Source organism: Phaethon aethereus (genome assembly GCF_964289735.1).
Source record: "Phaethon aethereus genome assembly, chromosome: 11".
Lineage (NCBI taxonomy): Eukaryota > Metazoa > Chordata > Aves > Phaethontiformes > Phaethontidae > Phaethon > Phaethon aethereus.
The window spans coordinates 23,239,849-23,384,027 of NC_138587.1; the positions used below are offsets into that span (position 1 = coordinate 23,239,849).

Sequence of the window (144,179 nt, forward strand, 5' to 3'; positions counted from 1 at the left end):
CGGGAAGAAGAGGTATTTCCTTCTTCTCTGAAGTCTAGTCTTCTCATCGTTCAGCATGATGATGGTTGCAAATACAAAACAGAAATAGGTCAATAACAATAGAAGAATATTAACGGAAGAATTAATCGAAGAAAGTTTAGAGGCTGCATTTTTTTGTGTGTGTTGTGGAAAACTGTCTTCTGTTAGCAGAAGAAACCAAAGTTGTTTTTTGCTTAGCTGTTGGCAACACTGGAGAGGAATGGATGGGAGCCTTGCAGCACGCCCTGTTTAACAACTTCTTTGCCAAAGATCCAGGACCAGAGGCCCAGGCTTCACGGGGTCTGGAGGGGCCTCGGTGGGCCTTACCAGAGCTCTCTGTGAAGGGCCTTGGTGTCGGCCATGGCGGTGGAACGGCCCCGGCACTGTGGTGGTGGCCGCGAGCGAGGAGAGCTGGCCGCCTTTGGCGCGGGGGCCTGTGGTCCCCTCTGTGCGGGGCACCCCGGGGAAAGAGAGACGAGGGCCTCAGCAGCCCGGCAAATCCCCCCTCCTTGACTTGGGTAGGTGGGAGCGAGGTGTTTCGCGGCCCCATGCGGGTGGCGGAGGCAGCCCCGGTGCTGCCCAGGCCCCACCTGGGACGGGCGGCCGCGGGCGGGGCTTTGAAATGCGGCGCAGCTTCCTCAGGCCTCGCGGGGGGTAAAAAGCGAATTAACCATATCATAGGCACATGGTCCTTCCCTGCTCAGATTACACTACAAAATCTGGGCAGTTCCTAAGATAGAGCTGGAAAAGGGGATCCGGGAGCGTGAGCAGCACTGGGAGCGGAGCAGAGCCGAGATGGCTGGGAACAAAAGGTGACAGGAAAACCCACGGTGTCCGCGTTGCCGCGCGCCCGCAGGTCAGCAGAAATCCTTCCTGACGGGACATTTGTTGCAAATTTACCGGGAGAAGCGTAAAATAACTCGGTTTGAGCGCTGGCTTTGCTTTCTGCCGGGTGTTCTGCTAGCTGCAAAGATCGCGTCTGGCTGTGTTTCGTGTTGATTTTGCACTTTGTTTTCTAACTTACTTTCTAACCGTTCCTCGGACTCTAAAGCTCTTGGTAAATATCTGCTGTTTGACACAGTTTAAAGACTTATGTGGGCAGGGGTGGGTTTGCTTTGTTAGTTAAGACTGCTCAAGCTGTGTCTGCTCTGCTCGTGCACAAAGCTTTTTGCAGTACAGATTTTTTTTTTTTTAACTTTTTTTTTTTTCCCCTTCAAAATAATCCATAAGCGACACGTGTTTGGGCTATTAGTCAGATCTTCACGGACTTTTTTTGTCTTCTCCTCAGGAGTGAGCTTCTTACAAAACCGATTCTTTTTAATGCCGCTTCTGGCCTTTTGACTGGGAATTCAGAGCACGTTTTACCTCACGTACTGAAGCGAAAGTTAGGTTTGTTTTTGTTAATGTAAGTCGAGAAGTAGCAATGATTCAGTGTGACAGGCTGAATGTGAGCCATATGAGCCGAGCTGCACAAGCATAAAGGGTGATTGTGCTGCAAAATATCTCCAAGTAATTTAGATTTTGACACACTTACCACTTCTCAAGTTGCGTTTCCCCCTCCTCGCCACTCCGGCCCTTCCCCCACCATCCAGGGTCCGATGCGATGGAAAAATATATGCATTGTCTCTGGGAGTAGTAATGGTTGGGCTAAAAGTGCTTTGCTGCTGCGGATTTTATTATAGCAATGCGAGCGCTTCACAAAGAGATGGGAACAAGGGTATACGCTTACACACGTACTCTTAAATAACGACTTTATGGACTTAAATAGCTCAATATTTAGATGATAATTCTTATCGCTTACAGCGTGTAAGTGTCATCTGCCTACCTGTTCCACAGATTCCGAAACGCACCAGTACATAGCGGTTTTCTGGTTTGAGAAGCGTAACTTTTGCAGGGAGCACAGCGCGGACGCAGCGCCCGGCGCGTGTGACGAGAGCTGCGTGGTAGGGAGGACTGCTTGTCCCCAGGCAGAGCACTGGGCAGAGTGCCACTGCAAGTCTCGCTCTTGGGTGGAGGATTTTATAGTGCCATTTTTTTCCAATTAAACGCTATTGATTTCTTTTGTGCGTGTTTCCCCCCCCCCCCCCAGACTTTTTTTTTTTTTCATCTGCGGTTTCTCCGTATGGATGGCAAATGAAGGGTGTTTTAATGTTGACTCAAATGGTACATGCTCATAGCAGGATTTTATGTCCAGCCCTTTTATTGATTACACATCTGCATGTCTTAGTGTTTGGATATAGCAGGGAATAGCAAATGGCAGTTCATTTCTGGCTAGGGTTTCGTACCAGTAAGTGAAAGGGGCGGGGGGCATGCGGTGTGTGTATGTGAGTGTAATATATCCATGTAACACCGCTAAAATAAGACTTATTTTAATGGCTTTTAAGCTTGAAGATTGAATTCTCTTCTCTTAGGAAGTATGTCACACAGATACAACAGGCACGTACCAGGGGAAATGAGAACAGAATTTTGTTTTTCAGTGAATCTCTTTTAACCCGTTGGCCCAGTCCAAGCCTTCCCCTGAAGTTACTCAAAAGGACCCTGCTGACACTGATGGAAGTGGGGATAAAGCCAGGCATTAAGACGGTCTAGATTGTGACACGCCTTTGCTGTTTAATGTTGAATGTGAAGTTTTTAAAGCAGCAAACCAAAAATAATACATAGGATACTATTTTTAAGGCAAAATCCCAGCAAAATGTCTGTCATCAGCCTCCAAACGAATCCTCGCTTCACTTTAACAATGAGCTATCCATTATATGGTCTTAATTTATGGAATGTTAAACAGTTTCTGGCATTACTGTGCCCCTGCAGGAAGAACAGATGGTACTTTTGCATGAGTTTTGCTATGGGATAAAATGTTCCAGGTCTTCAACAGATCATATCCATCTGTAAGAAAGGAATAGCATTTGTGTAAAATAAGCAGGGTAGACTCAAACAACTTAACTTAAAATCCTCTACTGAAAGGAAAATGGTACCTCTAGGCTGAGGTGGTAGTATGCAATGGAAGGTAACATCAAAAACTATCGTTTAACGTTACTTTAAAGGTAAAGATTTATTTTGGTTAAACATCCCAAATGATCTTATATATCAGGACTTGAAGGCAGTGGCCGGTATATAACATGGTCAATATATACTGACAGGAGTCTGTATATGACAAGAGTAGGTTACATTTATAATCGGATAGATTGACTATGTCTTCATCTTGTCTCCATTCAATAAAGTTCTGTCTTACTTGATTTATAGAGCTTTGGCTCTCTGAGAATAGTGTGGAAGCAATGGAGACCCAGATCCTGGCAGTCCTTATCACGCCAATATGTAATGTAGCCAACTCTACAGAACTGAGTGGAACGTCTCCATTGTGATGCACATCTTGCACTCCCCGTAAAAGTTAGTCTTACAAGTCAAACTGAGGATTGGCAGAATTGCGCGAAGTTGCACCACTCCCCTTCTCCATTCTTCTAAATGAGCAGGAACTGCTAGGATGATGGAATCCATCATTTTTCAGAGCTCTGCTGGGATTCTTCCAGTTGGCCTCTCGGGGAATGATTGCTTTCTCCTCATTGGCACATTTCTCCTCTTGCACTTCTGTGGTCCACATTTGGTGAATGAATATCCCTTTCAGTTTATCTGTCTTCCTTACAATTCTATAAATCTTCTTCATATTCCCTGTAGAGTTCTCCTTTGAGACTTGAAAAATCACAGGCTCTTCAGCTTTATCTACCTGAAAAGAAGGTAATTAATCACGTAAGGTCCTTGTATGGTGCATAAAGACAAGCTCACATCTAGGGGGCAATCCACCCACCCTGAAACAGGTTATCGGCGGTATTAGTTGCCCTCTGAAGTTTTACCCACCTCTCCACTGACTGTAGAGGAAGCTTCATCAATGGGTTAACTTCTAGAAAACTGAAGTTAAACTGGATCTGTGATCTTCAGAGAATTTAGATTCACGGTCCTCTTTGTTCTGTTCTTGTTCTTTGTACTTTGAACATCCAAGATCACTGTATCAGCAACTTGCTTTTAGAAGTGATTCTGCAGAGTTGTATGTTTTTGGAAATCTGGTGGAAAATCTTCCCTCATGCAGCCTCCAAAATCAGTCAGCTGGGTGTGAACGTCTGACTGCGCTGCCAAGATGTTTAAAATCATCCTGGGGTGAGGCAAGGTCGTGCCACAGGAAGGCTCTCTGCAGGTGCCTCTTTCTGCTGGACGACTGCACGTTAGCCTGGCCTCGGGGAAGCACTAATGGAGGAATTTGAGAGTGGACTGGAAAGCGGGAATACCTCTCCTTTCACTGTGATGGATATGTTGTAGTCCTAATAATTTGGGTTTACATTCCTTGGTGTTTTTTGTTTTTAATACCAAATGTCCTGTGATTTTGAGAGACTTTTATCTTTTGCATATTAGTGACTGTCATCTTAGTTTTTTCTTGCCGGTCATGTGCTGGACTGTGCATAAGAAGCATGGAGGGAGGGAGTGTCAGCTCATTCTTCTTCTGTTGTGTTAATGATTTCTTTCCCGTTGCATAAATCATCTTTACAGTTGTAGGATTTCTTCAGCTGGAAAATAAAAGAACTTTTTCCCCATCCAGGAGAAAATTGACCAAAATATGTATATGTATTTTAATCTAGCAAGACCAAAACAAATTTTGCTCACCAGTCAATACCACCTTCTCAGAGTATTGTTCATTGTCATGAAAATCAGACTCAGATTACTGTTGGTTAGCGTGTTCAACAAAAACAAGATGTCAAAGGAAAAAAAGTATTCTTGTCATTTAAATTATATGCACCCCTATAACGTAACATATAAAAAATATTCAGTCAGCATTTTATGTTAGCGGGTGTACCTGCGTGTACGTAACTTGATGCAAAAATAGAGCTGTAATCGGTTGATTGCTCTGGATTCTCTCTCCAGCATAGGAGGAATACCTGGGTATGGCCCAACATAAAAAACAGAGTTTACATCAATATTTTCATTTTCTGAAAAATTTTATAGGAGAAGACGGGGCTGGCTTATTTTTCACTATATTTGATAGTGTCTGCCTTTTTCTCATAAATGTTGGAGAAAGTCTGGTTGGTTTCTCCAATAATAAGACCTGTTATCTTCTGGGCAGCACTTAAAGTAAAAAGGCCTTCTGTTAAATATCTTAAAAAACATACTACGTTCCCCATTCTAACAAAGCCAAATAATGCAGTAGTAACATTTCTGGACTGTCGAGATTTCTAATTTTGATTGTTCTGCCTTTAGTTGCAAGTTGCCATGTGTTTACTTGTATTTGTTGGTGATCGATAACTTAAAATATTCAGGAGTAGGGGTTGCATGTTTACACAGCAGACCATACTAGCTTCCTGTGGTAATAGAAAATGTAATATATAACTTACAAAGTAAACAAGGCTTGCTCTTCTAATATCATTCTGGTTTGTAGGGCAAATAATGGTACAGAACCACAAATCGTTAGGAACACAAGAGCTACGTACGTGCATCTGAGGGTTGAAGTTGTCTAAAAGTATTTAGGCATACAGCAAACTGTCTGTGATCACTGAGTGTGTCAGTCTGAGATTCTGTACAATGTACAGAAAAAAACGGTTCTCCTATCCCCAGGAAATTATCCTCCAAATTAAAGTTACACCTCGGACAATCTGGATCTGGTCCAAAGCTCCTGGAATCAATGGAAGGAGTTCAGGATCTGGGGTTCCACATGTGCACATGGTTGTGCATTCCTTAGAGAGCAAAAGCATGCCAGGGGAGTGCAAGAAATACGTGTGTTTATACGTTGCGATATCTGTGTATGTTGAAACCTTTCAGCGATAATTAATAGTAGATATTTTGCTTTTAGGAGTTTCAAAGTACCAGTCAGTGCCTTCATTTTATGACAGCCTCTAAGTAGCTTTAAATCTATTTCAGGTTGGTTAGAAATAAATTTGCTGCCCGGAAGAGAACAGGTCTCATCACTGAAGAAACGAACCTGACTTTCTCCAACATCTAGTACGATGCCTCCTCTGAAACATTCCTCTAGATTTTACTCTTCAGCACATGAGGTAGCGTTATGGCCTTGACATCTCTTGAAGCATAAATAGGGCTCAAAGCACTATCCATCCAGCTCCTCTCCGGCCGAGTCCTGAACCCGGCTGTCTGTAGGAGCTAGGCATCTTCCTGCTCAGCAGCAAGCTCAGTTCATAGAACAGTGTGTTACAGCAGATCTAACAAAAGCTCCCAGGCAGTGTGCGCCAGGCGCGTGGCATCCCGACCTGCTCATCCCAGCGCCTCAAGGACTCGCTGGCCACCGAGGAGCAGAACTTTCCTAAGCCTCATGCCCGGCCAGCGAAGCACAGGGTAGTTTACTGTCCAGAAATGGGAGTCCTACAGCAGCTCTCAACTTCCCTTACACAACCCTTCACAGTCTCTGAGGCTGAGTGAAGAATAAACACAGGGTGGAAGAAGGGAGGTGTTGCAAGGGTAACTTCTATTAGTTACATCTGGCATTATTGTTGTGTCTGAATGATAGGCTCTGAGACGAAATAGCAGAGCAGGCATCTTTTTGCATTTTGGTATTCAACAAACCAAATTAATTCCATTATCTTTTATGGAAAGTTTGTGCAGGAACAGTTTTGATTGATGGATTACATCTGCGGCTGCTGACTGATTAGCAGCATGATAGATGTAGCTTCATTTACAGGGATTCACTTTCATTCATGAGGAAAAATTGAAGGTTTCTTTCCAGCACATTTTTTGCATTAAAACTTTTCAAAGTGCTCAACAAATGGTAGGCTTTGATTTCCATTTGTTTAATGCCTGTGGTAATTGACATTTCTGTGAGAACATTTTAACCAAATGTTCTAGTTTTTCCTCCATTAAAATAATAATTTTTTTTTGCTTTAGCTAAAGAATTTAATTGGTATATATAATAACACTGATAGGGGATTTCTTTTGTCACCATATGAGAGGAAACTGTTCCTGAGGAATGATCATTGTTGCTTTTTCTGGACTTCATTAATTTATAATTGGCAATATGCCTCGTGGTACGTCCAGTCCAGTTACTACAGATATGCTCTGTCTGCAGTCCATTGTCTCATGGTGTGGGTGGAGGGAGGGCATGTATATGAGCGCTGAAATAAAGCTGAGTTCCTTTTCTTCATACCAAAGAATATCTGGGCAGATACTCAACCAGATTAATTAGCTGAACATTTTTCAATGCCAAATTACAAGGCTGGATTCTTAACCCAGCCTTGTCTTTGCGGGAGTTGCTTTCTAAACCCTACCTCCTCCTTCATGGCTTGTAGGAAACCATAGGATTGGGAAATCAAGACATGGGGCTGAGCAGCGGCAGAGCAAAGGAGATGACTACTTAGTGATACCGGTAGCAACTTCTTTGGGAGATGCATCCACCCTTGTATTTTTTACATTTCCGTTTCATCCTGTGTCCGTGGTTCTCATGTGCAGGTTCAGGCACAGGCTGGCCTCTGGCAGTAGACGTCCTACACAACCTGTCCTGCAGTGAAGCTCAAAGATTTTGGTTCATGCCAGGTTTACTCCTATAAGCTTTATAGGTAGAAGCAGTGGTCAGGACAGTTGTTTCTTCTTGCGCTGCTTATTCCTGCTCCTTCCTTCTAACAGGAAGACTCCCTGTTCAGATCAGAGCGCAGCAAACTCTAGTATCACCGTCAAGGGCAGAACTAGCGAATCTGGGATGATTCCAGCAGTAATAATGTGCTCAGGGCTACACAGAGGGCTGAAGATTTTGTAAATGAAAAATTCTGAGAACAGTTAATGTAATGAAGAAAATGCAATCCCAGTGACTCAAGATAGAGAGATTTCCTTGAAGTATGAGGTGGAGCTGTGGTGTGCTTGTGATGGGTAAATTTGAACTAGTATTTTATCCACCAGATACAATAAGCTATGGAATCTTCCTTCTCCAGTTTCCCTCCCACCCCAGCGTTTATCCAGAGGAATAGGGCAGCTAATGCCTTCTCTGTATGGAACAGTGACAGCCATGGCCTTGTGTGTGCTGCCTCTTTATCTAAGAGCCGGAGCACAGGCAGGATGGTGGGTGTGCAGAAGTTCACCTACTGTCGTGTGAGTCTCAGCTAGGTGCGTTCTGCAGCTGGGAGAGCGGACGATGTGTTTTCTCAGCTGTGGAGCAGAGTACAGCTAATGAAAGGAGTTGGTTTGTTGCTACAGTTGGTTCCTGAGAGCACGTTTACTCTCTTGAGGGACAGATTTGGATCTTGTTAGTCATAAAGGAAAAGTCATAAAGGATCATTGTGCCTTTTGAGGGGAACACGTCAAGATTCACAGCCCTCTCCCAGGGAAACCCTGATTGTAGACAGCAACTGTATGTATTGTGGATCAGAAGAGATACATTGACAAAGCTCGGTATAAAAGTCATGAAAAAACTGTGAACCAAATTAGTAAGAGACTATAAAATGCACACTGTACAAGACGTGTTATTTTCACCTCATCAGCGGATAGAATTTCACTATTAATCATGACAATGACAAGGCCAGTACACATTTGCTGAAAAATTGTTTACTACAAACTTACTGTACTGACATTTTCTTTTTGACACTCATTTGGAATCAATTGGCAGACTGAAGCAAACCCCTCTGATTTACTCTGGAGAGTCTCAGATTGAATTCTTCAATCCTGAGGTTGACGTTCGGGCGATAGAGGAACCGCCGCTCCTCTGGCTGGTGAGCGGTTTTGCCTCACAGGCAGGCCACGGAAAACTGTGGTACAGTTCCCTTCAGTCTTCCCTCAATGAAAACAGTTGTTAATTATTTCCAAATTGGCATAGGGCAGGAAAGGCCAGTTGCTAAGCTGTCAGTTAAATAGTAGGCTTTATTTTGCCTAATTTGTATTTTAGGGCGGGAGAATTTTCTTTTTCACCTGTTCCAAAAGGGCTGCCTGAAAGAGGTAGACAGTACCCAGGTGTGCTTCCTTTTAATGCCCAGGTGCTCCAAGCAATATGTTTCCCAACAAAAGGAGAAGATCTCTACTACTGACGGTCGCTGCTTGGGGTGGCGGGGTTCAAAGCGCTGGCAGGACTCGTGCATCATAGAAGACTGGATTAAGAAAACAAACCCACCCAAAGCTTGAATCTGTTGCTTACAGGAGAAACAGGGAGAGGGGATCGCCCAGGAAGTGGACGTGAGGGGCTCGGGTTTTGCGTGCCGCTGCCCCTGAGGTCGCGGCCGTGCGCTCCCTTGGTGAGGAGCAGCAGCAGCCCTGCAAATACGCGAGCTCTGAGAAACGCTGGGAAGGGGCAGAGGGCCGGAGTATCCTGCAGCACGAGGAGGGAGAGAAGGGAGAGAATCGTAATCCAGGACCTTGAAAGAATGCTTTTTGAGGAGCATGGTTACGGGACCGTACAGGGATGTGTTCTGCTTGAGTGGGTTACGGTTTCTCACAGAGAGGTGTCTAAATAACGGGGAGCACTGTGGAACCTGGGGATTAGTTTCTTCCTGAGACAGAAGGGAGGAGCGCAGCTCTTTTTTTCTCAAGTAAATGAGACAAAATTCTTTCCTTCACTCATCAGAGCAGCTACCAGTACTTACAGTGTTCACCAGAGCGTTGAACTGGTGCTGGTGCTGGCCCCTGCGGCCGGGCCGTCACAGGAGCTGTGCTGCCACATCCCCCGAGGCTGTCTCCACATGCGTGCGGCGGCCTGAGGTGCTGTGGAGCTGAGGGACACGCTCTGCCCGCCTGCTGCCAAAAGAGCGCTCTCTGTTCAAATTAGTTCATAACTTATGAGCTTTGACAAGTTTTTGTTGGCTGTGCCTTGGGAAACGTTTTTGAATGGCTGTTGCTGAGTTTGCTTTAATCTTTTCCCAGGTTTTTTGGGCTGTCGTGGAAATAGCTGGATTATTGAATTGTGTTTTTGAGGTGCATATATATAGTCACCCGAAACTTGGTGATGTAAAAAACCCCAAACCCAAAAAAGTGTATCGATAACACACACTTTTATTTTCACTAAAGAGTTAGGCTCCTTCTGCAGCGCAGCTGCGTGACCCTGGCCCGGCTGCAAGTACCCACTGAGCCTCCTGTGCGCGGACACTTGCATCGCCCTGAGGGCAGCGGAACCGTGTCTGCTTTGACAGAGGCTCGCTGGCAGCACGCTTGGCACCTTCCAGCTCTCTGGTCCCCCCCATCCACGCGCAGCTCCTCCGCTGAGCCCTCCGCTGCCGGCGCGTCGGCGCTGGGCCGAGGACCAGCCGCGAGCACGGGGCAGGATGGCGTTTCTGCTCACCTCCTTTCCCCCGCGTGAGTCGTTTCTCTCTCGCTGCTCCGCAGCTGCCATCCTCCCGCTGAGTCACTTTGGATCTGCTGCAGCGATGACTCCCCGTGACACAGAACCTCACTCTTCAGTGAGCCACGTGCCTGCCCTGTTATTTTGGGCTGGTCTGGGGTGAGGGGGAGCACTGGCACAACAGACCCAAGATGGGATTCTCCCCTCCTCAGCTCTGCCCTGTCATTCACTTGGGAAAAGGCTGCCCTCACTCTCCAGGACTTCAAAAATGGCTTCAGAAGCTGCACATGCTGGAAGAATACGTCCCCGAGCTGCCTGGTCACTATTGCTAATGCTTGGCTACTTCAGCTGAAATAAATACCTTGGGTGATGCTTTTCCATTACTGCAGCGCGTCAGGTTCCTGTTTGGATTTGAGCGCGGGGAATGTCCTGGAGAGCGTCGGGAGCATCTCTGCCCGGAGGCACTTCTGCTGGGAAGGGAGGTCTTACCGGAGCTGCTTTTGGGAAACTGTGTGAGTTTTGATCCCGTGCCGCTCGCTCCTTGTTTGTCCCGCTCTTGAGTTCTCTGTTGCATTAAGTAATGATCCTCCAGACTCCCAAAAGTCCATTTTTTTAAGCTTTTCCATGAAAAGGGGGTTAACAGTAACTGGTTTCTTATTGAAAATAAAGCTGAGGAAAACCGCCTGCAAAAGCTATGACTTCTGAAAACAGGCTGATTTTGCCAAGAACTGGAGTGTTGACAACACTGAACTGACTAAGCATCTCGTGCTTTACGTTCGATAAGAAAAAGGAGCTGACTGAACTCAGATTTACACTGGAGTTTATCCTACCCGTCTTCTCCTTCTCCCCAGCCCAGGTGCCCCGAATGAGAAGGCTGGCTTCACCTCATCTCAAATCTCGTTAATTACCAGGCAGCAGCGCCGCGCTCTCTGCACTGTACAGTGCCTAAGGGCAAGAAAGGAAACCCTTCTCCACTTTTCATTCATCTGTCTGGTGAACAGCACTTCAGTTACCTCCGCTAGTGAGATGGGCTGGGAGCAGCCGGCAGCGATCCCTTCCAGCGCTCGGCGAGATCACCGGTTTCCGGATTGAGAGGGTGTGAAGGGAAGAGCTAATCCACTGCCTGGCACGGCCGAGTCGGGACTTACCGGCCTTAGGGTTTTTCTGTTTTTCATACAAGATCTCTCACCAATTTCCATTTTTCTCTTGCATTTAAAAGGGATTGTTTTTAAACCGATATTTCCTTCTGTCCCCTCCCTTCTTCCTCCCTTAGTCTAAACTATGAGCGCAGCCATTTAAGAGCTGCCGGCATCTGCAGCAGACCAGAGAGTTCTGGCTGGGGAGAGGTGCTAAAACACAGACTGCTGAAATATGTTAGCCTTGTTGTTCAGTGTTGTTCAGAAGCACGTGTGCTTCAGCCTACTGCTGTACTTTCTGCGGTGCTTTCACCAACGTGATGGAGAAGAGATTCAGTATCAGAGACCAGGGCTGTGTTTGGTCCCGGGTCATGTACAGCCTAAGCCTGGAGAGCCAGTTTGGACTGGGAGACCGGGAGAACCGTTCATGGCATCTCCGGGGCTTGATGAACTTGCTTTGTGCGCAGGTGGTGAGTGCTACCACTGCATTTGCTTCCCCACAGCTTAGTGCATGGACTTCTTTCTTTGTCTGCGTGAAACCTGGGTGTCGATTAATGGACAAACTAAGTGGTTAACCCCCACAGTTGCACCCAGCAGGGAGCGTGCTCCCGGTCCATGGCACGGGAGGGATCGCACAGATGTCTGCCACCTTCTGCTTTCACATCAGGCTTGCATCTGGCCCTGCACACTGTTCAGAAGGAGATGTGTATCAAAACAGCATTTCTATTTTTACCATCCTTGAAAAAGGCAATTTAGCGAGGAATTGAGAGGTAGGATAGAGAAGAGAATCGTTCTATCTAAACCCGTTTGCAGGGATCTGCAGCTGGTTAAATTGTGGGTACATCTTCAAAGCTGGAAGTCCGGGTTCTCATGCAGGTGTTGTCCTCTGCAGTGGGCTGAATTTATTCTATTTATTGCTTTTTGATTATAAATGGCTGCCTGTTTTTATTCGGTGAACATTTGAAAGAATGCTCTTGATGCTGCGGTATCTCTTCCACACATGCACACCTTCTGCAGTTGTTGTGCTGTCGCTGGGGCAACCTTCACACAGAAAGATGGTGTTCGTGTGAAGTCTTTGAAGGGAAGGGCCTCCTGTCACCTCTGCTTACCTAATATAAGCTCTCTGGTTTAGCACTGAAATGAAACCATCTGGAAAAAGAATCTCCCAATAAAATACTCCCCTTAATTTAAAGAAGTTGCACATTTAAAATGTCTAGATCTTCTGTGGGAACACACTGGTTTCATCAACATTTTCAAGTAATACACTGAACTGTTTTAATCAAGTCAACATTCTTCCTTTCGACTTTATGTTATGGCTTTGATTGAAGTAAATCACTCCGAGTATATTGTTTTGCAAAAATGTCAGAATTTATAACTTTTTGGCCCCACATTGAATTGAAGTAAGCATTTGGAAATCTTATTTTGTTCTACCCACTTCCCCTGCCAGGAGGCAGGAATATGATGTTTTTCAGCCAGTGCTAGTTATTTATTTTGATGGTTGCTGCTGCTAGCCTTGGATGTCCTGTCACACAGATATGGGTTTCATCTGCAGTGTGAAGCAGTCTCATTTCCTCTTCCATGAAGATGTATGCCTGTAGTTCATGTTCATTTAGACTCTTACTTTTTTAAGCTGGTTTTCCCTAATGCGTCTTTGCTTTGCCTTTCCTAGGAACTGTTTTTAAAGAAGGGATTGAGAAATAAGGAACTCCTTTGTGGCCTGACCATCCTCTATTTACTGCTGATTTACCTCACAGGTTTACTTCTGTTGACTTTGAGGGACTTACTCCCAATCCAGAGCACTGACCCGCCCTTGCGTGGGCACTCATGCTTTCTCAGGACGCACAACATGCACAGGACTGGCAACAGCTACATTAATAGTGGCCCAGTACGACCCCACTAAAGCCAACGAGGTTAGCACTTGAACCAAAGGAGAGCAGGATATGCAGCGTGGTGGATTATGAAACTCCACAAAGGACATAAATCAAAGCCTTCTGGGTCATGAAGCAATGCATGAAGACTGGGGTGACACTTGGGTTATCTTGTTGTAGAGCTCTGTAAAGCTTTCAACAGAGACTTTTATTTTAGGTGTGCAGGGCTTACTTTGTGGTGACATCCCACCCAACTGAGCAGTGAAAGTCAATGACATTGATAAGAGTAGGCAAAGGACAGAGTTGAGAGTAAAACCACCTGATTCTCATTTAGGTGAAGCCCTTGCGCATTGTCCCAGTTGTGTAAGATGCCGTTCAAGAAAGCATAGTTAAAATAGTTAATAGTTAAATAGTTAATGGAAGCACATTATTGCAGTAATATCTGCTGGTATTAAACTCCCCTATCCTCCAGAGATAGCGCATTTTTTACCCTCTTGGTATGGACACCTCTATTTCACAGCTCCAGCTTTTGATGCTGTTACCAAGTAATTAGCTGCTGCCTCCGGAGCATCGTTTCAGCGCTGGGGAAGGGCATAGATCCAGAGGCAGTTGCACATCAGTTGCGTGGGCTGGCAAGAACACACACACTCTGTTTGGAGGGATGCGTTTTCTCAGTGGGGCTCAATAGCTGCGCTTGCGCGCTTCACACAAAGCTGTTTTTCCCTGTGCCTGAAGTAGAGGCTCTTTCTTTGATATGCAAGTTTATGGGTTGGGGGGAGTGATGGGTGTGGGGAACAGATGGAGAAAGCACAGGGGAAATGGACTGGTTTAAAGGAATAAAAAGAGATACGTTTGTTGGAATCATCACACCAGGAACAAGGAGCCTCTGATGAAAAGTGAGCCTGAGGGTAGGGAAGATGGTGGTGTTATTGACAGGAAAAGGGTTTGTGAGGATTTCAGCCTTATCAGTTTATGGTTGGTAGCTTGTGAAACCAAACGTTGAGGGATGTGGAAATGATCAAAGGAGAAAGGGTACGGCGGGGCTGGATGAGGCCTTGGGCAGAGTGGGAGAGGTGGGGAGCAGGGACAGGGCTTGCTGCAGGAGAGGGGCCGCAGCTCACTGGGCCTCTCCGAGGGCGAGTGGTGAGGGAGAAAGGAGAGGAACAGAGGAGAAGCTGGAGGTGACCTGGACAAGCAACCAAACCCTTGGACAGAAGCGGAGTGCGGATGAGGAGGGGAGGAGGTAACTCTACAGGGGAGGGCAGTCAAGCAGCTCCTTTCACAAAAACAGGACTGTCCCATGATAAACTCTCAGCTGTGCGTGAACTTCTGGGCATGCTAGAGATAAGCTATGACGGGCTTTCCACTTCTTGCTTCAGGACGCGAGGTAATATGGGGATTTCTTGTTGGGAGCTCAAGTTTATGCCTGAGAAGCGAGTGCTTGTTTTGGGAAACCTGAGCGTGCAAGCAGGGCAGGCAGACACCCTTCACAGGCATGTCCTGCTCTCGTTGTCACGTGTACCGGACGGGCTCTGCTGCACCAGGACAGCAGGAGTTGGCTGTGAGCGGTTGCTGTTTTGGGTATAAAGCGGGTGAGGCACCCAAGCTTGCCCCGTGCGTGGCCCACAGGTGCTGCTTACCGCGGCGACGCTGTGCCCTGCCTTCGTGCACGCCGAGGCCAGCCACAAGACACACAGGGCCCACATCGGGGTCCCGGGGCTTTCGGAGCCCGGGAAGCACCGATGTGGGAGAGGGGGGCACGGGCAAGCACAGAGTTTGACCGCGGGACTTGCATGTGCCCAAGTGTCAAAGCCAGGAGGTAGCAGCGGGAGGGGACGGTGACAAAATCCTGCTGTGGGAGCCCTAGGGAAGGAGCTTACCTTTATTTGTCCTTCCATTCATTATTTCCCAGCTAAAGCTATGTAATCATTACAAATTTGGATTATCTGGAAAAGCTGCTGACAGTAGGATAAATCACTAATTCCTAGGCTGGATTCTGAAGAATTAATTTCAGCACCACATGTTGAAAATTCTCCTTCATACGAAATATCCCAGTTTTCAGAGCAGTTCTGAAAAAGTGAGGTTCCTCCAAGCCATTATTACACTCTCTGACAATTTTCTTTTTCCTTCATTCAGTATCCTCTAGCGCACTCAACTAATATACTCAAATTAGTAGTAGAAAGCCTACATTTGTAAGAATTATATCTCTGTGCAATGTACCGAAGTAATTCAAATTCCAGGGCAGAACTGTGGAAATTCTTAGCACAGTTTGTCCATATCTTATCAGAACAGGCACGCTTTTCCCGCAGGCTGGCCGCTTTCCAGCAGCGCCGACGCAGGCGAGTTGGAAGCCCACTTTGAATGGAGAAGTAATCTTTCTGAATGGGATTTCTGGCAGGATTCCTGTTGCGTGTGGGTTTCATTGTTCGTGGTGATGTGACTACATCTTACCCCCTAGATAAATGGTTTAGGGTCTTTATTTTTTTGACGATGGGAGGGGTTCTGGAAAAATAATCAGATCGCTAATTCTATAAAATTCTATAGGCAAACTTTTTTCTCTTTTAACTACTTTTCCGTGTGAATTGTGTGGCTTTTGAGCGTGCTTTTGATATAAAGGACAACAGCTGATTTACTTTAGCTCTTAAACTTTTCTGTAGTCAAAGGGCTTAGTAAATAAAAAGCAAACCACTTTCTTTTCCTCGATGCTTTTTAACAAAGTGTTATTATGCCGATTCATTTTTAATATATATACACACGTGTGTATATATCTATTCTGTTCAGACTGTAGGAATTCACTACAAAGTGTTGCTGTAAGTCGTTGCTGGCGGTGGCGTATCCTCAGTTGGTGTAAACGTCCACCGCGTGTGCAGTTGCAACTTCAGCGGAGTCGGAGTCAATCCCTCCATGCGCTACAGGCCTGCCGTGGAGCTGTGCCAACTTCTGTGAGCTGCAGATCCGGCCTCTAACGTGTATTACAGGATAGCTAATACGATGTTTAACCGCACAGTAACCACACTATACAAAGCAGTTCTATTTTAGTGCTGCTGGGGCAAAAAAAACCCAACCCTGTTAATGCTGAAGACTGAAGCGCAAAAGGTTGCTAAGTGGGGGAAAGAGGCAGAAAAAAACCTCTTATTTTGAGTTAACGTGTGTACAGACAAACTCTCATGTCTCAAGGCCAAGTTTTGTCTAAGAAAGAGCCTTAAGATTTGGGTCTTTGTAATTAAAACATAAAGAATAATTATCTTAAACTTACATCTGCAGAGGAAGAACTGTGTATTTACTTATTATCTGCTGAAAAATCTTTCTCTTTTTTAGCCAGAAAGAGTAGCAAAAAGGCCTTGAAGTATAAAGCCTTCTTTTTATTGAAATATATATATATATTTTGTAAACGGATTAAAAAGAGAACAATCACAACCTTTTTTTCTCCCTTTTTCTTTCTTTCTTTTTCAAAATGGGGGTGAGGGGGAAGCATGCGACTCCAAACTTAGTGCCTACAATACTTGGAAGACATTATGATTAATTTCGTACTTAGGTTTCCAGATGTTGGATTTTGTCCCAACTTTTAAAGACCTCTAATGTTTAACAGGATATGTGCTAAGTGTAGTCTTTAACAGAGTTTTCTTTCATAACTCTAGGATCTATGAGAAAAGGTAACTCGGGGAAAACACTGCAGATTCGGAGCTGAATCTACAGCCTTCTAGAAAAAAAACCCCAACATTAAATGTGCAAGTTTGGACCGGAGCTGTATTTGTTTGGGAAGACTATGGATAGGTACCAGAGCTGGCAGCAGAGCTGTTTGGTTGCTGTCCTCCTTGTGCTGCTGGGGACCGGCATTTCCCGTGCGCAGAGGGACTGCACGGGCGCGGAGTGCCAGCCCCTGGACAACTGCATCGAGGACGTGCTGGAGCCGGGCGAGTGCTGTGCCACGTGTCTGCAGCACGGCTGCACGTGCGAAGGCTACCAGTACTATGACTGCGTCAACGTGGGCTTTATCAACGGCAAAGTACCCGAAGGGCAGTCGTACTTTGTGGACTTCGGGAGCACCGAGTGCTCGTGCCCCAAGGGAGGGGGCAAGATCAGCTGCCAGTTCATGCTGTGCCCAGAGCTGCCCCCAAACTGCATCGATGCGGTGGTGCCAGCTGACGGGTGTCCTCAGTGTGGGAGAATAGGTTGCCTCCACGAGGGCCAGAAGTATGTCGCGGGGCACACCTTCCACATGCCCCCCTGCAAGGTTTGCCATTGCCCGAATGCTGGCGGTGAGCTGATGTGCTACCAGCTTCCGGACTGTAACACGTTCGCCTTAAACACTGCGAGTCCAATCGATGCTGAAGATAGCGAACCAGAGAGGCACTACGACGATCCGTACAGCTACGACCAAGAGGCACCAGAAGGGGACAACGCCCAGGTGGAGTCTCCAAAAAAATACAGGAGTTATTCGTCCCACCTAGAGCAAGAGAGCATCAGCCAAGAGCAAAGTGAGGATTATGACTACCTGCCAGCCAGCATTGCTCCTTCAGCTTTGGCTCCAGCTGACCTGTACACTGAGGAAACAGCTGCACCGCTCACCACACCAGTGCCTAAGGTGCCCTCTGAAGTTCGCAGTTCCACAGAAAGAAGTGAGCGAAAGAGGGTGCCTCGCACCACTGCACCATCCCTCCAGCAAGTGACGCATAAGGAAGCACCAGTAACCACCAGCGCTCCTCCGGAGCACACAACGGCCACCACCGAGACACCCAAGCACCTGGAGGAGTTTGAGAGGAGACCAAAGGGGAAGCAAGGGGACAAAGAGCGGCATGAGCAAGAAAGAGGCCCCCACTCTAAAATGAAAAAGCATGCCAGGAAAGAAGACGCGGGGAACAGCATGTATCTAGGCTTGAAAGAGGTGAATTTAACAGAGGCGAGTTGGTCAAAGTCTTCCCATGAAACACGCGAGGGAAATGCTTTCCCCAAGGTAAAGTTCAGTGCAACAACCTCCCCTCCTGTTGCTCTAAAGGAAGACCGAAGTCAGTCATCCCAAAAGCAATCACAGACGCTTTATCGTTACCATCCCGAGGAAGATGGGGACCCCAACTCTATTCACGCTATGCCCAGGTTACCAGAAGGTAAGAACTACTTCCAGTGTAGATGTCTAGAGAACATTTACTCATAATAATGTTGGTGCATATCCACTGTTCTTTTCTTCTTGCTGCTCCACATGGGCATGAAATCAAGCAAACTTCCAGTTACCTTCTTGCATCTCTTTCAGAAGATGGTTTGTGTTTCACTTGACGTAATAGATACCATTTCACTCTTGCCTACCTTGCTTTGATTTTGCGGACTGTGGGTAGTGTTTTCTGGTATTTTAACTTTATTTCAGATGATGGTTTGTTAAACTCTGACCTTTTCCTTCCATTACTTGCTTTTAATTTCTGATGTGGTGTTAGAGAAGCATCTTACTCTGCACAAAAGGATTTAATTAGTTATCTGCTTGGATCCTCCAGCTACCAACTGAATGTAATCACATTTGTAGCTTTTGTCTTTTGCTGGGGAGGAAGTGAAACAGTTGTGCTTCTAACTACAAAAATGTTAACAGCACTTGTAATATTTATCCTATGGCTTAAAGGCTGTCTAAGCTCATTAGTACAAGAACTTGATAGATACGCTCAAACACCCCTGAGGACTAGCAGGGAGAAGAAGGACTGCCTCTTGCTTTGTGTTTTTTGGGGGCTGGAAGTTTGTGATGTTTATGATCAACTGTGGCAAGTGTACGTATTTCCTCTCTGCCTCTAGATTCCTCTTGACATCTGCAGTGAATGTTGATTATATGCTTTATGCAATGCTCATTACTGCAATGAATGCAAACTTCATCGCTAGAAATTAGCACATACACAGCTCATATTTCCAATTCATTTTTCATCAAATCAAGAGTAATATCTCCTTTTTCAAGATGTGGCACGAAATGTTCTCATGAGACTCAGATGTATGATACTTGCAGTCGGAGTAGAGAATACTGATTACTCCCTAGACAGTGATATTTCTTCCTGGGTTATCTAGGTGGCCCTGAAACATCTTGAGCTGCCTGGTCTGTGTACTCAAGAAGTTTAAGGGAGACCAGATTTGGAGCTGAGATTCTAGGTCCCAACACAAACAGCACCTCATGACTGTTTACCAAGCAAAAGATGTATGAGGTCCGTGAATGGAGGTGGTAGCCTTTTTCTTTTTTGTTCACTGTGGAAGTGAACGTTTTTATTTTAAATGTTGACCTCACAGTTAGTGATAGCAGCTACAATCTGGGTCAGATGGTGACTTCTTGATTTCACCAAAACAACGCTCTAGAAACCAGTCTTACCTGAAGACCCTCACTGCATTGTAGGAGCGCGCCAGGCAGCGGTGTTTGAACGCAATGCCTTGAAACGAGAAAACATTCGCTGAGCACACGTACTGTCCAGAGGGATGCCATTAGGAAGTGCAGGCTTTCAAAAGTGATTTAATAGATACTTAATGTGCTCCAAGCCTTACCTCTATGCTCCCTTCTCTTCACGGGTGCCTGTTGTATTTTATTTCTACCTCCTTTTGTTATGTGAAAGATGACTCAAACGGGTCACTGGCTAATGATCCGAGGGTTATAGTGAACTGATTCCAGCCTTCCAGTTTGTGTAACCTGAGAAAGAGGATCTGTCCACACCACCTTCATCTGCTCTTGTGCAAATGCAAGTGGCAAAAAGCGTCTGCCTACACGGTGCACTGAGTTCATCTGTGGTGGGTTTTACGCTGCTTAGTATTACCGCGCAGCTTAAGCGCAAAGCTCTTTGTTGCAGCCTACCACAAAATCTGATCTGAGCTGTGCATCAAGGCTGTGCATAATACATGGGTCTGACTAAGGACTAATACACAATATCCCATTTTCTGATGGAACTTAAAAACAATCTATTTAAAATTAAATTGCCTTTTTTTTTTCCTCTCAAAAAAGGAAAGATGGGTAGACCATCCTGAAATTTTCAATGAGAGGGTTTTAAGAACGCCTACTGGGGTGAAAGTGTTTAGCAGCAGAGGTTAACTGCTACATTTTAGAGTCTCCTTGGGTGATTTCCAGTCTGTGATTCCTGGGAACTGCTTGCCTTGAGACAGGTCTGTTTGGGGTCTGCATTAGGTCGCGATGTCTGTTGGATAGGAGCAAAACATGATGGGTGTCATGTCAGGCATGAATCGTCTTAGCCTAGAGAAGCAGGCTTGGGCATTGCTGGATGCCATTTAGCTGAGAGAGAGATATATATATTTAATTTCCTTTAAATATCGTAGAAGTAGAAATGAAAATGCATAGTCATTGGGAGCACAGCACTCTCTCTTTGGCTGCAGACAATGCAGCTCTGAGGCTGCTGGTTCTCCGTTTGGCCTGCGGAGTTGCTGCATGTCCTGGGAAGGAGTGCCGGTGTCGTTGCACCGCGTGCGTCTCCCTGCAGCCGCTGGCCAGTGGGGCCTGGCTAGGCAGCCCCTGCCCTCCGTCTGCTCCACCATTCCCATTGGGAACAGCTGGTGGAAGCAGATCTGTGCAGGCTGTGAAGGAGCTACAGAACCTTCTCCAAAAATCAGGAATCTCCCTTGGCATGGCTAGCGCCGGCGCTCATTCCTAGGGACTGCTGTATTTTCACTTGTTTTGTTGTTTTAATTGATGTGGTTGTGACTCATGTGAGTAGATCCATATGTTTCAGTAATAAAATGCATACATCTTCTGTCTCTTTGGTGACTCCTGAGCCGGTGGTAGAGGGGGAGTGAAGATATTTGTCCGACTTGAAAGAAAAATTAATTTTGCCTTCAGATCTGGAATGAAAACATAAATTTTCTACATGTATTTCTAGCTATAAAATGGCACAATCCACCAGAATTGCCAAATAACTTCTCTTCTCCCCTCAGGAACCAGCAGCACGATGTAAACTGCATCAACCCCCTAATTTTTAAAGCCCATGAGGCCATTTCCGAATGGGGCTGCCACTCCGGCAGCGGCGTGGTGCCGCACCTCCGGGTGCGGCCGGGCCGTTCCTCGGAGCCTGCACACGGGTGACCCTGAGAGCGCGTTCAGGTCCCGTCTTTGGGTCCTCACCCCTTTGGGGTGCGATGTGAGCCAGCCCTCCTGCAGGCACGGAGCTGCTGGTGCCCCAAAACAAGCAGGCGCTGCCAAGCTGCCGGCCGCTCCCTGCCCTGCCCCGGGGCTCCCACCGGCAGCGAGCGCAGATTTTGTTCCACCGGCTCCCAGCGGGGTGCCGTGCGGTGCAGAGGCCGTGGCTCACAGCCCCGGGGAGGCTGTTTTGGCCGCTGTGAACGTGGTGTGATCCCAGAGAGTCGCGGTGCCCGGGAAGGGCGTGTTTAGCCTGAGGGGCTGGAAGTGGCTGTGCCTCAGAGAGGAGGGCTGGGTTAGGGGATTGCTTGGGGTTTTTGCACTTAATTGAATTTTTCTCACCAGTTTTTTTCATCAGTCTGTGTATGGGGAGGGATTTTCTTTATTTTGGCTTTTTCCTTCCTTGAAATCATCAATACAGTTATTAACATTTCATCTTAATTGCTTTTTTTTCTGGAAACATATATTTATTTAGCTTCCCGAGTCGCTGAGAGATACGTTTTTGTGACTGTAGGGACATTCTAGATATTTCTTTTTTTTTTTTAGTCTTTCTTTTCCTCCAGAGTTTAGAAAAGTATAGAAACAGTATAACAGTAAAACAGTACTTTTAGAAAAGTATAGAAGGCTTCACAGAAACATTTACTGCCACTAAAAATTCAGCCCAAGTTAGATGGTTGTTGCATTTGTTCTTCCTATTAGCTGTATCCTGGCACCAGAACTCAGCTGTGGTCGGATCCCTGATGCCTTTGGTTAAAAACTTGGCTTCATTACTTATATTTTATGTATCTCACTTTGGTTTTATATGCAACTGAGTTTTCATCTCCCAAATCTCCGATGGCTCATATGTAATCTAATGGTGGAAACAAAGTGGAGTACTTTGGTGCTCGGAGAAGGTTAATTTTGTGTTTTGATTCTCTTTCTCCTTTTGTGCTTCATTGTTCATCGGCGTCTCGGTACGACTCTGCGAGGCTGCCAGGCGCCGCTTCCCTGCTCGCCGGCGGGCGCGTTGGTGCCGGGGAGCGGAGCCTGCCCTGGGGTACACGCCAAGCTCTGCCAGGCCCGGGGACAGAAATAACTCTGCTGCTGAAGAGCTGCTGTTGTTAGACCCAAGCGTACCCAACGAGATGTAATATTGCGCTGTGTTCCACGTCAGCCAGCTAGAATGGTCTATTTAGCATCTTCGCTCACGGACTCCAATGAATTGACGTTTATTTGGGGAATTTTTTTCCCCTCTCCTTTTGTGGCTGCTCTGAGCTTTTCTGGACCAAAAGCTTTTCTTTTTTTGCTGATTATCTGGGGAGGACGGGGGTGCTGCCGCCGCTGCCGCAGAAATGAGCCGTGAGTGCGCTTGTCACAGATCCTGAGTATAGATTGAAGAGCAACTTTCTTCAGCAACATACAGACTTAGTGAAGTGTCTGTGGCAAAAGCTAATTACTCCATTCCTAAAGGAACTGTAAGTGTAAAGTAGAGGTAATTACTCAGCTGAGGAAGTGTAAATTAAGTACTTTCACCAAGGGAAGGGATGAGATTGATGGAGACTATTCTCTTTATACAGCCTCTTTCCAAACATTGATCTTATCCTGTCACTTACTGCAAGAGCAGCAAACAGAGGGAGTTTTAATTTCTGTATTTCCTATTTCCTCATCCTAAAAGTGCCCTGAACAGGGGAGGGTCAAATAAAACCCCTTTAAAGATCTTACTGTCAAGTTTTGTTACGATTTTCCCACTTTTTTCCATTTCCCTATGCTCTGCTGGTAGAGTGCCGTGTCTTGGATAAATGCAATTCAGGTAGCAAACAGCCTCTCTGTAAATGTTTTCTGATTTGCATTCTGGTTTTGGCAGGCTGAATAGCAATTTGTGTCTGGCTGGAACCATTGTGTTTCAGAATGGAGGAATTTTTCCACTTTGAAAAATAACCAGTTGTGGATGAGTTTATCATGGTCATTTTGAGAGATAAGGATAATTGCTCTCCGACTGAAGTAAATTGCACCAAGTAAATATTTGCAAGCTGAGATCAGTGGATGTGAGAATGGCAGTTATTGCATGTGAATCCTGACCGGGCAGGAGGTATTGGGAGGCTCTCCTGTAACTTCTAAGGATGTAGTTGAGATTTCAACCAACCCATCTACTGCATGTCTGCTGATATTGAGGCTCATGAAGGAAGAATTACCTTGAATTTCATAACTGAGGGCAAACAGGAAACGAGATCCATAAAGCAGACCGACAGTGAGGGTTTCCGAGGTGTTCCCTGAGCACACCGACCCTTCATCCCTCCTCCTGCCACCATAAAATGCACTGGAGGTGGGAAAATGCTATGGATGGTGCTTCAGAAACGCAAACTCTATTTGCAGTTGCTTTGTATTTTTTGGTACCGGGTGAAGTGTTCTTTCACATTTGCTTTAATTACCTCAGGCTTAATCCTATCTTGTCTACTTTGTTCCAGTTCTCTCTGCAACAGGAAGGAATCAGCTTTAGACCTTCAAAGTAGAATAACTGAGGAATAAAAATAAACCTCAGGAGAGCGGGGTGTAGAGAGAAAAAGCCTCTGGGCCAGCAAGTGTGAATCAGCATGAATTACAGCCCCAGGTGACAGTGTTCAGTTGTCTCTTTGGTAGTTAAAGTTCTGAGATGGTAAGGTTATAGAGGAAGATAGTGTGAATGGTTATAAGGCAGGCTGAGATATTTATAGAAAGGGGAAGACTAAAGTGCTATAAAATTAAGAACTGTTTTAAGAGAGAACCGCAAAATAGATCTATTTGTTCTGCCAAAAATGGCAATCAGACCTTATTAGGTAGCCAGATGCTAGTTTAGAGGAAAAATAAAAAATGCAACCGTTTTCTAATTAAAAAAATAGCATGTATGGTATGTAGGGAGCTGGTCCTCTCAGGGCTTCTAGTGCACAACCCCTTCCTAGAGCCCTTCCCTTGCTCACACCAACGCTGTGACCCCAGCGCCCATGGCTGGGGGCTGCCACCCCCTCCTCATCCATCTCCACTGGCCCAACTGGTGGTGAAGACGTGAGCAGCTCGTGCCGGGACCTCTCTCGGACCAGCTGGCAGATTTGGGCTGCTGGGCCACTGCCAACCAGCCCTGCTGACAGCAGACCTGCCATTTCAAGTTTCTGCTTGAACGGAGCGTTGCAGGATGGAGTGCGGCTACATCTAACCCCCTGCACGAAGGACGCCTGCCCGAGGCGTGGTGGTCACCACAGTTGCGTTTCCCTGTCTTTTCATTTGTCTTCCTTCCAAGGTATAAAGCATAAGTAGGGGCTGAGGTTGGACAGCCAGATGAAGGGAACCACCTGTGCTGGGGTGGGCCCTCTTGGCACTCTCCGTTTTAAGAAGACCAGTAATTCCAAGTGTGTGTGTGCTAAACGCTGCTTGCATGGGTCCGTAAGCAAAGGGTGCAAGGAAAACCAAAGCCTGCCTCAACGCCACGGAGGAGTGTGTTCAGAGTAATTGTTTGCAGACTCGGAAATAAACGTTAGCCAAAAGTATCAGGTCTCCGGGCACTGGATGCGGCCTGGCTTTCTGCTTGCAAAGCTCTTGCTTTCAGCGGGTGCAGCGTTAAGCCTGCGTCGGGTGCTTTGAACGGTCCCGCTCGAGGGGTCTGAGTGCGGATCAGGAGGGCTGACCTAGCCTGCCGGCCTAGGCACGTAGGCAGCAGCTGAATTTTGAGTATCCAGACCTGCCCTGCCCAGGAGCCTATGTGTGGGGTCAGCGTTGATGGTTTGGTGTTTCTGTCCGGATGATCTCCCCGGACAAGTTGCGGCATGACGGCTGCTTGCCTGTTTGTGTTTTGGGAACTGCTGTGGGTCAGAGCGCTGCTCTGGCTTTCCAGCTGGCTGGGCTTCAGCATGCCTCTCAAAGCGGTGGGCTCTAGGGTTTGGAGCATTATTATCCTTTCTTTGGAAGAATCCCTCTGGTGAGCTCAAGCCCTCCTCGCCACAGACCTTCTTCCATTCATCATGTGCTAAAATGGAGATACTAACCAAAGCTCATGAGCTTCTGGTTAGCGATACTTTTGTGTCAGGATTTTATGGTGCTTGTTTTGGTCCTTAACTCTTACAGCGTATTTTAAGTGGTAGCTGTATATGGAACCAGGAGCTCACGAACTTTACTTAGAAGAAATAGTTTAGAGGGTCTTTTCTCAAAGATGTGAAGAGCTGTGGAGTGGTGCAAGCAGAAGCTTGGTCTGCAGAATGCTTTACTAAAAACTGTCTGCATAACCTGTGATGGTCAGATGTATGCAGATTTTTAAGAGGCTAAGCAACTTACAGAAATGCTCGAGTCTCGAGGTCTTTTCTTTTTAAACACCAGTACCTGCTAATCTGCTAATTGGAAATGTTTGAGAACGTGGTTCTCTGTCTTCCCGAGTCACCTCTAAAATGAACATAACAGCTCCTCACTTCCCTGTGATCTTACGGATAAGGCCCTGAATCACCGGGGAGCACGGCAAGCAGGTACAGCGTGCGGTACAAGGTGGGACAAAGACGTGTGTTCCTTCAGGTCGTGCTAGTCTTGCCTTCATTGAATGCGCTCTGAAGAGCAAGCTCGTTTTCCCGGCGTCTGGTGCGGTGATGTGGTGTAGTCAGTTTTCCCGTCCGCTGACAGCGCCTTTTACACAGTGAGTTCTTTTTACTGCAGCAGGATGATTCCTCGTGCAGTTGGCTGGAGCAGTTTTTTATAAGGGGATTCATTGCACCGAGTGTTGGCGCCAAGGTGAGGTGCAGAGAAAGTCTGAAGAAAAAATGAAACGGTGTGACAGATTCACACCTGGCTGGGGAACGTACGTGGGCAGTATCCATGTCCCATCCCGTTGTGGAGGAGTGCGGCACCGCTGGCGCTGGCGCAAGCCCGCAAGGCAGTGTCTGCGTGGGATGGGTTTTCCACAGCGACGCTGAACACGGACTAGGGTTTTCAGATATCCGTAACCTTGAGCGAATTAGTTACCAAGGTAGTTTAAATCTCCTCTGTTGAAATAATAATTTCAACAGGAGTTGAGCACCTAACCTATGATGGCATCAAAACATTTTTGGAAACCCATCCTGTGTACCTGTTTTCTGGAGGTAAACATCACTATTTGTGGCAAGTTAGCTCCATCCATGGTTTGCAACAAGAACATTTGATCTCAGCTGAGAAATTAAAACATGCTGGAGACAAAATATGGAGTTTTTAACTCCCAAAGATGGGGGTTTTCTTGTACAGATTAATCAACCACTTGAAACGTCAAGGCTGTTGGGCTCACCAGGTTTCTCAGGGGGAATGCATTTGCTGCTTATTTTTAGTATGTATCTGAGCGTTGTGGGGGTTTTTTTTTGTATGCATGTTTGATACTTCTTCAGAAAACAGAATTTAAATGAGACTTCTTTGCAGTAATGTTTGTAGTATTCTCATTGATCGCTGAGGAATTAAAAACAACCCTGAATATAGCTCCTTGTTAGAGAAAGGCAAATATAAGTAGTAATTTCTGATCCAAATTTTGTGAGACAATAACCTTTTGAACAGTTTCAAATATGTAGGCCAAATAAACGTGGCTTTCCAGCACATGCTTACTCATGAAAGGATTTGTAATTTCATTACCCCAGGCCTCACAGCGAGCAATATCTCTTACCTCTTAGGGATTCTTAGGTAACAGGCCAGCAGTAATTGGAATTTTATAAAGATCCCCTTATGTGTGAGCGGGTTTTATGTTTTATTGACTATTCCCAGTCTGTCTGTGCTGTGCCGGAGACGACCGATTCTCTTCCAAAGCCACCAAAAAGTCCTAAACTGCCATGCCCAAGCGCTGGTGGTGTTGGTGCTCAGCCAAAGTCCGAGAGAAAAGGCGGAGGGGGAAAGTAACTGTGCTATCTTGAGGGCCAGCGAAGCTCCCCTGCACGTCTTCCCCTTTCCTGCCTTTGCCTGGGGGGCCGGGGAGCCGCAAGCGACCCCGCGAGCACCTTGCAGTGAATGTGTTTGTAAGCAGCAGCATTACAGGGCCCCGGGGTCTGCAGCTGTTCGCTGCCAGGTGGGATGAGTGGGTTTTGCTCCGTCACTGGGATGCGCTGATGGTGATGGAGTACGGAATCACAGAATCGATCATTCAGGTTGGAAAAGACCTCTAAGATCATCAAGTCCAACCATCAACCCAACACCACCGTGCCCACTAAACCACGTCCCGAAGCGCCACGTCCACGTGTTTTTTGAACACCTCCGGTGGTGGTGACTCCATCACCTCCCTGGGCAGCCCCCCGCCATGAGGTGGTGGCAGTTGCTGCCGCGAGTGCTCCGGGGTGTTGCAGGGAGGCAGCTGCTCCCTGCAGATGGCCTGGGGAGCACGGGGGTCCCGGGCTTGTGGGGTGCGTGGTCAGCACGCTGAGGCTACGCCTGCACAGCAGCCTCGCCTGCCCCTCTACAGCCCGGTTACGCTGTGCGCAGTTCTGGCTCCGACTTTTTCAAACCCCTTCATGCACCAAAAAAGGGGCAATTTAGAAAAACACAGAGAACAATAATTCCTTCTCCCTTGTTGCTGTGGAGGCTGGTTGCTTTTGTGTTGCTGTTGTGAACCATAGGGATGCTGACTGCTCAGAGTTGTTTGACCATAGTTTTGAATTGCCAAGTACTAAAATAAATGTTTATGGCTCCAACAATCTGGGTTTAAAACCTTTTTAGCAGTTTAAACAGTTGCATGAAAGGGGAGGATTTGCATCAGTAACTTTTAAAAGATGTTATGAAAGCTGATGCTCTTGTGAACTGTTGCTCTGTGTATAATACGCATCTTTAAAATAACGAAAATCATCACATGGAACCTCGTAGCTTTACTGTGACCATTGAGAGGGCAGGTTAGTGCTCGCATCTCCAGTGAGGGGTACCGCACAGGTATAGAGCGTTGCACGCTTTTCCGCTGCGGTTACCTGAATTGGGCACGTATGTCTCAAGGGTAGGTAAGGAAAGTGCTTAGCACAAGCTTTACTTTGTATGAGGTCACTATGTAGAAATTTTACTTCAAGAAGGAGAATTGGCATCTTCTCTCCTGTGTTAGCCATCTGTGCTGCACCTTCACCTGCCCTGCTTTTTTGGGCTGTCACTGGACCTCATTGTGGATTTTCCCCCTCCTCCTTTGCGGCGTAGCCCGTAGCCCTCCCCGTATTATATAGGAGTATATATTGCCCTCCCCCGTCACCCTCAAGGAGCTAACTTTTGTGGCTTTGCACTTAAGGACATGTTTCCTTTCACCTGAAGTTGGCACTCTGGGGCGTGCTGATGGCTGCAGGTTGGAGGTGGAGTGGCAGCCTCCGGCCGCTGCAATGGCTGTGGGTGGCTGCAGCCCAGCACGGGGTGTTTGTGGCCCAGCACAGGGACTTTGCAGCCTGGTGTCAGCCACCAGCCATTGGGGACCAGTACAGGAACCCTTCTGGGAGAGCTGCAGGAAAGAAACGGAGGAAGACGTGCCTCCGATGGTGTTAGGGAAGTCAGCAGGTTACCAAAAGCCAAATAAACTGAAAAGGCAAGTGCATGCTCCGTACAGGATCATCAGTGAGCACTGTCGAAAAGGGACACAGGCGTACCAGGTGCGAAAAAATGCCACTTGCCATGGATGTCATACATAGTCCAAGAAATTTTAAGCCAATTTTACACAATATATTCTGGTCTTAGTATATCACCGAGATGCTTTTGGTGTGTTTTTTTAAAGTAATAAGCTCAATAGCACCGTGTGAGGGCTACAGTTTGGCATTGAGCTGTAATAGCACTGTCCTGGTTTTGCTGGGATGGAATCCTAAAATCAGTTTTCTGCCCGGGAAAGCTGCATTTCGAAGGAGGCTGCAGCCCCCGTTACTGCGAGAACAAAGCTGATCAGCCGCTTTAGCTCACGGCCCGCCATGGCATGCGGGTTTCCATAGGGGCCAAGGCCTCTCGCAGTCTCAAGACGGCCGGGTGCTAAAGCTGGGGGCAACGGAGGCCGAGGCAGCTGAGCCGGGCTGGCCAGCAGAAGCGTTCCGAACCAGGAACGCCGCGCTCGCCGTCAGCGGAGGAGCCTGCCGGGAACGGCGCGCACTCTCCACGGCCACAGCTGTGCCGCTCGCAGGGTTTCTTTTTCAACCCACGAGTTTCCTTTCTTTCCCCCATTTCCCTTTCTTGGCTGAGGGGGGTTTTGGGAGGGGATAGAGCAATTGCTAGCGTTTAGCCCGGAGGTGGCTAAACCAAGACAAGCACCCGCCTCCTCCGTACATCAGATTGGATATTAGGAAAAATTTCTCCACCGTGAGAGTGGTCAAGCATTGGAACAGGCTGCCCAGGGAGGTGGTGGAGTCGCCATCTCTGGAAGTGTTCAAAAAATGTGTGGATGTGGCACTTTGGGACATGGTTTAGGGGGCATGGTGGTGTTGGGTTAACAGTTGGACTTGATGATCTTGAAGGTCCTTTCAAACCTTAATGAATCTGTGATTCGTTGTGAGCAGTAACGTCAGACGGGTTTGGAGCAGGGGAGCTGGGGTTTGACTGGAGCTGGCTCATGTGCAGGGAACAGATCCGAGAAGAAAATGAATGAGCTTTTGCAACAAGAACATCTGGCTATACTTCAGTTTTCTTTTCTTCTCACCTCTCACTATTTATATGTTAGTTTCTGTCTGAGTTTTGAAAGACATTCTGTGTGCTACTTACTGGAATCATTTTCTGAGCACAAGTTAAATGGATTAATATTATAGAGCTGTACATCTTGTATGAAGTGAAGCATCAAAAATCTTTCTTGTATTCGTATTCTGATTGAGACATCCTACAGGGACTTAGGAAACAATTCTGTTTTGCTGTCAGTGGTTTGTAACACAGAATTTATTATACTTAATACCAAACCTACTGTGTGCCAATAGCACATGGCACACGCAAAAGAAATTCCAGAAACACAAACCTTGCTTCAGTGGGGAACAGAATTTCCTGAAAAGCAAACACTGAAATGAAAAGCGTGTCATCTTCTCCAGCTAGCTTCACAGCGAAAGCGGATAGCCTTGTGTGCCTGATACAGGTGTTGCGTTTTGGGAGGGTAGGTTTTCTAGGAGACTCATGTTCAAATTTGTCTAGTTTGTCATTAAAAAAGTAATGTTCGTTACCAAAAACGTATCTTTTTAATGAAAGTGGAGCTTACTATATATAATGGTAATTTCTTATGACTCTTTCCATAAGGTTAAAGAGCTCTTTTGCATTGAATAAGCAGAATGAGAAGCTTTCAGCTAGTTTAATGGTGTTTAAGGAGTCTTTTTTGTTTTTAATAATGATTCTGAGAAATCACTGGGAGGAAGACTTTTAGATAAGAGTATTAAGTCAATCCATTATCTGCTTGGTGGCATGGAAAGCCTTACACCCACCACCAGTTCTGCCAAATGCTGTCACTATTTGGCTATCAAGCATTCAGTTGATGGCTATTTCTCTCTAAAGCTCAAGTAGACCCAATTGTAATTCCTCAACTACCTCTATAAAACCTCTTGTTTATGGCCTATAAGCAGCTGAAGATTAGCATAGTTCTCCTTCTCCCTCTTATCCAAGAATTCTTTCTCTGCAATGTGCATTAATTTTCCTTGTGTTGGAATTGCCTTGCATGAAACTACTGGTAGTTTTCGTTTCCAGAGTCAAAACTTCAGTATACCAGCCAAATGATTTTGTAAGAGATTTACTGTGAGGAACTGTTTTCACTGAAGATAACATACACTTAAGTAATGTCTCGTGTAATAATGATAAAATTTGTACTTTTTCTGGTTCTGGATCAAAGTTGATAAGCGTTGTCTTAACTCATGGCATTGAAATCCAAAGAAAAGTATAGTAAACATCAGTGATGACTAGGTTTTACGTTAGAAGGTTACATAAATGTTTAATTTCAGTCAGCCTGGATTGACTGTGGTCACAAGCAAGTTGTGTTTTTGCTTGTAGCTTTATGTGAGGTAGAAGATAAACATGGAGACTTTCCAAAATCTTATGCACTGGTCTCAGAAGTTTCGTCTGTTGCATTAAACTAATGACTGTGCTTTACAAATGTTCTTGAAATATGGACTTTTGCCTTGCTTGGCCTCTGGCCCTGGAAAGCAATTTTCCCGGCAGTGTCTGCACTCCTTCTCCTTTGTGCTTGGCCCTGGGGACAAGAGGAGCAGGTTTGTACTGTGGCATGGCCGAGAATCCATTGTGGGAGAGGCAGGGACTCTCACTGCCTTGGTACTAGGTACTAACCAATTGAGGTGAAAAAAAGAGTTTTACTACTGGTTTTCTTATTCTTGATGAATTTAACCAACCAGTTAAAATGAACAGGAGCTTTCGGCATCAACCAGTTAGTTACATTGGCTTCTCAGTGTGAATAATTTGGGATGCTGAAAAATTCTGGCATGTGGCAGAGAGGCCAGCTTGGGCTTACTGTTTATGCTCACGCTCCTGTACTAAGGTTAAACGAGTTTAAAGCTTTGGGGCTGAAACTAACCATCCCTTAACCTCCAGTCCTGAGTCCGACCTTGCATAATGGCAGCGCAGCCTGGCAGAGCAAGCAGCGCCTGCGTGGGGTAACGTCCGTGACTTCGAAGGCGGAACGCTTCATCAGCACCGCTGTTTGTCCGCGCTCCTTTAAACTATGGGATCTGACCCTTATTAGGGAATACTGAAGTCCCATTTTGGTATGGTGAACAGCTTTGCGCAGTCTTGAAATCTGACCCCGATATTTCAGACAGGTAGCTCTGTTACTCAACTTTTGAGTGGAGCCAGTATCATTTAATGAAAAAAGACTTGGAAGCTCAAATCCTGTCCTGTCAATGCCATATTAACCCCATTAGTTTCAGTGAGGTATACACTCATTTTAGCTGTATTGCTTCCTCCTATATTACTTTAAAATGGTAAAAGGCAACTGTTAGGTATCAGAAATTCTAAAAATTAAGTGCTATCTTTAAGAAAGAACTCCTTACATCTCACGTGAACATACAACAGTTGGTCTCATTTCAAAAGGCTTTCTTTGCAGTCACAAAAAACGTACTTCGTCTGTTATGTTTTTCAGACTCAAGTTCCTCTCCCCCGATCTTACAGTTAATTTATAGTAAATGAATACCTCATAAAACATGCGAACATTATACAAATACATTATTGTGGCCCTTTGTCTTTTTGTTTGTAAATTCCATAAATTGAATGTTTCGGTCATGGATGTTTATGGAGATGGAGTCAATAGCACTGACTGAGCCCATGGCACGACATGGTGCTGAGGGTCAGGAATGAGCCCCTCTTTCCATGGCAGGCAGGCAGGGTCTTGATGCTTACTGATCCGGCATCGCAAACCGCATTCCTTTAGGGAAAAAAGAGCTGGGGCTGATCAATGAATGTGCTGGCCCATCCACGCCCGTATAATGGAACTGCGATTCACACTGCTGCGCTTCAAATGCGACACAGAAAAGTCCAGACTCCCCCAGGGAGTTAATCGTGCACCTGGCCATAAGTATCGGGATTACGGCCGGTTTTGTAGGTGAATATAGCTCTGTCTTTCAGATATTAGAGAGAGACCAATGAATTATTTTGCTACTCTATAAATGTAGAGTGATTGCACTATGTCCTAAATATGTTAGTATGGGAATTTTCCTTGTGTACTGCCTTCGTACTAGGTCAGAATACTGCTGTTCTTGGAGCAAGTCTTGGCTGGCTTTGGTGCGATTGCAACACAGGTGGCCCCAGGTACTAGTGAAGGCATCTTCACAGCACATTCACATTTTATGTTCTTCAATGGCAAGAAACAAATATATATTTATGTTGCAGGATTAAGGACTCAGTCCATTTCCTGGAAGGCCAGAGGCCCACACCGCTGAAACGGTGATTGATTCTGTTCTCAATGACGAACGAGAGAGGTTTTCTAAAACCCGAGTTGTTTGTTCTGGCTGGCTGTTTGCTGCCACCTTGCTGAGATTTTTCCTTTGCTACTTGAGTCTATTCTGGACTCTTCAGAACCTGAAAACTGCCAAAGCTGATGACAAACAAGAAGGAGCAAGCGTTGGTGCGGTGCAAGGAGAATGCCAGTTAAGTGGACTGGTATTTCTGGTGGAGTAGCCCGCGGCACGCTGGGTGGGGTGGGTATGTGTTGCCCTATCTGCGCATTCTCCCAAGGATGGAGGGCAGATTCTCTGCTTGCACAATCTGTCTCCTCTGCTGCTCTGGCAGGGCTGGTGGTACAGCGGAGGTTTGCTTGGCAGTGCCTTCTGTGGGACTGAAAAGGTATAAAGTTCAGGCTTTACCTACGCCCTATCTCGATCTACTTAGAAGACACTACGCCTGGGCTCCTGGGGACCAGTTTCAGGGCTTGTCTGTGCGTGCAGCTGGTGGAGAGTAAGGCGACGGCTGTATCCGCGCGCGTGGATGTGCAGGCTGAGCTATAGTGTAGAATTTAAAGTTGGTGTTCGTTACAGAAGTTACGCACAGAGAGCATGCAGGATGAATGCGTAAATACAGCCAGCGCTGTGTGTGACTCTGTTGGGTATCAAATGCCTTAAAAAAGGTGCAAAGTCGCTTCCAGCTGTGTGCTGGGGAGCTGTGTGGTAAGGCTGGAAAATGCCTTTATCTTGTTTGCCCTCTTCTTTTCTTATTCCCTGGTAGTAAGATTTGGTTACTAACTTTCAAACTGCCGAGCAACTTTTAACTACTTGTGTATACCTAAAAAATCCACCTTGTTCTGACACTGAAATACTTCCTAACATGGTCTCTGAACCAGTCTGTCAAGCAGGGGAGAGTTCAGGTCTGCAGCAGTGATGGCCATTGCCACGATTTGTGTAATTGATAATAGAAGCTTTGTAAGCAGGAGTTCAGAAGTGCCAAAATGACTCCGTAGGTTTGCATGGTGCTGTAGGAGTGCTTGCAAGCTCAATGTAAAGACTTAGCATCTAGACAGATGGAAACTTTATCCATCTCCCTTTAAAGTGTCGTGCTGCAGGGACCCCCGTGGGTTTGCTAGCTGGAGGTCACGCCATACTGCAAGGTATCCCTAGTGAAACACGGAGCCTTTACTTGGGTAACCGAGTTGAGCCCAAGACTCAGGAAATCCCTGAAGTAATGCAAAGTAGGTCCTTGTTTGCCAAACCAACACAGCGCCGCAAATTTCTAACTGTAGCTCGATCATGAGAACATTCAAACAGACTTCACCTGGTTTCATATGTAACTGCAACGTTTCTCACAGCTCAGGCTTGCCTGGCTTTTTCTTCCAGAACCGCCACTTACGCAAATTGATTAATTTGACAAATTTCTGCCTTTTGTAGCAAGTCATGTTCAGAACAAGGAAGCGTGAAAATCTAGTACGTGGTAAAATTGCTCGTCAAGTGTTGTGCCACACGTGCTTGTAAAGGAGACTAATAAACGCTTTTCAGCACAGAAATGTATGGCTTGGACATCACCTACAAAATTAAGGAAGGAATGACAAATCCTGTAACATGTTTCAAATGATCTGGTATTTGAAGTTATTTGTAAGGTTCCATCTCCTTGAGTCAAGTGGCTGCCCAGAAACATCACCCTTCATTTAAAAGATTTTTAAAAAAAGTAGGAGCGCCACACAGTCTTCCTTAAAGAGAAAAACTAAATCTCGAGTGTTTAGAAACAAACAGCAGCAGCCATCATGCTCTGTGGGCAGTGCAGGGGGTGGTGGCCGGGGCCGCGGTGGGGTGGCTGTGAGCCCGGCGGCAGCCGTCCTTCCGAGCACCTCTCCTTGTGTGCACCTGCAGCACGTTCATAGGAGGGTCTCCGCAGCAAGGAGGAACCGAAGAGGAGCCAGGCACATCGGGAGTGTGAGAGCCAAATTAAGGCATTGCTCTTGCTGAGACCCACAGAAATCACTAAAGAGGGAAAACGGAGCCCTGCTGAAATTTTCAGCAAGGGAAGAGAGATGAGCAGACAGGTATGTCCTACTTTGTCGCACGCTATGAGCTGTCAGAGGAGTGGTTGACGGGGTGGGCTTGGGACTTTTTCTATTTTACTTTCAACCTGGAGGCGGCTAAATAGGAACGGTTTAAAATAGTTTCGTAGTTGCCATAGATACTTGCTTGAATTGAAAATAGAGGTTTGGACCAAGCTTTTAGTCTGTCCGCCAAAGCAAAACTTGGACCTGAGTGATGAAACCTGAGTGGGCTTGAGGAGTCACGCCGAAGCTTGCGCTGCCACAATTGGTGATTCAGCCGTGCCGCAGAGGACGTGGATGTCTTTGACGTCACTGAGCAGCTCCAGCAAGGGTTCACATGGGCCTGGAGACTCTGGGAAGGGAAAAATCCTTCATGCTTCAAACGTTTTCCTCCTCTTTTTTTGCCCCAGGAGGTCTGCAAAGCTCGGAAAAACGCCATGGAATGCTGCTTTCCTGGGACTGGGTTTGATTTTTACTTTTTAAATGTCACTTTGCAACAAAGCAGCAGCAAATTTAAAGTAGCTCAGCTGGATAAAAGCATCCTGTTAAGGTAAATTCAGTTTATTTGTCCCAGGAATGTGTGGCAAATGTGTGTCTAATTACAGATAAGGCAACTAAGCCTTTCATCTTCTTTCAGTGAAAAAGAATCTGCAAATAAAGGGGAAAATGTTTTGCTGAAATGTGTGAAGGTCTTTTCAAGGATTTGCTTGTCACTAGTGAGCCCCAGTTAAGGGAATTGGAAACGTTTCGCCCTATCCTTCTGCTTTGTGGGTGGCATTGGATGGATTGGGACAATTTCAGCTGACACTGGAAATCCCTCACTTTGAGATAAAAACCTGTTTTTCTGCCTGTGGAGATTTCTAGTTTCATCTGTCCGTGTTCAGATGGGGAGGGCAAATCAGTACTGGTCCGGTGAAGATGACTGAGATGCCCAGAATACATTGGTTGAGTCTGGCCTGAAAAGTGCATACTTAACATTGTGTCATATTTCCTCTCCAATTTCTTGCTCAGTAGGTGGTAGAGAATTAGTGCTTAATTACTTGCAGGCTGCGGACAACAACCAGCCCCCTTCAACTGTTTACATTTGTGGATAAGACTGGAGCTGAATGTTCTTTGTGGTTCAGTCTTTCTCAAAATCTATGGAAGACTTTATAGTGCTTGTTTATCTTTTATACCATATACTGAGATAAATGTTTGTTCCCAAAGAGCTTTTTATCTGTTAAAAAAAAAAAACCAACATTCATCCATGTCTCTATCACATGATGTGTGATAAATCCGATTTATACCATTCAGCTTCCCAGCTTGTGAGAGGGCACAGTCTGTTGTTGTTCAAGAGGCTTGTGCAATTGTGGGCGTTCATAACTGAGCAGAAAATCAGATCCAAGTCTTAAAGGTGGAGCTGGAGTTCTAGACTTGCTTGGATACAGGGAATTACATCTAGCAAACATCACTTGAATAAAACATTAATTTCCCATTAAAAAACATTAAGTTGCTCTGATAATTGTTCCTGGTTTGAGTAATCCTCATTTCCTGCATATCTCTGGTGACTCATCACAGCAGAGATCTCATCCAGTCTGCTTTGCAGATGCTCTCAAGCTGTCTATTCCCCATCTGACTCAGCTTCTTTATCATCAGCATCTTCTCTTGTTGCTATTGTGCTAATGGAAATGGATGCCTCGCTAAGGACTTCATTCTCCTTCCAGCTTAAACATGACTGGCACTGCTGGCTGCACCTTTAAATTTAACTCAAGTTTTAAGAAAGTTGTAGGTTAAAAATTCACATTTGATGTTTTCAGGTTGTCTCAAGTCTTGCATTGGCAGCTGATTGCAAAAATGTATGCTTCTCTCAGTCCTCATCTCTAATGGGAACAAACCTTTCTTCCTTGCAGATTTTCTGCGACTGGTTTGCCAATGTAATAAATTCCCGATGTGATCTGTGCATTCTATAACTTCAATTAAACTTTACTTCAAGGGGTTAAAAGAGATGGGTGGTGCACGGGTCTGTCTGGAGTTCTGTGCGTGTCAGCTATCACCTTTGTAACAAGGTTTGAGAGTCTGTTGCTGAAGTTTATAGGTAAATATAAAGTTTTAAGACAGGTTGTTGGTGGACGGTGTACTAAGCAACAAAACCAGAGGTTTCGAAGAAATTCGTGTTGAATATACAGCTTAGACTCGGCAGTGTTATGTGCCTGCAGGCGGTGTGTTCTCGTAGGTTTAAATCCAGAGCCCTCAGAGCTGTGGCACCACTGTGGCCAAGTCTCGCGTGACGTTCGTATTGCTCCTGAGGCACGTTTGTCAGCTTTGGGGTGTACAGCAGCACCTTTTATGACTCTCACTTTGTAACTTGGACTAAAGGAATGGAAGGTGTGTAAGGGTGTAACTCCTGCTAGAATTACCTGGCTGTAAATACACATTTAAGACTTACCTCTGCTGTTAGTTTAAGGCCACCATAAATTTTTGATCCTGAAGCAACACCAGAAGTTTCTGGCAGGAGTCCTGAGGGTGATGGGGATGTGTGCAAGGAGGATGTGAAGGGCTCTTGCACAAATGAGTCTTTCCTCCTTCTCTCAGTATTTCCTCGGAATGCTGTTCTGGGTTACTGGTCAGGAGGTCCATTGTCCAACTTGTTCGTAGTCGTACAGGTAAACTTGCTTTTCCTTTCTTAAGTCACCCTCCTCCTCCTCCGAGCAAAATGGAATCTGACATTTAGTACACAGTGCATTGCGGTGAATAAATAATTTGTTATGCTTTTCTAGACCTTTCATTACTTAAGTTATACACTCTGAATTGGCACTGCTGTTGTACTACTTGGAGTTATCCTCTTGTCACTTGTACTGCAAGATGTACATGCGATTCACGAGAGCAGATCATCTTTACTTTTAAGTGACTTTTCCACTCTTTGTATTATTGGCAGTTATTTAAGCTTCTTAGGTCATATTTGGGTAAAGGTTTTCTGTCCATACTGGCAACAGGTTCTAGTATTAAAAGTTCCACACTGACAATAGCTTTCACTCAATGACTGATGATGGAGAGAGGAGTTTTGGGATAGTGCCATGCTTCATATGGTTCTTTAGATATATCTGTCATTTGAGGTGGTTACCTCAGCTGTCAGTCTGTTAAGATTATGTAAAGTTTTTGAATTATTTCCTCTTTGTATGGCCAAAAAATGATTCAGTCCTCTTGCGTATTGTATTACCTCAAGCTCTTGGTATTTATTACGCATGCAATCAAGAAAATAGGAGCCTGAGGTCTGCAAAGATTTATTTAGTAGAATTTAATAGCTGTCTGTTTGCTAGTAATTTGGTTCAACAGAATGAGAAATTTATTTCTGAATTGTCTTTTAATAAGCAGATAAGCAGGTTTCTCTATCGCTCTAAAACTTTGAGCTGTCACTTCAGGGCTGCATTTTTACAAATGGAAATTGTTGTCTCTTGCATAGGTAGCAGGCTGTAGTGGTTGTTTCTGTTGGTTAATGGAGCTTGATTTTAAATATCTCCATTAGCTAAAAGAAGAATAAGACACTTTCTCTTTTACTTTAGAGGTATTTCTTTTACTGGATACTTGATACTTGATGGAATCGGTACAGCCAGAATGAACCCCTAAACGATTCCCAACTTTATGAATATCTATATGCTATTTTTGTCATTGTTTTTGCTGTTTGCAGAAACAGTCATGTAAGAAAATGTAAGAATATCTTGATTTTTGAGGGAGTTAAATTTATTGTAATGGTTTTGAACTTGTCCATCACCAGACCTGTACTTATGACTTGAGCAGCAGAGTCTGTGGTCCAAGAAAGCCTCTTGCACAGCAGAGCTCCTGTGCAGCGCGAATCCTCCTGGTCCAGCAGCGACACCAGTGAAACGTCACCGTGTCACGACCAAAAAGAGTGCTTGAAGGTGTGTTGAGAGAAAGATGAATAAGTAAATACGGTGCTGCTTTGCTAAGTGGCATGAAAGTTTTGTGGCTGCACCGCATCTGTGCCCAAGTAAAGAAGGGTTTACGCAGGGTTAGCTCCGTTGAGGTGCAGGGGAGGAGAGAAGAGGAGAGGGAGAGGGTGGCTTGTGACATTGTAAAACCTGTCTTTGGAAGGGCCAAGGCAGACAGAGGTATTTCCTCCGTGACAAGGATTTCTGCGACTGAAACAGAGGATGAGCAACATGGTGTGTCTGTGTGGAATATAAAAATAGTTAACTAATGAGCTAGCTGTGATTTAACTTAATGCTGCTGGCACAGTTCATATGTGCAGCTGAAGGTTTCTGAAAGGAAGGAAGGGAACTGAACTGCATTGCAAGGTGTGAATTCAGCGCCCGGATGCTCGGTGCCTGAGCTCGCTAAGCAGTAAATCAGTGCCAGGCACTTGCTGGTTCTGCTGCGGATCCAGAGAGTATCATCTCCATGCTGGCAGAACGAGTTCCGTTCAGCCATGCCTTTCGTCAGAGCTTGGAAACTCCTCTGGGGGCGGGATTTCAAAGTCTAGCAAAGCTGGGTTTCCTCCTTCGGTCTCTGAATTGAAAAAACCCACGTGTGTGTGAGAAGGAGTGGATCTACCAATTTTAAAACGATCAAAGACTATCTGGCACTTAAGTATGGTGTTAATTGTCCTAAATACTGCAAGCTGAGTCTTGGGAGGGCAGATCTTGCAAAAAATGCTCCAGAGAGGATTTGCGTGTGCCTGCAGTGAGGTCCTGCCTGGCACCAAGCTGGTCCTCCCTGGGGCACCGCCGTCGGGCTGTCTCTCTCTGCCTGGGCCAGCCAGCACCGCTGCGTTTCCAGGAGTCTGATATTGCTATCTTTCTGTCAACTTCAACTGGAGGTCTGGCCAGCAACTTAAAAATGTATGAGACTGGAAATTGTTACAGAGACACGTAATGTGCAGTTCTTTGGGGCATTTCTTCTTGACGTGGGCTATGGAAGTACAAAAGCCTAAAGAGCAGAGGCGGATCTGCGTGCTCATCCAGTGTGGCCCCATAACAGCGTTTAGGTTTTTTCTTTTGCTTCTTTTAGTAAGAGATTTGAAATTAAAAGTCACTGCTGATGAAGCCCGTAGATGACGTGTAGGCTGAGGGAGCGATGAGTCACAAGGAGGCCTGCGCAGGGCGACGGGGATTGGTTTGCGCTTTAGGACAGTCAAATGGAAGGTCATTCACCCAGGCTCTTCGGCCAGGAAAGAAAAAGAAAAAGCTAGTTCTGTCTTCTTACAGTCTGGCAAAGCAAATGTCTTTGCATTACACGGGGCTTAAAGCTTCCCCGAGGCTTACAGAGTAGAGATTGGTGTGATCAAAGGTGTGCTCAGCGTGCCTACTCCAGCAGTCATTACAGTTTTAAGGCTGGTCTTCCTATGAACAATTAACGTACACAAAATGACGTACTTTCAGGTACCATGTTGTGATAAGCAGCATCAATCCCTACAGGTAAAAGGTCCACGTCGGCCATTTGCGGTTTGTGAAATCCTATGAAAAAAAGGAAAAGGAAACAAAGGCGTATTGTGTCAGGGTAATAGAAATAAGTAAGTCATTGCTGCTTCATCTCTGTTTTACAGACATGGGTATATTTGGCACTGCAAATTCTCAGATACTTTTGAAGAAACGCAGAATGTAATCCTTGGGAATGTCATTCAAAAGCCGTGTGCTGTATGACAAGGCAGGTCTTAATTTTTCACAGTGTCAGATTAAGCTGTAGAAAGCACAGTCCCCTGGATCTAACGGGACATATGGCTGGCCTCTTTTTTTTTCTTTTTTCCTTTATTTCTTTTTTTTTTCCTTTCTGAAATAAACTTGTAACCACACGGAAGTAAATCATAACTAACATAATGCTCATACCTGTGAGCTGGAGCTAGTTGAGCCAAGTCTCCCGGAGGGAGGTGGGAATGCAACGCGCCGTTGTGGTAAACCAGGCGAACGAGGGACACGGTTTACATGAACTTGGTGTCAGCAGAGCTGGGGCTGCTCACAAAGGGTAACTTCAGCCTAGAGAGGCTGATCTGTTGGCTCCTTCCCCGGAGGAAGAAGGAACGTGGGCTGCCCTAGAGCAGAGCCAGCCGATGGCCCTGCAGCACAGGGCTCTGCCACGGGGGCTGCAGCCAGGCGCCAGCAACGGGGGTACTGGCCCAGGGGAGCAGCACGCAGGGCTCCCTTCCGTGCCGGAGGGTCATCCCAGGACCCGGCTGTGCCGGTCCCTCCATCCAGCTCGAGGGAATTTGCTGGCACGTCCTGTGCAGGAGCCATGCCTGCATCCCCTCCCTTTGGCTCGGCAGCTGATGTGCCTTGGCACCTGCGAAGGCTTTTGGCACGAGAATTGGCAACCTTTGCTTGAGGGAGTGACGTGGAGCAGGAATTAAATTTAAATGTTTTGCCTTGTTGTCTGGAGTAGTCCATCCCTCCTGCTGTTGTCAGGAGCCCGGGGGATGTTAGCCCCACTGCGTTTTTACCTCTTGTCATTATCCCTGTATCCCAGTTTCCTCAAATCCTGCCAGTTACAAAAAGAAAATGAGTATGTTTTTTCATAAAACATGAAAAATTACATAATCTCTTCTTTATGGGGGAAGAAGCATTGGGAGGGGGGTTTGTATTGCACCAACTCTGGTAAGTAAAGATTACCACTATTAAGGGAAAAGTACCTTCATAGGATGGTTTTTATATATATATATATATATAAAAAAATATATATAAAAATTGAATGCTATCTTGGGTCCTACTTTAAAAAAAATCACCCTGTAAAGGTGATGTGTGATGGACCCATTTCTTTATCGGAGGTGACAAAGGAAGGAAAAAGTCATCTGAGCAAGAGATCTGTATGAAATGAAGATGACCTCAGCGATGCTGTACATAACTTTGTAGATGGAACAATACCTCATTCTAGCAGCCAAAACAGTTTTTTTAAGGCATTGAGAAGATTTTCAAGATATGCATAAAGAGAGGTTATTGTGAGTTAGACTGCTGGGATTTAAATTTATGGCGGTATTGAAGGGAAAGTATCTTCAGCTTGAAGTCATTCTAATTAGTGTCAGGTCAGTCTGTCCTCAGAATTTAAAGCAATAAAAATAGTTGCTAAGAAAGTGGATGCATTGCAATGGGGAAAAATCCTGAGAGGCTGAGCATTTGTGGAGGTGTGACTGTAGTTATAATCGATAATAATTGTTTTAATTGCTAATTGTAGGTAAATCTTTGTAAAATTTCAGATCACTTGCATTCCTCCAACAGAATTGGTAATGGATGGTGCTGGGTACATAGTTCATAAGTTCGTCTTGTAACTTGCTTTCTTATACTGGACTTCATTGTGAAAACATTACATCAAGAGTTAAAAATGTTGAGTCTTTCTTTTTAGCAAATATCACTGGATGTCAAGCAAACATATAAAATTTAACCGACTTCTTAAACATATGAAGTGTTTTGGAACTATTCCGTGGAAATAGCATTTAGAAAGTCTTACCTGTCGGTACCATTTCTGTTCAAGTTGGATCTATATGTTGCTGGCAGAGAACTGGGCAATTTGGGGTCTTGCTGGTTTTGGGCTGATTTTATTTGAAGGCAGATGTTGACTCTTGGGAATTAATGTAACCTTCTGTGTTTAAATGCCAATGTATTTTCCTCATTTGCCTTTTTTTTTTTTAATGTACCAACACCACTGTACAGATGTTTGTAAATTAACTTTTTTTCATCAGTGATTCTCAGTGACAATTGATGTCATTAAACTTTTTGTGTCTTAGATGTAAATTGACATAAAGCCTTGGAAAGCTGGAAGTGGCAAGTGGCAAAACAGTTTCCGCACTCCTAGGCAATTAAGGAACTATAATACGGGAAAATTTGTAGAGAGGAAGAGAATGTGGGAAGAAAAATTGTATTGAGAAGGCTTCTCTTCACTTCTTTCAGTATTCAATATTACTTCCTCACTAAATAACTTTAACCCGCAAATCGAGTGCATGGAGTTGCACTAATCGTTACTTTAACAGATGATGGTGTGGAAAAGTAATTAGCCTTAAATAACAAATTGTTATGCTACGCTAGGCAGTTTTGCTTTATATTTCATATGCTGTAAATATAAATCATCTTAATATCATTATGAATTGATGAAACCATTAACTCAGGTTTCCACATTCTCTCAAGTTCTTGAAATATTATTCATTTGCTTATAGTGCTAGTCAGTTCGCGTGCACGCACTGGGGATTAAAAGTCATATAACTGCTGCACAGGAATAAAATCTTTTCCAATCGCACGAATTCAATGAACATATCATATTACTTTGATTTCATCCATTGGCTTGAGGTGGTTGCAAACAGGAATTGTGCAGTAGGATGGTGCAGCGCAGACACAGGATGTGCTGGTGCTGCCAATGGTTTAATGGATCTCTTCTCCTCAGACCTACGAGCTCAGGTCTAACAGCACTTTTAGGAGCACTTTGATTGCGCTGGGAGTCCTGACTGAAATCAGCAGCTTTGCTGAGTCAGCGACTGAACGTGCAAAAAGGTTTAAGACTGATCACAGGCTAGGGGAAGCACGTAGACCACAGGAGCAGTGCGGTGGCCAGTAACTCTAGCGTCAGTAATTGTGGGCATGCTGGATGGTTGTTTTGTGTCCTGACATAGAGGCAAAAGGATTTTTTTTTTTTTTTTTCTGTTGGAGAGTTTCCAAAAAGATGCAGGAAAAGAGATAGCATCTGGGGGGAGATAAGGAAAAAGGGTCGTGAAAAATAGGAGCAACATGTGCAGGTAGCAAAGGGAGAAGATTAAGGGGCTCGGAGGCAAAAAGAAGTAGTGAAAGAGAGAAGCCTTCCAGGGTAAGAGCAAGGCAGCTGGACACAGATGACATTGTTGTTGCTGCTCTAGTTACCTCTGACTGCCCCAACAGCTGGGTTACTGATGCTTTTATCAACACGGTACAGTGCCACGCGAGCAGCAGACTCGGCTCATGGTCGCCGCTGCATGCGCAGCACTGCCTTTGCCCAGTGTAATTTGGGTGAGACAAGAAGATTAAAGAGAGTGGTCCTAACCTGAAACATGTAGATGGCACTTTTCTGTTGTTGAAAGCTGAATATTCATATTTTATATGAAAGTTTTTGTAACAAATTGCCTAGAAAGCTTGTGATCCCAAGAGGTTTTGTATTGTCTTTTGCCAGATAGCCAATCTTTCATTATAATGTGGTTGCAATGCATTTAACTTGAATTTAAAAACAAACAACTCCTCCCTAAAAGCAGCCTTGCCAATAAACTCTGTTGGTGGTCCTAACCCTTGCTGAAGGGAGCACAGTTCGGAGCGGGTGCTTCTCCCAGAAGCTTTGGAGCTCCCACTGGCACGGCAGCTTTAACCTTTAGTTGTGCTGCCATTACAGAAAGCCTTCTCCCATGCCCTTCTACTGACCATCAGAACCGCAGGGACAGGCTTGGGCCTCAGAAAGCTTTCTATCACATCTGCAGAAAGGACTGGAAAATCCTTCAAAGCAAAATGTGTCTTAGGTACCTGCAGCTTGGGCTGGTTGGGTCGGTGGCCTTCCAGAGCATTCCTGTCTTGGAAACAGGTACTTTTTTTTTTCAGATTTTTATAAGGACTCACCTATCTGATGTGACAAGAATTTCTGGCTTTCGTTTTGGTTTGCAGACACTGTAAAGATATGTACCGATATCTTGCTATAGTCATATATACCCCATCTTCCCTCCGCCCCTCTTCCTCTTCATTGCAGGTTTATACAGAGTGGCAAAGCCATGCCAGAAATCAGATTTTGACCCCATATTTCCAACTGATTGGTAGAGGGGAACAATTCTTCACCTCTCACCCCTCCATGGCCCTTGTCCTATGTGAAAGCCGATGTCTCGCAGTGATTAGGAAACAGCTGGCAGTTAACAAAGAGTGTTTGTTGACTGGCAGAAGCAGCAAGTTCAAAGTTGAACCTCTCTCTTGATTAAGAAAGATGCATTCCTTACTGGGGGAGGGATCTGGCTGGTGCCCGGACACTGCCAAGAACGTGCTGTACCGTTCCGTGTTGTCCCGCACGTTGCTCCCTTTCCCCTTCCCACGGAGGTCTAGATCAGTTTATTGGTGATGGGGGCAACGAAGGGTGGAAAGTGGAGCAGCAGCTTCTGGACCATGTAGAAATGCAGCTAATGCTAAGTGCGGAAGCTCTCATCTCATAGGAGTCATCGGAAAGCACATTATTCTGCATGATGTTCGTGTCTGCATTACGTCGGGTTTCATCTCTGAAGTCTTAAAACATTTGAGTTTTAGCACTATAAGAGAGAGGATTTCCCCTCTCATGAGTTAGTCAGGTTGGTTATGAGTTAGTGGCTTTAAACATGACCCAGAGCCTGGTGGAGGTAAGGAGGGTCCTTCCCACTGGAACTTGCCTCCTTTCCTGCCTCCAAGATCCCATCTGGGGTGTGCGTGACGTGCTACTTGGTTCGTCAGAGGCCTTTCTCAGGAAGAGCAGCTTTTTTGGAGGTTAATAGGAAGAAGTTGCACCTGATGAGGAAAATGAAGAGAAGAAGGTGAGGGGATGCCACTGGCACTTTATTGAGATCTATGGGTCACCTGTGGATACTCCCTAGTGTTGTATTTTGCTTTTAAAGATCCATTTCACATCCATTTGAGGTTGCAGATACAGCATAGAAAGGTGTAATTGGCAAATCCGAATAAAAACTAGTTACATCTCAGCAAGAAGTCATAATTCTAAAAGTGCTGGAGAGACCAAATACTATGCATAGAGTCCTGCTTCTGTGGAGTAGTTTATAAAAGACCTGTTTTGTGATGATTTTCCTTCGTGTATGTAAATAACAAAATAAATTAGATTGAATCAGCTACATAATTAAAAATCTACACTACAGTCCCTTTTGCAGAACGATGTCAGTGTTTATAAATAGTGCAGCCAATGTGCATAGATAGCATATGACAACTCAGCACTAAGATACTTCTCCTCTTGGCCTCTACCTACTGAAAAACCAAGAGGAGGTGAGTTTATCTTTCACTCATTTTCTCAGTGCTCCCTGACCTTATTTAAAGAACCTGTTTTTCACAGACACAGGAAGAAGAAAGCACTGAAGAAAATATTAGCCTAGTGATTCTCTGTGCAGCATGTGAATATATCCCTTTGATTCCAAGGGTGGAAATGCAGCTGGATTATTGAAACACGGTTGAGGTGGTAACCACACGCTTCAGACTGAGTTCAGGCTGTGAACCCACCTCTAGACTGAATGCAGACTATGTATAATGCCCTGCTTTTAATGATGTGTCAGTAGCAACCAGAATTGTGCTTGTGTTTGGAGCTCTTTAGCATGCAAGCAACTCTGTATGAAGTCATTACCTCATAGGTGAAAATAAAATTTATGCTTTATTGGGCTGTGAATGTATTTTTCCTTTCTCCAGAAAAAATGGGTGGATCCCTTCTAAGATGCAAGGATTGCGCTCATTTTCCTTAGAAATTAATAGGCCACCGAGAACTCAAGAGGAGTCAGAGAAAAACTTTCACTTTAAACACATGCAAGCGTTATAAAGCTTGACTCTGCATCAACCTTTTGCAGCCTAAGACTGTAAACAACCGCTGTCCCATTTGAAGCTATTTGCTAACTCAGCTAATGGAGCAGAGTTGTTAAGCCAACAACTAAAATTCAGAGAATAATGTAAAGGACCTTGGCCTTCCTAAGCATTGTGCTTGTCTATGGGGGCCTGTACAATTTGGTGGTGCTCCAAAACCTCTCAGCCACCAAGAGCCTCGTGTTTCAACCACTTGGATCCCTACTTCTTGGATGATGACTCGGCAAGTTATTTTCTTTTTGCAGCTATGTCCAGACTTTTCTGGCTTTAAGTATATAGACACTTAGCTCCTTTCTTACGTGCTCCCCGAAGAGGTTTCTATCGCCATGAAGTGCTTTGTATGGATCCTATTAATTATCAACGGCCTCCAGTACAGAACTAAGACTGCACGCCTGTTACTAGCTATTAGTAGGCCAACTTGAACTAGAAACCTGGATAAGAAATTTCAAAACTGAACCGTACTGGTACTTTGATCATGCAATTACAATTTGATCTTTAAACACGAAGCACTAAAACCACTTCGCCGCTCTGTTTTTCAGTTACTTCTGTTGCCTATCATCTCCTCCCTTATCTAGCTTCTGTGTCCTCAGCCTGAAGAGTGCTGTGTGTAAATGGAGATTGGTTTCCGAGCTTGTGGTTGAATATTAAAACAGAAAGAAAATGAGCAGTGAACTCCTATTTACATACCAATAATAAAAGATTTTTTTTTTTGAAATTATTGATGAAGTGGCATGTGAAGTTCTGCCTATTTTAATATTTTCTTTTACTCTGTTTCAGATGTCTCCTGCAGTAAGTAACTGTAATAAGCTTTTGTGGGAGAGATGAAGAGTCTCCTCCACCCTTCATTAGAATTTGCTGCCTTATCCCAAATGCTCCAAAACACATTTAAATCACAGAGTTGGAGCTTTTCATAAGTCAGTCCTTTTTCTCTCTCTTCATCTCTGGTTCCAAAGTAAAATATGTTCAGGAATGTAAATTCCTTTCAAATTGGCTACAGCCTGTAGTTTCCAAGTAGGAAGTGTAGCCAGAGTCCATTGCAGGAGTTCGAGTTCCAGCCGAGATTTAAGGTGCTACAGGCGGGGTGGCGGAGCCTGCCCCAGTGCTGCTGTGGCCCAGGCCTCCTCCTCCAGGATCAGAAGAAGTCTCCTTCCCAGCTGCGTATGGAGAGCGTGGCTAAGCCGGACCATGGCTCTGTCTTTCCAGTCGTGTTTGCCCTTGTTTTGAGTGGTGTGTACGTAAGAGCTTGGGAAGGAAAAGTATTGCCGCTGTCTCTGCAGCTTACAAAACCCATAAACTGCTGAGATCGCGGAAGAAATAGTTTCTGCAGAGACAGATACAAGCTGTCAGCTAATGAAATACTAATCTATTCACAACATCCTTATGGTTATTTCATACTTTGTAGGAGACAGATGTTACTTGTTGAATGTTCCCTGTAGGAAGCACTGTCGTACTCGATCCCACTGCGCCTCGCACAGGACTTGAGTCAGCACACGTCTAAGTTTCATCAATGCTGCTGAATTAAGGACTTGCTTAAATATAAACACGTTCATAGTTATTCTACATATTCAGGGGCTTTGTGCTTTAGTTTTTAGTAAAGGAGCAGAGAGGGCCTGTAGGCTTCCATGGGCACTGGTTCAAACCCTAGCTGTAGGTGAAAGCATCCCTTCTGCCATAGTTTACAATAAATTGCAAATGGTTGCCTTATTTGAAGGTGACTTCATTAACAGCACTTGCAAGTATACAATTAGTATCGGTAACCTTGATGAACACGTATGAGTGTGACTTGCTCCTTTTAATTAGGAACATGGAGTTGAAACAAAACACATGAGCTTTGTGCGTGATCTGAGTGATGTAGATCACCACGGGGAGGAATTGGGGAGTTAAACACTTCATGTCATTGTATTACTCTTGGTATATCGTGGGCAAAGGCTCCAGTGGGGTTACGCTGAGCTGCACCATGGGAGACCAGATGGTTTGAGCTGGAGGTAAAGACTGAAGTGGAAATGAGCAAAATGAGTCACCCAGTACCTCTCGTGTGAAACCACAGTAACAGTATCAGACAAGGTGCTTCGTTTAGAAGTTAAAAACCATTTTCCTAGTTTCCACTCCAGATCATTAATATCTTAGGGAATTGAAAAACCTTGTTTCCAAACAGCTCTGGTTCTGATGCATGCTGCATGGCAAAGGAGAAAGTTCCTGCTGTGCTTCCCACTAAGGGCTGCTAAATTCCCCTGAAACACTCCAAACATCATTATCAGCCCACTCAAATTAGTATTTCCTCCTACACTTGTAAGGGGTAAAAGGAAGTTTCTTTTGTTGCTGTTGACTAAAGTATCCCACTGAATTTCCCGCACAATAACTGCTCTGGCAGTGGGTGCTTCCTGGAGAATTTAAACCTCCTTGGGGTTAATGGATCAAGGCAGAACCACGGGCCGTCAACTCTTCCAGCCTGCCATTAATCCAGGAAATGCCCTGGGCTGCAATCGTTATTGCTGAAATTCTTGCACAAACACTGATTGCAGAACTTCATAAAGAAAAGCCAAAGGAAATGAGAGACCTCTTCAGAACATCATAAAATAAATAAACAATGTAATTTATGATTATAAACCTGACGAGGACTAGCAAGGAGCACGGTAGGATAACCGACTAAGGAGAGCTGGAGCCCTACAACAACTTTTCTGTTCATTTTAAGCATCCCTATGCACTAATTAGAAACTCAGTTAAGCTCAGAGCTTTCTTTCCTCTGATGTTCGGAATTTTTTGGTCAATGCTCCTCAGCCCTGTCCAAACAGATCTGGAGGGCACATACTTCACCAGGAACACATCAGGCTCCTGGGGCATGCTATGGGTCGCTGACTGATGCTATCGTGTGAGCTCATCTTTTCTTATCTTTTCAAGGTGTGCAGGAGTGTTTGGCCAGGGCCGCTGCTGCTGTTGTTAACATACCGTATTAAGTTACTTGGAAAGTTGTGTTGAGAAATGTAGCAGAGAAAACGAGCTGACACCAGCAGCTGGGGATGAGTCAGTCAGTAAATTTTCCCCGTTTGTTTCGGTAATGTTCTGAATAGAGATGAGCATTCAATTCACAGTGAATAACTTCTCTGATGAATTTTACTGTTTTTCGACTTTCCATGAATTGGTCATGCAGAGAAAGAAAATATTGGCCTTTTTTTTTCCCCCGAATGATTCAAGAGTTTTTCTGTGAACGATTGCTGGATGGGCTCGCCTGGAGTGCAGCTAAGGGTATGTATTTTTAGTCTCTGCTGCCTGTGGTTGTACTGATGGAAGCAGATCAAGCACTGGTCATCTGCTTGGGATTTTTTTTTTTTTCAGTTACCAAAATTGCAAAACTTAAATACCTAGAAGCTCACAACTGCAACCTGAAAGACAGATGAACTTTGGGGTTGGCTTCATCTGCCTTTCCATGACAGTTCCCTCTCGCGTGTTAGCTCTGCCAGTGTGTGTGCAGTGTCCAAACCTGTAATCTGTGCCCCAGCGAAGAAGATATGATACAAATGTACAATCCTTGTCTGTGACTTTAAACAAAAGTACGGTTTCTACAGTGATTGGTATGAGATCGAATTATGTATTTAGATGGGTTGCATGATTAAGGTGTGTCTAGCGTTGTTAAGCAATTGAACTCCAAAATGGCACAATAGCTTGGCTTATCCTTGATCAAAGCTCCCAGTCCAAAACAAAGACCTTTTTCACTGCTACACTCTTAAAGTTTAAAGCAGCAAGCTGCCTTGATGGATGGCTGTCCTTAGTATTGCAGCGTGGGTTTGAATAGTTACAGGGGGAAACTAAGGCATTTTTTCCGTAGATCACACACACAAGTAGGGGGAGCGCATAAGCTAAATTAAAGCCTCACACACACATTCATTTGCCTCTTATGTTTGCTTTTATTTTGGTAAAGGAATATTAATTCTGTAATTTAATCACCCTCACAACCTCAGCTCAATTTGGAACTGGCTAAGAACATAGTGAAAGTGCTTGTGTTACTAAATGCTTGAGTTGCAGCAGATTCAGTGATCCTGCCTAAATTTCCCAAGTGCTCTGACAGACAGTCCCTGACTACGTCCCCTGATAAATACTATGACTCTTAATTTTAACTTTAAAATTAATCAGGTCTGGTGGAAATGCCGGCTTTGAAGAAAGGAGCCTACCTAGCCACAAAAAGGAGCGTGCAAAGAGCATGCTCTCCCCCAAGATAAAATTCTTTAGACAGGAATTACAAGAGTAATCGGAACCAGGCTTTCCAAAGCCTCAGCTCTTTTGAACGTTAATAGACAGCATAAATATACCCTGTGCAATATCTGGGGAAGGAAAGTTGAGGAGGAAAACACAGCCAAGACTATGCTGAAGGGCAAGAAACATTATGCCTACTCTGAGTTATTATTGTAGCTAATAGATGGATGAGTGTGTATGAACTGTTTCACTTTAAACTCCGTGACAGAAGGATAGATCCAAATAAGCCAAATTTTTAAAAGGCAGGAAGAGAAATTGCTTAGACTTTTAGTTGGTGAAGTGAAGGTGGAAAAGGTTAAAGAATTTATTTAGTTGGGTTTTTTCCCCCCTTCCCTTCTTTCAACCTGGAGCTAATAAAGGGTGCTGTCATGGAAACGCTGAAGACCAAACATAGTCTAAATTATCTGACCTCTGGCACAGGTAATACAAGTTTTGACTTACAAGGATTATCCAGAACTAAAGCCAGAGGGAATATAAGGTTGCTATCCATTCACACTTCGAACAAAATCTGCCAAACAATCCTGGCCGAGGTTATGTTGATGTATGTCTCTATTGTATAGTGCATAGTAAAATGAGAACATTCAGTTTGTTTTATCCAGTTTTTCATTGTGCCTTTGGGCAGACACAACTCTTTATATTTTGCCAAGCAAGCCAGCATAAGGAATTTATGAAAAAAGAATAATGTAGGAAACAGAGCATTTTCAGGTTGAAATGGAAAGCAGATGCCTCCCAAGGAGTGCAGGCAATATAACAGGAACTTGTCCTGGATGAATGGTGGGATGGATTTCTAAAGAGGCGCAGGTGACTTCAGAGGAAGTAGAAGAGTGTAGAAGAATGCTTTGCTGTATGAAGTTTAAAATGAAGGCAGGTTGCTGGAAGTGTGGTGGACCTCACTTACGTTACTGTGGTGATGGCATGGCAAATTGAGTCCAGTAGGAATGGAGGAGGATGATGGAAAAGAGAAGGATTAGGTACTGGATTGAAGTCAGGAGATGTGTGTTGAACGCTCAGCTCAGCCTATATTTCTCCCGTAATCTGCTTTTTTGTTACTTCCAATGAGAGGAGCCTAAAAGTCTGATGAGTGCACGTGGGTTAAAGCCCCTTCCTCAGCAGTGAGCTAAGTGAGGATTTGATCATGGAAAGACTCGAGCACTACTCTCATTTCAGTAAGATTTAGAGTCCAATATGCCCCTGAACACTGGGGCACTTTGAGGAGCCTGCAGTAACCTGCACAGAATAAACCATACGCTAATTTATCTGGGAACAGGTCCTGAAGAAAGCTTAAGCAGTCCTACTGACGTAAGTGATAGTTCAGTTTCAAGTGAAAGCAGCTGGCTTTGGCGCTGCGTTGTCACTCTCCCCTCCTCTATCTTTGCCAAGATAAATGTTCTTCTCCTCTTTACTTTTACTCATTAAAATGTCTTCCTAGCCATCTCAGATAAATCAAGTTAAGCACATGTGACACTGCACAAGCAAATGGTGAAATTCAATGAGGGAATTTAATAAAACCTCTCAGACTGTTGATAAGATAAGGAATGACAACCTATTAAGGGGTAAAGCTACAGTACTTTTTTTTTTTTAATTTATTAAAGCTTTAAATGATTAAGAGATTGGAGCAGAAAAAAGACCCACTAGAAATCGCTATTTTTCAGTATTTGAAGAACTCCATCAAGTTAATCACTGTTCTGGAAGTTGTTCTTCATTATTTGCCAAAATACATGGGTTTATGTTCTCAGGCAGGTATTCGATAAGGAAATAAAATACCTTTTTCTTCAGCGTGAGCCAACAATTCTTGTGAAGTGTATGTGCTGGGTGCATTGCAGATCTAGATACCCCTTCCTGTAAAAGGAAAGATAGACATATAGAAAACTATAAACATATTTTCAAGGTGCTGTTTGGGTTTTTTTTAAGGGAGCGGGAAACAAGTCATGAGCACTGACTAGACAGGAAAAGCAGCACTCTGCTTTGATCCCTTCCTTAACCATGTTGTGCTTATGGGAAGGTGATGGAAACTGCTCCTGTTCTGCTCTAGTACCATTTCTGTTCTTTCTGCACTCATTTCTGGTGGGTGAGGATGGTTGCAGCAGGTGGGAGAAACCTATCCTATGGGATCAGCTTTTATACCAAATAACAGCTTTCTTTGAAGATGTGGAAAAGCGCTAGTGTACCCCAGGGCCTCAGCCTTCATGTTTTGGGAATCACGGAGTCATTAAGGTTGGAAAAGGCCTTTAAGATCATCAAGTCCAACGATCAACCCAACACCACCATACCCACTAAACATGTCCCAGAGTGCCACGTCTACATGTGTTTTGAACACTTCCAGTGATGGTGACTCCACCACCTCCCTGGGCAGCCTGTGCCAATGCTTGACCACTCTCTCAGTAAAGACATTTTTCCTAATATCCAATCTAAACCTCCCCTGGTGCAACTTGAGGCCATTTCCTCAAGGGAAGTCATAATCTGCCACAGGTATTGCTGGGGAGACTCATTAACTGCTCTCAGTTAATGAGTTTGTTAACCTGATGTGTTGCAGGCTGCTGCTGCCTTCATGCAGGTGATGCTGGGCTGTGAGGTGGCTCCACCGAGCTCTGAGGGGTGGCTGACTTATGTTGGCTCAGGAGTTGGGCAGCTTGTGCTGTTGCTTTTTTCAAAATTCTGTTATAGCTTGAGAGTCGTGGTTGTCAGCTTCCCCTGTGGATGAGCAATAAGATCCTCAATATGAAGATGTGCCATAATGGAGTGCCTCATTTCTAGAAGGTTCCACATCAAAATTAATCTTAATGCAGAAATTCATTTTCTTGCAACATCCTGTGTTTGTTGGTTTTCAGTTCCTCTGCCACCCCAAAGAGTAAGTACTATAGTTTTGGGGAAGATAAATGATTTTCCTCAAGTATAGGAACTGAATGGCATGCTTCATCATAACAAGAGCTCAGCCCAGTTACGGAGGTGTGAACATTGCCTCTTTTGCCTGTGAGTGCCGATCCAGCAATTAACAGCTTAAATTAAAGCCAGCATGCTGCCCCTGAAGTGCCAATCTTCCTGGGGGTTCATGCTTCATCTGGAACGCGGTGCACTGACTTTCCCTGGCTGATAGGTAATCTTATTTGGGAATAATATAAATTTTGAACCTTACCTATATCTGGGATCAAATGGTTATACTCAAGCCCCTGCACTGTGTCTGCCTATGTGGGTCTCTCTGTAGATAAAAATTACTATTTAAGATGCTTTTAATGCATCATGTCTCCTATAATTTTAGTAGAAAGGAAAATAATTGTTTATTTTAACCGAATGAAATCTTGGTGCTGTTAAAACAAATGGCCAAGATTTAACCCATTACTTGGCGCTCCTGAGTGGAAGGCTTGGGTGGATTGGTTGGTGGGATGGGTCAGTGCTCACTGTTTGCGTCATGTGAGGAAGTGCTGAAGTCTTAAGGTTTGTCTTTCTGTGTTCTGCTTAGGCCAAACAAACGTTTAATACAGGAGAATGGTAGATAAAACATGCCTAACAGCTCAGCCAGCGAGTCAGTGCACTTGCTCAGAGAATGGGTGTTTTCCCAGTAGGAGTTAGTCAGTCAATGCAACGTTCTGCAGAGCTGCAAAACTAAAGTGAGAATGGAAGTAAGCAATGAAATCAGAGGTGTTAAACCACTTAAATATTCTGAGTGGAAATTCAGGTGAAGCTGAAATCAGTGAAGCTTTAGTGTCAAAAAAGCTCTGGCAAGAAATGGAAATATTCTGTCCCTTCTTGACCAGTCACAGAGCTGGCTGATATTTTATCACTCTTGAAACACAATCTGTGAACGCTGGTGGGGAAAAAAGGCTGATGAGGGTTTTCGAAAATCCCTTTTGTCTCCTTTGCTATTTTAACAAAATGATGGCTCACAGTGTGAGTGGGGGGAAAGACTTTAGTGGATTTTAACTGTGTGTTTTCCTCAGTGTAATGTTTGAGCTTCAGCTAAACTTTTAAAAATACACAGACACACATCCCCCATACCTGATTTTTCTAGCTGAAAGATTAAATTCCTGGATATCATGTGGCTATGAAAAACCTTGATGTGACCCTAAGTCAGCGGGAGGCCATCCCACTGCTAGTCAGGTTTGGACAAGGCACTGAGCATGATGTTTTAAGGCACAGTCAAGGATGAGTTAAAATTCTCAGGAGGTGAAAGTGTTTCTCTATTTGAATTAAATTCTAAATGTCTCTAAAAGACAATACACAAACTTTTGAGACTAGGCCAAAATGTACTTTAGTTCATATCTTCAGGGTGATGTAGAGTCATAATTGTAGGAGGTAAGTTACTAAATTGAAAACAAGTGAGGAGACATGGTGCTGTTTTATAGTACAGACTGAAATAAATTACTGCTTTTTTACCCCTAGTGCAGAAATTCATAAATAGCAAACTCTGTTAACAGGTGTCTTGTTAAATGACTCTATGAAGTATCAAAGATGCACACAGTATAACAAATATTCAGGATTCTAGTGTTCTCAAATAAAATTACTTTGTTTTCTGTGAGCAGATGCCAATCTACTTCTAAATCTGCTAATATCATGAAAGCCCCAAATAAACAAAGCTCTGTTTGAATGTTTAAGTATTTTAAAGTCTATCATACCTACAGCTTAAAGTGTCCATCCAGCATAGAAGCTATGTGATCTTCAGTCTTGTGCACGTATCTAGTTGTATACATTTGTTCTTGCTAATGTATAACCAAACTACCATAAATCCATGCTAATGACTAGGTCCTATTATGAATTATTCAGTTTTTCTAATTCCTGTTTGAGATAAAATTCAATAGTTTGTTCATTTTATTACAACTGCATTCTAGACTTAATTATTCATAAGATCATAACAAAAGGCAATATATTTTGTAAATATGACTGCTTAATATTATGGCACTTCAGTACAGCAATCTGATATTGAATCTTTAGTGAGGAATGAGTAATTAGTTTTTATTTGAATTATAAATCATGTGGATTACTGCAATATTAAATTCTGCTGTAGTCTTGTGTTTTATACCTAGCAATACTCTAGCAAGAAACGTGTTTCAGCACTTGGTAAAACGAATGGAGTTTCCACCAAGGGACTGAATTAAAACGATGTTGGAAAACTGTTTTATAGCAATGTTTTGTAATTATCTGGCACCAGGTGTATTTCCTGCCTAGGTTAACTGCGTATATCATCGTTCTGATGCCATATAGCAACTCTTAGACGTTATACGGCTTTCAAGAGACTCAAGTATATTTTTAACATTGTTAACATGCTGCATAAAATGAAAGCATTGCATGGACGGAACTTGGGTTGCAGTTTGTTACGGTGCTATGTGCCCTCGTGTGTGAGCATGAACGTGGCAATGTGGGAGGACAAACGGCTTTGGTCATCACAGCCCCTCTGCAGCTGGGCCGCACAGGGCGAGGGTGCAGTGGCTTCAAGTCTGTTTTGAGTTCTCTCTCCCCAAAGCCCTAAAGAAAACAAAGCAGATTTTACAAAAGTGTGAAGTGCACCCGCTTTCCCCCCTCACTCTTTTTTTTTTTCCCCTCCGATCTATAAATAAGGACTTAGGGTAGAGATGAAGCTCTCTGTGCCACGATCCCATCTGCAGTCCTTACTCTGCTTGTGATTTTTTTTTTTTTCCTGTGGCATTCACTTGCCATATCGCCTCTGCCCTTCTCTTTGTCACCTAATGGAGTTGCACAACTGGAGTTTGTGGGCACAAAAAAGATGGGTTTTGGCCTGGAAGCCCAACTCCTCCTCTTAGGGTCAACTGTCAAAACTGTTACTACTTTTTTGGAGTTACTGTTGGTTGATGAAAAAATAAAAAAATGTGGAAGGGCTGGGGCAGATCGGAGGCAGGTGGTGTGGAGTTTGATGCTCCAGGCCACAAGGCTGCTCGTTTGGGCATGGGTGGCTGCAGCTGTGAGCAGCTGTGTCTTGTCACTTGCTGTAGCCTCCTCCCCTTGCCCATCCATCCGAGTAGGTGATGAAGAAGATATTTTTCCACGGGCCACTTTCCCTTTTCAGTGAAAAAATTAAAAAGTTGAAATATGTTTACCAAGAAGCATGCTTTGGAAATGCTCAATGTTCCCGTGCTCCCACAAGGGTTGGCTCGGTGTTGGAAACGAAGTTCCCGCAGTACGGCTGCGAGGCCGGGAGTAGAGCGCGAGGCAGCGGCCCCCGCAGAGCCCCCGTCACCTCTGCAAGTGGCTCAGGCTTGGCCCCGAGCTCACCCCCAAGGAGGAGTGGGGGCAATCCTACCTACCCTTGGTGCCACAGCTTAATCGCGTTGCAAGACTGTCCCCCAAACTGCGTTTCATCTGCCTACTGGAGTGGCCAACACTGCTCAGCCAAATCAAACTCAGGTCTGTTAAGGCACTGCTATAGAGTGTGTGAAGTTAACCCTATTGGGGGTCAAAGAACACAGAAGGAAATGGAATTTAGTAATTTTTCTCCTGTGGGGTCTTGGTCAGTCATGGGACATGTATTCTTTCTTTCTACCCTCTTTTTCCCTCCTGTTTGATACAGTTTCTTAAAGTTGTTGTCTCACGAGCAGACATTTCATAGTCACAAGCACTGTATTTTGTGTGTGTTTAATTTTTCTAGTTGCTTTTTATAAAGCAAGCCATGCTGGTGATGAGAACTTTCCCGTTTCCAAAATGTAATATTATCTTCTAAATTAACTGTAACAAGTACAAAGGAATAGTCTACTGAGAAGGTTTGTATTATTTGTGGAAGTGCTAATGTGTTTTAGCATTGAAGATAGCACTACACTTCACTTAAACTTCTTACCCTTGATATCTAATGACTACTTAGTCCTACAAGACACTATATAAAGTTCTTCTACTATTGTTTGAAACCTAGAATAACTGCTGTAAATACATGGCAGCAGAAAAATGCTGGCAACATAGGCTGTCTCTGTTTCTTCTGAATTGTGCAGCGTGGATACCCAGATGTCTTGAATTGTAGCCATTTCTAAAAATGCCTTTCTTACAGTTAAATGTTATAATTTTGAAAAGAAAAAATATTTGGCTTGATACCATATTCCAAATGGCAGACAAAAGAAAGGGTTCTGTTAACTTTTTCATCAAATCTGGCCTGTTGGAGAAGCTGCCATCTACCACTGCTGCCAACATGCAGGAGGAGGGTGTTCTCAGTTCAGATGAGGCCACTGCAGAGTCTTTCCTATCAACCGGCATGCAATTCCCCCACAGATCAAAATTGCGCAAGGCCAGTCTAGCAGAGGCTGGCTTCCAGATGTTTAGTTTTGTTGCCATGTCGCTGCAGGAGCGCACCGCACCTTCAGAGGTACCATTCTGCAGCCATGGCATTTTTCCTAAAACCCTTGTAGAGGAAGAGGTTCCTCGCTCCCCCTGTAAGCAGAACTGATTTGGAGAGGGAATTTATCTAAAAACTGGCTGAGAGATCTTGAAAATACATTGTTCTGCAGCGTGGGCTACTGGGTGTTGGTCAGGGAGTACTCATCCGTGGGGCTACTCAAGGTCTGTTGCACCTACACATCTCCTACAACTCAACTTTGAGGTGGTTTTTGTCTCGTTTTCTCTTAACGATAACACCAAACCATGCCAGAGCCTGGCCTGGAAGGATGAATAAAATGCACAAAATGTTCCTTATTTCCATATAAATGGCTTTAAAAGGGACTGGAGCACTTCTGATGAGCCAGTGGAGCTGCTCCAACTCATCAGCACAGCGCCGTGGATGCTTTGTGGAGAAAGCAGAGCCCTGTGGTCTGACGGACCATCTTTATCGTGTGTATTGACATGGGTCTCAATACTGTGAAATCACAGCCCCCAGGCATTTGTAAGGCACCTCACAGCTCTCTAAAAGGACAGGTAATTTTCTTGCCTGCTGTCCGTTTAACTGTTCCCAAAGCAGACAGCTCCTGCTGCGGACCCATGTGTTGGGTTTGCGTGGCCAGGGTTTGGTAGCGGGGGCTGCAGGGCGGTTTCTGTGAGAAGCTGCCAGAAGCTTCCCCCATGTCCGACAGAGCCAACGCCAGGCGGCTCCAGGATGGACCCACCGCTGGCCAAGGCTGAGCCCATCAGCAGTGGGGGCAGCGCCTCTGGGGAATGTATTTGAGAAGGGGGGTGTGTGTGTGTGTGGAACCAGCAGACAGCAATTGCAGCCATAGAGGAGTGAGAGGATGTGAAAACAGCCCCGCAGCCCCCGGCCCAGAGCAGGAGGGGCAGGAGGGCTCCAGGCGCTGGAGCAGAGGGTCCCTGGCAGCCTCCGGGGAAGCCCCCGGGGAGGCCGGCTGTGCCCCTGCGGCCATGGAGCCCCACGGGGGAGCAGATCTGCACCCGCACTCGGGGAGGGCCCCACGCCGGAGCAGGGGGTGCCCGAAGGAGGCCGTGACCCCGGGGGCAGCCCGCGCTGGGGCCGGCTCCTGGCAGGGCCTGTGGCCCCGTGGGGAGAGAGAGGAGCCCCGGCTGGAGCAGTTTGCTGGCAGGACCTGGGACCCCGCGGGGGCCAGGCTGGAGCACCCTGTTCCTGAAGGACAGCACCCATGGGGGGACCAGGCTGGAGCAGCCTGTTCCTGAAGGACGGCACCCGTGGGGGGCCCAGGCTGGAGCAGCCTGTTCCTGAAGGACGGCACCCGTGGGGGACCCCGGCTGGAGCAGCTCGTGAAGAACTGCAGCCTGTGGAAAGGACTCATGCTGGAGAAGTCCTTGGAGGATGGTCTCCTGTGGGAGGGACACCACGCTGGAGCAGGGCAGAGGGTGGGGAGTCCTTCCTTGAGGGGGAGGGAGCAGCAGAGACCAGGTGTGATGAGCTGACCACAACCCCCATTCCCCATCCCCCTGCGCTGCCTGGGGGGAGGAGAGAGAGAAATCGGGAGTGAAGTTGTGCCCGGGAAGAACAAAGCGGGGGAGGACGGTGTTTTAAGATTTGGTTTTCGTTCTCATTATCTCTCCTCGTATTTGGTTCGTAATAAATTAGATTACTTTTTCCCCAAGTTGAGGCTGTTTTGCCCATGACGGTAATTGCTGAGTGGTCTCGACACACAAGCTTCTCGTTACGCTTTCTCTCCCCTGTCCAAGCTGAGAGGGGGAGAGATAGAGGGGCTTTGGCGGGCACCGGGCCTCCAGCCAAGGTCAACCCACTGCAGTCCTTCTTGGGGTGTTTCTGCCTGGTGGAAACCAGCTGGTAAGGGGGAGAGCACGTGCTTTGTGCGATGGAGCCATCCCTGCGTGAGCAGTTGCGGGAGAAATCTTCCAAAGGACCCAGCACGGCGCTTGCCAGCCGCTGCCGCGGAGCAGCTCCCTGCACTCCAGCATCTGTGCAGTTGGCTTGTGTTAGTGTGTGTTTGGTGTTTGTGCCCCCGTAGCATGGCAAACGTCCCATCATGAAGGATACTTTTGTACAGACTCCAAAAAATACTGTTTCTGCCCGGTGTGATGTGACCCGAGTCCATTCCATACGGTAGGTATGTAGTATGTATAACAGATCCACTAGCTTGAGTCGTATTTCACTGTAAGCTGAAAATTTACATCTTGAGTGGAAATCCGCAAGGAAAAATGTAAAAACCAGTGCAGCATTCTACATGTCCATCTCTTTTACTACATCTTCGTGCCAGTGCTTTACATGAGCTCATTAGCAGAGTTAGAATTATGTCTCTCAAACCTTTTTCATTCTGGGTTTAAACCAGCTGAACCCTCAAATTCAGCTGTAGGGCACTCTAGGTATTTGTACTCCAAGTAATTCTGAGGAGTAAAGTTTCTTAATCTGTCTTATGGAAACAATTTCTTGATATGTCAGAACTACTAAAAGCACCCTTGCTAAATATTAAGAACTTTAAGGGACCATGACAAGGAATGCGTTTCTGTTTGTGGTTACTCGTCAGTGAAACTTCGTATTTACAATTTGGTGTAAGAGAACTACTGGGGCTTGTGTGTCCCATATGCCAGGCTTGTGTGTGCTCTATGTGCTCTATTTCATTTGCTGTGAAAGTTACTTGGATGCCTTTGTGCTAGTCCAGCATAATGACTTACTAAATTTTTCAGGCTTTTTTTTTTGTTCAGAGATGTCAAGGGTAGAGTTGTTTTCAAACCAGTGCTGTCTTTTATTGTATTTAAAACGATAATTTGCTTCTGCTGTTCCTCCCTGAAACACATTACCAGGTGATTAATAATGTCAAGATACTGCAGGTATCGGTTGCCTCTTTTTTTTTTTTTTTTTTTTTTTTTTTTTGCATATAACCAAATGAAATGTGGAAAGGAGGGAAAAAAGAAGAAAAAGCTGAACTAATGTTATTTTAAAGATCTTCTCAGTTAAGAAAACAGAGCTAAACCCAATCCATTCCATACAAAAAAAATCTGGTTGTGTGTTTTATACAGGTTCCACAAAAGAATTGATTGAGAGCTGCTGTGGAGCTGGACAGCAGTGGGCTATAGACAACGGGGAGTGCACAGAAATCCCTGTAAGTGGAATGGATGGTGATATTTGCAGGTACGTAAGGCAAACCCGAGCATTTTAGATTAACATAGAGAGCAGCCCTTTAGAGGAAATCATATGACTCTACAATTCGTGGGATGTTCAGGTCACTGGGAATTGTTTCACTCATTGTATGAATTATTGGTAGACTGGCAATATGTCAAGGCTTTCCTCCTCCCTTTCCCCAAAATCTAATCTAAACAAAAGCCTTTTGAGGTTTCTTTGCTCTTTCACGTGAGCAGAGCACAAATTTTTGTTACCCAGTTTTCTGCACATCTGTGGAGTTGCAGACAAGTAGAAGGGCAGAGTTTGTCTTCCATTTGGCAAGTGCTAAACGCAGTGATTACCCACGTCATTAAACGATGTGATTATTGTCCAGTATGAACGGCTGCTGGTTCCGATGTCTGTGTTCAGCCGGAGCGGGGACCGTTTGCCTGGGTAACGCTGCTGGTATCCGTAGCATCTGGGCAGAGCGAGGGTGCCAGATTCAAATGGCACAGCAAGGAAATGGGTGCAGAGTGACACGGCCAGCGTATTACGCTAGCTGCAGTTCGTCCCCTCTCCTCCCCGCTAGTCTAAAACAGCCCTTGGGGAGGGACAAAGGCAACGTTATCTGAGACTCACACGGTGAAACATAAGCCAGGTGGATTTCTTTAAGAGGGATCCCAACACTTTCAGCATTAAAAAAGTTTGGGATAATTGGTTTTATCAAAGTTAGTATCATTGCACCTTTCTGAAATTACTGGGAAATTAAAATCCCCCCCACTGGGATCTGGCATGACATAACTGACACATACCCACTGTCTATGAAGGCAGATTAAGAAATTCCAGCCTTGGCCTAAGTAGGTGCAAATCCAATACATTAATGAGTTGCACCTGCACATCTGAGGCTGGGTTTAGATGAAAAAGCCAGATCCTAAATGTTTCAGTCCCTGTGAATCTATTGGGATTTGAAAGAATAAAAGATCAGGAGTTCAGCTGTTTTATTTTCAAAATTTCAGTTTTGTCCCCGTTTTAAAGATTTAAAACCACCTGTAAATATTCTGTGTGAAGAAAACATTTCATGTAAAAAAGTATTCAAATCTGTGGCCTCAAAACCTTGAAAGCATGGACAAAAACTTTTGCTGCTCCCACTGGGAGATGTGCCAGTGTGCAGAGCTGGTCACCGTCCACATACCCAAACCTCAGGTGCACCGTTTTGTGTGCTGGAATGCCTGTGAGTCATGCAAGCTCCCAAGAGTCTGCCACTAACTCCACTCAGTATCTAAGGATTTTTAAAAGTAGAAGATAGATACTAATTACAAAAATCAGTTACTGTTCTGCCAGGATAGTTGTCTATAAATACTTGGGGTTTACAAATGTCCATAACTGCAGTGAAGGACTGATTTTTTTTCATCTGAGGCAAATGAGTGAAGCCTCCCCTGTGTCGTCTGAGGCTGCGGATTATACAGAGGTTGCGGATTGAGGTGTCTGTGGTTTCCAGATGCCATTTTGGGGTTTTCAGATGGAAAAATCTTAAATGTTAAAGCTACTGGTTGATGTATCTTGATGTCTCTGGACATTCATGTACCAACTTGGCCTATCTCTATGTAGTGACCAACACTACTAACTGCAGGATGGGAAGTGGGACTACCTACAAGAGATCACGTGTAGTAACTAGATGAATGAACTTTAAAGAAGTTACAGGGAATCCTTAGATAGTCAGTTGGTAGCCAGATGTAAAAATACTCCCAGAGCTTGTACCGCTGGCTGTATCAGAAATAGGATGTTAGACTAGATGAAATCTCATCTGACCCAGTATGGTAGTTTTTATTTCATAATTGCTATGTGTGTTATCATAACAGAGCAATGTTTATCTGGGTGGCATTTGCATCAGCTGTACAAGTATGAATCCTGCCTTTTGCTGACACTGTGTCCCAATTGGAGACTCGCATCCGTTTAATACATTGCCATCATTTCACTGTTCTTAACTCATTAACTCTTTCCCTAAAGCAGAAACGTACCAAATCTTCTTTGAACCAACAATTTATCTGGTCTTCGAAGAGTAGGTTTGTGAAGAAGAAACAAGAGAATGTGGTTAACACTGTTTGTTCCAATTCGTTTTTCGTAATAGAGTAGCTGAAACTGAGCTGTGCTGATAGCTAAAGAAACACTAAAATAAAAAATGGCCAGTGATACTCCAGTGCTCTAGACAATACTGTTTCTAGTATGTATTTCATACATGAAAGGAATTTCTCATGGCTAAATGTCATGTTTCAGAAGAACTTGGATGTATAAAGATTTCAGTGTTTACCGTATTAAAATATGGTAACACTTTGCACATATAAAAATGCTTCTACTAGCATTTTGTCATTTCTACAAATGATAATAACTTTCAGTTAGTTGGGTTTTTAAAAATTTTTTTAATGAAAGTTTGGATGTCTTTTATGTAAGCAATAATAGTTAAATTACTGGTACTTGAATATATTTGGGTAATAACCATTCATTGCTCAAAAGGTTGTATTTCTCCAGTTGGCAATTAACACTGGATTACAAAACTAACTTCCTTGAAAACAAAGCACATGGAGGTGGTAATCCCCTTCCTGTAATCAAACTCAAACCACTGCTTCCTGGTTACACCTCTCTTATGCTATCCAGCATAAAAATATTAACGTAAACCTGACACAGCAGGCCACTGGTATCAGGAAATTGGCCAAGTGGCGGTCACTAGGTGGATTCTACTGGAACAAGTTTCCTTTTTTTTCACCCCTTTCCTTTTTTTTTCTTTTTTTTTTTTTTTAATTAAAGCATTAGGGTGAAAACTGTGAATTGGAAATACATTCTTCTCAGAAAATAAAAGATTTCGTTACCTAGGACAACTGTATTTTATTGCAGTAATAATGGTGTCTGACTGACAAAAGTTGTTTGCTTGTGACGTGACACTTTCTTTAAGTCCTGTCCAGAATTTCAGCCCTCTGGTTGGTGAAGAAGTAAGTGTATAGAGGTGCATTTCCCTTTCCCACTTCCCAGGGAAGAAGGTTTCTGTATGTTTTCTGTTTCTGAAACCCTATGAAGACTTCCGAGAAACAAAACACTGGGAAGAGGGACTATTGCACAAATATAGTTGAGATGTAAGGAATATTGGTGACCAGACTTTGAGAGACAGTGACCTAAACACAAGACTCCTTGAGCATTTATCAGTGCATCTTTTCATTAGAAATGAGAAAAAAATACATCCTGCAAAGGTCAGTGGTACCATGTGTGTTTTACTAGTATTGGCACACATGTCAGAGAGAGATCAAATCTGTGGAATGTGTTGGGAATCCAGTAGGTCTGGGGGTTTTTGCATCCCATCCTGATGTCTTCTCCATGTCAGTGAACACTTGGCCTCCATGATCCTTTGCAGAATTGCTCAGAAGCAGTGTTGCGTCTCCACCGTAAAGGAGAACAGTTGCCTGGCTGGCATGATTGCTGCGAAGGAAGGAGATGCGTGTGGACCGGAGGAAAGTGATCCCTGTGGAGGATCATCATATAAGGTAAGTTGCTCTGATAATTCTATAGGTTTTGTTCCCAAGGTGAAGTGTCCAAATTTCCTGCATTTAGCAGTAATTTCTTCATATACTATTATGGAGCACAGAAAATTACAAAGTTGCAGGAATGTGGCAGGGAAATTACGCTGTTTGTGTTTTGGTTGCAATTGCCTGGTGATGCAGCCCCGTTTAAAACTTCACAGTAATGTTGTTTAGAATTATTTCCATCTCCATTTTTAAGATTTAACTTGCTGTATGACTTTTGCTTCCTCACTTTGGAAGTGGCTGAAAAGACCATTTTAGTTTTTATATCTACGCTGTGGAAGAATCTAGAAAATGGTAGGGCAAAGCTTAATCGAAGATACAACGTGAAAGCCATTACTGAACAGTTTGCTTGGCTCCAGTGTTGAATTGCAGCCTCGTTTCTCAGTTAAACAAAACGACAGACTAGAGGAACAAGCATTTTAGATGATGATGGAAGCTTATGTTCATAAATAAAGGCAGACCATTAACGAATAGTTCAAATCACAAGTCACGAGCCACAGCCTCAGCATATATAAATGAGATTTGCTTTATGGGAATTGGTGGAGCCAAACCAATTTAAACCAGTTTGAAGATTCAGCATCTTGCTTGCTCGCTTGTCTTGTTTTCACCAGAAGGGTGCATTTCAGAATTCATTTCACTCTGGTAATAATTTACATAGCAATATCTAAGCTTAAGTGCCGCTTCCGTTGTCTCAGCAGGAAGCTGATTAGTTCTGTCTGTTCTTATACATCGGTGATTCTTGCAAGATAATTGTTCACTGGAAAAGGAAAATTCATGGACGTCTATGAGTTTAAAGTTTAATTAGCTATGCCAATTTGTCATTTTCAGAACTATTATTTACTTGGGTCTCGAGTCTACCATTAGAATAAAAAGCGAATTTGTGCATTTGGGAGCAGACATTAATATTTCTGAAGTATGACAGAATTATTATCCTTAGGTTTCCACCCTGGGTCTTTTGCATGCCAGACAGAGCACAAGCCATAGAGTCTTATCACACATGCCATTCCTCAAGAGAAAGCGGAGAGGGAAAACTTCATCATTCCTGTCTGAACTGAAACAAGTTACACAATACTCTTGTGGAATATCTCCTTGTGCCAGTTCCAATGTCACGCTTTCCTTCCAGAGAAACCATCTGAAATGGCAAAATTACCAAAGGAGCAGGTTTGCCCTTCTCTTTAGCTCCTAAGTCATTGCAGCTATTGCTTTGGGGGAAAAAACCCAAAAAATAAAAAATATTGAGACTGTTGAGACTTTAAGAAAGGCTTTCTAATTTTATTGTAGTTAAACGTTCTTTCAGCAGTGACCTCGCAGAAAATGCTGGCAGTGTATAGTGGTGTTTCCCCCGCTCTGCTATTAGTGACAGCTGTGTTTGGGTGCCATAAATCAAAGAAGGTTCTTCAGAATGTGGAAAGATAAGTTCATTTCCCCAAAGACATTTACACTGTCCTGCTAAAAGCCAGGGGTTTTACTTCCAGGTAACAAACGTGTGTAGGTCATCTTCAAGCCTTTTAGACATGGGGTCCTTCCTTTCGCTTCACGATGGATACAGCAGTGCCAGTTCTTTACATCCAGGTATTCAGCTTCTGTTCAATACAGCTTAATCTTAGGCTGCTTTTAATTGTTATTTACTCTAATACAAAAAGCACATGCTTAGGGACTTTTTCTTGGTGGATGGAGACGTCAGCATGGTAAATCCAATTATACTGGATTCCAGCAAAGATATTTCTGAGAGGAACATAGAAAGTTGTAATCAAACAGCGTTTCTCAAGGTATGTTTCTCGATTGCAAGATAAAAATAGTTGTATTTGTTATTAAATCAGTTGCAGAATTCTGGCGAAGTTCAAAAGGTAGCTAACAGAAGATCAAGACATTGAAGTTTTTGCATTTTAGAAGGAACTTTTCGACAAACAAGTTTTTCCCCTGGAAAATGAGGCACTTGTATTCATCTGGAAAAAAACTGAACCCAAAAGTGTATGACTGATTTAATGCTCTCTGTGATGCCTGCACATGGGATAAATTGTGAATCAGAACTATGACTGAAAAAAAGCCATATTCTTCAAGGCAAATATTCCAACATTTTACAATACTTCAGTAAAAAACATGTGTTATCCTTAGCTTCTTTTATTTTGCATTTTGAAGCTGAAAAAATTGTACCAAAACTAAAAATGTTTACAGAAAGTAGAATTTTCTGTTAATAAAATTTTGAATTTGGGGATTCTGGATTTGGGGAGGATGAAAACGGGATTTTTCTCTTTTCTAGCATGACCACAATCCATTACAGTTAATTCATTTTTTTTTAACATGTCTTTTTGAAAAGATTATTTAGCCCACTTAGTATCAAAAATAATTCATCATCCTCAGGACCTGTACTGTAAATTTTTCACAAACATGGATTTGGCAACTCTTTATGGCTGTGCATATTTGCAGATGTGAATAACGTGTACTATTTATGATGTTTGGAGTTTTTTTTTTAGACTAGAAGGCAGGGACGTAAAACGTGAGCTGTAGTCTTAGGTAATGGGCTGAACATGCAAGGGGTACATATTGCATGTGAAATGCTCAAGAAACCCTAAAGCTGCAGTGTTTGAATCTTGAAAAAAGTGACTCAGCAGGAGAGTTTCTGCAGGTTGAGTTGTTAGTGGACAAGTTTCCCTGTCTCCCTAGCGGAGCCAGACTCTGGTTTAATGTGAATCTGGGATTGCTAACCATGAAACATGATTCTTTTCCATTTCCATACTGCATCCCACTCTTACAACACTGCTGCTCTTATTTGCTCTCCTCCGGTCAGAAATCTCTCTCCAGGGAAGTGAGAGCTCAGTTCAGTTTTCTTCTGTTCCGTCCTTGGACTTTCTGTTGACATAGCTAACTGGTGCCAGTTTGAATTATGACCTTCATTTTATGTTTCTGATGACTTTTCATAGGCTGAATATTTGAGAAGACTGAAATCACCTTTAGATCAGAGAGGCTATTTCAGTGGAGCTGCAAACTATAAATCACAGAATCATCAAGGTTGGAAAAGACCTTTAAGATCATCAAGTCCAACCATTAACCCAACACCACCATGCCCACTAAACCATGTCCCGAAGTGCCACGACTACACATTTTTGGAATGAGTGCTGCTGGGCTGGATGTCTTGACTATGAAAGGAGTTGCAGAGGGAAAGAACTATTCTGTCAGTGAAAGCATCTAATATATTAGGAATGTCAGGACACCTACATTTAAACCCAAGAGAGGTATCTTCAATTCACATACGGCCCCTGTAGGTCTCTGTAGCAGAGACTTATAACTCAGTTTCCTTGCTTGATCAGATACCCGCTATGCATATGCAGTATGGACTTTTAAAAATTTGATATCATCTGTGATGTATTTTTGTGGCCTGACTCTGCAATAGATTTGTATGTGACTGAGCAAAGTGCAACGCAGTTTTTGCCTGCCACCTGCAGCGGAGGAAACTGCAAGAGAGACTACATTTCAGGGATGCCCCATTGTGTCAACCTGGCGGTGAAGCTGCTGCTTAGATGCTCTCGGGAAAGAAAAGGAAGGCAAAACGCTGATAAAATATACCCTGGCCTTTCTCTAGCCACTGTCTCAGCGGGATGCTGGCCAGGACAGTCAGGTAGTTAAAGGTCATAGCATGTTTGCAGGGCGGTGGTGCGTAGAGGGAAGGGTCTTCACTGACATACTGACAGAGCGCAGCTGCTGCTGCTGCGAATCCTCACGTCCGTGCAAGGATAATTCCTTTCGCATTGCTTCAAATAACTAACCATTTTTTGAGATCTAATGCGAAGAGGTATAGATCTGTATTGTTTTGTTTATAATATAGTATATAAAAAGCAATGGCTGTGCGCAGGAGGTAGGAAGAGGCGATCTGCGGCACTGCTACTTCCTCGCATGTGAAGTGGGTGAAATCGTCACAACGAGACTTTGTGTTTAGCCTGGTTGCTGTTGACCCCTTTGTGCAGGATGGCAAAACCAAGCTTAAGTAAAGCTTTGATGTTTGCAACTGTCTAAACCCGAAGGGCTTTTCCAGATGCGCCGCTGTTAAAGAAAGTGCAGATCAGTTGCAGGTGTGTGTGTGGGCTTATCCCCGAAGATGATGCCCTGTGTCAGAGCCTCGTTACTGATAGTCTTCTCCTTTGGTAGCAATGCTGCGATTGCTGTAATCTGGGCCTGCGGTTGAGGAGCGAGGGAAAAACCTGCGAGTCCAACATAAATCTGGGCTACCCCTGCAGTCATGTGATGCTGTCCTGCTGTGAAGGGGGAGATCATTTTATCCATCCAGAAATAAAAAGGCAACCTGAACCTTTGCCAACAGTGACACCTCAGAAGGGTAAGTCTCCATTTATGATTTGAAGACATGGCAGATAAAGTCTCTCTCACACGGTTGTGCGGGGAGGTGCTGGGAGGAGTAGTGCTACTGGAGCACAGCAGCCTTCCCTCTCAGATCAAGTATAGACTTCCTTGTTCTTAAAACAGTTTTGAAAAAGAAAAAAATATGTACGTGTTTCTGATCCTTAAAACATACTGTCTTGGTTTAGCCCAGCTCCGGGCTAAACGCTAGCAATTGCTCTATCCCCCCAAAACCCCCACTGAGACCCCCGCTGAGAAAGGGAAATGGGGGGAAAAGAGGAAACTCGTGGGTTCAAATGAGTTGAAATAGAAACAGATTTAATAAAACAAGTATTAATACAAAAGCAATGTGAAGTATGCAGAATTATGCTCAGCCCAGACGGTGGTGGCGAGCCGGGCGCTCCCAGCCCCAAAGGCTGGCCGGCCAACCCTGCGAGTGGCACAGCTCCGGCCGTGGAGAGAGCACGCCGTTCCCGGCAGGCTCCCCGGCTGACGGCGAGCGCGGCGTTCCTGGTTCGGAACGCTTCTGCTGGCCAGCCCGGCTCAGCTGCCTCGGCCTCCGTTGCCCCCAGCTTTAGCACCCGGCCGTCTCGAGACTGCGAGAGGCCTTGGCCTCTATGGAAACCCGCATGCCATGGCGGGCCGTGAGCTAAAGCGGCTGATCAGCTTTGTTCTCGCAGTAACGGGGGCTGCAGCCTCCTTAGAAATGCAGCTTTCCCAGGCAGAAAACTGATTTTAGGATTCCATCTCAGCAAAACCAGGACACATACTTTCTTTAGTTGTTTGGGTTGTTGTTTGTTTTTTCCCCTGAGTCTCATAGTACAGAAACCTGCCACTAGCCCTTGGTAAGAAGCAAAGTTGAAGCTGCTGATTGCCTTTTAGCAGAACCAATTCTGAAAGATTCTCTGAAAAATGATGAGTTTTATCCAGACAAAGTAGTCCCATGGATTATGATACCAATGAAACATCCTGGGAATAGATTTCCTATCGTACTGCTGAACGTCACGGCGGTTTTCTCATAGCACACACTGGAGAAGTCCCAGAGCACTGCAAGTTTGTTTTCACTCGTTCAATATATGGACATAGTGATGCTGAAGACCTAGGTCAAATCGCTGCAGCCAAAGAGTCATGTCAAAAGAAGCATGACAAATCTGGAGCTGGGACAGCTATGCTTCCTCCCTTAGCCCAAGGTCATGCTCCTTCCAGCATCACTCTGTAGCCACTTGACATGCATGAGTCGTGTGGTAACCTCCTGCATATGCTAGGGTTCAATTTTTGTCCACTCTCTTCTCATGAACTAAATGTGTATTTTCTCTCACCAGCAGATGTAAGGGTTTATTTCGATCTCACTGAGCGAGGAAGTTTGCATGTATGTGTTTGAGAAAAGCTGACTGAGAAAGTTGCTGAAAATTAATTTTGGTATCACAGAAAGTCTTGTCAAACTTGGTCAGGAAATGAAAAGGATAGTGCTTTTGCCAGTGTTTAAAAGTAGTAGGTAGGATAGCCATGTCACTATTAAGTGGGTCCCAGAATGTTTGTAATGCTAGCTACAGAAGTAGCCAATAAATAGCGGTGTTGAAAAGAGTTTCCAAACCAACTGGATAAGTTTTTCTCCTGAAATGAGAAATTCACTGTGGTTCTTCAGTAGGACAAATTTCAGATAGGGCTTCAATGTGATACCTTAGTTCAAATGACAATAGCGATGGTGTTAGTAGTCATTGTGAAAGGTGAGCTTGTGACCTCCTATAGTCACCCTGTTTCTCACTGGCTCCTGTAAAATGTCTGTCCCTCCAGCCTTATGAAGGAGATGGTGGACCTTCAGCACAATGGTCTTATTTTCAGGATGGGTTCATTTGCTCTTGTCCTTGGAGTAACTGTTTTGGGTAGATTTGACTGTATCTGGAGTTTGTGTGACCAAACATTCCATAATGTACAGTCCTAATGCTAAAACACCTGTTAGAGAAACAGCATGTGTTGTTCTGTTGTAGTTTCAGAGGTGGAAGACCACAATGAAGCTTTGTCCATCAGTAATGAAGCTGAACTGTCAAATAACCTGCCTGGAGATGACCTGGATGAATGTCTTATCTATGGTGGGGAACTCTGTCAGCATTTGTGTATAAACACTGTGGGGTCCTACAAGTGTTCGTGTTTTCCAGAATTCACTTTGCAAGATGATGGGACCAGCTGCTCTCCAGGTGAGAAAATAGGCAGGAAACACCATGAATGATGGTGTCTTTGTGCCACCTGCATTGATCTAACAACCTTTTCTGTAGTTTCTCTGTAGTTTCTGTGAGTTATTTTATGGCTGTTCATGCATGGACATTTTCTGTAAAAATTGGACAGGTTAATAATGTGAAGAAAAATAACCATTTAGGAAACTTAATTATGCCTTATTTTTGTGCATCAGTGGCATGAGATCAGGGCGGTATTTAATATGTTCAAATCAAGACTGTTTTCACTTTTCAGAAGAGGATTTGTAAAGATTGTTAATGAAATACCTTTTCTTCATAGAGTCATTTTGTATTTCACAGTTAGCTTTCCTTTAGATAAACTTTACTCAGTTCAGACAAGACAGCATTGCTTGCTGAACTTTGGTTTTTATCTAAAATCATTAACATCTTTCAGTGATACAAAATCTAAATATATCTAGTGTGATGGAAGTCTTGAAAAGAAAGTCTATTGTGTTGTAATTGTTTTATGTCTGGAGTTCTCCAATGGCAAGATTTCAAATCAGATAACCCGAAAAGTTGAAACCTTACATTAGTTAAAAGTGCTTTCGGTTATTTAACAAGCAAAATAAGTCTTGCCATCCGGTGACAGAATTCCTTAGACTTCAAATACTTTCTGCCCAAGCCAAACAATGAACATTCATTATGTCATTCTTCTCAACATGATGTTACAGCTCTTACATCAATAATGTATTTGACAGTGTTTCTGCGGCAGCTGTCTGCTCTGTTGTTTATATTAAAATTCTGGGGAAGGAACCTAATCCAAAAGAGGCAAAGAAAATTGTTCTTATTTTAGCACTGCAAGATTTGGCTTGATCATTCACCTGGAGCATATGTGTGTTTTTGTTTTGCTTTGCTTTGCTTCTCCCACTCCTAACTCCGTTGAAGTGCGGATGTGGGTTAATACATCTCATATCTGGGTAGTCTGTAATTCTTGGCAGCTCTGCAAGACTGCGGTGCGTATGGCTGTGCCGGGAAGCGTAGAGGGCTTTGCAGAGCTCAGTTGAGGTAGAGGATTACGACGAGGGTAGGGGACTGCGAGTGAGACACCTGAGATGCGTAGGAAGGGTTGCTATTGTCAATCTGGAGTCCTGGGTCAAATTAAAGGTTGGGCAAGTGAAATGGCAGGGCAGGGCACCTCACTTGCTACGCTTGGCTAAACCATATGTGCTCTACCTGGCAAGGTGGCATGGTGGCCTTTTATTTCTCATTTTTCCTCTGTGTATGTGCTCATTTCTGTCACGTGGTCTGTGCATGGAGAACCACACCAGTCAGTTTTAAATTCATACTGTTGGTAACTTTTACTCCTGTGATTAGCTATAATGCCTTTGTATTTGTACCTGTACACGTCCTGCTCTTTGCTGGTTTGTGGATGTTGTTTGTATTTAACTTTTGGTTTTTAAAATGTGTCGCACTCTTTCATGAGGCTTGAAAGAAGTGATGTTCTTTCGGTGGCTCTGTGAGGCAAGAGAAAGCATACATTGATGAAACTTCAAAGGCTGCTTCTTGCTTCTCCGCTCTCTTTATGGGGAAATCATTCAGTCTATGCCACAAGCAAGTGACTTTTATTTGCCTCTGTGTCGTAGCCCATTGTATGTCTGTGATTTCATTTTTTCTTTTTAAATGAAGTCACTTTTCCCATACCCCAAACCTGTATTGCAGCCACACTTAGTCATTTCATGTTGTCATTGTTTGGTGGCTCACACTTTGCTCCAGGCGACACTTGAACTCAAATCAATGACAACAGGACACGTCCCTCTTAAGGAAGAATTTAGCCTTATGGATTTTGGCTTCTGTTTTGATGATATTGGTAAACTGGATTACTCTTATTGATGTAACAGAGTTGTTTTGGTTTTTTTTCCAACTATCCTGATACCTTTAACATTACTGTGTGTTGAAAATCTTAATGACAGATAGCAGCTGTCGTGTTTTTCACTTGGCTGTGTAAAAGTCATTCAAGAGTATCCTGTGCGTGTAAAGGTGAGAGTCTGCTTTTCATCTATGTTGAAATAAGATGTACACAATAAGTTTAATAAGAGCTTAAGAATACGAATAAGACTTATTTTGGGTTTGGTGCTTTTTTTCATCATACAATGAATGAAAGATAGCCACTCTATTTACAATATAGTAACATTTAAAAAAAATAAAATTAATACTTCCAATTTTATTCATTAGGTGTTGCAATATTTTAGTCTACAGAAGTTATTTTCAGCCAAGCTCCCCGATCTGTATCCATGACGTCTGTGAGCATCTCCATGGGCGTGCAGCACTCTGTGCGTGCTGTCGGACAGTTGTTCTTACCAAACAGACGGAGGCTGCCAAAACTGATTGTTCACCTCCATGCATAGACGGTTGTCCAGGTCACCAGAATGTTTCCTCCCACAAACCATGATGGAGTGGGATGAATGGGACCGGGACCCTTGCCATGGAGTGTCTGGTGGAGGTGATGCTGTCCCTGATCCGTCTCTGCCTGCCTTCCTTGCAGATCCTGACAGAGGACAGGTGACAAGGCTGGAAGCAGAAGCCACCATCCCTCCGGCAGCCTCTCCTTCTCAGCCTCTTCTCATCAGGTCCTTAGAAGAAGAGCAGGATAAGTGTAGAGGTATGTTGGAGGCATGAACTGCAGATGCAGATGAGTGAGGAATGTTTAGAGAGCCGGAATAAAATTCCACGCATCCCTTCACCAATCTGATTGCAGCAACACGTCCTTAATTTGTCACTTCTGGCTGAGGAATTGTCAGGGGAAACCTGAGGAAGTAATTTGAGGCTTTACTCTGATTTCAGGTTTATTGCACACCTGCTATTTAGTTCGAGGTGAGCAGTGCAGCTGTGCAGCATAATGTGAGCAATACAGGTAGGGGGGCACAGGTGTGTAGTAGGAGGGTTGCAAGTAGTGATTAGGGCTGCCTGGACAGATTGTTTACAAGCTGCATTCCCCGTTGCCTAAACTGGGATTATATTTGGATGACTGGGAGGTTTGTAACTTCAGCTGGTCTGTGTTATAAACGCTAATGTATTTTGCAATTTTACTTCGCATAGATAATGGCCCCTGCAAGCATATCTGCAATATTGTGGAAGGAAATGTTGTATGCTCTTGTTTGTCTGGATATACGATCATGGCTGACGGGATTTCTTGTGAAGGTAAGCGGCTCGGGTTCAGTACAGAGACATCATTAAAACACTTTCATATCTCATACCCGTAGGTGTTTCGCTAAGGGTTCCTTATTTCAGTATTGTGAATTGCAAGTGGCAGTGCAGAGATCGTTTGGCAGAAGGAATACCAGATGGGCTTCGCAGATAACTCCCAAAGCATGTCTATCCAGCGTGCCTATTACCTGGGGACTTTGGGTGAAGGCAAGCCTGGATTTGTGCTCTTTTCCTCTGACATTCCAGGCTTTTTATCAGCCCTCTTGGTTTCTCTTCCCACTACCGTTCCTCCCCAGTGTCTCTCTACACAGCTATGGACACGCAGCTTTTCTTCCTGAGAATGGGAGCCGCGGGCAGGACGTGGGCGTGTTTGCTGTCCCAAGGAACCCTCAGAGCTATGGCTCTGCCCTGTCACCTGTTTAGTTTGGGTTTATTTCTGCTTGCCTTGAAAACCTGAGTTCAATGAGGCTTCACTGCTATGAAGAATGTGCTGTTGTGAGCTGGTCCAGCTCCATGTGTTGCCTGCGCAATGATGAACAGTGAATTCCAAAGCTGCATCATGATCGTTCATATTAGATAAATTTTAAAGGGACACGTTTGGGTAGTGACAAAGGTTATGTTTGCCCAGGAAATATTTGGGGGTCAGAAGCAATGCCCTGTGACATACCTTAACTATAAATATGTAAGTGTGGGAGCAATAGAAGCCAGCAGTGAAATACAAGTAGAAGCTTCTGACACTCAGAATTGCTCACAAGTGATCCCCATCCCTCTTAATCTCAGGTCTTATTGAATAACAAATCATTTTCATGAAATTCCAGGTAGTCTCTGAAGAAAATGGGAATTCAATATCACCAGATAAAATAATTGCTGTGCATTGCTTACTCAAGTGTGGTGGAAGCTAATTTGATTAATTAACATCACAATCAAAAGAGGCATTTCAAGACAATCATTTTCTTACACAGGAGGTGAAAAAATTCAGAAATGTCGGTGGAAGTAGTGAGTTGAAGTTGTAGCAAGGGACATTTATAATCTATATTAAAGTAAGTATTTGGTGTTAAGGGTGGTGGTGCAGTGGAACAGGTTTCCTGCAAAGAGTGCGCGTTGCCTCTGTGTGACTGCCTGTTTTTAGGAATGGTTCTTTCTGGAATGACAAAAGTGTAGGGGTGTGAGCAAGGACGAGATGATCTCCAAGGGTTTACTCCCGCCCTATTTTCAGTGTAACACTGTATGTATTATATCATGGTGCTGATGTGGTGGCTCCAACACACTTCATTTAGACATCTCCAGCATGAAAGAAGTGTTGTTTCATTTCAGAAAATGTTCTAATAAAATTCTGGTTTTCCCTTTTGGTTGCAACACGTTGATATAGATTTGGATGAGTGCCTCACAGGTGCTCACGCTTGTTCCAGAGGACAATTATGTGTGAACACATTGGGATCATTCTACTGTGTCAACCACAGAGTGATCTGTGCAGAGGGCTTTTATGCTCAACAGGCATAGAAAATGTGTTGGTAAGATGATAGGTATAAGCCATTCACCACAGTATCATAATTCTTCATGCTCTGCAATGCATTTAAACCATTTGTGCTAAAAGGCTCTCTGGCCATCTTTGCATATGACATTTCAATATGAGTTAGTAAAAACACATGTGCACCATTTGCTCAGGCACTTAACATCATGAGTCGTATGCTATTTGGCTTTTTCCCTAGCAATACGTTCTCAGGATACATATAACTTTGTGCAAAAGTCATAAAAGTTCGTAGGTGTGATGACCACAGCAGTACTGATGACTGTTAAACTGGGCTAAGAAAACATAACAGTTGATCTCTCTGGACAGTGTCAATACTACCAAATGCCCAGATATCATGAAGTGACAGAACTTCATAAATACAGCTCAAGAAATCTGCATTAAGTCTGGTCAGTGGAAAAGATCCATTCCAAAGTGATGGATTTTTAAATTCAGGTTAGTCCTTTGTTCATTCTGGCACAAATTTCTTTGTGTAAAAGTTAAAGATGCATCATAATTCTGCTGTATCATCCCTGCTATTTAAGTTCATATAAGAAACCAATCTATTTTTACAAGTGTATTTATGAGGATTTAATTTGTTTTAAAAAGCCAAGGCCTGAGCTTATGAAATAGTTTCTATTTGGGGTGCTTTTCTAGAGGCTGGCTTAGGAGGCACATGAGCTGCAGTGGTGTTGTGTGGTAATGCCTGGAAAAATGGAGCACCTGGAGAGCTCTAGTCATTAATGAAAGCAGCAATGCCTGTGACTATAATGTCATGTGTGAATACCTTCGCCTTCTTCCACCCCTGTCCTTCTCCCTATGTTTATAACATTGTTTTTCTGACCATCATAGCTTTGGTTTTGCTCCTATCTTTTAAAGCTCTATGATCTCATTTATTAATGACATCATATGGCATAAGGGCATGAGCAGGAAAGCTTATACAGTGTCATAGTTTAGAGCAGAAATGTGATTTACTGTCTTCTTGGGTTTTCTGTAAATTGTCAAAATTGGATTTATTTTTTTTAAATTACAATTTATTTTGAAACCAGAGATACTGGTAAGCATGGAAAACTAATGACTTTATTTAGTTTAAATGAAATGGCTGAGAACATACCACTGTAAGGAAGGAAGGAAGCCTTTACAGAGAAAATATCAGACTGTGGGATAGAAGATGGTATTTGTACTTGGCCACAGCCTGCATCGCGTGTTTCATGGCTTTCACAGAGCCTGCTGTATGTACCACACTTCTGCATGTAGGGTCTGGTAAGTGAGCAGCTGAAGAACTGCCTCACCTTGCCTTCTGCTTCTGAAAATCTTGCCTTTCAATCCCCTGATCTTTCTCCTGGACTATGCAGTAGGGATATATCTGTCCTTTTCTCCATCTCCCAGGAGTGTTTTGAAACTAAAGTAATGCATGTTTGTCATCAGCTTTGGCAGAAGGTGCTATAGAAGATGCCAAGCGCTTCCTTTGATTCGCTTTCTTCCTCTCCTGTCCTCTACCTCATGACATTATAATGGAGTTTTATTGTGACTGATACAAGATAAACTTCAGGCATCACTAATAAAATGAAAGATACAGCTCTCATTTGTAAAGCTAAAAGATCCTCTTCTCTCTCACTAAATAACAAACCTCTGTATTTCTCTAACGCAAGTCAGGTTTTTACAGGTATCCTTGTAAATAATCTAGAAAACTTTGAAGTTTCTCTTCCATTTTGGATAGATACACCCCGTGTGCTCCCTGCTCCTGTACAGCTCTGCTCTGTGTGTGGTGCCTGGAGAACATTCGCTGTATTTAACATTTTTCCTACTTCTCTAGTCAAAGGGGAAAGCCACAAGCACACTGTGGTTTCTGTTTTGTGGAACTGCCTCATTGCAGCCATACTCACCTAAGGTATCCTTCCCCAGCTTAACTGCTTTTGTGCTCCATCCTCAGCTGTCGCCACACCACGAGGAAAGCTTTGGTAATTTGTTTGCAACTTATTGTTGTTTTAATGATGTTACTCTTTGCATATTTTAGGGACTGGAGGAACAATCTTTGCACAGCAACAGAACAGCTGATAACCTCTTATCTGTTGAATTTCCTTTAGTCAAACTGTGGAAGATTATAATTCCAGGTGCATTCAAGAGCAGATATCTAGAATTCCTGAAAGCCAACCATGCACAATGAAGAGTCACCAGCTGTTTAAATAGCCTGCACACACCAGCTTTTTGTAACTTTGTGAACAGATACTGAAATGTCTTTAGGCTTGAAAGCTCCATGTTCTACAGAGATAAGAGCCAGGTTGGGTGTTTTTAACGTGGATTGCTTTTCCTGGTGACTTTCAGGCAAAGTCATTACCACCACCCACACGCACACTGACGGGAGACCACTTTCTTTGCTACTCCCATCTAAATTTTCCCGCCTGCCGGAGTGAGCAGTAAGTGGTCATTTTATTGCTGAACCATAGGGACTGCGCGTGAGCACGGGATGGGTGGTTGCAAAATAACAACGTGTCTAAATAAAACAGATGTATTCCATAAAACAAATTCAGCTGAAGTAATTTGAAGAGAAGAAAGATCATGAGAAAGCGCATGCGCAGGTCGAAAAAAAGTCTGCATTTCACATTTCTATAAAACATGCAAAAAAAAATTAATGTTGAAGTATGCATAGAAAAAAACAGCAGTAGATAAATGTTGATATTCCTTCGCAACAATGTCAGCTTCTTAGATGCAACAGATATGCTCATGGATAGTGTATATGTTGCTGTTTTCAACAATTCTGGGGGAAAAAGAGGTATTTCGCAATAGTATTTAATTCTGTGTTTTACTGACTGAGTGAGGAATGTTGTTGCCACACACATAGACCTAGTGGATTTCTCAAGAAGTAACTGTATGACTTGGTTTTTAATGTATTGCTTAATTATTTTCCTTCTTACTCCTGTTGTTTTTTAAAAATGTAATCTTGCCCTACCTCACAGTCTTAATTGTGTCGGATGAAGACTACAGGTGATAGTTGGTCCAATGTTGGGAATTAACTTTGTTTCAAACTGAAAACATAACTCATATTTTTCCTAGTGCTCTGTCAAGCATCTTACTGACTTGTTGAGTTTGTTTCCAGTACTGAAGAGAGACAGATTGTGGGCACTCTTGATTCTACGGATAATCAATAGGGAGGAAAAAAGGAGAAAGAGATGGTTCTGCTATATAAAAATGTGTTCAGTCCTCACCCCCCTCTACCTTGTGCCATAAGGGTGGAGTAGAATGAGACCAGGTACAGCCTGGGCTGAACAGAGCTACCTCAGGTGCTCGTGTGCTGCCTTGGCACAAACTGGGACCATATTCCCAAAGATGCCTTTTCCCACCTTCACGCTCATGCTAAGGGACACTGTTCTGTGGTAGACATTGATAGGGAGAGCAACAGCATGGACTGAGGGGAACTCATGAGAAAGATGCTGCAGGTCTTCTGAGACCTCATTTTGATTGTGGCATGACCACTTAGGAATTTGTTTAGAAAAATGAACAAAAAATGGCATGTCTAATAAAATGAAAAGGAAACTTTGGGCTGACAACTGGCCTGATATCAGAGATGGAGATCCATGCCCTAACATCAGATAGGACAGAGCAGAGCCTTGCATACTGCATGGCTCATAGTTTAAGCCTTGTATCTCAGCCCAAGTCACAATCATTAAACTTTAGAGATCATCAGTGTATCACTTGTGCACAAAACTTTACCTGAAAGCAAAAATTCTGCACGTAATCTTCCATAATTTTAATTTCCTCACATGCATTCTGGCCAGCTCTACTTACTTTCTCAAGTACTTGGAAATTTGAAAACTGAATCAAAAAGTACAGACAAAACATGGAATTATATTAAATTGTTTTTCTCTGTGAAATCTTAACCTTCTTTTTACCTGTTTACACCTGCTAATCAGGTGGAATACTTCCTACGTTATCTGGGTAGTATTTCAGACAAACATGCTTTCCTCCTAGTGGCTCTTTTGACATTGAACTGAACTGACTTAAGTTCACATGGTGCAGTGTAGTGCTGACAATTTGTTTATATTGAAAAGGCTTTTTGTGGTTTGCAAGAAAAGATAATCTCAGATCTGTTGTGTAGCCTCTTAAATCTGTAGAAATGCTTGCACTGGTTTGGATGCTGTTAAGTGGCTATACATAGCCATTCTTCTCTAAAATTAAAAAAAATACAAACCTCAAATTTATTGAAGAACTAATTCGAGTTAGGCGGGAGGAGTCTATCATAGCCGCTCATATTCTTCTCCAAGCGTGTGATGGGTTTTTTGGTTGGGTTGTTCTGTTGGTGGTGGTGGTTTTTTCCCAAGACCAGTAGTGAGAACATTTCTGCTTACACATCAAGCTGATGTGTAGAAACTGGGAAACAGTGCAAGCATTAGGAGAACATAACCCTGAAAAACTTTGGGGTAGGCAAGTACCTGCCACTCAGTGGAAGTACACAAACATTGAGTGGGACGGGCAGAGAGATGCCCAGTTGATGGCAGTGACCTTGCTGTGCATTAATCAGCTTTGGAAGGCAAGTACACAGCACGTGAAGAATAGCAATGGCAAACAAAAAGAAAAGACAAATAAATGAAAAGTGAAATGGCACCAAGCTGACATACTGTCTTGCAACACTCAGTGCAAATCACCAGTTAGCTGACCTCAGCAGGAACTGAAATTTCTTGGTGCTTGTCTTCATCTGTCTGAGAGAAAACAAGCTGACACATTTTCTAAGACAAAAGGCTTTTAAAATGGCTTTTCCTGTTTTGATGCTCCGCAAGGGGAAGTCATAATATCTGATGTTGTACTTATCTGGGAATGAGGTTCTACAGCCAAAATGAAAATCTGATTTGAATACTTGCTTTATTGTGTAGTATGAAAACATTGTCATGTGCAAAGAAGCTCGGTAATAGTTATGGTCACATTTGGCTTTTGTTAGCTCTAGAAATACTTCTTAGCTTTATATAGAACTGTGGATGTGTAAGATTCTATGGAGAATGGCAAGGAAGTTTTTCTTCCCATCTCTGCCCTTTTTTGTTGCTTGTAAGTGTTTGCTCGTCATGGTATTCCTAGCTTTCATTACTGAAATAAGCAAAACCTGAATTTGAGATCATTTCATCCAAGCCTATGGAAACATATAATTTTAAAGGTGTGGCGTATTCCTTTTCAAATTGTCCCTGCGCTTTTCTACCACCCCGCCTGCTGAAATCAGATCTCTTTAAAGATTTAAATGCAAATTTACAAACTTGATTAAGCCTTCAGGATTCCTCTCTCCGTGTGTTCTTGTGTACCCAGTTCAAATGATGCATTCCTTAGGAGATAAGTACGTTACACGAGTCCACCTGCAGCGAGGCGGGCAGTTTGGGTACCTATCTCTTGCAGCAGTTCCGCAGCTGGCATGAAGCAGCAGGGCTGATATTTAGCCTGAGCTCTGAAAACCTGGTAATGAGCAAGAAGCATTAATCACTTTCTCATTCAGTTGTCCAGGAGGTTTCTATCCAGTAAACCAGAAGCTGATTATCACTCCTTTGCCCACCTTGCGTTCTGTCCATCCCTTGTCCTCGATGCCTGCACCATCTGCTGCACGTTTGGGAAGAGGGGAGGAGAAGGAAATCTCCCCGTGATTTGTGTCTCGAGTTACTTTGTGTTAACAAAAGATCCTGGAATAAAACGTCTTTCATCAGAACACTGTAGCAAAGTCTATATTGAGTCTTTTGGAAGGAGTGGTTTCACCTGAGCTTTTGACTCCTTCCAAAAGAGCAGGAAGAGGCAGATCACTTGATAAATTTGTGGTACTGAGTTGCTTAACTATTTCTTGTAGACATTAATGAATGCGTAACGGATGCTCACACCTGCCAGCGGAGAGAGCACTGCGTCAACACGATGGGATCATTCAAATGTCTCCAGGAATTGAGCTGTCAGCCAGGTTATGAACTTAAGGATGGAGAATGTGTTGGTAAGACAGACAAGTGTTTTTCAGCTGATGCAATTGCTGGAAAGGAAAGGGATTGCAAAGCGTTTTATTGTTGCTGGTCTGTGATATCAAGATTGCAGCTAAAAAAGGCTGATCGTCATGGAAATGTTTGGCTTCATTAAGCCCCTTCTGTACAGTCATTTATTTTAAATACTTTCCAATGATAACTGAATAATTTGGAAAATGCGTGAAACCTTATGATTTAGGGTTTACCCTGTTTTTAAGGGGTTAGAGAGAGATCTTGCTGATGGAGGAATTCCTGTTGCACTCCTGTGGGTAGCTCTGCTTTTCTCTGAAGGGGCTGATGCTGGTTGCTGTTGAACACTGACTCACAGCCCGAATGGATCATGGGGCTGGCTCAGTCCGGTCCTTCGTGTGTTTAGGAGGTCTGTCTGCATTTATTTACATTTAGAGTGGTCATGCGATGAAGTTGTTCTTCATCTCCCCCTTCTTGGTCTATACAATAGAGGTCTAACGGACGCATGTGCCCTGCCTTCCAGGGCATAAATCAGTGTTATTTACGCCTACATTTTTTACACAAAGAGTTTCCTGACAGCTTGAGTAAGAGACGCCTATGGAAAGAATTTAGCTCTTGACATATAACATAAGGTTGTAAAATAGAAACGATCAGAAATCTCGCTTTATATACAGCTGTCGTAAGTGAACCCTGGTTTCTTTGAAGGGGCTGTTTGTGAATGTTTTGTTCTGTTGTCTGATTCTATAGCATTTCTAACATTTACTGGTAAATTGCTTTCTAGTCTTAAAATTAGATTGTAACAGATTATAAAATTTACGAATTGTTTCCAAGTAGCCTTTAAATTAATGACTTGTAAGAAAGACTAGAATTCCAGAACTACGGTGTGTAAAATTGCCTAGAGATAACTGTTGAATTTGCAGACGTTTATGAAATACTGAATTCCACAGTTTTTATTTGTCTCAGTCAATAAATATGGTAGAAAAACCATACAGTACCTTCTGGGAGACTGGTGATGTTCCTTCGTGACCTTAACATTTAACTGAGGAGTTAGGACAGAAAGAGAAGTGCCGGCACTTCTCCCCTTGTCTGCCTGGAGGAGTGGGTACTCCTGAATTGTGTGGTTTCCTGCATAATTTCATATGCATAGAATTTCATATACATAATAAAAAATGAGAAAGCTGTGTTGAGCTCTGGATGCAGAGTAAGGAAAAAAAGCTAAATTTGTTACTGATATTTCGATCTCTCATTCAGATTTTTTTCAGAATAGTTTTCAGAGTTGGATAAGTGTTTGTTCTGTGTACATAAGTGTATGTGTGTATACACACACACACACACACACACGTGCCTGTATGCACAGTGAAGTCCCAGCCCTATTCAAACGTGGATCCCTATTAGTGTCAAATTCAGCGGAGGTAGGTTTCTACCTAGAATTCCTGAGATACGCAAGGAATAAGAGACCATTTTGCTTTTGAAAGAGTGTGGTACACATGTTGTTATGTGTATGTTATTCCTAGTTCTAATTTGGGTCTTTAAGATTTTAAAACTGCAGATGTTTCAGTATTTGTGGTTTACAAGAGATGCTGTAAGCAAGGTGATCGGGACCTGGATCAAATTTGCTGCAGGAGCTGGCAAATTCTGCAGACAATGCTGAAGTGGATGTCCAAGGACAAAGACACCTAAACCTCAGATTTCCCATGGGCAGTGTTGGGTGTCTGCTTTAAATAACGCTTCTTAACTTCCTTTTCTGAGCAGTTGACTAGTCTTGAAGGCTACTGAAAAGTACAGCTTGACTAGTCGCAATTTGGTGTTTCGATCTCATTAACAGATATTGATGAATGCGAGAGAGGAACTCACAGTTGTAAAGTAAACTTCGTTTGTCAGAATACAGAAGGATCATTCTACTGTGAGTCAAAGCAACGCTGCATGGACGGATTTTTACAAGACCCTGAGGGAAACTGTGTTGGTAAGTGTGGCCAGCAATATGTTTGTAATATTGTTTGGCCAGCAATACTGGCCAACTCAGCCTGTCGAAGGGGTATATATTGACTAAGTGTAGTTTTCCTTAAATCCTGCTGTGAATTTAGTTTAAACATTGCTGTCTTTTTAAAGATATGCACGCTTGCATATTGAATATGAAATTGTTACCACAGCAGTCCTTCATCAGCCTTATCTTTGTAGCACAATAAATTGATGTGAAGGGGGGAAAAAGTGACAGCTGCAAGAAAACAGACTAGAAAGATTAAATAGCTCTTCTCACTATTCTAATTCATTTTCTTCACCAGATATTAATGAATGCACCTCTCTCCCCGAGCCATGTAAACCAGGATTCAACTGCATCAATACCGTTGGGTCTTACAACTGCCAAAGGAACATGCTGACATGCAGCAGAGGCTACCACTCCAATGAGGAGGGAACCCGATGCATTGGTAAGGTTGGACTCCAGCATCTGGTCAGGTGCCCTCTCAGAGGAAAAGGACATTTCGGTTCTAAAAAGAGGTTTTGAGTTACCTCCAGATTCCTAAATTTATCTGAGGAGTGGGAATTTGCTGTATGCATTTGCTGTCCAAGCAGCTCAGCAATTTGTTTGCACTGCAGGATGCTGCACTGATGTCTGGCTGCTGCATGGAGTTGCTCTGAGTGCGCTGGGTGACGTTGGTTTTGACAGCCTATGGGATTTACTGGCTTCCGTTCTGGAGTGAATGGGGTTTAGTTACTTTTTAACCTCATGTTGTCAGTCAAAACCATGATCCTTTGCTATTTTTTACAGTATCTCACTGTAAGAGATATGATCTGAAGCCATGGGATGCAGCAAACGAGAACCACTGAGTTTGTGGACTCATGAGAGTAGCACCAAGTGGACATTCCTTGTAGCGCTACAAATGGTGGTCCTTATTTACATCCAGTTGTGTGTATGTTTAGGATAATTTCTTTGTGGAAAGTATGTTGAAATACTCATATAGGCTGACATGCAGCTTGATACTGATTTGTATTTGTTTCAATGTGGTTATGGAGTTACTGACTCAGAACAGCAGATTTCATCTCTTATTAGCATTTGTTCTGTAAATGGGCACACTAGGCACAGAGGAATTGAAAGCTTGGTCCTTGAAAGTCTTGGTCCAAAGCTTGGTACCCAAGGCAAGGCTGGCTATGTATTCTTTAATTCCCTATGTTCTGTGTTACACAAAGTAGGAAATAATCAAATGACAGCGGGGGAAAAAAAAACCCACAACAACAAAAAAAATCAACATTTTGGTTAGCGATGATATCCTAATGATTTCTACTTACGCTCCCTTTGAATAAAAGGAAGGATGAAAAATTATCAAAATATGCTTTGTGATGCTACAGCTGTGTGGAAGACGCATTGGCAGCTATTAATCTGATCATGACTAGTAACTTGTAGTGAAAAACAGTGGTGTAGATAGACCCTACTTCTGCATAAATTTCTGCATTCTCCTTTTTGCTCTTCATTATGCTCTATCTCCCTTCATGATTTTACACCCAGGACTATCCAGACAATCCTTGGCCAGTGAGAAGGTCGGGAAGATTTGGAAACAGCAGAAGACAGGGACAGTTTATGTGTGTAACTAAGAAAAGCTTTCTCAAAGCTTCCTACTACAGCTCTAGGGGCTTGTGTTTTGTAAATTCAGGGCAAAGCAGTGCAGTTTCATTTGCTGTCCTATGATATAGCAGCCTGAAATATTTCAACTGTTACAAAGAGAAGGTCCAAAAGTCCTGTCTCAGTTGCTGCGAAGACACGGTTCTTCAACTGGTTCTGATCAGTCCTGTTTCAGCGAAGTCAGCTGGGCTAGGTACATTTGCACCACCTGAAGTGTGGTGGCCCTGAAATTGTCGGCGTGGTGGTAATCCTAAAAACGTCTCCATGAATACCAATTTTATCATCAGTCATCAGTCAACACCGAGCAGCTCAGAAGTCCTGGCTGTAGTGCTAACAGCTTTTGTTTTCACGCCCTGCTAGTGGCTAGGGCATATTGCGTTCCTAAATTTCAAACTGATGATTTATAGAAAGAATCCATTTTTTTCCCCTGAGTTATTCCTAAAAGAGAGTGACTGTGTGTAAATATGTGGCAGAGGAGGAAATTGCCATTATTCATACAGCATTTATATCTTTAAAGCATAAGATAACACAATGTATTGTAATTACTGATGATACTTTGTCTCTACTTTATGTGATTGACAATGCTTTTAAGGAGCAGGTATAAGGAAGCTTCTCTAGTTTGATTTTGGGAAAACAACTGTTTAATGTCTCTGTCTTTGCTGTGTGCACTGTGTTTGCAGTCTATATCTTTTAATATGTTTTTTGGTACGACTTTATTTAAGTAGGCAGAAAGCATGGAGGAGATAAAAGAAAAACATATGGTCCTAATTTCCCCTCTCTATGATAAAGACTAGTTTCTTTAAGGCATTACAATAGCTAATTAGATTCCTGATTTAGATTTATTCACAGTAGTAAATACATCATCTGCACATGTTTCTCCAGCAGAACTGCACTTTTATGGTCGTCATCTCTGTTTAGAGGATTCCTCTCTCTTTATAATGTTCATATTTTCTGATTTAGTAAATGAGTTATTAAAAACTACCTTTAACTGAAAAGGTAAATATTACATTTAATTGAAAACTACTGTAACTACTGTGAAATATAGCACACTTCCGATGGTATAATGCCCTAGAACTAATTAAAGTCTGAAAGCAATGGAATGTGTAATTTTGGACAAACTAATGAAATGGTTGCACATAGGAATTAATTGCAAATAAAAGTGCTATTTTACAAATTTGCATCTGCATTAGAAACTTCCTTGTTTTGATGCTATCTCTGATCTCTAAAGAAAACGAGGAGACAGTGTTTCAGCGGAAATCTATGAGCCTGTCAGGAATTCTTTGCTTGGCGAGTGCCATCCCTAACCCCGGTGCCAGCAGCAACTGTGTAGGTGGGAATCTGTGCTGAAATACTGAACAACGTATTTGTTAGTGCCTTTCATCAGGGTTGTTCTAATCTCCACTTTTCCAAATCCAAGTTTCTGCGATAAGTAACTTATTCTCCCTTCCCTATCATTTTCTCAGCAAGTGACCGCTTTCTGTAGCGCTCTCCAAGCCTGGTGTTTAATGGAGAACTGCCCAGGAACCCTTTGAAATGAAACAGTGCTCCAATTTATGACTTCAAATAGGCCAGTACGGAGAACACCCAGCCTTCAACTACCATCCTAATTAATATTACATGAACAGGGATTTGGGTTGTAAAAGTAGTTGAAGATGTAAATGGTAGGAAGGAAGCAGGATCTGATGGCTTAGGAAATTACAGAACTCAGAATACTTGAAGAAATTCAAGTTTCTGAGGGTTAATCAGACTTTTTGATGCTTCTTGTCACAGATGGTGACAGGGATTTGTTAGATACTGATGAGCTATTTAGTCATGTTGCAAGTCTTGTAAATCAGCATGTATTGAAAACTCTCATCTTCATCTAAGAACTTTTAAAATGAGATTGGAAGTGATGCATGTGAGTGGAGCAGCAACTAATTTGTTGGTATTGGATTTTGGATGAGATGCCATGAGGAATATCAAAATGTGATTGAGGAAAGAAAAAAGATCAACATTGGGAAAGAGCACAAGGTAGACAGCAGAAGCAAGATTGAAAGGTCAACTGGAGATGAAAATAGCAATTGCTTTAATTGAAGGGATGAGCAGAATTTCTGGCTAGTTCTTGTTTTGCTTTAAACGGCTTGCCGTGACTCACGTAATGGCAGAACATCAGAATAGGGTGTTTAAATGTCACGGTTTGATCAGAATCAAAATGTGTTTACATTGAAATGCAGGCTATGCTGGGAAAGCTCCATTGCGGTTACAGTTACCATTTTCACTTTTAAGATAACATATTGCTTTTCAAAAGTTTGACCTAGAGATATGTAAAGCGGACTTTGAGAAGAGCACAGAGGGAAAAGCCGATATTCTTTGTTGTGTCCAGGGGACAACCCTAACAGTTTCTATTCCTGTTATTTAATGAATTTATTTTTTTGTCTTCGTAAACATTGATTTTCAGCAAACTATATTTAAGCTAATTGCTTTCTCTGGTTCTGCAGATGTGGATGAATGCCAAACTGGAGTACACCGTTGTGGCGAAGGGCAGATTTGTCACAATCTTCCTGGGGCTTATCGCTGTGACTGCAAGATGGGATATCAGTACGATGCATTCAGCAGAAGCTGCATTGGTATGTAAGGTGCAAGATGAGATGAAACAAATGATTGATTGAGCCTTAGACCTCAAGGCAGTATTTAGCACCACTGTAGTGTGCAGTTATTAGTTCTGCAATGCAGTGCCTCAAAAGATAATGGCATCGCCTCCAAAGCAGCTGTCGTTCAGTGCGACCGGCCATTTAGAGCTCTGCCACTCCGTGCTGTGATTTTGGACCAGGTGCCCTTGCTTTGGTTTAGCTGCAGGTTATCAGTTAAAGTCATCTGCAAAGTACTTTCCTACAGGTGACGCCTCTGCTGCTGTAGAAATTTATCTTTCTGAAGATTTCACAGCTTTTTTCGTAAGAGACTATGATAGAGCATTTTGTATTTTATTGCTACTGTGCACCAATTAAAGCACAAAGTCGGCATAAAACCTGAGGTTGCAGTGTTTCATGCTCTGCAAATCAATCTTTGACACTTTAAAATACCCTCCTGCATCTTATTTGATGCTCCTTGTTTCTGAGTTGATCGTATGTTTGCTTGTTATGCTGGCAGATATAAATGAGTGCTGGAATTACCCTGGACGCCTGTGTCAGCACACGTGTGAGAACACCCCTGGGTCCTACCACTGCACTTGTTCTTCTGGTTTCCGCTTGTCTTACGATGGGAAGCATTGTGAAGGTACCAGGCATTTTTTTCATGAAGAAGAAATTGCAGTGTGAATTAAGGGACTTTAGAGAAGGAGTTGAGGTGAAATATAAATACAGTAAACCCATGATTTATGTGTGCTCAAATTGGCAGATAGTCAATCGAATGCTCAGTCAGATGAGAGCCGACAAGTTTCTCCATTTTCTTCCTTTCCCTCATGCACTTTTTCCTTTCCTTACACATGAGAGAAAACGAGAACATAACTAAGTTAGAATAGGAAATGTTTCATTCAAATTTTAGTAACGATGAAACTTGGTACTGGCAAAACTGGAAAAAAATTATTTTGAATTGAATGGAAATTTTTTAAGTTCTCCATGATTTTTTTTATAAGGCAATGAAAACATATTTGTAACCAGCTGTAACATACAGGGTCTGAAACACCTGTTTGCGTGTGTATGTGTTTTCAGTTGGCATATACAGAAATGGAATTCAGGTGCAACAGACATCCTCACACTCCTTGGCATTCTGCCCGGGGAGCAGAAACATCTTCTCGGGACAAATTAGTCCATCCTTATTCACTCTGACCAGAAGGATCCAGTAGCTGTTCTCAGAGGCAAGAAATGATGGAAGATACTGTTCTGAACCAATGCGGCAATGTCTGTGGGTTTGTTTTTTGCATACAGATGTGAACGAATGCGATACTAGTCCCTGCAGCCAGGAGTGTGCCAATGTTTACGGTTCTTACCAGTGTTACTGCAGGCAAGGTTTCCAGCTGGCAGAAGATGGGCATTCTTGTAAAGGTAAGGCTGCTGCTTTCTCAGGTCAAGTTAAATACGTGTGTCCTCCTCAACAGTCCATGCTGTCTAACTCTTAGCAGCCCCTAACGCTGCAGTTGATGTCTGAGGATGGTTCTGAGTTACACCCTGCTGCAGAAGCTGCAAAAGGTAACTCCAGCTATTGGAAAATTCAGTTCATTTTCATGCCTCCTACTTGGGGCTGGAATACACTTGTGTGACTGTAGAACCAGTGAAGTTACTGTTTCATGGGGCTAGAGCTTATGACTAAAAAAATTAGGAGGGAAGATTTATTTACCTATATTGCATCAATAAAAGCCTCCGCTCAGGCACAGTTGAGTGAAGGCTTGCTCTAACTTCTGCTGGTGGTGGGTGAATTAGGAGTGATCAGACTGGAGAAAGGAAGGGTTTTACCTGTTTTCTTGAAGTTACCAATACCGACACATACTTTGGAGAGTCTCTATTTAAGAAACAGTGGAGAAACCCACGTTCTTCCTAGCACAGGGAAGCCCCCAAAGCAATCCTAGAAGAATTGCAGGGGTACCAGAGAGAGTTTTTCAAACTCACATGTGCCCTAGACTTACTGTTCTTTTCCATAAGTACTTGCAACCAGTATTTTTGGCAGCAGTCTTGCGTTCAGCATTTCAGAAAGCACCATCTCCTAGAGCAATGTCAAACTTTCATGGTTGTGTTCTTGTTCAAGAATATATTATAAATGCATCAGATAAGAATTTCCTTGTGTTCTACAGCCTCCCTTTTCAGATTTCTGTTTTTCTTTTTTTCATTATGTTTGTAATTGTGTGTTGTTTTTTTTTTCCCCAGATATCGATGAGTGCACACAAAGTGCAGGCATTCTTTGTACTTTCCGCTGCGTGAATGTTCCTGGCAGTTATCAGTGTGCTTGTCCTGAGCAGGGATATACCATGGCAGCAAATGGAAGAACCTGTCGAGGTAATGATGAGTTTAGGAACTGAAGGGATTATATCACGAAACTTTAATCCTTGGAATGATCTGAGCCGTTATGGTTATTCAATCAAGTCTCCATTTTTTATATTAGTCACTGTTAAAAAAGCCAGTGTTTGACAAAGTTGCCAAATATTGCTCTCTGTAATGTCAGCTGTGTGCTCTGTTAGAAAATGTACTGTGGCAACTCAGCTGTCAGTGTGAGCTAATTGTTTAAACGAATTCCTAAGGGAGCCCACTTCGTCATTCAGAGTGGAGCACTTGATTACTGGCATGAGCTGTATGTGCACCTTGGCACAGCAGTAAGCTATCTGGATTTTCAGAAGTGCCAGATGTAGAAATCCATGGCTTCACTATGAGTTACAGTTTCCTGCCCTAGAAAACGGGGCAGGGTGGGGGTGGATGGGGGAGCTGTAATGGGCATTTGGGCATCCTGAAGTCTGCCACCTTAGCTTAAGTATGTTGACATTAGTAAATATTAGCATGAATGACATGTATCCTCCCCACACACACCCCTTTTCCTCAGAATGATAGAAATGTCTTCTGGGTGTCTGGTGTTCTTCATCTGGTGCACAGCTGTCTGCTTTTGAAGTAAAAATCCCCCATTTCCAAGGGATGCACTGGCTGTGTAATGATGATTGAAGATCTGATTACCTTTACGTACTCTACATGCATTCCTGTGGTCGGTTACTCTAACTACCAGGCATTTCCTGCTCTTAGTTTTTCAGGAACCCTTCACATAACTTTTGGTTATATATCTCCTTAAATTCTCTTCTCAGTGGTAACTGCAGTGTATTTACACTGTGTAAATCATGAACGGCATGAGCATACTTGATCCTGACTTTGAGCAGAGAAACAGACTAAATGACAATAAAAAATTTTTTAAAAGATTTTAAAAAACCTTTTTTTAAAAAAAGTGTCTTTTTAAGTATGAATGCAGTTATATCCATGTGCATTTAAATTCTTACGTAAAAAGTCACCTTTAGAAAACTGCAGCTATGACTTTCCTCGGGTTTTATTTGTTGTTGGTTTTTTTTTCCTGCAGACTTTGAGTGCTGGCATGTTTGCTAGTTGCCACCTCTGCCAGTGGTGAGATTTGAACTGAGGCTGTCTTCCCGAGTTTATTAATAGTGTGAGTCGCTGTGTTAATGTCTTGGTTTAGCCCAGCTCCGGGCCAAACGCTAGACATTGCTCTATCCCCGCAGAGCTCCCCCTCAGCTGAGAAAGGGAAATGGGAGAAAGAAAGGAAACTCATGGGTTGAAATAGAAACAGATTTAATAAAACAACAAAACAAGTATTAATACTAAAGCAATATAAAGTACACAGAGTTATGCTCTGCCCAGATGGTGGTGGCGAGCCGGGCGCTCCCGGCCCCGAAGGCTGGTTGTGTTTGCCTTGGCGGGTGCGTGGAAGTGAGGTACAGTCAGTTCGCCAGGCCTGCCCACCCTTCTGTTTCAGCCCTCGTCCTCCATACCACAGAGTTTTCAGCTCTTTGACTTGTTCAATTGCAGCACATGTTTCACGTTCATGGATAACCTGTGCGATAGTGTCCATGGTCAAATCCACCCCTCGGTCACAAGTCCATCTATATGTTGAATCTCTTCCTTGATGGCCTGAGGTGTCATGGGCCCAGTGAGCCAAAAATAATTCACCCTCCTGTTGCCAGTCCAGGTCTACTTGAGACACTTTAACTGTAGCAGCCCAATCCACCTCCTGGTTGTTTTGATCTTCCTCAGTAGCCCGACTCTTGGGTACATGGGCATCTACATGACGTACCTTTACAACCAGCTTCTCCAGTCGGGCAGCAGTATCTTGCCACAATGGACCAGCCCAAATGGGTTTCCCCTGCGCTGCCAATTGTTTTGCTTCCATTGCTTTAACCACCCCCCCGCCCCCGGGGCAATTGCCACCATCCATGAGTCAGTCTAGAGATAAAGTACTGGCCATTTTTCTCGTTCAGCAATATCTAAAGCCAGCTGGATGGCTTTCACCTCTGCAAACTGACTCGATTCACCTTCTCCTTCAGTAGCTTCTGCAACTCGTCATGTGGGACTCCGCACAGCAGCCTTCTGTCTTGTCTGCTTTCCTACAATACGACAGATTCCATCAGTGAACAAAGCATGTCGCTTCCCATTCTCTGATAATTTATTGTGTGGTGGGGCCTTTTCAGTGCACATCACCTCCGCCTCTGGTGACACTCCAAAATCTTTGCCTTCTGGCCAGTCCACGATCACCTCCAAAATTCCTGGATGACTGGAGTTCCCTATGCAAGCCCACTGAGTGATCAATGCGATGCACTTACTCCACGTGGCATCAGTTGCGTGATGTGTGGATGGGGTCTTCCCTTTAAACATCCAGTTCAATACTGGCAATCGAGGTGCCAGGAGGAGCTGTGGTTCAATACCAGTTACTTCCAAAGCAACTTGAACTTTATATGCTGCCAGTATCTCTTTTTCAGTTGGGGTATAGCGGGCCTCAGACCCTCTATATCCTTGCCTCTAAAACCCTACGGGTCAACCTCAAGTCTCCCCTGTTGCTTTCTGGCAGATGCTCCAGGTGAGGCCATTCTCCCTGGCCATGGTGTAAAGCACATTTTTAACATCTTGCCCTGTCTGGACTTGCCCAAGGGCTACTGCATGAACAGTCTCCTACTTAATTTGTCCAGAGGCTGGTCATTGCTCAGGGCCCCATTTAAAATCATTCCTCTTTGGAGCCACTTCACAGAGAGGGCTCACAATCTGACTGTAATCTGAAATATGCGTTCTCCAAAACCCCACAATGCCCGAGAAAGTCTGTGTCTCTTTTTTGTTAGTTGGTGGAGATACAGTGGTTATTTTATTAATCGCATCCATTGGGATCTGCTGACACCCTTGTGCCATTTTACTCCTAAAAACTGGATCTCCTGTGCACGTCCCTTGACCTTACCTCATTTGATGGAAAAACCGGCCTTCAGAAGGATTTCAATTTCCTTCCCTTTCTCAAAAACAACTTCTGCTGTGTTGCCCCATACGATGATGATGTCATCAATGCATTGCAGGTGTTCTGGAGCTCCACCCTGCTCCAGTGCAGTCTGGGTCAGCCCATGGCAAATGGCAGGGCTGTGTTTCCACCCCCGGGGCAGTCGGTTCCAGGTGCACTGGATGCCCCCTCAGGTGAAGGCAAACTGTGGCTTGCACTCCGCCGCCAAAGGAGTGGAGAAACCTGCATTAGCAATACTAGCTGTGGCGTGCCACTTGGCTGCCTTTGACTCCAGCTCCTACTGAAGTTCTAGCATGTCCGGCATGGCAGCACGCTGGCGGTGTGACTTCATTCAGGCCATGATGGTCTACTGTCAGTCTCCACTCTCCATTAGACTTTCGCACTGGCCGTATGGAGCTGTTAAAGGGTGAGCGAGTCTTGCTGATCACTCCTTGGCTCTCCAGCCGACGAATCAGCTCATGGATGGGGATCAGGGAGTCTCTGTTGGTGCGGTATTGCCGCCGGTGCACTGTTGTGGTAGCGATCGGCACCCGTTGTTCTTCAACCCTCAGCAACCCCACAGCAGAAGGGTCCTCTGAGAGAGCAGGCAAGGTGGACAGCTGTTTCATTTCCTCTGTCTCCACAGCTGCTACAACAAAAGCCCACCGGTACCCTTTTGGGTCCTTCAACTACCCTCTCCTGAGGCAGTCTATGCCCAGGATGCACGGAGCCTCGGGCCAGTCACAGTGGGGTGCTTCTGCTCACTTCGGCCTCCAGTCAGCTGTTGGGATGCCCCTGTCACTCCGGAAATACAGATGGGTTCTGCCCCTTTATAGTTTGATGGGATTAGGGTACATTGTGCACCAGTGTGCACTAGAGCCTTATACTCCAGAGCCTTATACTCCTGTGGGTCTGATGTGCCAGGCCATCAAAGCCACACAGTCCAATAAACCTGGTTGTCCCTCCTCCACCTGGCTGGAGGCAGGGCCCCTATAATTTTGAGTATGGTGCCCGTTATTGATATATGGGTTTGAGGGCATTGTGTGGATTTGAGCCCCATCCCCCTTGCTCACATACTGTAAATAGGGATTCGAAGCCCATCTGTGCTGTCTGGGGAGCTGCCCACTGGAAACTGGAGCAGCAATTTTCCTGGAAGAACCCCCTTTTGTGATTGTTCTGTGTTGCAACTCACATATGTGTGCCTATAAAGCCGAGGTAGGTTTCCCATCCCAGTTTCTCAGGTTCTCTCCATGGTCACGCAGGTAAGACCACCGGGTGCCTCATGGTCTGTACTGTCCCTCCTGAGCAGGTCTCGCAGGGGAATGCTTTCTCCTGATGGCGAGACACTCGTAGGTACAAGTGGGGAGTGGTACCTATCCTTGGTCTGGGACAATTTTTCCAACACTTTACCGAGCAGTTTTGTGGAGTTGTCAGATGGTGTTTCTAAACCTGAGACGCCAGCCCACGGGGAGGGAGAGGGGCTGTTTGCATGTTGCTGCCTTCGATTATCTCTGTCACCCATTGTTGGTGTGTTGTTGTTGTCTTTCCAGATAAATAATGCTAACGTGTTGACACACAATGGTGGCGCGCTCCATAACCACTTGCGCCACGCTCCAGTAACTCTGAGCGCATCTGTGTCTTGTGGTGTCTGCGGGTTGTCCAGGTCAGCAAAAATCAGCTCATGCACAGCTATTTCCCTCAGATTCTTAACACCTCTTTCAACGTTTGTCCACTTGTCTGAGTGACACACGATATCATCCCTAACGGGATACCTGTTCTTCACGCTTAGCAGGAGTCACCTCCAGAGAGTGAGGGAATCACAGAATCACTAGGTTGGAAAGGACCTTCAAGATCATCAAGTCCAACCATTAATCCAGCACCACCATGTCCCCTAAACCATGTCCTGAAGTGCCACATCCACACATTTTTTGAACACTTCCAGAGATGGCGACTCTACCACCTCCCTGGGCAGCCTGTTCCAATGTCTGACCACTCTCTCAGTGAAGAAATTTTTCCTAATATCCAATCTAAACCTCCCCCAGTGCAACTTGAGGCCATTTCCTCTTGTCCTATCACTAGTTACTTGGGAGAAGAGACCAACACCCTCGTCGCCACAACCCCCTTTCAGGTAGTTGTAGAGAGCGATAAGGTCTCCTCTCAGTCTCCTCTTCCCCAGACTAAACAACCCCAGTTCCCTCAGCCGCTCCTCATAAGACTTGTGCTCCAGACCCCTCACCATCTTCGTTGCCCTTCTCTGGACACGCTCCAGCACCTCAACATCCTTCTTGTAGTGAGGGGCCCAAAACTGAACACAGTATTCAAGGTGCGGCCTCACCAGTGCCAAGTACAGGGGCACAATCACTTCCCTACTCCTGCTGGCCACACTATTCCTGATACAGGCCAGGACACTGTTGGCCTTCTTGGCCACCTGGGCACACTGCCGGCTCATGTTCAGCCGGCTGTCAACCAGCACCCCCAGGTCCCTTTCGGCCGGGCTGCTCTCTAGCCACTCCTCCCCAAGCCTGTAGCATTGCATGGGGTTGTTGTGGCCAAAGTGCAAGACCCTGCACTTGGCCTTATTAAACCTCATACAGTTGGCCTCTGCCCATCAATCCAGCCTGTCCAGATCCTTCTGCAGAGCCCTCCTACCCTCCAGCAGATCAACACTCCCACCCAACTAGGTGTCATCTGCAAACTTACTGAGGGAGCACTCAATTCCCTCATCCAGATCATCAATAAAGATATTGAACAAGACTGGCCCCAGAACCGAGCCCTGGGGAACACCGCTTGTGACCGGCCGCCAGCCAGATTTAACGCCGTTCACCACAACTCTCTGGGCTCGGCCATCACCCAGTTCCTCACCCAGCGAAGAGTAAACTTGTCTAAGCCACGAGCCGCCAGTTTCTCCAGGAGAATGCTGTGGGAGACGCTGTGAAAGGCTTTACTAAAGTCCAGGTAGACAACGTCCACAGTCTTTCCCTCATCCACTAGGCGGGTCACCTGGTCATAGAAGGAGATCAGGTTGGTCAAGCAGGACCTGCCTTTCTTGTGCGTCTTTTCCAAGACCCCAGTCAATACCCACTTCTGTAGCCATCGATCCCAACTGCTTAGCTTCTCTACCCTCCTACTCCAAACCATCAGCCCCGTTATCCCAGCATCGGAGTAACCAAGTAACAAGTTGCTTGCCTTCGTGACGGCCATAATCTTTACATATATCTCGCAGCTCACTTAGGGGTAGAGGTCGAGCGGTTACTTCTGGTTCTCCCTCCTGTGATGGCCCTGATGAGCCATCACGACCTGTTCTATTTCTGTATTTCTTCTTCTATACAGGGGCAACTGACACTGGCATGGACTGATTGTCAGGGTTGGCTGCAATGCTTGTCGCCAAGGTCTGGGTAGTAGCAGGGATTGTCATCTGGACTTGAGCAGTCACAGTACTTGCTGCAGAAGTTTGCGTAGCTGCTGGGGTGGCTGTGGTGTCTACTGTGGGGGCTGGAGCAGCTGCATAGAACCAATATCTATACCAATCTTTTCCTCTGAACCAGACCAAAGATGTAACACGTAAAAAACCCAACATGATGTTGTATGGTGATGGAAACATCCCAAGAGTATTCTCAAAATTCTCAAAAACTATTGCCTGAGCGTACGAAATGAAACAGAAGGTGTAATTATAAAGTCCACTACAAGGCTCCTGAAGTATGCAGATGAAGGCTCCACTGCACCTTCGGTTAAAATCTCCACTTACAAAAGAATTTATGATACTGCAGGCTAGCACCAAAGAACGTAGCAAAGCGACACCTTTAACCCCACGCCCAGGAGCCATAAACTGCACACAACCAACAACAAGCACTGGTGAGGCTGCCCACAGCTCCAGAAGCAGCTCTGAAAACACATACCAGAGAATTCCACCCAGAGACAGTTCTGCCCCCACCCACATGACAAATGCTTGTAATAAATCTGGTCAAATCTGTTAAAACCTCAACCCTTCAAGACTCTCAGGATAAAAACCTGCTGCTCTCCCAGGTGAGCTATTTTATGCTGAGTGCCCAATAACCTGTTCCTGGGTAAATTGTGCATGTTGGGTGCCAATTAAAATTGTCTTGGTTTAGCCACCTTCGGGCTAAACGCTAGCAATTGCTCTATCCCCCCACATCCTCTCTCAGCTGAGAAAGGGAAATGGGGGAAAGAAAGGAAACTTGTGGGTTGAAAAAGAAACATATTTAGTAAAACAATAACGCTAGTATTAATACAAAAGCAATATGAAGTACACAGAGTTATGCTCAGCCCAGACGGTGGTGGCGAGCCGGGCGCTCCCAGCTCCGAAGGCTGGCCGGCAACCCTGCGAGCGGCACAGCTGTGGCCGTGGAGAGCACGCGCCGTTCCCGGCAGGCTCCCCGGCTGACGGCGAGCGCGGCGTTCCTGGTTCGGAACGCTTCTGCTGGCCAGCCCGGCTCAGCTGCCTCGGCCTCCGTTGCTCCCAGCTTTAGCACCCGGCCGTCTCGAGACTGCGAGAGGCCTTGGCCTCTATGGAAACCCGCATGCCATGGCGGGCCGTGAGCTAAAGCGGCTGATCAGCTTTGTTCTCGCAGTAACGGGGGCTGCAGCCTCCTTAGAAATGCAACTTTCCCAGGCAGAAAACTGATTTTAGGATTCCATCCCAGCAAAACCAGGACGGTTAATCAGCCAGCATGGCTCTCCACAGCCAGAGGCACCCCATGTGCTCCAAGGTGCTGGGGGTGAAGGAAAAACTTTTGCCACGTGGACCTATGGATCGCACTTGCGTTGTTTGCGTGGCGTGAAATCCTCCCTGCGCGCTCACCCTGTGCGGGGCGGGTTCCTATCGCATAGACTAGCCCTGCTAAGCGAGCTCTCCAGGAACACTTGGAAAAGCTTTTCCAAGTACCTGTGCCACCTGGCAGGTGCGCCCCGCTTCGAGGGTGAGGTTGGTCTACTTGCAAAACGTAGCACGCATGCGGCAGCTCTGCGCACGGCTGGGTAAACTGGCATGTAGTCAGGTGCTGGAAGGAACCCCCGAGTACATGCCATTTTTTTGAGCTCTGCAAGTGTGTAGCTACAAGTTTGGGCAGGCTTATATGTTGAGGTCTCTGAAAACGTGCTCAGAGAAACAGTCTGAATTGATGTCGGCTGCACGAACCTCAAGATGACTATGTTGGTTTCTACCAGCTAAAGATCTGGGCTCCAGCTGCTCGTCGTCTGACCAGTCCTTAAGAGTTACTGCTGGTACGCTCTTTGTACCTTTTATTTTTTTTCAAACAGACAAGTTATATCTTGTGTAATAGTGTCTCAACATATGGATCTTTTTGGAGAAACCGCCTGTGGTATTTTGCAGCACAGCCAAACTGGTGAGGTGAGCGCTTTCGTGGCAACGGTCGCAATACGGAGGAAATTTTCGTTTCACCTAGGGGCGCTTGTGAGAATCAGCAAGGGATTTAATTCACTTTGATTCTCCCCTACTTCCTATTGCATACGTTTCTTTGCAAGACTTTTAAACCAGTCAGTTCTGCATATGAGATCAGTTCCCATCCCAGGGGAACGGAGGGGGTGGGACGTTAAAGTTTTCCTCTAAGAGTCTCTCTCCTCTGTGACAACTGGCAGAACTGCAGCACCCTACACGGTCCACGTGGTTTGTCTGTTAGCATTTATTTCATTTTAAAGCCTCCGTGCGTTGTCTAGACATTTGGGAGTACACAATGTGACTGTGGGATCCTTGCCAATATTTTCTGCTCAAGCTGGATCCTTGTTATTGCATCTGGTTTTCAGCATTTTAAGGTCCATGGCTTGGGCTTGTGCATATGTATTATTTAGGTAACCATGTTTATGCTCTACGCCATAAAGTGTCTTTGAGTTTTAAATGTTCCTTTTTGTCTTCTGCAACATTACTTCTCATTATGATGACTATGATTCTATGATTATGGGGGTAATATTTACATTTAACTTAAATTTTCAAACATGCATGCCTTGTTCTAAAGCGTTGTTCTTAAGTTCCCATATTTCATAATAGTCTGGTGGAGTTTACGTCTCCTGGATTGCGCAGCTGGACAGCAGTGGCTGCTTTGCTTTGTATTTGCTTTAACCCAGAGCAACCTTCATGCGTAGGTAAATTCTCCTGACACAGCCCCGCTCTCTCAACTCTCAAAAAGCCAGCGAGAAGGTCCTGTTGGTTTCTAGCGTGGGTTGGTTATATTCTGCTGAGGTTTGTTTGTTCCTGAAGGGATAGCTTTTGCCACAGTAGGCTGTAAATAGCTAACGTGTAGGCAGACGTAGGGCGTCACTCCATCCGTTACGTGGGTTTGCTCGGGAGGGGAAGGCTGCTCTGCAGCCGGTGGCGGGGGGAATGTTCTTTAGCGTGGGATACGCGGACGTTTTACAGCCTTGCCCGTGAGCCGTCGTGATCACACGCGTGTTATGCAGCGCGTGAGCCGTTTATAGCGGCGGCCACCTTTCATCACGGGCTGCCCCTCGTGCTCCTGCGCGTGCGCACGGTGCCTACGCCGTGCACAAGCCCGAGCGCACGCTCTGCTCTTTGAAACCAGTTAGATGCTTCCCCCAGCTGCTGAGCTTATCACACGTGCACTGTGCTCACGTGCTGAACAGCTTGTTTAGAAACGCCAGCCGGGACATGGGCTAGCTTCAGGAAACGATTTAAAAAGTCTCTTCAATCAGAACAGCCGTGGAAAGCTTGCACAGCAGCTGTGGGAAGGACAGGTTGGCTGGTCTGAGAAGTTTAGGGTTCTGCTGCCTTAGGCTACTGCTATCTGGTTATTTTGTTCTGTTTCCTTTCAGCCTAGTTTATAATATCACTTACAACACATCTCTGACACCTCGGGAGCAAGGGAAAATATGACAGCACAGGTGCTTCTCTCTAGATGTTCACGTTTGGTTTTGTTTTATTGCGGTGGGAAGTGGCGAGACAGGAGGATCTGGGGGGAAAAAACCCCTTCTTGTGTTAATTCTCCACTGGAAATTAAACCCTTGTGCTGCCTCAGATGTGTTTGGAATGAGAATAACTAGGTTCACAGGAGCGTGCAAATGTTTGCAAACTACAGATAAAGAAAGAAACTTCCCCTGCGGTAGAAGGCCAGACCTGGCCACGCGCTGGGTGGCTGCAGCTGGCCACACAGTTTGCCAAGCAGGGGAAGGACTATCCCACAGCATGAAAAGGGTCAAAAAGCTGCTTGTAGGGAAGAGTGGGCTCCCGTGTTTGTTGCACACGCTGCTGAGTGGTACTGTCCTCTCCTATCAACTGGTAATGTCACGGAAGGAAAGACATACAAATTTTAGCAGAATTAGAATCAACGTGATTTACCCCGTCACTCCAAATGCCCAAAGGTGTCTGTGCGCAGAGACGAGCCGGATGCTCCTCTCCTGAATGTGCGTTTCACGCCCCGTGCGTTTCCTCCGGGGATCTCGCAGCGCCGGTCTGCAGGCATGGGTGCTGACACGGTGACACGCAGAACTGAGCGGTGAAAACAAGAGCCCTCAGCCTGCAGAGCCGAACCCACAGACTCCTGTTGCTTCTCATGCACTTAGAGTCTCATAAGCGTATTACAGCCCATAAATTGTGATTACATCTTATTTTTGAACTTAGCATGTCTTTTTCCTTGTGTTTCTTCTTGTTAGATATCGACGAATGTGCAATAGGGACCCATAACTGTTCAGCTGCAGAGACTTGCTATAACATCCAGGGCAGCTTCCGCTGCCTGTCCTTCGAGTGCCCTTCCAACTACCGCAAAGTATCCGACATGTGAGTACCGCCATCGCCGCAAAGCCGGATTGTGCTGTCAGTGCTGAATCACAGGCTCCTCTTCCAAGCTCTGTGCTGCTTGCAGTGTGACTCTGGCTCTTTCTTCATCGTGGAGCTTCCCAACGCAGCTCTCCGTGTCCGTAATCCTTTTCTTACACTGTTGTACTCTGACAATGGTATAATTTAAAAATGCTTTATGGGCACTGTAAAAGCAGAAGCAGCAGCTGGTAGTTACACAGCTGAAGTTTGGGCCTCCTGTTTGTCTAATACTTTTGCAATACTCTGAAATATGTATATTTTCACTTGCAATTACACAGACACTGAATGTGCTTCATTTCTCCTCTCTTAGGAGGTGTGAACGGATCAGTTGTTTTAATTATCTGGACTGCCAAAATACCCCGGTGCGCATTACCTACTACCAGCTGAACTTCCAGACCAATATCGTGGTCCCAGCTCATATTTTCCGTATTGGACCATCGCCTGCCTATGCTGGAGACAACATAATCCTTACTATCAACAAGGGAAATGAAGAAAACTACTTCAGCACTCGAAGGCTGAACTCGTACACAGGCATTGTCTATCTTCAGCGACAAGTGAAAGAGCCTAAAGACTTTTTGTTAGATGTTGAAATGAAACTGTGGCGTCAGGGAACATACACTACTTTTCTTGCCAAAATTTACATTTTCATCACAGCTCATGCGTACTGAAGCATGTATTGACGTTGGATTTTATTGGTGCTATGCTCTTTAACTGTTCTACCAAAGCTTAATACTGTTGAACTGGCATTTAATGTATCTAGCCTTTATATTATTTTTCTATCATTGCTTTAAACTTTTTTTATTGGTTGTGTAAATTAAGTTAATTTTAATCTTTTGTTTTGTTTTGTTGTCTTATGCAATTCTTTACATCATCATTTGTCAATGAACGAAGGAAGGGTTAGAAAGGCAGCACATACATTGTGTTAAATGCTGGAACCTTTTCTTAGAAATTATTTTTCGGTTTAGTCACATCTGCAGGGTGTTGCACTAGGGAGAAAAGATGTTCACTTGGGAGTATTGGTTTTTGCCACTGAGGGGAAAAACCTTGAGCAATTTCTCTTTATTACAGAAACTTATGGTTTGGCTTAGCCACTGACTTCACTGAGTCATCTTCGCTGTGCTGAGATGCTGTGTCGATAGACCGTACATGTACACTGATGGTTAGCTCACCTCATATTACCGGTTTATTTTCCTCCTTCCAACTTTCATAATATGTTGCCTAAAAATATATATAAATAAAACTCCACCAGTGAAAAAGCCTATGAATGAGTCTTGCTTTAGTAGGACTTCTCATACGCTAAATATTTGCAAGACCAAGGCCTTAAGAGAATGTCATGCTTTAGGGTAAAAGCTTACATTGCCATGTTTAGTAGTTGTCTTTATAGGTGCTGGGATTCCTCTCTGTACAGACTCACTCTATTTAGGTAACTATAAGTGCAGATTAGATGCTTTGTCATTCTTAAAGGAATGTCCAAGAGGAAACATGGAAATAATGAAATAATCAGTTATTGCTCCTTATTTTAAAGCTTGGGTGTGCCACTGAGGAATCACTTGCAATTTTAAATAAACAAGAAGGGGAGTGACTTCTCTTCTTCAGGAGAATTACTTCAGTTGTGTTAGTAAACGACGCAGAGGAAAATGCTAGTTAAATTGGTGGTTTGTATTATGCCATTTAGAAAACAGCGCAACCAAAGTTTTGAGCTAGATTTCCTCTAGTCCTAACAGGAAACTGGATGAGGTCCAAAGTTGAAGGCCAGATGTGGCAAAGCATAGTATAATCAAAGTATTTGTTAGAATTTAGGAATGAGTATCAGAACTTCTTTATAGCTGCTTGCTTTTTTTTTCTCCCCAAAAAAGCTCCAGTGTTGAAATTTTCTGAGCTTCCTTTGTTCCACCTATAATTATTCTGCAAAATGTTTTAGAGGAAAAACATAGCTACAATATATTGATGTTTACTACACTGCAGTTTAATAATCATTGAATCATAGAATAATACCAGGTTGGAAGGGACCTCAAGGATCATCTGATCCAACCTTTCTTGGCAAAATAATAATCTGTTCTTTTCTACAGTCGATATTATTTTGACCAGTGTGTACACACACAAAGAAAGAATGAAATCTTATGGCTTTTTAAGCCATAATCGACAACATTATTATATTGTAAAATACTTGTTTCAGCTGCATCTTAAAATCTCGTAAACATCTCCTAGATGGTGAGAGGGGAGATGTCCTGTGTTCACTATATCCCAAGGCCCATTTCTACCACTTCAAGTCACTTCTTTGATTTGGACTCTCTTATCGACAATAAAGTGCAAAATCTTTCTGTATCTGATATCATAAAGACCCATGACCAGGGAAAAATGATTGCTATTCCCCAGCTGTAAAACATGGGATATCTGTGAGTTCGCATACATCAAGCTTTTCTTTGTTTTTTCTATAAAAATCATTTTGTAAAAGTGATCTTCTTCCATCCATCTTTTGTTTTCCATAGTCAACGGTTCCATGCGTGTGTAGCAGGGAAGTGCCAACCGAGAAACACGTGTTTGTGCAGTTTGTCATTTCAGTGAAGGCGTATCTGACAGCTACAGGCCTGGCGTGACGAAGAGGCAGCCACAGCAGTGAATCGCAGAGCCTTTCAGAGCCATTATGCAGCATACGTGTTAAGTGGCGATACCTTTCTCCGTGCCCCACTGGGGCACATCAGGAGTCACCGAAACGCAGAGTTTTCCATCAGCATTAGTATTTGATTGAGCGTAAATGATATTCAAGCCTTGACAGTCCTTCTTGTCAGAGAACAAACGGACAAGCCATTTGTTACTCGGAGACCTTTTGCTGACTAAAACCAGCCATAGTCAATCATATTAAGGATCTGGCAGTTTGTAACACCAACTTTTCATTTTCTAGACATGTAATTGATGAAGAAAGTTTTAGGAACGGCCTTGCATACTATTATAAGAAAAACGCGATGTTATAAAAAAACATGTCTTCATCAGCACTGCACCCAGTAGGCATTCAAAAAGGTTAGAAAGAGCCGCTCTGGTCAAAGCAGCCAGTCGAAGCAAAGGAAGGGCTCATGGTAGGTAATTTCACGTTCTTCTGTTCCCAAAGTAACCAGAGGAATCGTTTGCCTCTTACCAACCCACAGCACACGCTCTGTCAGCTTTAGTGGGAGCTGCAAGGCAGGGACGGTCAGAGCTGCGTCCTCTGCTTTTTCTTGGGACAGTGCTCATGATTGAGCTTGAGCAGACACGTCCACCAAAGACCCGCTGACCAGCGAGGGTGTGCTTTTGCTAGGTCGCAATGGCTTTGGACTGCAATTTTAGTCTCCTTCAACTGGTCTATCTACTGGGAGGCCCAGTTCCCCTCTTCAGTAGCACTCCTTCCGCTTTATTTGGCTGGGTAACCTAGACAGAGAACGAGAGTGTGTGTCCGCGTACACAAAAGAGGTCTCAGTGGAAAGAGGTCAGGCCTGGACTGTACCTTACTGGCTTCTTCTACTTTCTTAAAAGAGCAATAGTTTTCCAGAATTCTCTCGAACAGCCATATTTTTCGTTCTTTTTTTTTTCTTTCCCCATTTCTAACAAGTGAGCTAAGTAGCTTTTATTTATTCCCATAGCTTCTTTGTCCGTGTGCCCCCACCGCCCTTGCCTGGTTGAGGTGAATTGAGAACAGCTACCCAAGGCCTATGCAAGCTGATAAATTCACGAGGAAGACAACAGCTGCAAACATAATGAAGAATTATAGCAGACTTGGGGCATATATGTGTGTAAAAACTCAGATTATTAGTATGTTCCCAAAATTGGAAACGGCCTTTACGTGACCTGTCTGAACAATGCACGTTCTGCTTAGCTTTGCAGGTTACTTAGTCCTGCCTCTATGAAATGTGTCGTATCCCTTGGGAGAGCCAGTGATCCCAGAGACTAAGGAAGATCAAATGTGTCGCTGGAAGGAAGAAGAAATTAAAATCTGCGTGTTTGCTGGGAATTTGAATGGGTCTATTACAGAATGAAACATTCGGTTTTCTTTTGACTGGAATTTACGTAACATATAGTTGAAAGAGCAGTAGATGGATGAGAAAGATGTTTTTACCTAATATTTTTAATTTCTGCACCAGGGAGGAAGTATCTTACAATCTCTTTGTGTGTAAAAAATACATGTATGTGGATTATTGCGGGTGCTGACTAGTCTGTGCCAGTGTTCCTCTGTGAGCTTGACGTGGAGAAAAGGCACGGGAGTGCTCAGCGTGGGCCTCGCTCCTTCTCACGCTGGAGGACCAGAGCTCGGCTCACCCATCTCGGGAGGGTACGCGGTTAACTGTAGCGGGCCGGAATTCTTACATGAGCTCCCATATCCCACAAACAGAGCTTCATTCACTTTTCTTTTTCTTCTCCTTTATGTCAGTCATTCCTCAGACTTAGGACAGAAGCAGGTTTCAAACTTAGGGATTTTACAGTTTGGATCATCCTTTGGGGTTAAAGCTGCAGTAAGGGACGTAACTACAAGAACGGCTTTAACATCAGCACCTAAGAGAGTTTCTTCGGCAGAGGAGAAGCTCTTCGGGGAGCGGGGGGCACGAGGAGCCAAGCGGCTGCCTCCCGGCCTGCCGGCTGGCGGGGTGCTGCAGATGCCGGGCGCCCGGCAGTGCGCGGCCGCTGGTGGAGCTGGGCCCCGCTGAGGGGCCGTTTCTGCTGCCCACCCGCTGGTTTGGCGGCTTGTGCTTGCGCCTTCGCTCGCTCACCCAGCCTGGGGGCTGTAACGCTCGGGAAGATGCTGCTCCTCGCAGGCCAGCCAGAAGCGAGAGGGCCGAGAACTGCGTGCAGGAGGTGGAAAGCAAAGGAGAAGAACAATAAAACCGACACAAATGAAGTAAGATTTTGCAGTTCTCTGGTACTGTGATAGCCTGTTATAGTGCTGAATTTGGGGGTTTTTGTGGTCCTGGGGTAAAGTCTTGAGTATGTGATCAAAATTGGTGTCCTTTGCAGGTGGGTAAGTTTTGTACTTCCCCTCAGACCTTTGCAGTGTCAGGAGTTGCTTTAATCTGGTTTGCAGGGTACAGGGAATCCGTCGCATATTCTTTGTCTCCCTCCTTGCTCTCCATAGCTCATGTGAGAGGCCCTGGCCGTGTTTCCCCATTCATTTTTCTTTTTTTTTTTCTTCATCTTTCCATTGCTCCCACCCATGCCAGGAGGAAGAGAAAGTTTCAGCCGGGGAGAATTAAGATTCTGGAGTAAAAATAGACTCTGAGGTTAAATAAAAAGTGTCTTCCCACTTTCAGTGTTCTCTGCATCACAGAGACATTCATTTTGAAGTGGCTATTGAAAACCAGGATTTAATTATATCCAGTTTCAGCGATGTGAAACTGAAGTCACAAACTTGAGCCTTTTGTCTTCTAAAACGCAATTCTTTATCTTGCACGTCCTCTATGAATAGCAGTCAACGCGTAGGACCATTCCGGAGCTTTGGAGCCCTTCAGATAAGCGTCACCCTTCAAGGGCTCCGGGCCTGACGTCCCCTGGCCCGTGCTGCAGGAGGAGCTGGCTGGCAGCAGCAGGCAGCTCGATATCGCTCCTTGTCCTGAGACTCCTCCATGGGCTCTTCTCATCGCTGCTGGCAGGGTGGGAAGAATGGATTCTTCCAGCTGCAACCCAACACAGAGGCTCGCTCGGCCTGGGGAGCTCTTTCAGGGAAGATGGTGACGTTGACTTCCCATGAGCAGAGGCTCCCGTTATGGTGGGGTTAAAAATTATAACATCTGCTGTGGATTTTCTCTTTTTTTTTTTTTTTTAGCCTGTTTGGAGAGGAAGGGGATGCTGTTTTGGTGCCCTGTGTACTGGGAAGGGAGGGATAGGAGGAGATCCTCTGTACGCTAGTGAGTCTTCTGCGTGGTAGCCAAGAATTGTGCTAACTGCATAAATTCACAGCAGGATGTTTCAATTGCTGGAGGCTTGGGGTGGTGTGATGTTAATGGTGGGCTGGAAGAACTGAACTGGTGATGCAGGGCTTGGGGGAGCTGCTGCAGCGAAAAGGGCAGTCAGATCTCACGGGCCAAGACCAGCCCAATGGGAGACTAACCCCGGGTTCACTCCAGGTAAAGAGTTGGTCACGGGTGAGGTCAATGTGATCCAGGGCTAGGTTAGTCAACACATAGCATATGAGAAGCGGATGGAAAGTAACTCTGTCCAGGGTTCCTGGAGATGTGTTTCAGTGGTAGTAGTCTGTAACTAAAGCATTAAATCAAACCTCACAGAGAAATAAAAAGTTTCCGAAGAGAAACACTGATGATGGAAAGGGCCGTTTGAAGGGGTCAGAGTTTAACAAATTGTTCCCAATAGAATAAGTGGCGAATGCTATCCTTGGGTGGGGGGATGCGGGGCGGGGGGGGGGGGGGAATGTTTAAATCTAATTTTATTTTGGAATAATAGCAAAATATGCAGAGTGCTAAACTCTCCTCTGTGCCACCGTTTCTAGAAAGTAATTACAAAACATGTTAGTAACAACAGCTGATCCAATTTAAGGATCCAGTACATCCAAAATGATGTAAGGCGATCCAATACATCCAAAATGGGGACATAAACGCCTTGGGAGAATGGGAGGGTGGAGATGCCTGTGTCAATGAGGGTGCCTTATGGCAAGGTGGGCTTCGTGCCAGAGAGGGGTTTTGACTCGCTGTGATTATGGAATTACTGGTTTCAGCCAGATGCACCGCAGAAGAGGATAGATCCTCCCCAGCGTTGATGGCCGGGAGAGAAAAATGTACATGGAATGTTTTCAATATGGGAAAAAGACCGATAGTCTTCAGTGAGGTACATTTGGGGTGGAGCATTGCCGTTTCTGGAGTTCGAATAAACTATGTAAACTAGCGAAACAGGGTTGATGATTGATAAACACAAAGTGATCTTTTGAAGGTAACACACCGTGATGAAAAGTTTGCTTTTTTAGTGATAACCAAAGCAAATGCTCTGAACAACAGATAAAGATCACAGTAGCGAGAGGACGTTGGTGCGCGTGACTGGGGACTGAACAGGTCATTTCCCACATCTAACTGTGGCTGGAATATCAAACAGATGCAGCTCACACAACCTTGAAAGTGGAGGAGGTGCTCACTGACCTCCTAGTGTTGGGATGGTAAAACTCAACTCCCAAACTCAATTCAGGGTAGATGGGAATGTGCCTTCTTATGCTGGTATTGGGAATTTTGAGAGTGTCCTGTAGCTCAGATGGAGCAGCTTGTAACACACCGGTGCTGCAGCTATCGAAATGTAAAATGATCATTTTCTTCTCTTATGGACATTCTTCACAGTAGTTTTATAGAAGAGTAATCCCAGTTAATCTCAGCTTTTGCTAAGGTCTGTTACAGCTAATCCTGTTATCTTCCAGTTGCACCTTGGAGAAATAGCTTTCACATTGACCCGGAATATTTCAGACAGAGTTTCAGGTTGACTAACACACAAGCGTAATTCTGGAGTAACAGTACAATATAGTCTAGAATTGCTACTGTGAGTAGGGGAAGGACTGTGCCTAGCCAGTAGTGTAATCACCAGCTAAATGTCGTAGCTGAACTCTACGTTGTAGGTGTTTGTCCAACTTAGGTTTAGGGCAAGTATGCAATATCATACCAAGATATTGTAATGCTTAAGCTGATGCAAATGGACATGAAGCTGCTGTGGTACTGACGAGAGCACAAGATTGTCCTGTAATGACTCATGCTCGTTTACCACTGGAGTTGGGAGGGCACAAGCGTGGGGTTTAGTCACAAAGTTTAGGGATTCCCAAAGTCAGCATAACCCTCACTGCATTTGCAGACCAGGAGAGTCTGTAACGGGAGATGCAGATATTTGTAAACTTTTCCAGAGCAGACACTCTTCTGTCTCCATTCCCATAGATTAGACAATGCTGCTCTGAACTACGATTCATGTAGGCGAGACTCTGCGCTCTCCATCTATACGAAAGTAGCAGTTACTGATGCAAGTAATCCCATTAACGGGAAAGGCTTGGGTGCTTGACTGGGATTTGGAAGAGCCAGAGTCCGTTCTGGGCTCTGTCCGAACAATAGCTGGGCACAAAGCAATTGTGATGCACATGGCCACGACCTCTACGCGTCCTGGCATCCAGTATAAGGGTTATAAAATAAACCCTCTACTTCACCCCGTAAGAGTACTGTCAAGGGGGTACTTCGTGGTGTATATCTATTGTTACCACGTTAGAGGCTGGAATAAATCCTGCTGCCTGTTCCCTGTCACCTGAGGATCTCCCATACCAGACTCCAGAAATGGTACCGGTGACTGGAGGGGGTGAGGCTGAGTGTGTTCCCAGGTGTCACAAACATATGGCTGTTGCGGGCTGTGCCACGTGTCACCAGCCATCTTCTGCTAATGCAGGTAGCACTAAAAAGAAAAGAAAACAAAACAACGAACCAACAAAAAACCCAACCTCAATAACCTTGAAAAAAATTATTTCCGAAGAAAAATACTTAATTTCCTTAAGAAAGTTTTCTACAGGTTCCCAACAGCTGTTGATGCAGAGCTCCACTGAAGTGAACGAGCTAGGTGAAGTGAAGACACAGCTTTAATCGTAACTTAATTTTCCTCTGGGGAGAGGAGCAAAGACACCTATGACAGATGCTTTGTAACGTTGCCTGAATCGCATCCGGAAGACTCTGACGCATATAATGACGAAGGCCATTTAAGAGTGTGGTTACTCCATATCGGTACCTATACCACTGTTCCAAAGCAGCCTGTAAATCAAGTGATGGGGAGAGGGCGAAGGCCAGGCCTCCAGTTCGGAAGCACACGCGAAAGCTGCCGGGCAGCGTTAAGGCTGCCGGGCTGCGCGCCGTGAGACTCAGTCTCGCGCTCTGCGCGGCGGCGACGTGGGGGGAGCTTGGTTGGTGGCAGCTGGGCTTTGGGGGGGTTTGTCCGTGCCTTTAGTGATTTGGACTGGTGAGCGTCCGGAGTAGGAGGGGTGGGTGTTCACGCCTGTGCCACGGGTGCGCTGCACAGCGGTCCGCACGTCACTTGGGTAGAGTCTAAGCCCTTTGGCTTGCGGTGCAGAGCTGCTCTTTACGTGTGGTATTTACCAGGCTGGGACTGCGAAAGCCCCCGTCAGCCCCGCTTCACCCCGTCCCACCCTTAGAAATCCCTGGGCTTCACAGCGCACTTGGTGACTTCGGTGCTTTTAACCCGGCAGCAATCTTCGTCTCTTCCTTCTATGATAAAATTCCACTTGTAGCCCCTTCGCCTACGCAGTTGCCTCCTGTAGGTTGTGGTGCTTTTACCCCGTTGCCAGGAGGGTTTTGTTTCATCACTTCTCTCCCTTTTAAAAGGGGCACAGGTCAAAAAGAGAAACATCCAAAAATCCATCAACCCTTTTTCATTGATGCCTTAGAGACTGCACCAGCGTTAGCAGCTCACTAATCCGCTGACAGTACCACCGAGCTGCCAATCCAGAATCCGAAGAATAATATTATTCTAAATTACACTACGGCTTTAAATGGTGCAGTGTTGCAGGTTCGGGAGGCAGCTGTTCTGTGCACTTCTGGGACTTCTCAGAGTGCGTCGCTGAATGAGCACCCTGGGAAATCACTAAGAAAAGATGATTTATATTTTCCCAAATTCCACTGATTTTTTTTTTTTTTTTTAAGGCATTATGTTTCCTTCTTTCTTGGAGTGCTTTTGTAGAAGAAATCAAATGTAGAGTTTATTGTTAAATATTTGTTCCTGCATGTTCTTCATGTAATTTTTTTTGAGAGGGTTGACTGCAGACCTTTGGTCTTATTTGGTTTTATTCTGGTTTTGGTTTTTTTGGTGGTGGCATAGCTGCCTGTCTGGAACAGAGGAAGTGTGGATGTTCATGGAAAGCAGTAGTATAGTAACGGTTGGTTCATAAGCTGGTCACAAAAACTAAAGGAATGGGGGTGGGATTTCTTCTTTTCTTTTATCTGCTGGCACTGGAAGACTTTGAAAAACAGATCCCAAGACCAGTTGTTACCTACAGTCACTATTTTCCCAAACCTGCCCATCGGCAGTGATTTCCACCCCCTCCACACACTCCCATTACAATAACTAGTTTATTTTGTGGATCACTGTATTCCCCTGTCCAGGCAGGGCTAGCCATTTTCGGTGCAAATCAAGGTGTTTCATTATCTCCATTGTATACTGCAGCTTCCTCTTCGGAATCAATAAAGTAGAGATTTGCCGGCAGACTCATTTTCTTTTAACACTGATCTAATTAGTTAATAAAATAATAGTTTCTCTCTGACCTACTCCTACCTTTTTTCCCCTCACCTTAGCCACTGAAGAAGTATTTTCTCTGTTCTCATAGAAAGTAATGCGTTTACACTTGCCACAGCAGTTCAAAGATAGCAGGGATGTATTTTTCTTATGCTGGTAATTGCTTTTCTTGGCCATTAGTTAATCAAAGTGGAGGAAATAGAATGGGGGCAATCAGGCTAAATAATAGACGTTTGGAGTAGAACCAGGACTGGAGCTTTCTTGGGAGTTTTTGTTTTGTTTCCAAAGTGCTAAATTATTCCTTCTCTGCATATGGGTGTCTTGCTGGTGAACACACGTGTAGTAACGGTGAAGGTAGTAGGGCAGTTCCTCCGTGGTGTAAAACGAGGCCCGTGGAGCTGTGCTGCCTTCTACCAGCTGCTCTGTTGGGACCACGCTCTTTCTCCAAACTGTAAATCTCGGTTTTTGCCACGCTGCGATCTGAAGGAGAGTGTAGGTCTAACGCGGGATTGTCTCACAATCAAGCTGAAGCATTTTTTCCCAACTGTGAAAGCTTTTTTTTAACCTGTTCTGCAAACTGCATGGGCTGCAATGAAAAACTGGGCAGCAGGGGCTTTGCTGATTGTGGGTTGGGGGGTTTTTTTTTGTTTGTTTGGTTTGGTTTCTGGGGGCTTTTTTTGTTCTTTAAAAAAAGGTAAAACTTAAGATCAGTCTTCCATGTTTTCTGGCACTGTTCTTGTTTAAAAATCTTGTATGGAACGTGAAACTGAAACTTTGTGTTAGCATAAACGTTTCGAGGTCTTTCATCAGGTCTGTTACACTTACTGTCACTGTATGTCATCATCGTTGCTCTGTAATGAGATTTTGCTGGTACTGGCTAGACAGACAGTCATAAGTTCACTCTGTTGCTTCATTTCGGTTTTTTGTGGGTTTTTTTACCCCCCTCCTGCATCCGGCTCCATGAGTTTTGGCGGATTTGCTTGGCTCCAAGAGTGCCGAGACAAGCCCATTTCTAGATTTCTCCTTATTTGGAACAAGTTCTCTTGTCACTGCTGCCAAGAATATCCTGCGCGGAGTGGCAAAGGGCCAGGGGCTCACCGCAATCACTTGGAGGGCTGAAGTTCCCAGAGAAAGTTCGGGCTGGGGTGATTAGCAGTGCAGCCTCTGGCTGAGGGTGTTGGATAGCCTATGTGCAGTGCAGACTCTCCTTGTCATTTCACAAACACTATTTTCACAGGAGTGCTGGCATCTTTGCTAATCCTTACGTTTTAATTCGATGCTGAGAGGAAAAATAGCTTTTTATCTCAAACGAAGCTTGGCCTTTTTTGATAGAAGCTTCCCTGTTTCCTTCAGTGCCACTTAATCATCTCAAGATCCATAATACATGTTGAAGTCTCCCGGAAATGTGGGAGATGCTCTGATCTGCTCTTTATTTCTTGGAATAGCGTTCTGGAATGGACTAAAAGAGGATTTTTATGAGAATCCTGGGGCAATTACTACTGTCCTTCATTCTTGTACTGAAGGGCCATCTTAGAAACAATGAGCAACTACTCAACTCAGAACAAAAGGGGAGAAGCGTCTGAAAGTATTATATATGCTTATTGGAAGAGAAGGCATCATTAAAATAGTCCTAATGATTCCAGATGGCACAATATTTTTCCCTGAGTATGGAGGAAGTTGGTTTTGGTGACCTGACTCAATTTCAGTGGAGATTACTATAACTGTCTATACCTGCCCTGTCCCACACTTCTGGTTGGCTCCTGTGTTCTTTGGGGTGTCGTGGTACATTTTTGCTGTGGCCTGAACAACAGTTATACCTTCCCCTTGTGAGCAGCAGCAGGGGTTCAGAGGCTGCCAGTCGTCCCTTCGTACGTGTCTGTGATCTGCATCTGCACGTGTGAACAAGAATATCCCTCTGTGAGTATCCTGGGAAAGCACGGGGCCAAACTCACGTCTGGTACGATACTGCTTAAGTCAACAAACTTGTGATGGGGGTGAAATAAATGCAGTATTTCTACTTTAAAAAGAGGAAAAGCAGAAACACCTGGGAATAGGTTGGGTCTCTGGGCACTCCTGATCGTGACTTTCCTTGGTGCATGGAAGAATGGCAGAGGAAGAAAAATTGCTCCCTGGGATGGCTGATCCGGTTTGCCGGAGAGGGCCATTATAAAGGAGTAAATGGAAGAACCACGTAAAGAGGAAAGCAAATAGGGGCATCACCCATGGGAAAAATGCCAGTTCCACAAAATTAAGACTTTCTTTTAAGGGCAATTGGTAAAAGCAATGATTGGTCTAGTCGCAGTTATCCCAGCCATGCTGGTGATAATGCCAATCACCAGCTAGCAGGCATAATGAATGTTTAAAACTAGCTGTAACAGCGTAAAATTTTAGGGACCCTAAGACAATAAACTGGATGGTTCATAACCTCCTTCTAATCAGCAGCAGTCGGGGAAGGAGCGCACCTCCAGGCATTTCTGTTCGTTCTGCTGTGCCCGCGTTTCCTCAGACATAGAGAGGAGAAATGCACATCAATAAAGCCATGGACAGAAGGGATGAGCTGCTCACCACACAGTGAGCACCAGCTCCTCGCGTGGTGGCACACACATCGGAGACTGAATGTTGAGGCAGACGTGCTTTTGGAGGCTTTCCACCGTGCAGAGTTGGAAAGCACCATTTTAGGACATCACTGACAGGAATTACATCCCTCAAACCGTAAGTGCTGGAGTTTACCATGGTTCAGAGGATGCGGCTTAGTTCTCGGTTCTTGGCAAGATCAGTCTATAGACTTGCATGAAGTCATTGCAGTGTGGCATGTGGCCGGCTTAAAAAATGGAGCAAAGCAAAACTCCCCCTTGCTGAAAGCTGTCGGGAACAGAAAGGAGGAACATTTTTGGCTATATGAGTGCAGGGCTTTTACGGGGCAGCTAGCTGGCTTCACTGGTTTGTAACGGACTGACATAATGTTGAAGAAAGGAGCCAGAAGCGTGGGTGGATTTCTTGCCGGCGCTCCCGGGTACGTGAGCGTGGCTGGCATTTGTAATACGAGCGCGCAGGGTGAGCGGGCTGCCGAAGGCTGGGCTGCCCCAGGTAGCAGCCGTGGCCACGAGGCTGCGTCTTCTCCATCCGTGCCTGGCAGAAAGGTTGTGATCTCTCAGGGGAATGCAAGCGTCTGACTGCGGTCTCGTCTCGTTATGTTTAGATGCTGGCACTGCTTATACGCTGCTGAGGTGGAGACCAGCCCAGAACACGGCAACTGAGTTCTTGGGCCTCATTTTCATTGATGCTGAAGCCACCATGCACCACCTTAGCAGCGTATAAACGAGTATCAGTGGATATAAGTTGTACCTACACTCACTGTAAAGCCACCTTACCCTGCAGAATGGCGCAAAATGGTTTTAGTGTAAAAGATGCCTTGTTGGCAAAAAGGCCTCTCCTCCCTTCTGCCCTCTGCAAGAACATGGTGGAACTTTAGCCAGGAGCTGTTTTGGCTTTGGACCTTGATGGGGATGCTCTGTCCAAAGGATAGACACCAGCTGTGGTATGGGCAGTTCCTTGGGAAGAAACCCAGGTTTAATTCCCTGTGCTGCTACGGACTTGATGTGACTGGGCAACTACTTGCCTAGGGCTACCTCGCTTTCCCCTCCAAAACGGGGAAATATTCCTTAGCCTACATTGCATGAACACAAAAGTTGTTTTTTTAATTAGTTCCGATAAAAATAAATGCTATCTAAGCATCTAAAATATGAGTTTAGGTATTTCCTGTTCGCTTTAGTTTCAGTTCTTCCCAAAAGAAAACCTAATTTTGTTACACCCCCAACTCTTACCTCTTAATTCTTTTTTTTTTTTTTTTAAGTAAAAGATTTTTCTTAAGGATTTTAGACTGATTTTACTGTACATATATTGCACTGAAACAACTGGTAACTTTTTCTTGTGCCTGCTCTGAGAGCTGGGTCCTAGAAATAGAATTTCATATGGCAAACATAATACCATGTTCTGTGGTCTCTGCCACTAGTTTTAGGTATGGAAATGAGGTTAATGTTCATCTAAAAGCCATAACTTATTTGGAAATTCTTATCTACAAAAGTAAGTAGCTTTTCCCATGTTGCTGTGGGAGGGGTGAGAAACAGTGACGGGCAGCAGCTTCATCTCTGAGAACAGATGGAAGGTGCAAAGCAGACATCTTCAAGAAGAGTTGACATTTTTAAGCACTATAAAATCTGCAGGGAGAGATAATATAATTTCTGAGATATAATGATATACTTGGAAAAAGCATACAAGCTTTAGAGCATGCAAGCTGAAAAAGTGTTTTGAGCCTGAATGCTTATTTCTTTTTACCAGTTTATCCTTATGTGTAATAAAGATGTTACCTCTTCCCTCAAACCTTGTCTTGCTTGTATCCCAAGACCTTCATGTCCAAAATTATACTGGTAGGATTTAACTTTCTAACTTGCTTTCCCATACTTGATATCAATGTCTGCATTTACCCACCTTTAAGGCATGCTGTATGTCCTGACACTTGGCAGAGGTTGGAAGAGTAAGGGTTTACTTTGCTGTCCTCATTGTTTTTACTGCTGAATGTTTATTTATCCATCAAGGCAGAATAAGCAGTCGCTTGTACTGGATCTTAATTTAGATTATGGATATCCTGAGTACTTGAGTAATAATTTCATTGTTTGTTATTAGGTTTTAAGTAACAGGCATGAGTAAGTAAAACAACATAAATATAAATCCGTCTAATTATCTGAGCCTTAAATACAAGGCACTAAAACCAAATCTAAAGAAAGAAACCCCTTTGAGTTACTAACGTCAGAAAGACTTCAGAAAGAATTTGTCTCTATTGTTAAATTTAAGTGGGCCAAATCCTGCAGCTCTTCAGTCCCAAGGAGAGGTCTGTCCAAGGATGATAACGGGCTACATCATGACAAACGATGGCAGAAGACGGTGATAAATGCAATGTGTTGCTTATTAAGGACAGGCAGAGATAGGATGGTAAATGATGGATACCTATCTAATGATTTATTTGCAGAAGAATTGAAAAACATTCAAGCTCTAACTTAAATAGATGCATTGAATGTAAGCTGTATGTTGGGATGTTACTAAATAAGATTGTGCACAAGTGGAGTCTTAAGGGTACAGTTAAGCTTGCAGGTACTGTTAGGCTTGCTGAAGCAGCTGGGACCCTTGCAGGGGCTCTCTGTTCAATCTTTCTCCCACCGCTTCATTTTTCTCTTTAAATCCTACCAAAGCTGTTGGTAGAACAGTGCTGCACTGGGTACTGTCAAGTTGCAAGCGGACAAACGGGAATTATTGTCACATCCTTATCGTCATGCAGAGTAACGTAATATATTCGAAGAACAAGAATGCTTAGTTCTTTCCTTCATTGGTTTCCTGATGGGAGGCATGAGTCCCATGAGAAGATGGGTCAGGCTAACCTTTTCTGGTACTCTAGGATCGTTGCCCCTCACCTCCCTCCAGTTTCTCCTGAATCCTGGGCTTTGTCCTAGTGGCCTCCAAAGGCACTGAGGAATGCAGAAAGTGTACGTATTTTCTTGGAGACAATGTTGGCCGTCTCCAGTTTTGGCATAACTTCTCTTTCCTGTGACAAACCTACAGAATCTTTAGAAAGAATTTGTCATGAAGTATAAGCGTACATACAAACAGTAAACGCTACTGTCTTCATGTGTTTACGCAGACCACTGCCATTGCCGTGACGTTTGCTGCTCCTGGTTAGGTGCAACATCCAGACTAACAAAGTTAGAGCAGTCACTGATCTTACTGTGTAAGCTATGGAGTAGTGTAAGCTGAAATAAAAAATAAACTCATATCCTATCAATCAAGGACAATTAGCAGCTTTCAGGGGGGATTTCAAAACAGATGGGCAAAAAAGACAGTGAAAGAGATGCTGCTTTTCTTCTTTCAAGGAATCAGGAAGGAAAGAACACAACTGCCTCTTTTTTTCCTCCTTTCTCTCATTTAAATGTTGTCCCTTAGCTGTATGGTTGCTGTTAAGGCAGTAAGTGTGTTTATTTGCTCTTTACGTAGAGGGTTGTCAGGTTAGGTGGGTTACAAGAGGCTCACAAGCTTTGAGAGACCTGGCTTAACTCCTTCTTGCAGAAGACATCCTCTGTAACCACAGGCATCTAGCTTATGGTTGTAGAATATTTTCAAGATAGATTCTTTCTTTCTTTTTTCCCTGTCCCCTAAATTAGATAAAACATTCTGACCGAAAAATGTTCATTGTCTGCCAGGTCCATCAGTCTCGCTATTTCAGATATACAGTGAAATACAATGATGTTCTTCTGCCTTGTACAAGTGCTGTGAAAATACATTCAGGCTGTATGTTAAGAATTATATAATCATAATAGAGTTCAATCTTATGTTATCTTCTATAGAACAGAGTTGGAGTTAATAGTAATAAAGGAATAAAAGTGCATACCCCAACTAATTGATTGAAATGACAGCCTTAGGGATTCTGTAAGTCAGACAGTTCAAAAACTCAGAGGAAAAATCTGCTGCTTGCTAGATGTTTTGCATTTAACTCCTCAAAAGTCCATCTCTCTTTGAAGCATTCATAGGTAGTAAAGCGGAAAACGGCCAAAAGTCATCTGCGTTTTCTGGGTTTGAGCACTTTAAGCTGATTCTGCAGCCCGGCTGAGCCCAGCCCGCTGGTGCTGTGAGGCAGGGGTGGTGACTTCAGCCACGAGCTCCCCAGTAGCCCCAGGCTGCAGCTCCGCTCTCCTGGGCCACCGGTAGCCAGTGGAAAATCACTGCCCTGGGACTTCCTCCCTTCTTATTCGAAATCGAAGGAATAATGAATATGCCAGAGTTAACTCTTTTAGAACATTGCCGGTACTTTTGCAGTAACATGGAGAAAGAAGAATTGGCTTGGGAAGAAATGCCTTTTCTTTTGTTTAAGCTCTTGAAGGGGTGGTGGGTGCACCTATGCCTACCCAGTGTTTTCCAGGACAAAACTGGATTATGGTAATGGAAAAGAAGAAATGGCAGCCATAGCTGGGAGGGAGATGGGACTGCTCTGCCAGTGGAGAAGGAAAACAGACTGGGAAGGGAGGGAGGAAGGGGGGAAGGAAGAGGGAGAGGAAGAGGGAGAGGAGGGGAGAGGAGGGGAGAGGAGGGGAGAGGAGGGGAGAGGAGGGGAGAGGAGGGGAGAGGAGAGGAGAGGAGAGGAGAGGAGAGGAGAGGAGAGGAGAGGAGAGGAGAGGAGAGGAGAGGAGAGGAGAGGAGAGGAGAGGAGAGGAGAGGAGAGGAGAGGAGAGGAGAGGAGAGGAGAGGAGAGGAGAGGAGAGGAGAGGAGAGGAGAGGAGAGGAGAGGAGAGGAGAGGAGAGGAGAGGAGAGGAGAGGAGAGGAGAGGAGAGGAGAGGAGAGGAGAGGAGAGGAGAGGAGAGGAGAGGAGAGGAGAGGAGAGGAGAGGAGAGGAGAGGAGAGGAGAGGAGAGGAGAGGAGAGGAGAGGAGAGGAGAGGAGAGGAGAGGAGAGGAGAGGAGAGGAGAGGAGAGGAGAGGAGAGGAGAGGAGAGGAGAGGAGAGGAGAGGAGAGGAGAGGAGAGGAGAGGAGAGGAGAGGAGAGGAGAGGAGAGGAGAGGAGAGGAGAGGAGAGGAGAGGAGAGGAGAGGAGAGGAGAGGAGAGGAGAGGAGAGGAGAGGAGAGGAGAGGAGAGGAGAGGAGAGGAGAGGAGAGGAGAGGAGAGGAGAGGAGAGGAGAGGAGAGGAGAGGAGAGGAGAGGAGAGGAGAGGACTGACCTGCCCACAGAAACAAGCCTTCAGGGAAGAGAGGACTCTGCCCTTGAGATGTTAGGGTCAACTAAGAGCTGTTGTATAAAATAAATGCAACTTCTCCAAGGCTTTGACCATACCAGTGCTCCTCAAATTATTTTACTTTCCTAGGGGATTACCATCAGCCAGTGTCAGTGATAAGCTCTTTACCCCACAGGTACATGAAGGGAAACAAATGCTTTCTGCTCCTTTCAGAGTGGGAATCTGGAGGGCTCTCGTGAATGAGATGGAGGGGGGAGATGGGTAGCAGGGCAGTTTCTAAAGATAAGTTAGCTGCGAGGATAGGAGTGGGAACTCTGCTGCGTGGGCTGAACGGGGGTACCACCACATATGGCTAAGAGGAAAGCTGATTTGCAGTTATCTCACTCCTTTGCTAAGATTAAAATCTTGGAGTCTTTCAGCAAAGCACTGCAAACCTCAGGGCAATTTCGAAGCTGCAATTTGGCTCTTTCAAAGCCTTTCATTTCAAGCTGCGTGGATCATGGAAGCAGCCTTCTACCTAAGCAAGTATTTTGGTATTGAATTAGTTAGCAGTTCTCTTACCGCAGCACTTCATGGGAGCTGCATCCGACACCTGCACCTCTTCACCCTTTTTGGCTGCAGCCCCAGGCAGTTCATCAGCCAGGCTTGGAGTGTGCTAATACCACTTACACTGGGTCGAAGTCATTCCTGAAGTAATCCAGTCTTTACGGAGTTATACCCACAATGACCTTGCTTAATTATCTCACCGCGTTGCATAAATTTGCGCTAAATCACGCTCTGCAAACTGACTGGTGCTGCACTAACTTTCGAGGTAGACTTTGTTTTTAGTGGGCAGTTAGTGATGTTCTCACAGCGTGCTGATGTATTGCACAATAATATGAGAAGGCAACAGTACAGCTGTCATTCCCCATTTGGTTTCATCATTCCCTCTGGCTGTGCAAATGTTTTTGGTTTTACAAGTCAAAATAAAAGCATGGCTAATGGCCACTGCCTTCAGCTATGGCATAAATTTATGTAACCAGTGGAGCCTGGCTGCAGAAGAAGGCGTCAAACTGCTGGGGTGGAGCAACGTGCAAGTTACGGTACGTGCCGAGCCAATATTATTTTGTGAACCAAGTAGGCAAAAATCGCAGGATGCACAAGGGGCAACAAATAGCTTTCAAAGGTGATGGGCAGTGCAAATTGCTAGTTTTCATTTAACTCTAGGGCTACTGGTAGCCTTTCTTTTCCATGTGTTTCCTTCATTCCTGAAGTTCTGCCTTCTGGACCTTTGTTGCTTCCCTGCGCCAATCTCACGGCCTTAGAGGCAGGATCAGGATGCCAGCGGGTAGCAGACGGGTTGTGAGGCTCAGCTTCTATATTTGCACTCGTAGCACGACAACCAAACGATTCTGCGTCTCTCAGATAACATGGTTCTGAGTGGAAACAACATTTAAGTATTATAGATAGGTTAGAATGAGAACAGAAGTGTTAAAGAGTCTGTCATTCATGATAAATTCTTGCAAGAACGGTTTCTCAGCCTCAGAGGGTAAAGGCCTCTTTTTAAAGAGGAGCATCGGCTGATCTAAAACTAGATAAAATTCACATCACTGCATTACCTTCATCAGCAGAAATAGTCAGAAAGATGGTGTGGGTACCACCAGGGAGACAAGCACAACCAGTATCAAATCCCACACCTCAAGGGTTTCTTTCAGGACTAAACATACTTCGGAAACTTTCCAACCGGAGATTAATTTCTGTTGTGATCCTGCTTCCCTGACACAGCACAATCACTCGCAGGGCTTTCAAAGAGGGATGCTTCAGATCTCGGGGGCTATATAAGCCAGGCAACCCTTTCCTGGGGGGCAGCAGGCTTACAAGGGTGGTCTGTTTTGCATTAGCCCGGATGCTTTCTTGAGAGGGAAGAATCCAAACAAGAAACCGATCTGTTGGCATTCTTCCATCCAGGCTGGTGTTCTAGAACTCGTTTATTCATGTGAGGAATCTAATAAATGTCAATGGAAATGCGAAATGAGATCTCCTCAGAGTTAATTTTTAGCATCTTTTAGAACCGTGCAGCTTTGCAGTACAACCAAAGGTGGAGGAGAGAAGGAACATGCTGGAAGCACTGTAGTGAGTAATAGTAATTGTGATGAATGTGTTTCAGGTGCTATAAATATACAACTTACTTTAAAAGATCTGCAAGGGAAGGTAATAAACAGCCAATCTGAGGAATTATTATTTTTTTTAACATCCTCCAGAGTGGTTTTTTGTGAAAGATTTGCTCATTGTGTTCCACTTTTATAAATAAATCTGTACTTAGGCAGGTTTCTGAGCCTCATGTACTGCACAGTGCTGAGGGTGTGGTTTTGGTTTGGGGTTGGGGGCTTTGGCGGGGGGGTGAGGTGTGTGTTTGGGGGTTTTTGTCTGGGTTTTTTTTTATTTGCTTCTTTTTTTCCTGATTAGCTGGTAATGATGTAAAGTGATGGTGTGGAAGGCAGGAGGAATATATCCTTTCAATACACTTAAGCATAGCACTAAGAACTGAGTAAACTCTCTACATCAAGAAGACGAGCACGTCTGTATTCCCCTATGGTTGGGGAAAACGCAGAGAGACTGTACTATAAAATTATTACCTATAGGCAGAAAGAGAAGACTTTTATTCCTCTGTAACTATCAATTTACACAGCCAGCTAGATTTTTTTCTCTAATCTTTTCTTATGATTGCCTTCATATTCAAACTTAAATTAAAAAAAAGGAAAAAAAAAGAACCATCCAGAAGTTCTCACCTTTAACTTATATGCTATCTTTTACTATCGACATCTAGCAGTGCGTCATTCGGCACCGTTGCTTCTACCATAAGGGAGCCTGCTGGCTGAAAGGTTTTAGACTGAAGCTTCGGTGATACATGGCTCATAAATCTGAGAAATTCAGAGTTCTGATTTACACTTTAATTAAAGTAGGTATCATACATATATTAAAACTCAAATGCTTAACTAATATAAAGGTCAATGGAATGCATAAGCTCCTCTCTTCCTACATTTTTAATTTCCACATTTTGGCTCAGTCAGGCAAGTGTGCATACAGAGCAATCGAGCAACTTGATCCAACAGTTTATAAGGAACGCTATAGTGATGTGTCTTAATCTAAATTCAAATTACTTGCTTCTGGGGGAAAAAATTATAGCTGTCAAAAACATTGTGGTACTAACTATAAGTTTATCACTTTTGTTACATAATATCTGGGGAAATTAGATTATAGAGCCTGTTTCTGATTCTTGAGGCCTGTAACACTAAAAAGTAAAAAATAACTTGATTCATAACCTGTTATACTTGATTAAAAAAAATGGAATCTAGAGATTTATAAATAACAGTGACATTGACATAGCTTCATTTGCAAAGAAATTACATCTGTAGCTCTGCATTAATCTGTAAATGCTTATGAATGAGAACTTATTTATAAATGTTAGGAAAAAATATTTGTAAGATTTACAAGTAAGATACGATTTATCTTGGGGAGTTTATCATTTCAATTATATACAATTAATACCAGTCATAATTTAAGACTTCTGGTTCATGAAAGGCTGTGCATATTGATTAGTTCTCTCTTATTTTTCAGTTAGACATTAAGAATGTTGTGCTTTCAATAGTTTTTTTAGGGACTGCAGGTTTTCATCATGTAATAGCAAGCAGATGGCACAAATCTGTTTTATATGGTATGGACAATACTCAGCTCCTAATTAGCTAAGTACAGAATTCAGGATGTGCAGTGGCAGAATATTAATGTGATAGCAAAAAACTTTGGTAGTGAAGGTGAAAATATAATTTTATAACTGCAGATGTTGTCTACATCTACCTGATATTTCCTTTTAAGACTGTAATAGTATCAGCATGCAGTGTTATCCTTGGGGTATCTGCTTGGTTTGAGGCACTGGTGAAGTACCTCTGGTGCAGGGAAGCTGTGCTCAGCAGGGACAATGAGGGAAGGACACCATCCAGCCACCATCACAAGGCTGCTGGGATGAGGCAGTTTCTTGCCCACAGTAGATCAAGTTGCCTGGGTGCTGTGGCTCCAAAGGTTTGTTTCCTGCAATAGGGATGACCAAGGAACAGAGGTTGTCTGTGGAAACCCCCTTTACTCATGAAATCTCATGTTCCAGACAGTGCAAGTCCCACAAGGATGCAGCTGCTGTGCTGGCTCTGTACTCTCCGGGGAACTGGGTTAAACTTGCATAAAAATTTGGTCCTGTTTTGTGTTTTATAACCACTAAAGCACCAGGCCAATTTCCCATTCCAACATCTTTGACCCTGTGTCTACCTAAATCCTGCATTTGAAATAGGAAGAGGGATATCTGCACAGGAAAATTTTAGCAATCTCTGGGAAGTTTGGACAATATTATGAGAGTATGAGGGGTTTTTGTTTGTTTTTGGGTGGGGTTTTTTTAATGCATGATGTAGAAATGTAAATAACTACAGCGTCTATGAATGCTTCCAGACTGGTTCGAGAGAAGAAAGCTGTTCTCTAGGCCCAGAAAGTCTTCAGTGCAAGACAAGTACTAACAATCCAAGTTTCCCCAGTTTGACAATGTCCCTCAGTTCTCTCAATGTCAAATCATTCAATGCATTGCTAAAAATACTTCCCTTATGCACAAAGCCAGCCTACATGAAAGGCGGGCATTCTTTGAAGAGGAAAGCATAGTCTGTGCTGATTGACTACTCCAAAAAAGAACTCTGCAGATAGCTGTTCAACTTTTTGAATGGATTAGCTTTGGCTATGCTCGCACCCTCTTTGTATTTTCCCCTTGTATGAACACATAGGCATATAGGGGTTTTTTTTTGCCGTGGGTATGCTTGCTATAAGATAATTTTAACTAGGAAGCATGGACACCAGCAAATAGTGACTTTTAATTTTTCTTTTGAGGTCTGTTTTGATCAAGAATATAAAAAGTTATGCTCATCTTGTTGGGGAACTAAAGCAGCGTGTGTTATCTCGGGAATAATCAAAGCTGCTGTTACCTGTTTGGGTATCTCATTAGTACAATAGTAAAATCTGACAAATAAATTAATCATCCAAATGCTGCTAGTTGATGTCTACATTTGTATGGTATTTGATCTGAGGCTAATAAAGGTCTGAACGAAACAACATTTAACCTTTGGGAACTTCCATTTTTCACTTGCAGTGAAGATTGTGTGCTCTTTGGTACAGCTGCGGCATTTTAGAGCACCGTACTATCAGATGACGTGCAATTATGTGTCAGGCTGGCTGTTTGTGAAGCAGCTGGGGTATAGGTTATGACAAGATACCGTAAGTAGATGAGACAGATTGAAAGACGAACTGAGGAGGATGAAGTGGGGAACTAAGCAAGTGATGTTGCAGTTGTTCATAGCCTCAAACAGCTTTTTTCACTAGCCATCCTCTTACATGGATGCTGTGGTGGCACTGTGAGGAGGGTGATGGAGTTTGCAAGTGTGTCGTTTCAAACAATTGAAATGTCATGGAAGGATGGGTGGATGGATGGATGAAATTCTCCTGAAATTTCTGTTGATGATTTTTTCCTATTTTTGGAAAGGCAAATAAGCCATACCTCAAAATGGCAAATGTCTGAGAGTGCCCTAAGGAGGTAGGCAAAGTTGGGACAGAAGGAGAAAGAGAGAGAGATCAAAGTAGGCTGGATCCAAATGCAGCTGAGGGAAATGTGAAACTAATTTACAAAAACCCAAGTCATTTTATGATCTGAACAAGAGAGATCAGTGTTGGAAACTATAATAAGGTTCCTACATGGCAATGCCAACAGTACTGAGAGATTTGGTTCAGCAAATCACTTGCATGTGGGTCAGTCTAGGCAGTATATGGTTCAAGTGATGGCTATTTGCTTGTTTAAACATTTAGCTGAGTACTGGGCTTTTTGTGTTTTCATACTCACTGTCTCTATTTAGTGACACTTTCAAATCGCACTATTAAATGACTCTGTAATATTTTCTTCCCAAGCGTCTGCTGAGGACAATTACCTCTTCAGAAATTTGTGGTATTGTCATTATTCTGAAAGATAATCCTTATATTCTAGAAGCTTGTTTTGGCTTGTTCCTATTGATTCAGTGTTGTTACTTGCTATCTTGAAGAAGTTTTCAGGCATCTTGCCATAACAGCCCATGGCCACAGTAGTGTCACTGGAGGAATTGCTAGCACGAGGGTCCCCTAAGGCCAAAGTAAGGGGGAGCCTGCTTCTATCTTTTTTTTAAACTGGCAACGTCTAATTAAGAGGTCTTTCTCACTTGCACTCTCACTAGCCAGGCCCTGAATCATATAGCTACCATCACAATCAATCCTGAAGCCAAAATAGTTGCAGATTTATGTACAGGGCAGTGCAGAAACATGAGAGCACCATGTAATGCACCAGCTGATCCCATAGAGATGCCCTTTATAGCATCCATATATGTCATCTGTTCAAGGCAGGGCTTCAGCGAATTCTTAACTTTGAAGACACAGACGAGACCTTGGTGTTTTAGTAGCTGCTGACAGCTGTCCTGCACTGGGGACTGACTGCTGCGTCCTCAAGGGAACAGCAGATAGCCATTCGCTTCAAAATCTCTAGCCAGGTTCTCAGCCAAACGAAGAAGAGTCTTTGATAGCTGAGATGCTGAACACGCTGAAATCCAGCTGCATTACCAGAGAGTTTTATTTCTTCTTTAAAGATCCTTTGAAAAAGTGCTGATGAATTAAAATGCTTTTGAAAGCACAGAAAGCATTTACATCTCTTACTTGTATCTTTCTCTCACAGAAGAAACCGCCGTCGTTACTACAAAAGCTAACGCTTCTCTGCTGGTGATGGATGTGTATGAATGAGCAGTGAAAGTTCGTTTTATTCTTAACAGCCCAGTGCCACAGTCAGAATTTCAGCCTCTTAATCAATCAATGTCAGACAGTGTCACAGTCACTACGCGCCACAGTTAGCACTGCGCTACCCTATTACTCCCATTACTACCCCTGCTGTTAAGCGGGTGCCGCTTCAGAATTTCTTTCATCAGAACACAGGCTAGGAGTGTGTGAAAGACGGTTTTGCTGAAAATACTTGCTGGGCTTTGAGACATCCAGATGTCTGCTGTCTTCTCAACTGGCTTCAGTGGGCAGATGACTACGGAGCGAAATCTTCTGCAGAGGATGGCACAGTCAATAAGGTTGAAAGACAATACATCAACTATGCGAAGGGAAGGGAAGAAAAGGAGAAAAAGAGTAGGCTGAAATACACCGTTGTGGTTGACTCAGTACCTGAATCTCCCATTCTGGGGCAGTTTCTCTATTACTGGAATTACTAAAGCAGACCAGCTGGCATAGGGACGGGTGGAGCAGCTGCCACACCACTTTGCTGTTCTAAGCCTGCTGGTGTGTCATGGACAGGGTATGGGTTGCCCTTCAACAGTGCTTATCAGCTCTTGACCTTCAGCTTTATTGTTGTCTCCAATGTGAGGACTGAAATTTAAATCAAGGCAAACAGATTGCTTTTGTCATTTAACTTTTTGCTGCAGTTTCACTGCATTGCTCCCACCCTACCTTCATTTTTTTCATCTTGGCCTGATTGTCCAATGGTTTTTAAAAAACACATTGCCTCTAGAAATAGGAAGGCGACAGAAGGTTTTTTTACCGGCTTGCTGTCAAGTATGGTCTAGAAATTTTTTCTTTGAAGAATATAAGGTTTATATGGTAGTCTTAAAAAAAAAAAAAAAGTGTGAAAAAGCTAATGGTGTAAAAATAATTTTATTCCTGACAAAGAAGCATAGTTTGCTACTCTGAATGAAAGGCTGAGGCATCCAGTGAAAATCTGAGTCTACTCCCTCCTAAAACCAGGGCCTCTAGGAAAACATTAACACACAGCTTATCCAGAGTTGTTGTGGGAGATAGAGGGTTTTCATCCTGTGTAACCCCTCTTCAAACACAAACACCGTACCACCACTTTCATCATCACGTCCATTAGACTTCTAGCCATGAAGTGGTGAGAAGGCCCTGCCTTCTTCCCCTCATCCCCAACAATTAGTGCTGCTGTGATGCTTAAAGAGGAGCTTCAAGATGCTAGCTTAAAGATGATGTACAGAGTATATGCCTCCCCTTCTTCCAGACAGCACCTGCAGACTGTGCCTGGTTTTAAACTGAAAGAGGGCAGATTTAGACTAGATCTAAGGAAGAAATTTTTCACGCTGACGGTGGTGAAGCACTGGCCCAGGTCGCCCAGAGAGGTGGTAGATGCTCCATTCCTGTAAACATTCCAGGTCAGGTTGGACGGGGCTCTGAGCAACCTGCTCTGGTTGAAGATGTCCCTGCTCCTTGCAGGAGGGGTTGGACTAGGTGGCCTGCAAAGGTCCCTTCCAACCCAAAAAGTCTATGATACCTCCTGGAGATCCTCCTCAGCAGAGCAGCTCTTGGCTGAGCCCCACACCTCCGAGCCACCCTCCCTCCTGCACGGAAGACAAGTGGGCTCTAGTGAGCACAGTGTCTGCACAGGCGCGTGGGGAGGACAAACTCACCAGTATATACGACGAATTCTAAAATAAAGCTCTAGATGTTATCACTTTAAATACCTAGCGGGTTTTTTGTCTCTCCGCTGTGCTTTGGAGCGCATCATTACCCAAGCGTGTAGCTGCGCGGTTCTGTGGTGGTTCATGACCACCACCTAGTGAACAGTTCGGTTTCGCTGCTGCATTCAGGAAGGTGCAGCGTTTGCACAGGGTGGTTCAGATGGTCTCCCTTTACCGTGGGGCTTTTCAAAATTCCCGGTCCTTAGAACAGAATTGCTTTGTTCTGCTATATATGATCGTGATGAATTGTAAAGAAGAAAAAAGTTTAGTCCTCCATGCAGCAGCAGTCGTATGTGCAGCAGCATTTTAGGAGACTTAAGAACTGCAAGGGCACATGTGTGTTGGGGTTTTTCATGAGTAGGTCTGTATTTATCTCTGTAGACATGTGCTCTAAATAATACTTCCATCACAACTAGGTGGTTTTTTTTGTTTACATGTGTTATTTCTTTGCATTTATCAGTCCTTTACCTGCTTTAATACAGATGGTGCAAAACCCGTAAGTCTTATTACAACAGAGAATATAAATACCAAGAGTGAATGAATAGGGCAACTTCTTGCATGTTTGTGCTGTCCTTCTGTGACTATCGACATGAAACCCTTGGGGAATGCCTGTACAGGCAATATCTTAATCTTCTAGGCGTGTTTTGGGGTACTTATTCCTTTGTGCATGAATTCACTTTTGGGTGCTGCTTTTGTTGTGAACCATTTAGCTCTTTCTGAGATGGACTCTCTGCGCAGGCCCGGGGGTACGTCGCTGCAGGAACCCTCCCCAGTGTGCGGAGTGCAGGAGGCCAGGCCAGGTCTAGCCTTCTCTGTCCTGTACCATCCTTGCTCTCCTGGAAAGACTTGCACCTTCACGTGCAAGGCACACAGTACGTACACCCAGATTCATGCCAGAAAACTATCACCTGCAAGAAAGGCAGCATGTTGTTTCAAATGCTTTGGGAAAAAAACCTCCTCACAACAGAAACGAAATCCAGAAACAAATTATAGTTGTGTCCTATGACCGCATGATGATCTTGAGAAGCGCAGAGAAGACTTGGACAAACAAACACCCGGTCTAAAGCAGGCTAGTGCTGAGCAGCGTGCATAAAACCCCTCTGGCTGTTTTTAGCGATGGGGGGCTGCTCCCAGACTGGATGGATTTAGCACTAAACATATGCTCCTGTCTCCTGCTTACACGTTTGTCGTCACTGCCATAGCTCTGAGCAGAATCAGGCACAGAGGATGGTTTTTGACTTCAAGTGGTGTGTTAACACCAGAAGCAGGTTAGCAAGGACTATCTGTCTAGTAATCCTACAGGTATTGTTAGTGTTGAAAAATGAGACGGGGAAGAGAGGAAAGCTGTGATTTACTGTAGCGCACTGCTAAACCAGAATTGACTTCAGCTGCTGCAAAGCTGACAAATCGATAGGAAAGGCTTCTGAAATCAGACTTCAGTGAAAATATTTTATTAAGATATTTTAGAACTTTCTGGAAAGGCTTTTTTTTTTTTTTATTTCCTTAGAAACAAGTGGAAGGTTATTTTGTAGTATTACATTTCTTTTTATTAGGATTACAACTTCATTATCAACTAAAATTTGTTTATAGCTAGGCAAGGTTATTAACCATCTTGAAAAGATAGTTAGAGACTGTCCTGGTCCTAAAGACATGCAGACCTATTTAGATGGGTCTGACAGGAAACTGCCACAGGGATTAAGTGATTTGCACAGGGCTGTAGCGAGTCAATAGTAAAACAAGATAATGAAAGCCTGGTTTATGAATTTGAAATCTTATCAATATAACTACGTTTCAAGGTAAGTTACCTAACAATTGTATGAACTGGGTGTGGTTTGACTGCAGATGTGCATTCCTGGTCATTTGTTTCCAATGAAAAGTTATACTGAAAGTGCATTTTAAAGAGTGAGGATGGGCTGAGATACGTGCTCCTCCAAGACACAAGGAGGCACAAGGCACACTTATTTTCATGCTTAGATGACAAGGAATTTATATTAACTCATTAAACAAGAGACACCTAAATAATCTCATTGCTGAAAGATTTTATTGGGGGGTGGAGTGGTTTCCTTAGGCCTGGGAGGGGACCAGACCAGCGCAGAATGCAGCTCAGCACTTTCAGCTCTGCTTCATGGTTTAGGCAGGTTAATCGTGCCTTGGGATGTTAGCCAGCCAATCTGATTATTCAGTTACTTATTTATTCAATACTTATTTTTTAAAATCCCAGGCAGATTAAAATTTGGCAATGAAGAATGCTAGAGTGAGGGATGCACAGAGGATCATAAATGAAGCAAAATTAATCCAACTTCCTCTTGGAAACTTTTCAAATATGCGTATTAAAACATGCTTAAATCACAACAAATATAGAGTTCATCTTCACGAAAACACAATGCCCATTTACAACCTATGTTCCCCATAAATCCATAGTTTACAGGTATGTAAATCTTACGCAGGCCCACCTCCACAGTAATTAAAAACTAAGAGAATTTGCTGTGTGCCAGAAGCTACTCTGTATTTCTCCACAGGCTGTTCCACTCAAAGAGATCCTCCAAGAGACTCTGCACTTCTGGGTGGGATAGAGACTCATTCAGCCCTTAAGGAGAGAGAGCTTGAGAAATGCTTCATTCACGAGAGGTCAGTTTTTATGTTAGTAGCTGCAGCACAGCTCTGCCTTGCTCCTTGCAAGCCTTAAGGTGCCTCCAGATTGCTCCTCCCTCCCCTTCCTGCTCACAGTGCTCCCATTCCAGCTCTTAAAATTCACCTGAGGAGTAGCTCTCAGTTCATACCAAATATCCTTCCCCCTAACTCCGGCTGTGCTTAGGTGTGGAATATATCTGTAGGTTTGGGCAAGAAAATGGAGAATATTGCAGGAGGCAAGGCTGGCTTTCTGCCCTGGGAGATGAGCTGCCTGTGTTCAGAAGGCACGGTGAGTCCAGCTCCTCGGAGATAAGCCCACGGCACTCAGAGCTGTTGGTTACTTGTTGTTATTCTAAAGGAAAAAGAATGAAGACAATCCTTCTGAAGAAAGGCCTCCTGGATTTCCATTTTTATTTTTCAACTTCCGTATTTGTACATTCCTACAACCTATGGAGTCAAGGCATTCTTTTTTTTAAACATTTTTAAGAGCTCCTGGGCTGAGCGCCAGAATGTCAAGCTTCTACCTACATTTTTACTTTTTTATACCTACATATTTATTTTTAATATGCTAAAAAATAAATATACCAGCATCAATCCTGAAAAAAAACATTTAGAATATAAATGCTGAGGCTGTTTGGATTACACTGGGAAAATGTCCCAATTTTTGTAGGGTGTTTCACCTACAAAGAACAAAAATTTCATAAAAATAAATAAAGAGCATGGTGGTCTGAAGGAAATATCTGAATGTGCTGTACCCCTTTAAAAATTCATAAACACTTACATGCTTCTTGTGATTTCATTTCTCACTTCTGCTCTGTTCTACTTGTTTTCCCCCCTTAGCCTTAAGTGGCTCACCTGTGCAATTATTAATCCTGCTGTCTGCTATGAGAGTTGTCTGGGGGTTTTTTGGGTGGAGGTATTTTGTTTTGGTTTGGGGGATGATGTTTTGGATTTTGTGTGATGTGCTTGGTTTTGGGGTTTTTTTTTTTGTGAGTGGATTTTTTTGTTTTATTGTAGTGGTTGTTGGGGTGAGTGTGGTTGGTGGTTTACTTTTTGGGGTGTGTGTGTATGTGTGAAATGCCCCAGAAATCGAGTTCCTTACTTAAGGCAAAAATTTCTGTTGGTGATATTGAGACAGAATCGCTATTGTTGTCATGGCAAGGTTGTTCTCATACCCATTCAGAGTGCTTTTTAGTATCTTTATTTTTCTTCTTCCAGGCACAAGAAGTTAATGCAAGTGTAAACTATCAACTAGTATTAGTTTTAAACCAGGTATTGAAAGTAATATGACCATGCTTTCTTTGAAGCCAGAGTTTCTGTAGTAGGATTTTGCTTTTTACCAAGTTCGGTGCTTTTACTGGAAGGTAAAGGTACTTTTCTGGGCTTTTCTATCTCAGGTTAAAATTTTTTCATTTAGATTGTCCTGATTTTCCATTTAGAGCCCCTTTTTTCTCCGTGCAGAGGCAGGGCATAAGACCAGGCCAGGTGCATTGGCCAAGTGGGGCTTTTTGTTTGATTAGTTTTGAATCTCCTCTCCACAGTAGGACAAACTCCAGGTAGAGCAAGAGGCCTTCCTCCAAGAGACTGGTGTTGCTCGTGGCATAAACTGAGAGCAGTTTCCTCCTTCCAGAGATATGGGCAAGCAAAGGGCAGGATTGAAAGTGATGGAGTAAAAGGAGACAGGCAGGAACTAGGCTGGAGAAAACACTGAAGCTCAGACAGTGAGTAGCTTTAAGAATAACGTTCTTGTCTTTCTAACTGCTCATCCTCTTTCTTCTTTTATATGAAAGCAGGTTCTTGTTGGCAATGTTTTTATTTCAAGCATTCAAACACTGGGCCTCTATTTTAAACATTGCTTGGACAGTTCAGTTAAGTTTAAATTGCAACCTGAAGTGTGACTGTCACATATGCACCTAATCCTGGGCCAGCTTCAAATTGGGCAGCTTGAGCCATCAGAGCAGCACAGAGCTCTGTGCAGTTCAGTCACACGTGTCTGTATTCGCAGAGTCCTGGAAGGATTTTGGAGCCTGCACAGAACTTCATGTGTGAAGAGAAATCAGCTCATTTGTGTTCCGCTTGTCACCACAGAGTAGCATTCACTGTGGAGATGGTTAGTACCCCAGGCAGTCAAGTGTCTTGCGGGCAAATCATATCCTGATGCCTCCAATGCCTTTGTTAGGGATAAAGGGGTTGTGCTACCTCATGGACTTTTCTCCTTGATCAGATTCCGCACTGCAGTAAAAAGTTGCTATTTGAATCTCATATTCTGCAGTCTCTCCAGTGTCTGTTTGACTGTATAACCTCAGGTATATTGTGTCTGAAGTTATTTTGTGTGGGGAAAATGAATCCCTGAGGAGCACAGTACTCTGAGCAGCATAAAGCTGGTGCTGTTCTGTGCGCTTTCTGTGCACTAGCACCAGGAGATGAGCTCAGATGATTTAGGAATCCACCTGTTCTGCAGAAGAAGAAAACATACAATTTAGGGAAGAATTAGGGACAGGGAGCAAGGTAACATACAGTTAAGATAGGACCTGAATGAAATTTGAATATAGATATGTCATTAAGGTAATTTCCATCTCTCTGGGTGTTGCCCTTGCCTTTATTTCACACATCTGCATGAGGAGTAAAAGCAGAAGAGAGCTAGTGTGGCCAGCATGTAACAAGGAATAGGGTTTCTGCTAGAAATGCCTTTTTGAGTACTTGCACTGTAGACGCCGTGTTCTGAAGACTTCCCAGTTCACATTATATTGAAGTCTGCACATTAAGTCAGGAGTTCTCTTCTAACCAAGCCTTTTTTTTGGCTCAATACTGAGCAAAGAGGTGGGGCAAAAGTGGTGAGGCCTTTATAGCTGCATAGATTGATTTTTAATAATTTTTCTCCCTAAAAAGACACTGTTCACCTGTCTTTCAGTTGCATGGAAAAATGACTGGGTTTAGTCTGCTGATGACAGGCAGTTCTTACCTAGCAGAAAGCTATACCTGTTGGTCAAATTGGGTCTTGGGGAATCCCTGCCAGCTGGATATTGCAAATAAACATTATGGATTTTAACAAGCAGTTCCATGCCCACGTAAATCAGGCGGCTGGAAGTGACCTTGCTGCCACCACCCATCAGCTCAGAAGATACTCACTGACAAGGTGGTGGGTTTCTTCCAATTCGTAAACATACTTATCCTGCAAGGAGCATGGCCCCCAGTATGCACTTTGTCATCGTCGCTAATTGGTGATGTAAAAGGAGGTTCTTGTATGTTGCTGGTAAATAAATAATCTGCTGTATAAAGCAGTCTAGTTCAAACTCAGAAGCTGCATTAAAAAAACCCACAACACCTCATCAGCCACTTTCCAATATCAGATTTTCTCATCTCTAAGGCAGTCCTTGAACCTTTCCCTCTGTGCAACCAGGAGAATAATAAGAGTAATTAAAGCCATCATATTTCAGTGCTCCTTTCTGCATTTAAATCACTTCATTCTTTTACAAAAGCTCACTTGCTTCCTCTCTATTTCTCAAGAGGCTGCCAACCAGAATATCGTGTTTTACTGTCGTCAGTTTTAAAAAGTACAAAATAAAGCATCTGTAAAAATAATATTAGCAAGTATGTGACACATCGGGTTCTGGGTAGGGATAAAATAAACCCAACCCCTACGCTGGTAGCCCTGCTGTTACCAAGGGCAGAGAGCATGTTTTGTCGTCCATGTGAGCTGAGCTGCTGTGGTGCTGGCTGTAGTGTTTGGAGGGGAAGCAAGAAGGGGGGACCACTGGTGCTAACTGCTGCCTCTAAAGGGTTTCTTTGCTGAAGGAAAAATGATCTTTGAATGTCCTTTTATTCCTTATTATGCAGAAGGATATCATGAAGGGAAAGGGCAAATGCTTGTAACATAGGCCATAACCTTACAGCAGCCATTTTGTGTAGTCTCTCAGATGTTAAATATGCCAGTGCTTTTTAAAGCTCAGTTGATTTCCAAGGCATAAAAGTTCAAGTCACTAATGGTTTTCAGCACCCTTTTTCCAGGGAATTGTACATGAGGTGCTTTTAAAGGCAGCGGCTCTTCCATTAACGTTGAGTGCAGCCTCCTTGTTAGCAAGGCCTAGTCAGGCTGCCTCAGGCACCCAAGCCCGCATCACCCAGCATCTACAGTGTCTCAAAAACATAAACCCTCTTACACTCACTGAAAAATATCAAGTCCTTCTACCCAGGCAGGTAGAAAGAGAGCCCAGACTGCATTCTTGCCTCTGACCTGCATGTCTGACTCTTCTTATTTCCAACAAGCTCATGGCTGAGGTGACTCACCTGTCACAGAAAGTGAGCAGCAGCCATGTAAAACCTGCACCCACGGGAGGAGGAGAAGGAGACGGGTTGTGGGAGAGAAATGCAGTTTCTGGCTTTCATTAGGGGTAAAATCCCTTGTATTCTCCTGCCTTTCCAAATAACTAGGATGATACAATAAAGGAGGTGCCCATGGCAGAGTTGTTTCTCTGTGAGCTGGCGGCATTGCCGAGGCCAGCAATGCCTCTCACTCCTGCAGCTCTCTCCAGGTTTTTATGTATCTCCCCATCTCAAACAGCTGAGAGTTTTATTCAGTTCATCCTTGCAAAGGCTTTAGGATCCTCTGGATGAAAGGGGCTGTGACAAATAAGCAGTACAGTAACAAAGGTGTTCAACTTTCTAGGCCACACGTTTAAAGAGCCATCAGCTCAGTTTACAGCTTTGCAAAATGGCGATTACAGGTTTGAATACCAGCCCTCCCTATTCTCAGAGTAATTATGTGTACCTGGTAGTAACACCGGTAATCTAATACCTGCGAAACATGGATCTGTTTTTAAAAAATGTCTCTCTAATGAGTGACGGAGACAGCTGTGTCTTTACTCAGTGGGATATTTTCACCCTCTGCCTGTTTATCGCCCTGGGTGACTGTGGACAAGTCCTTAACTTCAGACTGTGTGATCACTACTGAACAGCAAATTCAGCAATTTTTCTTACAAGCTTTATGGAGGGTGGTAGGTCAGCAGCAATGGGAAGTCCAGTGGACTAGCTGGAAGGTGACTGTGAGAGTTCTTTCGCTCAAGTCGGTTGTTTTGTAGAGGAGCGTCCCTTTGGAGCTTCCTCCAGGAAGGTGTACAACAGAACTGAACTCTGCCTAACCATGGTGCAGGTTGTCCAATTTCTTCTAAAATAATTTGGGGAAAAATGAAATGCAGATACTAACTTTAAAAATGGCTAATGGGGCTCTGACAGCTTCCTGGGTTAATGGTTGACACTGGTGAGAATCAGTGAACCTTTCCTACTCCTGGAGTAGATGCGAGCTGTGCAGATGGCGAATGTACATGCACAGGTATTAGAGCTTATCCACCATCTTTTTGTGTTCACTCATAATTTAGTTCAAACCAGGCTTTCTGTGGTCTACCGTTGCATCTTCTTTTCATAGAAACATCCTTTAAGATTAAGAAGATATGCCTACTGCTGCCTTCTGAGCTGTGTCTGAAGGGTGTCTGCATCAGGGGGTTAAATGAAAGTGATGGCACTGCCCTTCAACTCAGTCATGTGAGGTTTCTGTCAGTTGTGAGTCCTCTAATTTCATTACTCAGCAAGCTGCTGAAATTGATTTTGGTTCTCCAGCTGTTAGCAAGGGTAAAATTACATTTTTACTAGATTTCTGGCTTTCAGCAAATTAACATGAAGCCAATCAGGATTCTTCAAGGGAGAACTGGAAGCAGAACAATTAGCCAAGCCATAAAAAAACTAACTTAAAGAAAAAAAGCTGCCAAAATACAAGGCCAGGTCTTGCTTTAAAGGTTTTATATCCGTGTAGTTCCACTAATGTGAATTATTGGGGTAAACGAATATAGAAAAGGTCTTTGCTCCCTTTTGGCAGCATGAATTTGAATATGTTTTCTCCATTTAATAGGACTGTTTTGCTTTGAGTTCTTATTAGGCGCGCATTGCTTTAAGTACTCACAGAATCTCTTCCAGATGATGCCCATGGACTTTCATTGCCTCAGGGATGCTCCCTCTGCTTGGGAACTAAAACCAGTTTGGTTCCTTCTTATGTAGAAACAGCAGACCTGTTACCCCAAATGGTGCTGTGCCCTTTGTTAGATGGAGATATTCACAGTCAGTCCCAGTTTAGCTTTTGGGGCTTAGGACACTTGTAACTGTGAACACTTCAGTTGTGCAGGAAAATGCCCCTTTAGTGGTCATACCTGCTGTTTTCCACTCCTTGGTGGATAGTATGTAAAGGAAAGCACCTGCCTGCTTTTTTTCATCATCATATTTTTGTTCACCCTTTTTTGTCTCTGAAGACTGTCCTGAGGTGACCTCTGCTTCCTCCAGTCTCTCTCTATTTTGGACCTGTGGTCTGTGCTTTGGTCTCCCATGAGCTGCCCATCCATGCCCACAAGCTCTGCTGCTGCCCTTCCCTGCAACGGCTGCCATTTCCTCGCATTCTTTCACGGGAAGATAGAGGAATCATCCTGTCCCTCTTCCCAAGCACATCTAGCTTCCAGATGCAGGTCTCTCCCAGGTGGTAGATTCTTATCTCACAGAGATGCCAATCTAGCTTTTACTACTTCGGTCATTTCACTGCTACGAGGTATCAAATACCACCTTATCATTGCTTCCAATGTCAAAATGTCACAGGAGTTGCCAGCTGGTATTACTTTGTTTGCGTTCACTCCTTCACCTGTCTCTGCTCAGCAGTATCCATCTCTCTTTTTATCCCTGAAACTTTTTTCCTTTTTTAAACTTTTTTTTTCTCTCCTCTCCTCTCCTCTCCTCTCCTCTCCTCTCCTCTCCTCTCCTCTCCTCTCCTCTCCTCTCCTCTCCTCTCCTCTCCTCTCCTCTCCTCTCCTCTCCTCTCCTCTCCTCTCCTCTCCTCCCCTCTCCTCCCCTCTCCTCCCCTCTCCTCCCCTCTCCTCCCCTCTCCTCCTCTCTCCTCTTTTTTGTCTCTCTTTTTTCTCTTATCTTTTTTTCTTTTTTCTTCTCTGCTCCTTGGGGCATAGATGTGCCATATAGTTTTTGAAAACTTGTTTCTGCAAGCGTCCACCTCCTCAGCTGTACTGTAGAAAAGAAGTAGTCAAAAAGAGTTTCCTCAGCATCCCTCACGTAACATGCATCCCTTGGGGAAAATGTGCTTGCCCCCATTGAAACAAATGAAGCAAACGTTCGCTTGGGATGGCAGGAGAGGGGTAGATGGCACATGTCCCTGGCTGGGGAAGGAGACGCAACCTGCTCTGGATTACCTGAGACTTGGGATTTCAAACCCCAGGAAGACAGGTCTCTTTTTTACCAGATGGCCAACTCCATCTAAAGTCCGAGCGGTAATTCCGGTCTTGCCGAAACACATTCAGCTAAGCCCGTCCGGAAACACTCAGAACTGTCTTGCCTTCGCTCCCAGGCCCGTGCAAGGGTTACAGAGATGGCAAAAGCATCGCATCGCCTGACGCGCTCTGGGATGGAGGAACGTCCTTGGTAGCCACTCGTCTCTAGCAACGTCACGTACGGGCAGTCACTTTTAAAACGGTGAGGCAGTCTCAGCTGAAAGAGGAACGGGCCATTTTTTGCTTTTTGTGCATCAACGATGACATCTAGTGGTTTCTAACGTTATTGCAGATGCCGGACACCTCCGAAAGTTGTTAAGGCCCCACAGGGTTTTCTCAGTAATCCCTACGGTGGTGAGGAAGGGTAACCTGCCTGCCATTCACGTGACCATCTTTTGTAGATTTTTTTTTTTTAAGAGGAAGGAACAGAGAATATCGTATTTATCTTAAGTCTATAATTTTAAACGCTCAAAGTATGTGTTTCTGTAATTGGGGTTTTTTTTTGAGGTTTTGATGTTTGTTTTGGCTCTTTTTCTTGATTTGTTTGTTTTGTTTTGTTTTGTTTGGGGGTTTTTTTGTTGTTTTTCTTGGGGGGATTTTTTGTTTTTCTGTCTGGGGATTTTAACGTTTTTTTGTAAGGAAGGTGATGCAAAACAGCCCCCCGGGATGGGGCTGGAGCTGAGGGGCTGAAGAACCATCACAGTGAAATGGCGGCAGGGTGTGAGGGGAGGGGAAGGGGGAGCCTGGCCACAGCCAGGCTTGGGCTGGGCCTGCAGCCCCGCACCGGGAGAGGAGGAGGAGGAGGGCTGAGGAAGGGGTGAAGCAGATCCAGTGGGTGGGATGTGCCAGGCGGGTTGGGATGTTTGGCAACGTCCTCTGAATCCTTCCCGAAAGGTGTGGAAGGGGGCAGCTGGTGTGGAGTGGGCCAGGCCTGGGTCCTCAGTGGGAGTGGTGTGCCCCAGTGTGGGGCAGTGGGTCCCCCTCAGTGGGGTACATCCCCCCCAGTGCGGGACAGGCCTCCTCTGGGCTGTGCACTAGAGACTCCTGCCCAGCGCAGGGCTGGGGAGCACGAGTCGCGGCAGGAGCCAGCACGGAGCTGTGGAGGGCGGCTGCGGGAAGCTGGGACAGGATGCGAGAGGCCTCGTCTGGGAGCACGTGAGGTAATGACCAAACGTCGGTGGGTCGAGGAGAGGAGGCGGAGGGCCAGGGCTGTGTGATGGGAGGGCCAGCCTGGGCAGCGGGAGAGAGAGGGCCACAGGCGGCCGAGAGCTTAGAGAAAAGGTGCTATAAATTTATCTTCCGAATGGTTAAAAGAGATCCTAGTCTGACAGATTTAAGGGAAGGTATGCCGGCGTGCACGGTCCTGCCCTGACAGGAGGGGCCAAAGCCAGCGGGAGTTGTACGCTGTCACACCAGCAAGCGCCTCAGAACCCCGCCAAAACCAGTGGGGTTTTTTCAAAATCTCTTCCCCTTGGCTTGTGCAACAGCCACCATGACACACTGACCTGGACTGAGGCATTTGGTATTTCTGGGGTGCTTTTCACCCTTAGCCACGCTTTTACTGCTGTGTAGTAGTGTAATTTAGTGGTAGTGTAAATTTAGCCTAAGTGAGTCTGGCCATAGAGATGCTTGACTTGGAGGAATATGGGCCGCACAGGTCTTGTCAGAATTGGGCTGTGGTCTGGTACTTTCCGTGCTGTGAGGCTGCATCTATAATTGATTCATCTTTTTCCTTGGGACAGCCATGTGCCAAGTACACTGCTGACCCTAGCACATAATTTTTTTTGCTAACAAATGAAAATAGTGAGGGGGAAAAGGAGGTATTTCTAAAGGAAACTTTCACTATAAACTTTAAAAATTAAATCCGCTGATTCGTGATAACTGATATGTCCTGCTTCCTTAAAACTGTCACCTCGTGTTACGCACAAGATGTGACCTGTGAGCATGCATCACCAGAACAAGCCAGATTACATCTAGTCACGTCAGAGGTTCCAGAAGTCACTCCGAGACAGGCAAACCCAGACACGCTGCGCATTCTCGGTGACACCCAGCCAGCTGCATGTACCCAATTCATTCAGTGCTTATGCAATCTTTACTTGCGCAGATTCACACCAAGTAAAAATCTTCAATATGATAAAATATTCAGAATGACACTAGTTCAAAGGTATCCCGGGTTTCAAATGCAGAGAGTCAGTTTCAGCAATGACACCACAAATAGAAGCTCATTGGCACTGTCCAGTTCGTTAATGCCCGCTGTCTTAGTCTTCTGACCTGGAAGAGGTGCTGGGCCCTGTTCCCAACTGCCAGTACCCTGCTGCATGAACCCACCCTGTCAATGCCTGCCCTTCCCTCTTGGCGCTTATCTTACAAAATGGTATTGTTAAGCCTGGGTTGGAGTGGGTGAATGACGACAGCTCAAAGACTCTTCAGGCCTTTTTTTTCTCTGGATCTTTGGGGCAAGCAGAACTGGACCTGCTTCAAACCTTTTTCTTCCCAGTATGCCTAGCAGGGCAACAAGTTCAGTTGTGTGGGCCAAGATAAAGAACTACTTCCAGCATCCTGGAGTCCACCCAAAGAACACCCATTCCTTGCTTTTTTATAATCAGAGGGTTCAGCAACTCTGGCAAGAATCCATGAGGAGAAAAGCAGTAATTCAGGTGGGCCAGTCCCAGGCTGTTGCAGGTTGGACTAGTCAAAAGCAGTACCTTACCATGTAGGTTAAAAAACAGAGGGAAGTTCTGGCCCACCTGTTCCCAGCAGTTTGCTCTTTCAGGTGCATTTTCTTAGTTTGTCAAAATATTATTGTCTTGTTGCCTTTTACCAGAGTAAGAACTGCAGGACCTATTACATAAGGGAAATGGTTATCTCTTACGGATAAATGCAAGCTGAGTACACAAGGAACAAAATTCTGGGCAAGTATGGAACCAAATATTTATATTATATGTAGAAACCATAGATACCATATCGTATATATACCATATCCTACGGTATATAGTACCATAATTTAGTTTGTGGCTGCAGGAGAAAGGCAGATCTCAGAGACTAGAAAACAAAGTGAATGGATCTTTAGAGTCGTGTATGAAAAAGGGAAGGTGAGGAATGTACACTCTCAAGGTCAATCTGGTTTTGTTGTGTTTTCCAAGATGACACTAATTTAGAGAATTAAAGCTACTCATTACGGGAGGAAGCAAGCTTCCCACAGTGGCTGTGCTCTCATCCAGAAAAGTGCAGTCCTCAAAAAGACTTTAAGTAGTATACAAAATTCAGCACACATGAAGAGCTGCAAAGAAAATTCTTCATACAGGTGAAAGACTCCGTATCCAATAAGTAAAATGAAAACAGATTGTAAGAGTTTGGATTGCAAAGCCTTTGTACGAGGTTAAGAGATGAAAATGGAGTAGTGTAATCATATAGTTTCTTATGATGACTTATAGTCATTCACAGCAGCAATGACAGTGAAGTCTGAGCGCCACTATGGAAACATTAAAGTGCTGTAGAGTGTTTCAGTTAAATGACAATTTAGCCTTCTACCTACCTACACTGTGTACACAGCTGTGATAGTTACGTGCATGCTCCGCATTCAGACCTTGTTAATGAGGAGTCATGAGCTGTCGGAGGATGCTCCCAAGTAAGTGCGGTTGGATTTAGAGCATGTGGAGATTTGCATGCATACAGCAGTTAGCCACTTATTCAGCTGACCTCACTGAGGCCAGCATCAGGCCAGCACTAATCTTTTATTCATATTTGAAGGTGCTATTCAATGCCTAAAGACTCTCTAATTTCATTCATATACTCAAAGCCACCTTTCTGTGTGCCCATACTCTTATTTTAGGATCTCTGCTCGTCAAGGAACCAAAACACTCTGACATTGTCTGTAAAAGCGAATTCTCAGTATCTGTGTAAAAGCAGTCCACAGGAAACCCACCATCTTAAGTAACCTACTATTTATATGCTGTATGTTGGTTACATATAAACATGGCTAATTTACACATGGTTAATATGTCCAAAGAATTTCTCTCATTCTGTTCAGACCTACTGATGAATGTGACCTCTGATCATAATTCATTTTCCAGGAGGACTTGAAACTGCTATTTAACTTAACTAACTAATTTCTCATTCTTCCTGAGGCACGTCGTCAAAAGACTTCCTTCTTAATTATAAATATAGGAAAGGGTGTGAAAAGGACTTGGACATTGAGAGAGAGATATATATATATATGGGATTGTATGTTCCATTCAAGATCAGTCTTTTGTATCATTAAAAATAAATCATAACTAGTTGTAAACAATTAATTCCATTTCCTTTATTACAGTGTAATTTAATTTCTCTTTGCTATGCATTTCCATAAGATTATTGTTTTACTCTCACTTCATAATACTTTTATTTTTTAGATTTACACCCTCCTCCCAAGATCCCCTTGTGTTCTCTCAGTGGAAAGAGCACATTGTGGACCATCCCCATGTAAACAGTAGCACTGGTATCTGTTTATTGCCACAGCCTGCTTTACAGATGGGGCCTGCCCATTGTCACATTGTCCCTGGGTAAAAATACTGTTTCATTCGCTCTAGTCTGTGCTGGTTTTAATTTTGACTGATCTACTCTGTCTTGAAAGTTTTCTGTTCTACAGCTCATTCAGCATGTAAGATGTGTTTAACTTGAGCTGGTAGACAGCATCATCAGATCAGCAAGCATTTATCCCCTCGCTGCAGCAAGTTCCAAATTTGGGATACTGGGAGGGACACAAGTGCCAGCAGAAGGCAGGGTGTATTTGACTTCTGTGACTACCTGTCTTGTGAAACCAGATCTGCTGGACTCTTGGAGACTCGCTGTGTTGCAAGTGCTTCCTTCCTTTGCCCAGGTCCTGGCCATGGAAGCAATGGACCTGGGCAATTGCATTGGAAGCACGTTCATTTGGCGGTGGAAGCTGTTGTCAAACACTCCTGCTGTCAATTCTCCTTATCGGTTTTTCAGAGGCAGCCTGATCTTCATTGGGGAAAGCTTGCAGAAATGCAAATGGCAGTTAGAGATCTGGGCCATGTGGCTCCCTTCATGCTTTTCAGAATCTCTTTTAAAATTATTGTAAGAGTAGACTTCATCTTCCTTTTCTTGATGGCCAACGCAGACCCCAAGGAGTTCCCCAAATGTTACCACTGAACATAAGTGTGGGCAGGAAGGCATATCCCACATGCCTTTATGAGAGAAATGCTGTAAATTATTTACCTATTTACCTACAGACTTTGAGAAAAGTTAGTGTTCTGAGAAATTCCTCAGTTGCACTGAAAGGAGGGGAAAAAAAATTAAACCACAAGGTTCAGCTCCATCATGGGTTATTAATCTCTACCAGCCAAGAAAGCATCTGGCTCTATGTTAATCCAGGATATCTTGATGTGAGACAAAGGAGTGCTTTTCCAGCTGCTCCTCCACACATGTTCACCTGCAGCAGTTGCATCCAGAATCTTGCTTTAAGGTTCCCTGTCGTGGCGACTCCTTGAACCGTAACTGGCTGAGGGTTCTCCGGAGTGGACATGCTTATTTGCTTAGGTAGTATCTTAATTGCAGGCAGATTATGAGCTTTGGGCACTGCATATCTTGGCCCAGTTCGTCTCTTAAAGCCATTGTAGTCTTTCACCCTCCATGCTCTGAGATTTCCTGATGAGCGTTCTCTATTACTTGGGTATCCTGAAGAGCCTACTGGGTACAAGAGATGTAAGCACTTAGGAAGCAAATGGAAAATACCACTAGGAAACAATGGGAACCAAATGCTCTTGGGGAAGCTGGGTATATTGTTACTGGGATGTTGCCCAGTCTTTTTACTTAACCCTGAGCCATTTTCAGGGCTCCAGAGACCTGCCTGGGGGCATGAATAACTGGTTCCCTGAGAGTGCTCTGCATTATAGCATTAAATCTGACAGCAAAGATAGAAACCCTGTGTGTCATAAGGTCCAGATCTCAGGTGAGAGCACTTTTTCTCCTTTTTGCTAAAGACTAAGGTACACCCTTCTTTTTGTTATCAAGAAAACATTCCTTTTGAACAAGACCAAGGTTGCTGTGCACTCCTGTGAATGGCTCTCACTAGCTGAAATAGCAGCAAACCAACTCCGTCAGCTGACTGCAAAAAGACAGGAAGGGAGTTTTCTTGCAGATGTGGGTCTTTAACGTAGCTTTGCAGAAGCAAG

At 44.2% G+C, this 144,179-nt stretch overlaps 1 protein-coding gene across 1 annotated transcript; it reads left to right on the forward strand.

The window, feature by feature from the left end:
- Positions 1-17,004: 17,004 nt before the first annotated feature.
- On the forward strand, positions 17,005-102,183 carry FBLN2 (fibulin 2; the record flags this gene model as incomplete). Its single annotated transcript, XM_082004802.1, is given in 18 exon segments — positions 17,005-18,364; positions 61,333-61,444; positions 64,815-64,944; positions 69,127-69,313; positions 71,322-71,528; positions 74,047-74,163; positions 74,601-74,702; positions 76,078-76,187; positions 76,189-76,219; positions 82,031-82,165; positions 83,986-84,123; positions 84,443-84,586; positions 88,254-88,382; positions 88,903-89,028; positions 89,679-89,795; positions 90,612-90,740; positions 101,353-101,476; positions 101,826-102,183. Coding segments are annotated over 18 exon segments (3,735 nt in total). The 5' UTR covers positions 17,005-17,025.
- Between the last annotated feature and the right edge of the window lie 41,996 nt (positions 102,184-144,179).